Here is a 132,303-nt window from a genome sequence, read left to right on the forward strand (position 1 = left end):
ACAATATAAAGATTTACAAAAACATAAATGTGATTATAAATAAAACCTTTATAATAAATGAAGAATTTACTCATCAACTATAAATGAAATATTTTATATTCGGCAATCAATTTTATACAATTTTAATTTATGATACAAGTGGAGTAAAATAAATGACAAATAAGAGATGTAAATAACATGAATCAAAGAGTATGAGTTAGTTAGAATAAGATACATAAATAAAGAACATGTTATTTGAGTAGAGATTAAAGAGAAAAATTAGAAAACAACAACAAACCAACCAATAGTTCATAAGTTTTGAAAAACTTCTTTGTAAACAACATTAACAGTAGCATCGCTTCTATTATCATCTTCATCTCCACAAACTAAAATCTTGAGACCTCCACGACTCGTAACTCTAGATATAGCAACATACAACTGTCCATGACTGAAGACTGGTAAGATTTGTCTATTAACTCTTCATATCATCTATCAATAGATAAAAGACAAGTTTTGAAAAAAATTATATAGGGAAGATACTCGGCGGGCTGCTGCCGTCGTTGGAGAAGTCCGGCGGTGGGTTCAAGCGTGAGGGAGAAGGGAGTATACGTAAATGCGATGAGAAATAAGGATTGATAATTTTCTGGGGCTTCTTCTTTAATTAGGATTTCTCTTTTCTCTTTTTTATTACGCCCAACAACAACAATATTAACAACAACAACAACAACAACAATAACAACAACAACAACAATAACAATAATAATAATTATAATAATAATAATAATAATAATAATTTTTCACAAATTTCCATTTAATGATAAATTGGTACATTAATAATTTATATCTATCTATGTATTTATTTATACATATATAAAAGGAGAGTTTTCATAAAAAATACATGAATGGCATTATATTAATTTAAATTTATATAAAAAAATTGCTTCAATTTAAAGTCATTTTCGGTAGTTTCACATACAGATATAGTTCATTTGATATGAATTGAATTATAAATATAATTCAAAACCTTGTGATTTTCAATTTTCTTATAAGCTCCATTAGGTTTATAGATTGTTCAATTTTATGATTATTCACGTTCTTAATTTGTCCTACAAAAGGTATATAGATTTAGATGAATAGCACCTCACAACTTAAAACATTTATGATTTATCTCTCATGTGTATAACCTGTGTCATTCACAATGCGTCATATTTTTAGTGGACGGAGGGAGTAATTACTTATTTCATTAAGATTAAAATATTCAAAACATAGAGATGAAGAGAATAAAATCGATGATAGCCGATGATAGAATAAAGTTATTTCTCTACAATATTAGACAAATTTAAATATTATTGATTTATGTAAAAATTAAAATATTTACTTAAATTTCATTTCAAAATCCAATGAAATGAATCTATTTTATTTTATATATGATTTTCAAACTATCTCATATTCAAAATTCATCACAATCAGTAATATAAAATACATATAATTCTTTTAAATGTTTTAACAATTAAAAGAAACACGATTTGGGTCTCATATTCATACATAAAATTTTAGAGTAGTACTACGAAAATTTAAGAAAACACTCTTTAATTAATTTTATAATTGAATTCTTGCATTGGTTTCGGCCCAAGAGAAATATAAATCACCGGCCCAAAATATAAATACTCAACCTAGTTATCTTAATCTTTTTTCATCACAATTCCCAACCTTTTGGAGAGAGATGATCTTCCCTCTCTCTAAACCTGTCGCAGTCTCTGCCTTTGCCCGCCACGCCTCCTCCTCCGGCGATTCTTCTCTCTCAATATCTTCTTTCTCTCAACCTCTTTAGTTATCTCTCTCTTTCGGATATATCTCTCTCTCGGCTTCTACCTCCATCCCCATTCCCCAGCTAACACTGTTGCCTGCACTCGCCGGTCGCCGTCAGCCACAGCACTGCCTGCCTCTTCGTCGTCCCCTCAAACTCGACCCTCACCTCAACACCGTCAGTCATTCTGCCGTTGTTGCGGGCGGTGGTGGCCGCCACTGCATACGGTGGTTGACTACCGCCACTGCCCCACCTAAACACGCCGCCGTCGACGTCTTCTTCGCTGCTCCACCTTCCTCTAGCGCCCCGCGCTCACCCACCCGCCTGCCTCGCCGCAATACTCCACCTATGTGCACATTAAAAGACCATAGCCGTTTCTCGCAGTTGGATCTCCCTCTCTACAACTTAAGCTTTTGTAGCAATGGTGCATTTTTTTTAGATAATGCTCCAAAGCTTCTCTTCTAAGCAAAATTTTTTGGACGACCACTTTTTTTGGGAAGATCACTTTAGCTCTGCACAAATGCAGTCAATTCATTTCTCTATGTATTTTCTTCTCACATTTTTCTACCACTTTCTATTTTCCCTCCAAAAAGGGTATCAATGTCTTTTCACCACACTGACACTTTAGATTAGTATAGATATATCAACTTTATTTTTTTGTTAATGTGACCCTAATTGCTTAGATTGAATGTCATATGTGAACTAGCAATTAAGGTGGCACTTGAAAAAAAGATACACCATATAGAATTTGTGGTGAGTAATATGGGAATTGAATTTGTTTTGTTATCAGTTATAGGCAGAGGATAAATCGGATTGGTCAATTTGGTCTATCAAAAAAATTAATTGCAATAATAGGCATAGGTGGAGGATAATTCATGAGCGGCAATTTACGGTTTATGAAGAAATTGTGGAGACTATATTACAAGTGAATGTGGTGGGCCTCATTTCTCATGTGAAAAAACTTATCTCATAATAAAACTATGCCTCTTTCCTACGCAAGAGTTGCTTTCAACAACTATACATTCTTACATCATAGGGTTTTTTGTTTCACCAAAATGAATGCCTATTTATTTCATTTTCAAATTTGACCTCGTCAATTGAACCCTTCCTAATCAATTCATAAAATATAAATTCTTAGTTTAATAATAATAATCTTTTGCCATTATTAAATCATGAAATTACTATATATGTTATCTCTGTAATGGTGGAGGAGACAGTAGCTTTTCTTTTCTTCTATGAGATGTTTTCAAATTTAACTTATAAATAAGAAATGTGATTCGGGATTCATCTGAAAAGTTTTAATTAACCATAAAATCCAAAAATTAAATTGTTCCAGTTTATGTATGTTGGTGTTTGACTGAGATGCCGTTGTACTATTCTGTTTTCGGTTTTTGCGGATTAGAATTTGGCCGCTTGTCTTGAACCTTTACTTGCTGCTTGCCGGCTCGAGCCTTTTTTGATTTATCAACTGGGTCATATATATTTGTAACAATTTTACACAATTTATATGTATGTGTTGCTGATTATAATGCAAATTTCATGGAGTACAAATATTGTTGCAATGACCTCTAATACTATAGTCAATCATAATTCACATATTAATTCATAGAGGAAAATTATTGAAACATCAATGAGACGGACCACTAAGACAATTACCTCCAATCTATCATTTCTAAAGGCAAAAGATGATTATTTAATATCGAGAGTTCAAAGTACGCTATTACTAGTTAGTAGGATGTCAACTTATGCAACTATATATTATGCAAAATTACTAAAATTTAATGAATAATCAAATACAAAATTAATCCATTATTTAATAAGATTGTAAAAAGTTATAACTAACCACGAATTATTAGCTTTTGTAGATTTAAAAAAAAACTCAATTTTTATATACCAAAATATTGAACCTCATAATATTAAAAGAGTGCTTTAATTGTAATGTTTCATGGGTTAATTAAAGAGATCAAATTCCAACTATGCACAAATGAAAATCTATTTTGAGAAATGTTTAAAAAATCTAAAAATCAGCAAACTGATTTTCTGGTTGGAAGCGTTTCATCAACCGACTTTTCTGGTTAGTCCACCAGTTTTCAAAACACTGCTTTTATTGAACACAATTCTGCCTCATTATCCCAAATCTTTGAATCAGTGGACAGTAAAAATAAGCTTAAAACCTGATTTGGATCCTTAAATACATAAAGAATAAATAAATAAAATTCTTGTAATTTATAGTTCATATATTTGCAAACTAAAAATTGCCGAAGTTCATGTATTTGAGAAAATTATCTCCCCAGAAAGCGGAAGGAAAGTAAATACACTACACAACGCTACAATACAAAATTTATCTCCCAAAAAAAGAAAAGTAACGTTCAATAATTTTGGTGATCGAATATTGATGGATCCGCGAATTTCTGATGTTAGTAATTGCTGGTAGAGAATGAAAACTACGACACAAAGAATTTACGTGGTTCGATTTACTGAAGTAAATCTACGTCCACGGGAAGAAGGGAGGGCAAGATTGTATTGCTTGATCTGTTTTCTACAGCTTACAAATACAAACTTGCTATTTGCTATTTTATCTCTAGAGAGCTTAAGCTTCTTCTATCTGATCTAAGTTCTATTTATATCTTGAACTAAGATCGTGGCTTGCATCACCACCCTAAGTCGTGGATGTCGTGTAGGTCATGGCCTAAGATCGTGGATGTAGCGTAGGTCATGGCCTACGATCGTGGCCTGAGTTGACACCACGTGGTAGTGGGTGTGTTGGACATCCTGTATGGGTCCACTAACTCCTTGTTCGGTCGAATACTGAGACCGAACTGCTTTGGTTGCCGATCTGAGAGTAGAGCTTGATGCCGACCTGAGAGCAGAGCTTGATTGGATGGCTTTTACCGAGCTGTAGGCTGAGGCCGAACTCTTTGGTAATGCCGAACTCATACTCCTGCTTTGGTTGCCGATCTGAGAGTAGAGCTTGATGCCGACCTGAGAGCAGAGCTTGATTGGTTGGCTTTTACCGAGCTGTAGGCTGAGGCCGAACTCTTTGGTAAGGCCGAACTCATACTCTTCCTTGGGCTTTGGGCTGATGGGCCGTCATTGCTGTTGGGCTTGTTTAGTACGCACCCCATCAAATATGCTCTCGAATGTTGAAAAGTAACGTTCCATAATTTTGGCTAGTCGAATCTAATTTAATGAGTGAGGGGACCGAGCTTCATCGGTCCAAATTATGTGTACAACTCAAATTTACCAAATAAGCATATACCTAAAGTAAAAAAAATTTAATAAAATCCATATAAAGTAGTCCTATAAATCTAGGCCATGGCAACTAGTATGAGCCCCCGTTTGAAAATCTAATGTAGGGAATCATCGTTTACTAAACAAATAATCCACTCTTGATTTTATAATAGTGTCAAACTTTTGTTATAGTCATATATATACTATCAATTATTTTGTTAAAATTCATGTTATCCACGCTGTGATAATTGTGTTGTGGTATAGAAGATGATGCCTTATGCGCGTATTATCATTAACGTGAAATTTAATGTAAAACCTAGAATAGAATCAATCAACAAACATAGAATAGAATTAATCAACAATCATGAAATGTAAGTTATATATGAAACAAATCAACAACACAGATAGTCTAGCGCGTTCAATAAAGAAATGTATAGGAAAAAGAAATCTGTTTATAAATAGAGACTTTTATGGAACAGAGAACTACACAAATATTTTATCACATCTAAGAAATAAAAGAAAGAAAACATTTATTACAAATAAAAGTGTGCAACTCTATCAAAAAAATTCAAAATTATATTGAATTAATTATGTATTATGTATGTGTGGACCAAATTAAATTATTTCTTTTTAATGGTTAATAAACACTTTGAAATTAACTTAATGAATGTAAGAAATGGTTTGTGTTTTTATTGGATTATTGAAAATCTTTCCAAGGAATAGAAATATATTTGGATATTCTGATAATAGTTTAATGCATTTGTTTTTAACCAATATACATACATATAAATCAGAAACACATCTAAACTCAAAACAGATTTTCTTTAACTAATTTTAAAGGCATAACTAGAGAATAAATCTCAGCCACACAATATGTTAATCCCAAGGCTAAAAATAAAAACAACAAATCTTCTCTATTTAATTAACAAAAATAGAATAAGGGCATTATTGGAAACCAAATTTTATGGTAGAACCACACAATATCACGCAGAATTGCTCACCCAAAATCAAACTCGGCGATGCCCTCTTCCGAGATCCACCACCACTCGCAGCACCGGCAGGTCTCCATGCCCGCGCCCTCGCCTTCTCTTGCTCCTCTTCCACCTCCTGCAACTTCATATCCCTCGCATCCATCACCGCCAGCCACTAAGAGGTCTTCGACACCGCCGACGTTGCGCTGCATTGCAACAAAAATAGAACCCCCTCTTCCTCGACAAATTCCAATGCTTCAACAAGACATAGCTCATGTTGATTTGCAGCAATCTTCATCGTTTACGCTCATACTCAGTAATCTCCATCACCAATTGCAAAATCTTCACTGCAAGAGCTGATATTTCCATCTCACTTATTGATTTCACGATCTACTATATATGTATATCATTGCAAAAAATGATTTCTCCATCGTCAATTGTCGACTCCATGATTTGCTAATTCAATATCTCATCACAAGAGTTGATTTCACCATCTCTTGAATTGAATTATGAGATGATCGAAGATGGTGCACTTTAAGATAAAATTAGTTCACTTTATTCACTAAAATATCAAACATCATATTTACTTCACTATAAACAATATTTACTTCACTATAAACATCATATGCATCACTATATGCACAATATATATCACTACATGATCAATATACTTCACTGAAATGAAAAAATAGTACACTATAAGGCATGCAGAATATACTTCACTATATGCACAATATACATCACTATATACTTAATATACTTCACTGAAATGATAAAACAGTGCACTATAAACAATTTTCTTCACTGAAATATCAAACATCAGATTTACTTCACTATATGCACTATATGCACTATATACATCACTATACGTTCATTATACTTCACTGAAATGGAAACAACATTTACTTCACTATAAACGTCATATGCATCACTATATGCTCAATGTACTTCACTAAAATGAAAAAACAGTACGCTGTAAGGAATGTTGAATATACTTCACTATACGCACAATATACATCACTATATGTGCATTATACTTAAATGAAATGAAAATTAGTACACTATAAATAATACTCCATCCGTCCCATGCTACTTGCACTTTTGCTTTTCGGCTCGTCACAAACTCCTTACACTATTTATAGTTTAAGTTAGAATTAATGCATTTAATTAATATGTTAGATTAAGTTAAGAGCTCCTTTATTAAGTGATGTCTCATTACACTTAAAATTCTAATTTAATCACACTAAAAAATCAATCTCAAATTTACGGCCTAAAATGAAAAGTGCGAGTAGCATGGGACGGAGGGAGTACTCTTCACTGAAATATCAAACATCATATTTACTTCACTATAAACAACATTTACTTCACTGTAAGTGAGTTTTGTTTCGTTGAAAACTTCTTGGTTCAACATTCTTATTTCTGTAACACCCGAAAAAAAAAAGAAAAAAAAAGAGGAAAAAAAAATAAATTAATCTAATTAAATCTTTTTTCTTCTGTTGACTTGGTCACCAAGTTAATAATTCAAATTTAATTAAAGATTCTGGAGAGATTTTCCTCCTCCGTGATCTGCAAATAAAATACCAAACAAATCCAAAATTTTCAGAATCACGTTAAAAAAAAAAATCGCCTCCCACTCTTTTCTCCACATTGAAAACTGCCTCCCCTCACTCCATAAATCTCTCCCCCATTTAAACCAAATCTCCACATATATACCTCCCCCATGATTCCACGTTTTCTTTAGTCCAATCAATTCCATGAAAAGTAATCAGGAAATTTATTAGTTATCAAAAATTCAAGCATTCAACTAGCAGAGACCTAAATATGCCCTCCAGTCACCAGGATACTCCTCTTTCCGGCATAGAATCGAGCATGGGCGGAGAAATCGGAAGCATCGTCGGCACTCTCCATGCGTTGACGACAGCGAATGCGATCACGGCAGCGGCGGCGAAGCTGCTGAACGACGTCCTGGAGGAAGGCGGCGCCGGCTCGATGCTGGCAGCAGCGACCACGTCTGCACGGCAGTACGATCTGCACCGAGCAGCAGCGGCGATGCGACGTCGACTGCACCGTGACAGCAGCGGCGAGCGGACTGCGCAACCCACGACGGCGATGGAGAAAGCATGACGACGCTGTGCAATTGAAACGGAAAGGATGGAGAGTTCACGGTTGCGACGATGGCTGCACGGCGGACAGCGGACGTCTCGATCTGGAGCAGCGGCGACAATTGCTCCGAGACTCCACTGATTTGAGAATGAGGAGGGAGGCGGAATTGAGAGAGAAATAGACGACGGCAGCGGCGGCGAATTGTCACAGAGAGAGAAAGAACAGCGACGAACGCCCCGTGTGGAAGAGCTGCTCGACGGAAAGCTGTAGAAGAGTGAGCAGAGAGAGATGAGAGATGACAGTGTGTGCTTGATTGGAGAAGAGGACTTCAATTCCATTCCAAAATTTCACGTAAGGTGAGAAAGAGAGACGTTTGGGCCTTGTTAATTTTGATATTTGGGCCTAATGAATTAATTTTAATATTTGGGCTTACTGTTTTGATAAGGAGTTGGAATTGATTTGGGTTGAGACAAATTAATAGAATGGAAGATTGGGCCGGAGTACTTTAAATCAATGGATGATTTTATGCACGCTTTCTAAGAACGGGATGGAACACAAGTTAAAGCTTTAAACGAACGAGGTGGGCTTTCTTTTTAAATAAGGGCAATGCCCTAAGTATACTTTTTATGTGAAAATGATATGAATATTTGTCATGCCGTGTTTTGTTTTATTCTATGGAACCTATCTGATGTGGCTTTTGCCATCAATGGATAATCGAATTCGGGTCTGTCTAGGGAGTGAGTCCCTATTCAGGCTAGTGTACACCTATGGAGATCGTGAGCCGTCTTTTGGGTCGGCCGGTCTAGTGACTTGGGATGTGGCCACATTCCTTGTCATCAATGGATCAGATATGGTAGACATCTATGGGAAAATGACTGCAGTCACGAGTTTTACGATGGAAATGATTTTAATGTCTTGGGCGATTTCTAAAGTTAAAACCCCAAGGTCACTCAATGGTGGCATGATAAATACTTTTTATAAAATGTTTTCGGCATGAGTCCACTTAGTGCATCAAGTACTCAGCCCTGCATTTCTTTTTAAAAATGTGCAGGTTGAGCAGTGACGAGCGCGGTGGGTGTTGAGCATAAAAGTGAAGAATGTCTGTCTAGAATATGTTGTGTCTTCATACATAGCATTATTCTACTCTCGAAATGCTTCCGCTAAATATTGTTTCTTTTGAGTTCGTGTATTGTTGAGATATTTTAATTTGGAGTTGTTGATTGTTGAAATGATACTCTGATTTTATTCGGGCTATTCCCATTTGTTTCGAGCTATTGTCGATTTGTGTTGATTCCCCCCTTTCTTCCCCGCTTCTTTAACCCTCCCCTAGTCGCGATCAACCGTGTTTTCTATCCTTAGAAAATGCGGGTGTGACAATTTCGTTGCGTACCTATTTTTTAGTTCAGTATAAGTGTGAATTAGTTCACTGCTTACACGTTTTTAGTTCACTGTGTGCTTATTTTAGTTCACTGTGATTGCGAATTGATTCACTTCTTCAGTTGTTTACTTCATATCAACAATTAATTAGTTTATTTGTGAACTGTATTTTGTTAAATATCATTTGTGAACAAAAAAGCGGGTAAAAATCAACTGAATCTATATATCTATGAACTACATAAATAAAAATTTTGAATAAAATATTAATGTAAGTTATGAAACTATTGAATGTAAATGAACCGAATAGGTATTACAGTGAACTGAATCATGTTATGAACTATATCAGTTTCTACAATTGTTTCATTCTCCATACATGCATCAGCTTCCCGTACTCTTTATTTTTCTCTTCGTCTTTCGTCTTTCTTTACGTATAGCAGCAGCTTCCGAAAGATTCACTGGTTATCCTATCATATAAAGAAAGTAAAAAAGGATTAATAACAACATTCAAACACAATATACTCGAACATAAGCATAATTCTATATTTCACTATAAACACAATATAGTCACAATATAGACATAATACAAAAAAAATTGGTCAAATTCATAAATACACACTTAACATAATTCAAAATTATGCATAAATGGCATGGATCACAAATACTTCTCTCTAACCATGGAATACTTCACTCTAAGAACGTTTTTACTTCACTGAGATGAAAAAACAATGCACTATAAGCATGGATCACAAACATTTCACTCTAACCATGGAATACTTCACTTTAAGCACATTTTACTTCACTGAGATGAAAAAACAGATCACTAATAATATGGATCACAAACACTTCACTCTAACCATGGAATATTTCACTCTAAGCAAGTTTTTACTTCACTGAGATGAAAAAACAGTGTACTATAAGCATGGATCACAAACACTTCACTCTAACCATGGAATACTTCACTTTAAGCACATTTTACTTCACTGAGATGAAAAAACAGATCACTAATAACATGGATCACAAACACTTACTCTAACCATGGAATACTTCCCTCTAAGCATGTTTTTACTTCAGTGAGATGAAAAAACAATGCACTATAAGCATGGATCGCAAACACTTCACTCTAACCATGGAATACTTCACTTTAAGCACATTTTACTTCACTGAGATGAAAAAGCAGATCATTAATAACATGGATCACAAACACTTCACTCTAACCATGGAATACTTCGTTCTAAGCACTTTTTGACTTCATTGAGATGAAAAAACAGATCACTAATAACATGCATCACAAACACTTCACTCTTTGGAATACTTCACTCTAAGCAAATTTTACTTCACTAAAGTGATAAAACAGATAACTAATAACATGCATCACAAAAACTTCACTCTAACCATGAAATACTTCACTCTAAGCACATTTTACTTCACTGAAATGAAAAAAAAGTGCACTATAAACATGGATCACAAACACTTCATTCTAACCATAGAATATTTCACTTTAAGAATGTTTTACTACACTGAGATGAAAAAACAGATCACTAATAACATGAATCACAAACACTTCACTCTAACCATGGAATACTTCACTCTAAGCACGTTTTTACTTCATTGAGATGAAAAATCAATATAGTTCACTCGTACACAACACCAATTCATTCACGTAAAATTAACCAAATCGAGAAATAGTTGAAGTGAAAATTACAACATACCTTCAGTTTTGTCCTTTTTTCATTAGTTTCTACAGAGTGAACCAATAATTCACACCTTTTTTTCATTAGTTTCCGCAGAAACAGATTCAACAAATATAAAACATATGAATTTTTAAACCAGATTCAACAAATCAAGAACATGATCTAGCAAATCGATAACAAATAACAAAATATACAGAAATTTGAAAACAAATCGAAAAACAAATTCAACTAATTAAAAAATTACAAATCACCTTTAGTTTTCCCCTCTTCTTCATGACTCTCTTCCTTACGGTGGGAAAATATGAAAAATTGACTAAACCCTAGCTATGGAATGAGGAAGAAATCACAGAATTGAAGAGGAAATCCCATCACTCTGGAGAGAATTAGAGCGAGAACGAAATCTGGAAATGGGGAAGCAAATTGAACCCTATTTCATTTAAACTATTGAAAAGTCTATTTTGCCCCGTATTCTTATAGTGAACCGAATCATTCACATGGTGAACTAATTCTGCTTCAATTTTGAAAATCACATGGCTAAATACCCGCCCTTAATTTTTTAATCTTGTAGCTGAGATTTATTCTCTAATTATATACTTAATAGGCACTTGCCCCGTATCACTACTCTACATACATATAAATCAGAAACACATCTAAACTCATAACAGATTTTCTACAAATCTATCAATTTTTTTATACAACTAAATTAATATAGAATTGGACACAGCTCTATTCATCCAATCCTATTTACAAAATCTCGTAAAATCTCAAAATCCATAATCAAATTGATCCTATTACACAACTAGTTCCGTTTGATCACATTTCAAGAAACATTTACTTACCAACTCCCTCCAAAACACAAACCCCATTCATAATCGAATGCATTTTCGATATTAGTTTAATTCAGATTTCTTCTTCTCCAAAAACATCCAAATTGCATCTGCAACGAAGATGTATATTTTACCTACCGTGTGTCTTCCTCTTCTTCTTCGACTTTCTATTTCCACCGTTTTGCTTCCCTTCACCATGTTTCCGTTTCTTGCTGCTGCTCCGTTCCTGCTGGTCATCTTCAGCCTCATCATCATCGTCATCTTCATCGGGACTGTCACTCAACGGAGCATCTTCATCAGAGCTGAGAACCAAGTCCTCAACGATATCTTCATCCAAAGCCATATCTCTCTCGAACAACAGGAAAATCTTTTGTAGGAAGGAAATGGGAGACCACATAAGTTCAAACTCAAGGAAAGATTCTGCCGCAGTGTCATTTGGCAAGAGTGACAGGCAAGAGTGCAACTGTCACGACCGCCCTTTAGGGTTAATAAAAGCGGGCAATCGTGATTAAAAGGATTTAATGAACAGACATAGAAGACTAGGGTTTCAATAAAAGTTTGACCAAGAACTTAAGTTTAATAAATAAAACAACCAAGGGTATTCATGTTTAATAAATAAAAAGACTAAAGGTTTGACATTATTCAAAAGATAATAAGTTTTCAAACATCCCAGCAAACAGTTTCATAGTTAAATAAAAATATAAGGAAAATATCACAGCGGAAGCATCCAAGAGAAGAGTGAAGTCATGTGTGAAGACACAACGACACTCGGAGTTTCAAAACAACAATAGTATTTTATTAATTCTGCTCAACACCACCAACCGCTCGTCGCCGCTCAACCTGCACATAGAGAAATACATGCAGGGCTGAGTACTTATGAAAATACTCAGTGGCTCATGCCGAAAACATTTTCAAATAAGAGTATATGTTATCATGTCATACGTAAGTAACCATCGGGTTTTACTTTAGAAAGGCCCGAGGCACCCAAAATATTTTCCATTGATCAAAATAGCGACTGCGCAGTCATTTTCCCATAGACGTCAACCATATCTCAAGGAATGCGGCCGCAAACCAGGTCACTAGACCGGCCAGCCCGTACGCTAGCACACGATCTACCATAGGTGTACACTAATCCTCGTAGGGTTTGCGTTTAGGCGCGTTAAAACAAATCAGGTAACAGTGGCAAAAGCCACATCAGATAGGCGCGTTAAAACAAATCACAGCATGATAATCATAGAAATTTTCATCAATAAAGTATTTAGGACATCGTCCTTATTTAAAAGAGAGCCCACCTCGACCGTTTAGAATCTCAAGTACTGCTTTTCCTTTGTTATCACACTTCGCGCACGCGTTATCACCTTTAGATGATGTGTATTACCAATTAGTTACAAACATTGACTTAATATTATGCATGTCCCCGACGGTTCCCTTTTCCCCATCAACAAATGGAAATCACATCATAGCATACCTCTTCGCATATCACATCACTTCATCACATATATATATCATGTATATCACTTATAACATAACAATATAGTTGTTTTTGTAAAGATAGAAATCTGGTAGCACTGCGCAACCATTTTATAAAAATTATTAAAAATTCACCCGACTCCCGTTGGGGCTAAAACTTTATCAAAATGCAGTAGACTCATCAAATAACTTTTAATTTAAATTTTATATCAAAATACCCCTTTTTGGTAGGTCAAATAGAAAACGTAACCTACTGGTCGAGAAAACATTTTCTGGTAGAAATGCGCAGTCAACTTCAAAAATTCACCACAAATTCATCTTTTATTCAAAAGGGTTGAAATTAACACACAACACAGAAGACATCATGAAGTTTACTCAGAAAAAAGAATCGATCGAAACGGACTTCATTTGGTCTGTAAAATACGTGGCGGAACCTACTGTCCGAACTCACAGTTTTTTTTCATGCTTTTAAATCCGAATTAGGGTTTTATCCCTATTCCTTCAAACACAATCTTCTCATGCTTTGAACACACAAACATGCTTAAAAGAGTCATCACCCTCATGCTTTCATAACATCACACGTCATTCACCAAAGATTCATTTAAATTCATCATACAATTACGTTCAAGACGCATACAAACACAAATTCCCACCGATTAAACCCTTAGATTTGAATTTTCTACACTCTCTACATGCATGAGGGAGTCAAGGAATGTTTATATAGAGAGGAATGAAGAATGGAGGTTTGATTTTACCTTCTTGGGACGAAACAAACGCTAGGAACGAATATAACTCTTGATTCTTCAACAAACTTTTGGCCAAAAGGAGGGATCTTGAGTAGAGTAGATGAACAAGTGTGAGAGGAGTGGAGAAGGGGGAATGGGCGTGTACTTCAAGGGAGGGGGCGATTTTTTTGGTGGGGGCTAGGGTTAGGTTTTGTTTTATTTATAGAGTTAAAATGAAATCTCCAATTAATTGCATGAAGATATGGAGAATTAATTAAGAGATATTTGAAGGAGATTTGGGGAAGGAATTGGCGTGAACCATGGGGAGAAATAAGGGGAGGATTTTCGAAATTATGGCTAATTAATTAGCCTTTGATTCTATATGATATTTCACGGAGTAGAATAAAATAACACGGAACAGAAAAATTAATAAAATCCTCCCAAATCAATAGGAAGTAGGCATGTGATTTGGATCCTTCCACAAGGAAAAATCTCCAAATCTTTAATAAAATAAGGTAAAGTAAGATTTGCTAGGATATTCCAATTAAATCATGGAAAGAAATAAATAAGGGATCAAAATAAATAATGAATAATTCCCTCCTCCCAAAAATTGGGAGAATTCGAAATCTCCCTTAGAACAATAATAGGGGTCGATTTTTATCATGAAGAAATAAGATAATTATGCTTTGGATTTAATTTGGATCATTATCCCAAAACAAATAATAAATCCAAGAAAAATAGAATTCCCCTCCAACCATTAATAGTGGTCGAAAAATTCCAAATAAATGGGTAAGGTAATTATTGATGATCCCATTTAGACCTCACTCCCCAAAATAAAATATTATTCAAGGCTATATATATATATATATATATATATATATATATATATAGGGATGTATTCATTTCCTTTTCCTATATTTCCTCCTTTTTCCTTCTTAATATCAGCCATTAGATTAGAGAAATGGACGGTCAAGATCAACATTGGGTAATTAATCCCGTGTTGCATTATTTGTCCTATTTTATGCATTATGAGGGTACAATAGTAATCTAATAATTGCTGGAAACCGCTACAAATAATGCACCACATGGTCACGAGTAATGCATATAATTGCCTATATAATGCACAATATGTGAACTGCAATGCATACGAACAAGATGTGCTGTGTTATGATGTTTGACACACGTTTCTTGTTTCCCCTAAGGGTTTAATAAGCTTAGGGGCTAGGGTATAGTACGTAGACATGTATGTAATCTTCACATGGTAACGGGTAATGGATATAATTGACTATATAATGCACAATTTGTGAACTGCAATGCATACGAACAAGATGTGCTGTGTTATGATGTTTGACACACGTTTCTTGTTTCCCCTAAGGCTTTAATAAGCTTAGGGGCTAGGGTATAGTACGTACGCATTAATAACAAATTATAAAACGATACGAATAATTCACCAAATTGTCACGAGTAATGGATGTTATTAACTATATAATGCACAATATGTGAACTATAATGCATACGAATAAGATGTACCATGTTATGATGTTTGACACACGTTTCTTGTTTCCCCTAAGGGTTTAATAAGCTTAGGGGCTGTGGTATAGTACGTAGACATTACTAAATGCACGTATGTAATCTTCAATCCGTTGATTAACCCATATACACAATACCTCTAATAATGCATAATATACTGAGATAATGACAATTAACAGCTACATAATGCACTACCTAAACCAAATAATGCACATACGTATATTCCAATAACAACAATTTGTTAGTAATGTCTACGTACTATACCCTAGCCACTAAGCTTATTAAACCGGGAAATAAGAAACGTGTGTCAAACATCATAACATTGTACATATTATTCGTATGCATTGCAGTTCACATATTGTGCATTATATAGTTAATAACATCCATTACTCGTGATAATTTGGTGAATTATTCTATTCGTTTTATAATTTGTTATTAATGCGTACGTACTATACCCTAGCCCCTAAGCTTATTAAACCCTTAGGAGAAACAAGAAACGTGTGTCAAACATCATAACACAGCACATCTTGTTCGTATGCATTGCAGTTCACAAATTGTGCATTATATAGTCAATTATATCCATTACTCGTTACCATGTGAAGATTACATACGTGTCTACGTACTATACCCTAGCCCCTAAGCTTATTAAACCCTTAGGGGAAACAAGAAACGTGTGTCCAAACATCATAACATGGTACATCTTATTCGTATGCATTGCAGTTCACATATTGTGCATTATATAGTCAATTATATGCATTACTCGTGACCATGTGGTGCATTATTCGCAGATACCAAAATGTGACAGTTACTTTTCCGTCAAATGTCAATAATAACCCTGTAATGCATACAACCACCTTCTATAATGCAACACGGAACCAGTTTTATAGAATCAATCTGATCCGTTGATGCCTTAGATCTAACGCGTAATATTAAGAAGGAAAAAGGATCTAAGATGTGAAAAGGAGAATAACGCTCCCCTATATATATATATATATATATATATATATATATATATTTCATTCCGCGACAAATAATTAAAGCCACGTCATAAAATCAACGGATTTGACTCGGTCAAATCAAAATTAGGTCACCAAAGTAAACACATAACAATTCGTCGTTTAATTGCGGCAATCAAAGTAATAAATACAATCGTCTTAAGGTTAAAAAATTAGGGTTCGAAAAGTGGGGCGTTATATGGGACGTATGTTTTACAGGAGAGATCATAAAGTTCAAAACTTATTTGATATTTGAAAATGCAAAATGGAAGAAGTGGTCTCAAGGGACGTATGACAAACCTGGCGAGTGAGGCGCCTAATTTCTTTACGAAACCTATCAACCTTCGTGGACTTAATGAAGTTTCGCAATCGGACACCAGGAATGAAAGACAAACCACAATAAATATTACAAATTACAAATAAAATAAAAGACATAATTAAAATCCTAAAAATTAAAAATTACATAATTAAACTCCTAAAATTTAAAAATTACATAATTAAAAGCTAAAAATACCCCGTGGACGACTACTCATCCGGCGGCACTATCCCCAATTGTCTTTGGAGGCCCAATATCATGGCCTCGTGCGATCGAAGTTGCGAGGGGGTCATAGTGGACCTATCGGCCATATTGAGTTGGGCCAAAAGCTGCCACAACGAGTTGGTGGGGGTGGAGGTGGCGCATATGGAACGGGAACGGGAGTTGGAACTGGAGCATCGGCGGTTGCAGCCGCGGCTCGACGGCGGTTGGCCGCCGCCTTCTTCCTTCCTTGCGGTCGGCGTTGGAAACCGCTTGGGCCGGCGTCGGGGCTACCCAAGTTAGCTCCGGCGAGTTGGCTAGCCACTTCTTCAGAGCCGGCGTCAGATAGGGATACCGACCTTGACCGTTTGGAGGAGCAGCTAGAGGAGGATGTTACGCCTCCCATATACTTCGAGTGCGTCCACGTCTCCTGCCAAACGTTGAGGTACTTGAACGGCTTGTAGTTCATGGATTGGTAGGTTCTCATCGCGGCAGTGATGATGTCGACCTCGCTCCAGCCGCTCCCGGCATTCCGCTCTTCCTGGAGGAAATAGCCATTGAGCTTGCCAATTTCATCGTTGGCTCGGAAGATGGAGTTGTGCACCATACTCTCGTTGCGCTCGACCGTTCCCGGCCGCTGATTCGATACGCCACCAAAAGTGATTGCCGGATTGGTTCGTGCCAACCACCGGATCTTCGGAGATTTCCAAGTACGCCGTGAACAAATTATCCATCTCCGCCGGAGTGTACGGTGTTTGGGAGAGGGGCGGTCGGCCTAGGCTCCGGTGTCCACCCCGTATCGCCCTTCGGGGGCACCTTGGTCGTCGATTGGGTATGGTCGGTAGCCACCCGGAACGCCCGAACTTTGGGTTTGAGGAGGGGCCAAATATTCCATTTCCGGACTAGGAAACGGTTGTGAAGCGAACCATTCGGGGTTCCAACCGTGTGAGGGCGGGGGGTCATCGCCTTGGCCGGACATTGTTATGCTGTAGGAGTGGAAGAAAGATTGAGAATGGATATGAGAGAATGAAGATGAGAATGGATATGGGAGAATGAATATTGCAGAATGAAGATGAGATTTGTATAGTTTGGTGTGAATTTTTGGGTGTGAAAGTGGGGTATTTATAGATGAAAATGTGTATTTTTGGGGGAAAAAAATTTAAAAAGTGGGAAAAAACGGTAAAAAATTGATATATATTTTTTTGGGAAGTGAAAAAAAAAATTATTTTTTATCGGTTTTTTAATTAAAAACCGATTTTTAATAATAAAAACAAAATCAAAGGCAATGGCTATGTCGTTGCCCAATCGCTGCTCGCCACGTCGCCTGCTCGCTGGCACGGACGTGCTCGATGCAGCGGCGGCGGACCTCGTTCTTGCCAGCGGCTCGTCCGTCCACCGTTGTGCATGCTCTTAGCTTCTTCCTTCTCCATTTTCACGCCGTTTATCACCTCACTTTTCAATGTCATCTTCTTAGCTGCAAAATACTCCCTCAGTCCCCCAAATTTTGTCACAGTTTGACCGGGCACGGATTTTAAGAAACGTAACGAAAAGTGAGTTGAAAAAGTAAGTAGGTCGTGGTCCTACTTTTAATGTATTAGTTTTATAATAAAATGTGAGTGGGAATAAGTTAATGGAATGTGAGTTTCACTACCAAAAATGGTAAAATGTGACAAATTTTGTGGGGCAGATGTAAATGGTAAAATGTGCAAAATTTCAGGGACAAAGGGAGTACAAAATTCAACTCTTTCTGAGCAAATCGAAAACTTCCACATCTATATCTATTGCAGCAAAAGGCGATTCTGTCGCCTCGGCGGCCCCCACACTCCGGCCCGACATCATGTGAGGGGGGTTCAATCAGGGTATGCAGTAGCCCGTTAAGGGGGAGGTCTTAACCCACTGGCTATCAGAAGCTCATCTCCCAAGGCCTCACACTTGTGCCTGAGAGATGGAAGCAACTACACGACAGCAGTAGGATTCGAACCCAGGCTCATTGCAGCAAAATCTGTCCTCCGTTGCCAACTGCGCTACGCCCCTGCGGGCAGCCACATCTATATCTATATTAATATAATGAGAGAGTTGTGGACACTCTTCTCAAAGAGCATTTTAGGCGGCAAAGTCACTCTTTGGACCAAAAAAAAGAGACGGATACTCACCCCGTCCCAATTAAGTTGATACAAAAATCGGTCTAATGAAATGGTGGCTTCTCAAAGAAGATCAAACACTTATATATAGATACACCGTTAATTGAATCTGCAATTTTGAGGACTATTTTGCCGGACTGATTTTTTTATTATAGCATAGAGACAATGCAAGGGAAGTTCCGCCGGCTGAGAGAGAAATAGGAAGAAGGCGAGAGAGAAAGAGGGAGATGGCGAGAGATTGGAAGAAGACGAGAGAGAAAGAGGGAAAAGGCGGGAGATTTGAAGAGGCCTGGGGTTTCTAGGGAGTTTTAATTTATGTAGAATATTAGTATTTGGATTCTTCTTTAATTAGGTAATTAAATTTATGTATTGTTTTGCCTTCTTCTTCACTCAAAATTGGAAGAAATGGTGGCTTCTATTTGGACCAAAATTGAAATTTTATAGTGAATGCTCTGATGAATGATAAACTGTGATTGAAAATGACAATGAAATGAACGAAACTCATTTAATAAGAAGGTTTCTCTTCTAACTAAATTGTAAATTTGAATTATCTATGTATCTCCAACTTCAGTAGGGGTGGACCGTGGATGCACCATATATGTGAGTCAGTGAGTGTACATATAAGTTTTTGCTAATAAATACAAAATGCATTTTGAATATGGTATTACTAAGGTTGAGGTTTTAATTGCTGTCAAATAAAAAAAACATTAAATGGATCCTAAAACTTTGAAAAAAAACAGTTCATTTTGAAGGAAAAATATGAATCTTAAAGCCCATAAACAGCATAAAGACATGGCTCAATCTGTTTGGTCATGGGCTGCGTTAGGCCCTCTAAATTTTCCATAATAGTCATTGGACTGCTAGACTTCCTTTATCTAGTTCTTGATTCTTCAAATAACCTGGTTTTTTTTTCTTTACTTGGGCTTTTTCTCAAAACTCAATTTTGTGGATTGATAGTAAGCTCACAAGTTATAATCTGAAACTGATAATATACTCCACTTTTAAAGAGGGGAGAGAGGTTGCAAAGAGGAGAGGCCACATCAAAATAATCATAACCAATTCTTTGAATTATGATTTATGCCACAAGCAACTGCCTTTACAGATAAATGCTGCTGCTTTTCCGTTGATTACACCTCATTTTATCAGAAAAATGCTCAAAAATCAAATCTTGTAGCAACATTCAAATGGTATTTTCATGTTTATAGTAACAAATAAATTGAACCTTTTTGCAATAAGAAACAATCTACACATTTCCAAACTCAGTAACTCTTAACCGAATTCCAAACCTCAACACACTGCTCATCTTTCCTGGTCAGAAACATCTTGTTCCCTCCAAAACACAAGTTCCCAATCCTCTTCCCTCCCAAATCCTTCCCTCTCCCCATCAAATTCTTCCTGAAAACCCTCTCATCGCCCTCTCTTTTCCTCGAATCAATCAGCACTTGAGACCACAGTTGCACATCACCTCCCTTGCTGCAGAACACTTGGCTCCCATGGCTCTCCACCTTGCATCCCAACCCTTCCTTCTTCCCATTCACCGCCTTTTTCCCATCGCCGAGGCACAGCCACGGACCCTCCTCACCCCCCAAATTCCTCAAATCCGCCATGAACACTTCCCCTGTGCTCACACCGACTTTGAACATCGACGAAAGCACATCCGAAGCTGTAACATCCGCGAAGCAATCGAGCTTTTCCTTGACTTCCCAAGCTACATTGCCTGACCTGATGTCCCAGAACCTGATGTTACCGGAGACTCCAGAAGGTCCACTGTGAGAGCCAGATGCCATCAGCAGATTATGGCTTGATAACCACTGCAATTTAGTGGCAGGAATGGCGGAATCGAGATCAGCACCGAAGATTTCGTAATGGCCGACGGTGGCAACTGGTCGGAGATCATCTCCGCGGCTGTACACCATAATGCAATTGGAATTTCTCCTGCTTGATTCGAAGCTAGTGAATAAATGCTCATCTGATGCGCCAATTGCTTGCACGGTTGAGCCTGACCTAGTCACATTCTCCCAATTTAGGGTTTCTATGACCGTACCTTTATCGAGATCGAGAATCTGCAGGCCGGAGAAATCGGTGGCGCCGGCGGCGGCCAGGGCGGGGGAGAGCGCTAGCAGCGAGTCTACGGCCATGAATTGGGTGAGAATTGTGGATTTCCGCCGCAGCGACCAATCGAAGGAGGTGATTTTGCTGCCGTGGGCGACGTGGAGTGAGCCGTAGGGCGTGGTGGCGATCGCTGAGGGCGAATCGCGGCCGTTGAGCGGGAGAATTAGGGATTTCTCGAGGTTGAAGGCGTCGAACTGGTTAGGGTTTGATTGGGAGGTGATAAGGAGATCCTCGATGCCGTAGAAGCGGGACTCGAAGATCAAGTCCTGCATATCGAAGGATTTGGCCTTGGAGGGGAGGTTTCCGGTGCGGAGGAGAGAGAGGAAGAGGGAGAAGAGCTCGGGGTCCCTGTCGATGAAGGGGACGGCGGCGCTGGAGTCGGAAATGATGTTAGAGAAGAAGGATTTGGAGCCGACTGAAGATAGAGTTTGTTTGGTTGTCTGGAAAAGCTGGCCGCCAACATCAATAGTCACAACGTTCGAACTGAAATTGGAATCGTGGTGAACTCCGTTTTTCGATCGCGGCATGATTCTCTGGGTTTTTTTCCAGAAAATTTGCAGAAAGTGGAAAAGCTACGGCAAGAATATTTGATAACTTGAAGAGTAAAAAGGGATGATTGATTGTGAACTGAGAAAACGGAAAAAGGAAAAGTTTGATAATGGAATAAAGTTTAAAACATGAATAAAATTGTGAAGTGGAGTTGAGGAAGAAAAGTATGGGGCAGCCTGGTTTTGTAGAGAGAGAGAGAGTAGAGTCGTTGAAAATAAATCGCAAATGAGAATATGTAGAAGGTCAGCAATGGGTTCCGTCAACGAAGGTAAGATAACGAATGGTCGTAGGCGTAGCAACTTATAGGAGACAATTGATTCTCTATATAAAATTTCATTTAATCAAATGTAACATGAGTTTAATAATATTATTAAATTATAAAAGAGCAGTCACAATTGGACCCTTATTTTTTACAGATCGAGTTTGCAAGGATGTCAAGTTTCATATTTGACTGATATTTGGGTGTGTTGATTTCCATTTCATCGAATCTTTTGTCCGAAAGGGTAATGATTGCTACCTTAATCCACATGAATCTCACTTACAAATGGAGTACATAAAATTCAGGGTCGAAGACTCGAACAGGAAAGACCAGTCATCACGCAAGATGACAATTTATAGGCATTAACAGTTGAAATCTGAAGTGTATTTGAATTTTATTAGTAAATCTAATCTCTGATTTTAAATTATTCTTGTTTGGTTCAAATGAGAATGAAGATCTGTGTTCAGCATTAGTTCTTATTATTAATATTGGAATACTTTATTTCAAAGTTAAGAAACTGTATTGTTTTTTTTATTTTATGTAAATCATCCAACTTTGAAATAGTACTACTCCATAAGGTAAGTTGTTCATGTTAAATGTCACGTCCGCATTTTCTAAGGATAGAAAACACGGTTGATCGCAACTAGGGGAAGATTAAAGAAGCGGGGAAGAAAGGGAAAAACAACACAACTCGACCAAAGCTCAAAACAAATGGGAATAGCTCGAATAAAATCAGAGTATCTCAACAATCAACAACTCAAAAATGAATACTATCTCAACGATACAAGAACTCAAAAGAAGGACAACTACTTAGCGTAAGCATTTGACAGAAGGAATATGTCACGTGTGAAGACATGACACATTCTACACATTTAAATTTCTTCAACGGTCTTGCTCAACACCCACCACACCCGTCACGCTCAACCTACACATTTTTAAATAGAAATGCAGGGCTGAGTACTTGATGCACTCAGTGGAAAACATTTTATAAAAAGTATTTATCATGCCACCATCGAGTGACCTTGGGGTTTTAACTTTAGAAATCGCCCAAGACACTAAAATAATTTCCATCGTAAAATTCGGTTGATCAACCATTTTCCCATAGATGTCTACCATATCTAATCCATTGATGACAAGGAATGTGGCCACATTCCAAGTCACTAGACCGGCCGACCCAAAAGACGGCTCACGATCCCCATAGGTGTACACTAGCCTGAATAGGGACCCACTCCTTAGACAGGCCCGAATTCGATTATCCATTGATGGCAAAAGCCACATCAGATAGGTTCCATAGAATAAAACAAAACACGGCATAACAAATATTCATATCATTTTCACATAAAAATATACTTAGTGCATTGCCCTTATTTAAAGAGAAAGCCCACTCAAAACTAATCTTTTATTTATTCCATAGTTTAATTAAATTTCAGAATCTATAAACAATTGGCAAAAGATTTGATTCGAAGGGGCTAAAGTACTTCATCGGGAATTAAAGATTGGAGCTTGAACACATAAAAGGTCTCTAAAAAGTTTCAAAGTGTTGTATGAAATTCATGTGAGTGAACTACCGTGAATCATGAATTATGCCAAAAAATTGAGGGGAAAAGGCTATACCTATTCGTTCAAGGAATGAACTTAAATGTGCAGGGAGAAAACTTGATGAAACTCACGGCTGTCCTACTCCAGACGTGATGAAAAATTTGTGGGACGGTTTGGGTGTATATATTCACATATAAATTGTAGATTTGAAACGAATATGGAGTAGTTGAGATATATATGAGCTACACGTTTGGATATGGAATTGAGAATTTATCCCTCTTTTTCAGGGTGGTGGAGAGATTTGAGATAACTACCGTGGATTTGAAATTGAAGAGTGATAGATATCATTAGATTAAAATTAAGAGGGCTAATTTTGAGCTCAAAGAAGGAAAAATTAAAAAGGTTTTGGGCTCATAACAAGCGGGTTCCTAATTGATAGTAAAAGAATAATTGTTTGGCCCAAAAAGTGAAATACTTCTCTCGACAAATAAATAAAGGTGAAAAAAATTTTCAGATGCACAAACGATGTCACTACGAGAACAAATAAAAAGGGAAGAAAAAGTCGGGGTTTTACATTAAATATGGAGTACTATTTTACTACCTATATTTAATTATCTCAGTCGATAAAGACGTTTTTTGTTTAATCAATAAATTTGAGACTAGAATCGTTTTTTGTTTAATCAATAAATTTGAGACTAGAATCATTTAGTGTGCGTGTAAGAGCATTAGCAGTGGCGCGGAGCTCCCGGCGGAATTTCCCGTGGAATTCCAAAAACACCTCCTGACACGTCATACGGACTTCCCACTGCACTGCCACGTCATACGGACTTTCCACTGCACAGTGGCGGAATTCCCCGAGGAATTCCCGACGGACTTCCCACAATAATGCAATAAACGGGAATTCCGCGCGGGAATTCCGTGGGAATCAACGCAATGACGGACGTCCGTACGGAATTCCCGACGGAATTTCGCGGAACGCTGCGGAACTGCGAATTCCTCGACGGAATTCCGTATCCGTGTATGTCACACACAATGGCGGACGTCTGCCACGAAATTCCCGCACCCCGGTGGGAATTCCGCGTTGACGTCCGCCACTACTGATGCTCTTATGCAACTCAACAAAATTGTTACTCAAAAGTTAATGGATTGGAGCTTATATTTTATAGTAGTATGAAACTGTTTTGAATACTGAATATTTATAATCTCATCTTTATTTCATTACTGAAGTCATTCTTTTTTTTCATTTAAGTTTCCCATATCAGCCACCACTATATATACCTTTCGGCCTTTTAGAGCATCCACAATAGCGCCTAGCCGAGCGCCGGCGCTAGGCGAACTATTGCAACCGCCTAGCCGATTTCGCGGAAAAAAACCGCCTAGCGCTCGGCGGTTCCGCGGCGCTAGGCGGTGCGCTAGGCGATCCGCTAGGCGCTATTGCAACGTCCGGATCGCCTAGCGCACCGCCTAGCGCGAATTTTTAATTTTTGTTTTTATTACGAAACACTATATATACGCGACTTGCCTGTCATTTTCATTCGCACCACTTGTATTAACGAGTACTCTCTCTATCTAAATTTCTGTACAAGATTAACAACGGTAAATGGATCTCAACAACGAGCCTACTTCAGGGAGTAGCGGATCTCAAACTCCCCCGATCCCCGTGGGTAGTGGATGGAGTCAGATGCACCCGAGTCAGATGCACCCATACTACAACATGTACCCGTGGCAGCAGATGATGCCCGGGATACCAGCGGGGGGGAGTCCGCCGGGGGCGTTTCCGGCGATGTCGGGGTGGGCACCCAGTGTCCAGATGCCGGGGTGGGCACCCGGAATGCAGATGATGCCCGGGGGGGGTACCGGCGACACAGGGGACGCCGGGGGACGTCTATCGCCCCAGTGTTGATTTTTCGACTGGTTCGTCGCACACATCGACGCCAACGGAGGCTGCGCCTCCGGCCCAGTTTGACACTTTCTCCTTCGATGACTTGGGGATAGATCTTTCCGGTATTCCGGATGCTCCCGTTCAAACGGGGGGCACAGGGCGGGGTCGGGGCGCCCCAAAGAAGAAAGGCAAGGGGAAAAGGGTCGGCGAGTCCTCGCAGCCGGGTGAGGACGACAACGCGGTACGGAGGAGGTGGACGGACGCGGAGAACGTCGCGCTGTCCAAGGCGTGGGTGAGTGTTTGCGACGATCCTCTCGTTTCGAACAACCAGAGGATCGTCAACTTGTGGGGTAAGATAGCAGCAGCCTACCAGAGGTTTTGCCCGGAGGGGAGGCCACGCAATGGGGAGGATTGCCGGAAGGCGTGGGACCGAATCAGGGTTGCGGTCTCCCGATTTGCGGGCTTGTACACCAACGCCCTCCGCATGATGAGCAGTGGGCAAACTGAGGACGACTGCAGGAGGATAGCGGAGAAAGCCTTCCCCCTGAAGGGGGTGTACAAGGACTTCACCTACTGGAACTGCTATCTTGTGCTGAACGACTCCGAGAAGTTCCGAGTAGGTGTCGACTCTGGCTGGCCGAAGAAGCAACGGCTGAACTATTCCGGTGATTTCAGCGGCAGTAGCGGTGGTTCCCACGACCTCCCTGAGACGGCTTAGGAGGTCCTGACCCCTCGTTCGTTTGCTCGCCGTACTCGCCCGGTTGGGCACAGGCGGGCTCAACAGGAGGTGATGGGGGTCGCCGGGGGTTCACAGGAGGTCCAGTCGGCATCCCCCCTTGGCCAATCCACAGCGGATCTCAAATTCTTCGTGCGTCAACAAACGAGCGCTCAGATGGTCAAGACGATGGCCGAATGGCGGGCGGCGGTGGACCCCGTGGAGAAGAGTTTGCTTCAAACATTGCTCCTGAGCATGCAGGAGGATTTGGAGGCGGCACGGAGGGAAGCTGCCGGGAGTAGAGGCGACGGCGACGGAGGCGGAGGCGATGGTGGCGACAGCGACGGAGGAGGCGACGAGGAGTGAATTATTGTACTTTTTTTTTAATTTTGTACTTTTTTTTAATTATTGTAATATTTTTAAATTATTGTACTTTTAAAATTTTTAATAGTATTATTAATGTTTCTCGTATATGTCTCGTAAATTAAATTCTGTATATTGTGTGATTGTTAATTATGTCATTTTATATAATTGTTATTAGTGATGTGGCTATTGATGTGGCTGGGCTATTTATGATGTGGCTAGGCTATGGCTGAGCTATTTATGATGTGGCCGGAGGATTTTTAGTGCTGATGATGTGGTAGTGGCTAGGCTATGGCTAGGCTATTGCTGGACTATTCCTATTGTGGATGGCCTTAAGACTAAAAGGGATCATAACTTATTATATTCAAAAGTTCCTCCCAACGTACATTTAGTAAGTTTACCATAACAAGGTGACGGCAGAAAGTAATAAAAAGAAGAGTAATTCTCAAACAAGAATATTAAAGTTTTTATCAACTCCTTCCCGTTGCAACAAATAGTCTCAATTGTGACTGCACAAATTTTAATGAGAAATGCTTTTTTGTTCAGTTTTTAATAAACCGAGTTTATATGCTCTGTTGGCAATATAGGGGCTGCTTGGTTGAACTGGAGAAAGGGGAAACAGCAGAAAAAGAAATTAGTAGTAGAAAAATATTAGTCAAAAGAGCAGCTGCACCTACTCACTTACCCTTACTACGACTAGTTACACCAAACCTAATTAAAACAAAGACATAGAGCTATTCATATTTATGTCGAATAGCAGCAGCTACATAATTGTTCAAAGAAAAAATGCAACAGCTATATATTATCTATTATTTATATTACATATACAAGAAAATGTAAGGGGAGCTAAACGAGACATGGGCAGTTCTGTCTCTATGAATAAACCCCTCTCTACGATCTCTTATCTGCTATTGCTATATTTTGGTGGTCAGAAAAACCAGTCTAGTATATATTGATTGAGTCAGTCCTAACGTACCATTGATTTCAATGTCGTTGCTGCTACCTAGCTCACCCCCGTTTGCATCATCGGGAAGAACGACCACTTCTCGTTATGACCTCCTCCCTCCTCCCCCACGAACCACTCCGAGGACCCCATGCTCGCTTCATCCACGTTCTCGAAGTTGAACTCCTTGCTCGATCCCAGAGTGATTGTCCGCTTCTTCTGATGCCCTCCTTCCATCTCCCCCTCCTCTGCTGCCCGTCTCCTGCTCAAGCTTTCTCCCGCATTTGCCTTCTCTAACCACCCAGTCACATGTTGTGAGCTCATGTTCGACTGCAGTGCCACAGGCTTCTTTTCCACGCATCTTATCACTTCCTCATCTGTTATCTCGAATGAAACTCTATGACTCACTGCACTCTCCTCGTTTTGCAATCTGTCCCCGGTATCTGAAACTCGCGAGACATCTGAATCTTGACGGTTGAGTAGGCAATTGTCATGCGATCTTGGCCCCGCGGCATCTGGAGTTACCGCACCAGATGCTTGACGTGACTCCCATTCCCGAATCACAATCTTGTTGAGTTCCAGAAGTTTAGGAGGGTTACCAGTTCTGAACTCGAGGAAAAAGGGGTGCCCTGCAGCTGCAAATTCACGGTCGGGGAAAGGTGACGATGTGCCTGAACCGGAGATGCCCGAGCTAGGTGAGATCAGATGGCTGACTGGACTACCAGGCTGAAGCTGATAGGACTGAAATTCATACTGTGAAAAAGGGTATCTCTGACCGTTCTGGAGGTTGGGTTCAAGAAGTCGTGCAAATGGCACCTCAGGAGAGGATGGTGTGGTCATGTGGACCGACTCAGGGGGAGGCGTGTACGGGGCAGTAGATGGCTCAGTGGTGAATGTAGAGAAGACTGGAGGAGAAACTAACTGGGTCTCGTGAGCATAAGGACCGATAGCAAACATAGAGGCAGGACCTCCGGGTGAATACATGTTTGCAGATACAGATGTCATTGATAATATGCCACCTGGTGACTGAGTGGCAGAAGGAGTTTCGGAAGGAAGGAAGGACGCAGGGGAGGAAGGAGGCGCGACAAAAGGAAATACTACTGAAGGTGGTTGGGATGAATGTTCAGCTCTGGTGGAATCAGCCCCTGAGGCACTACCTTCAGGAACAAGAATGGCATGCCCGATACGCTTATTTTTGGATGGCCCAAAACACCAGTAAAGGCTCCAGAAGCTTCCCCACCTTCTTTTCTGCACAACCATTAGCAATATTTCACTATCATAAGTCTGGGAAACATGTAGAGGAACAAAAAGTTTGGAATTAAGAAAATACATTTGAAGTTTAGTCACTACTCACTAGAAAGATCTACTGAATCCTTTCTTTTTTATTGGGGAGTCAAATCAATGGTTAAAGGAGAGCTTCAGGTTCAAACATCAAATCACTATTTGACAACCTGATGGTTAAAAATGAAACTTATTTTGCAAATATAGCTGATAAAAACCTTAAACAAACTGCTCCCAAGTTCCTCACGGAAAGAAAATACCTGAGCAAGATGTACACTAAACTAAGGTCTGGGAGTTACAAGCAGAAAAAATGCCACATGTACACTAGTTTCCTAGACATGTACTTGAAATTCTTGGTCAAATTGCTCGTAAGTTCTTGACCAAATTACTCTTGTCAAAATCAAAATAGGAGAACAAGATGCAAGTTTATAAGACATCAGGATGTATTTTCCAGAGATCAGGATTGTCTCCTCATATTATGTTGTACACCTGAGATTTTTTAAGCTATCATACTAAAATCATTAGTACCACAATTTCATGTTATTGTCAGATTTCAAGTTGGATCTGTTAGTTTCACAAGTACGTAAAACTCTATTTCCAGCTCCACATAATTATAGATCTTCTTCGGAGCCCTTGAACAAAAGGGGGTAAACAGATATCAATGCAACTATTGAGTCTATAAACAGAGATTTGTATCTTTGGTCCTCTTCCGAACAGAGCATTTTATTACGTGAAGTGTTCAAAACACAATATCCGAAAGGATTTACCTAAAGCATTCTATAGCAATATAGTTTCCAGCCATCGTATTAAGCAATACTATTATCTACAGAATCATACTCCGTATGATGCTGCTCTACAATGTGAATATGCATCTCAGCAGACAGCATATAAAGAGCAGAACTTCAGGCAAAACACACATACATTATACTAAGACACTATGTAAGATAACATTTGCAATTGTTGGCAGGTCTAAATGATAATTTTTTGGAAGGTAATTTATTAGAACCAATGCTTATAACTCAGCCATCACTCCTTGGAGTGTTCATGACATTAAAGTACAGAAGATTGATTAATAATCTAAGCTGTTTAAATACTCACCATCTTCTATTTTTAAAGAACAATGAAAACCAAAAAAGTGAGCCACCTGTCAAAATTCCTAACATAGCTGAAGCCCGACCTAGTGAATTGAATGCATTGCTAGCATATCATTATGTTTTGATTTCCACTACACATACATTACGACTGAAAGAAAACAATTGCAGTCACTGTGTCAGAATTTTAGACGTGGTGTGTGTTGAAGGCCAGAAAACAAGGGAACAGGACAAGCCGATACTTGAAGACTGTCAACTTACTAGGTGTGTTTATCGTTGAGTTACGTGTAAAAGATGACATATTTCGTCATAGATGAAAAATTTTGGGGTGAACTTATATTCTAGCACCATCTTGTGCAAGACCATCATGCTTCCAACCTCCCAACTATAGTTAATCATTGCTCCCACAAAATCTTCCAAAAGTCGTTGCCATATATCGTTAAAGACTACGAAAAGGAACATGATGGATTAACAAAGCTGCATCATAATATGTAACCGAAAAATTACATCATAACAGGCAGTTTAAAAGTCATGATTAACTAAAACTTTTTTCTTTTTATGTGATTGTTTGTACATTCAACAACTCTCTCTATCCTTGACGGATCCACTTTTATGACCTCCAAAAATCGCTTTTAAGCATTAAAATAATGCTAAATTTTCCGAAATTCTAAAAAGCTCCAAAAGTTCATGAAATCAAATCGAAGTAAATCCAGGGGGGGGGAAAGATCAACTTGAAGAGGTATATTTCTATAACGCTTGCACAAACAAAAATCATAGGGCATCCAAAGCCTTACCGATCAAAACTGAAGATAATACATAAAAATTACAGAATCAAATGGTGCCACCACCAGATCTCCTATCTGTGAGAAATCTCTAAACGGGGAAGAGGGGAGAAAAGGAAAACAATTGTCGTGACAAAAAAATTGAGCTGCACCGAGTCAACAAAAACGGGTCACGAACTAATAAATTCCAGCACAAGTGACACGGAAATCACCACAATCACACAGTGGAAGGCACAAAACCTCAAACTGAAAACAAAATTTTCATTTCCAATACCTGACTAGAAGCATGATCGCCGCGCGTCTCCCCGGATGCGATCGCCGAGGCGGCGGCGTTAATCGTCTCCATCACATCGGGTCCATTCGCTCCTCTTCTCATAGTTCACGCAATCAAATCGAATCAAATCAAATCAAATCAAATCAAGCCAAATCGAACTGAAAAACATGCCCAAAGGCAAAATCGCTGAACAAAACGTGGAATCAAATGCTACTAGGCCAAATTCGTTTGCGAGAAACGCAGTAGCGAATTTTGTTTGTGCGCGTAAACGCGGTGAAAAAAATGCACAAAATATATGAACATACGTGCGTGTATATATATAGTTATTCAGGGGTCAAACACGGCAGTGACTGAAAAGCGATTAGTTTAATTTAATGATGATGATTATTATGGGAGTGAGGGTTTCATATATATTTTGAATAAATAATTAGTTAAATCAACTGAAATTACCGAAAAGGGCTTGTGCTGCATTTACGTATTCAACATTCTCACGCGGAATTCGTTATGAAGCTTTTTGGAATTTAATTTTGTCATACTCCATCAACTAAAAATCAACTGTAAGGTCATGTTTGGTTGTCAGGATTTTGTCTAGGAAAGTAATCAGATTCCTTAAATTTTAAATTCATGTGTTTGTTTTGGTTTTTAATCAAACTGGGAAAGTAATCAGAATCCGAGAACAGGGAAAGTTAGTACAATTTCCCAGGATTCAGAATCCTAACTTTTCTTAGGTATTCTTTTTCTCAGTTTTAGGATTCTTACATATTTAATGCAATATAGTATAGTTTTTATTTATTATTATTATTATTATTATTATTATTAATTACAATGTTTTCAAATAATTTAAAATTATAATTCATATCATTTCAGTATAATAAATAACTATAATTAAAATTATCATAATTATAACTATATAATTATAATTTATATATAATTGCTATTATTATTATAATTAATAATTTATTAAACAATTAAAATATGATTATATAATATAAATCATATAATAATAACAATAAATAATTATTATTATTTTATAAATTAATAACTAATCAATAAAGTTGTAGGGAAATTTTGAATTATAAAATTTATTCAATTATAATATTTTTAAATATAATAATAATAATAGTAATATTTATTATAATTATTATATATTATGATGAACAATCCATATTTAAACTATACATTGTAATAATATATAATAATATAATTATTATTATTTGTAATTAATAAATTATTAAAAATTTATATTATTATTCTTTTTTATAAATAAAAGAATAATTAGTATATTTTTAGTTTGACATTTAAATCAAATATAAAATTTAAAATTTTGATATTTCCAAACATAGGAAAGTAAAGTTATTAGGAATCATATTCCTGGGATTTATTTTCCTATGAATTATTTTCCTTGCCAACTTTACTTTTCCGTCAACCAAACATAGCCTAAAGGTTTTCCCGGACTATGTAATGCAAAGGAAGAAGATATCTCTCTACCAACCAATCTCTTCTGTTATATTAGCATTTCTCTCTTTCTATGCTCATGACTACGATTCTCAGAATTAGTCATTCCTGTAATCATATCTCTCTATTTAATCTGTACTACTATTATTTATTACTCCTTCCTTCTTTTAAAAATAGCAACCATTTCCATTTTGGACAGTTTCTTAAAAATAAAAACTCTACTATCTTTCTATTTTATGACATAGACCTCACAATCTAACTCAATTTTAACTACTTTTTCTCTTCATCTTTCTTACTTTACTAATTTTTCTCTTCCTTTCTCTTAATTACCAATTTTTCTCACTTACTTTACCAATTGTGCATTAAAACTCGTATCGTTTCAAATGTTTCTATTTTTTTAATATAGGGTGAGTAGTATATTTAACTTCAAATAATTTTAAAATGAAAATTTACAATAATATAAATAAAAACACAAATTCTACAAATTTTAAAAATAAAAAATTACAACTCCTACAATCAATTTTTTTTCCATTCAAAATTTATGCTACTATACTAATTATTGTTATTATTCAAATCGTCCCCCTAAACTAGAGGTGCCCACGGTTCAGGAACCGGCGGTTACTGTTCGGAACAGTCGGTTCTGGTTTTGAAAATTGCTGAACTGGAACCGAACCGCAGGGGTGTTTCACGGTTACGGTTCCAAAATCACCGGTTTCAGTTCCGAACCGGCGGTTTTTTATGGTTATGAACCGTCGGTTTTTTGCGGTTCCGGTTTGGAACAGTCCGGAACCGGCGGTTCCGGCACGGTTTCGGTTCGGGTAAATTCTCACGGTTTTGGTTTGGAACCGAAACCGCGATAAATTTTTACATGAAATAATACCGTTACTCAGAAATCATCTTTTACATTATTTTGGGAAAGTATTATTGAAAATATTTCCAATGGTTATTTGTTTTAACAAAAAAAGAAAATTAAATTGGTGTCCAAATAGAATTGAACATGTGATCTAAGCAATGAGAAAGGAGTGCAACACCATTGGACCATTGTGATGATAGCTTTGACATTGGTTACTCTCAAATAATAATAATTAAAAAAAATTGGGGTACCACCTTCCCCTTGTCCTTAATTGGGTCTGCCTGTGGGTCTACCCTAAACCCTTCTTCTTCCTCAAACAGAGACAATGCCCCATCCCCACCTAAAAAATTTCCTCCCCTTTGGCAGCGAGCATCGACCGCACCGCGGGCAGCGGAGGGGGTTGCCCCCCCCCCACCTCAAACCATATCACCGCATAGATGCATCTACTACTTTGCATCCATAAATATTGCACGTGCGGTTTGGAAGATATTTTTGGTGGTTGATTAATGACATGTCATATTTTACTTTGGCATATATGGCAAGGGAAAATTTAATAGGAATCAACGAATTGTTTATTTAATTGGGGGTCATGGTTTTGCTACTGATGAAGTAATGACAATGAATCAAAATGCGAGTTGCTGAACCTGTGAACCACATAAAGATATCTCACGAAAATGAGTTGCAATAATAATTGTATCAAAGTATTACATATATTAACTCACAACCAGTCTCTATGGAGTATATGTCAATCAATGAATTGGTACACCATTTGCTAGCTAGCAAAAATATCCTCAGTAAAGAAGAAGGTCGTCGTCAGTGCTGAAATGCAAAGGCAATGCAACAATTGTCACTAACAATTGATCATAGATGAAGAACAAAAGTGAATCTAAACCCCAAATAATTGGGACAGAATTAGTGACGCATCGAGCGTGGTGTCGACTTGGTATTTGCCGACATATCTATAACTTTATTATTGTTTAAATTCAATTTTTATACCTCTTATATTTTTTATTTGTAAAATAGTGCGACATAATATAAGATTAATTCTAAAAGCAAACATTCACATAATTTTTTAGCCAAATTTGAAACTCTATATCAAAATTTTTAATTTATATTGAATATAAATTTGATTTTTTGTAAGACTATCTAAATTGTCAAAAATTAATCAAAATATACAATCTAAGTGTACACATTGCTAAAATGGTAAAAAAAAATTATAAATTCATTTGGCGATTGAAAATAATAACGATTAACCACAAAGAAAATACAGAATACAATGAAAAAAGCAAAGGAGAGTTGGGTGCGCCAAACTACAACACTCACAATGAGTCATTCCTCTAGTCAAACATTTCACATTAATTTGTACTATTCATTATTTTAATTTTAAGTAACTAAAGAATTGAAATAACAAAAGAACCGTATATATAGCAAAATTATTTTTTTAAATAGTTAAAATTACACATCTTAAAAATCTAAAAATTACTAATCTTAAAAATTTTAAATCCCAAAAAATTGTTAACAATTTTAAATTCTAAAACAACAAAAACTTTTGGTTTGTTTGGATGGGGATGTAGTCTTATGTAGATGTAGTACTGCACCAAAGCAATGTTTTCTTCCCCCTTTGGGCTTTGGCCCATCCCCACATGTTGGCTTCTTTCCATTGCCCCAGCCTCAACTTGGCCTTGTCTCCATCTCATAAACCTCGTAGTCGTCGGTATTCACCAATGTTTTAAAAACCGGACCGGCAAGCGAACCGGCGACGTTACTGGTTCACGGTTTAACCGGTCCAACCGGTCGAACCACCGGTCTAACCGTTTTACTGTTGCAAATATATATAAAAATATATTAAATTAAGTAAATGACTTACAATTAATAATATATCACAAAACATTAAACCTTATAGATAATTAGTAATGTATAAATATAAATAATATTAAAATTTAGTATATATATTCAGATATATATATTTAATATTAGTTAGTCTAGATAAAAAATTTAATATTTCATGTATTAAAATAGATAATGTTTATATTAATTTAAGAAAATTTATTTCATAAAATAATATATAATTAAATACAAATTAAGTACTTATTAATTAGTTTAGATAAGATTATTTATTAATGTCAATAGCTAGGGTATATAAATTAAGTATGTAATATAAAAAATTTATTTATAGTAAATAATGAATCTTATATGGTACTAATAATAATATAGGTGGTAAGTAGAGTATCATTAAAATATAAAGGATGATAATTATATATATTATAATTAATAATTATATTAAAGAATAATAAAATTAAAATGAATTATTAGTTTTTGTAGATAAAATTAATGGTTAATGTATAAAAATATTTAATGTTCAAATTGTTCAATGAGTTCATATGGTGGAGTGGTAGAGGTCTTCTTAATTAGAAGAGAGGTCATGAGTTCAACCTCTACCAACAACAAATTTTTAAAAATTTTGAAAAAAAAAAATTGAAAACCGGTTTCCGGTTCACGGTCCAACCGGTCCGACCGGCCGGTTCCACCGGTTCACGGCGGTTCAATGCAGTGGTGGTTTAAAGGGGTGAACCGGACCGGACTACCTACCGGTTCGCGGTCCGACCGGTCGAACCGGCTGGTCCGGTCCGATTTTTAAAACATTGGTATTCACTGCTGACAACGTATAAGGAGATACAACATCTACGTGCACTTCCCATTCTGTTGGCCTATCAACTTTTCATCCCCTAGATTGAGCAAAATTGTACTCCCTCCGTTCCTTGTTAATAGAGGCACTCGACACAGAGTTTAAAAATAGTGTGTTAAATGAATGGTGAAAAAAGTAAGATAGAATAAAGTAGGAGAGATGAAGAGAGAATAAAATAAGGAGTGAACTACATAAATGATACTTGATCTTTCACTTTCGCACACAAATGGTATTTGATCTTTATTTTATCTCGTTTTTGGTACCTCATCACTAAAATATCCTTAATAAATTTATGAATGACCTCCAAGTCCATGAGGGTAATTTTGGAAATCCAATTAAAGTGATATGCATCACATCACCATCTCTCACCTCCTGACACTTTCTCTTTTTCATTACATCACTCATCTCTTTCTTCACTACAGTTTTCTTCCTCATTTCTTCTTCTTCTTCCTCATTTCTGCCACACGAGTTTGGGTGAACGAAGGGATCGGGAGGACTCTCAGGCCATCCACTACGCGGCGCGCCACTGTCCAGCGTTCCGTCGCAGAGAGACGGAACGCTCGAGCGACGCGTTGCGGCACACCGGCCCGTCCCACGCCCGTCACGATCACGTCCCGCGACCCGTCCCTGCGAGACAAGAGACGGGCTGTCTCGCCACGCGCCATGGCGACGTGGCGCGCCCCTGCGCCATGCGTGACGCTCACTCGCCGGCCCGCGAGTGGGCGTCGTCACGCGCTGACGCAATAAATCTTTTTAAAAAAAATTCAAATTTTAAAAAAAAAATTAAAAAAAAAATCAAAACGGTAATATTACCGTTTATATCCGTTTTTTCTTTTTTTTTTAAATTTTTTAATTAATTTTTTTACTCTATAAATTCTCCTAATTCATCCTTATTTCACACACAACTACACATCTATTCTTCCAAAATCATCTCAATTTTCTCTCTAATTTTCATCTAACATCTCATCACAAAATGTCCGGCGACGGCAACTCCGGCGGTGGAGGCTCCGGCGGGTGGGATCTCAACGCGTTCGGTGATTGGGAGACCATGTACAACACACTGGGTGGTTCCGGTTCGTCGACGCCGGGCACCCAGGGTTCGGCGACGCCGGGGGGGGTACCAACCACCCAATTTTGACGTGGATGCATATGCCCGTACCTCCGCCCCGCGGTATTCGCAAGGATTATCCCATATTCGGGAGGATTTTCCCGTTGAACCCACGCCGGGAGTAGGCCGAGGCGGGGAGGAGGCCGATACGGTGGAAGCTCCAGGGCGGAAGCCCAGGCGGGCGAGGAGGAGGAGGAAGAGGAAGAGGATGAGGATCTAGGCCGGCATCCGTACAGCAACAACGAAACGATGGCGGTGTACAACGCCTGGATTTCCGTCTCGTACGATCCCATCATCGGGAATCAACAACCCCGGAAGTGCTTCTGGGAAAAGGTCGTCGAGACCTACCACCAGATCAAGCCGAAAGGGTCCCGCAAGCTCACATATAAAATGCTCCGCTCTCACTTTGACCGAGTCGACAGACAGGTCAAAATATTCTGCGACATCTACTCGACCGAAGCGGCGCACTACCAAAGCGGCGTCAGGGGAGCCGACATTCTGAGGGCGGCTTTGCGCGTCTACAACCAGGACACCGGCAAACAATTCAAATATGTTGATGTTTGGCAGGTCGTCAAGGACGAGGAACGGTCTGCCGGCGGTGTCCGCTCCAGCTCGGGCTCAACCTCGAAGCGCTCGAAGCACACGTAAGGTTGCAGGTTCCGTCCTTTAGTTAAGGGATGGAGTAAAAAAGTACAGTGGGGCCCTCAAATAGTAGTTTAAAGGACGGTTAATGGACGTTATAGAGAGAGCGTAGTGGATGACCTCAAGGGGAGAGCCGAAGAGATCTCAGTAGGGTCAGAAATGCGATTTGACAGAAAACTGGTTTGGAAGATTGATTCATTTCGATTTTATTTTTCGATTTTATTTTCTATTTGTCCTTTTACTGTTTATATTCCGAAAAATGCCTCATTTTGAGTTGATGGAGGCGGGGCCATGGGAGGACTGTAGTTCTAAGGGTGTCCACTATAAGGCGGACACGCCCAATAGCCCCGGCCCAGTTTTTGTCCATAGCCCCAATTTTATTGTTCATAGCCCCAAAATTTTGTGTCTGCCACTATAGTGGACACCTCCAATAGCCCCCAAATTTTATAATCAACTTTCATTTTATAATATTTCAAGTAATTATGAACAAATTTATCGGGCTCTTAGTGGATTAGAAAAAGCCGACTATACGAACTAAAAATTAAAATTAAAATTAAAATTAAAATAAAATCACACACTACATTGAATCTAGTACAAATCACTACCAAGTTTACACAACGCCACTACCTCCCCTACGTGCCCACACTTCTTCAATCAAATCGGCCTGCAGTGTGTTATGTGATGTGGTCCTGCGCATATCAGCGAAGCGTTAGATCAAATATTCATTGCTCCGTGGTACGCCCATCTGGATCGGTGCGGACGCGACACCGTGACTTGTACTTGCACCCTCTTCCGGCGCCCATCGCTCTGCCACAAATCCTTCATCTTCTATTATCATATTATGCAATATGATACAGGCTAACATAATATTCGCGACATCATCTTCGTGCCAAACTCGTGCCGGACACCGTATAATAGCCCACCGCGATTGGAGGACACCAAAAGCCCGCTCAACGTCCTTCCTAGCACTCTCTTGTTTGCGCGCAAAATATTGTTTCTTCGGTCCTACCGGTCGGACAGTCTTCACGAATACGGGCCACCGCGGATATATTCCATCTGTCAAATAGTATCCCCTACTGTACTGCGTACCGTTGGCTACGAAGCTGATTTCTGGCCCCTCCCCCCGGCACTCCTCGTTGAAGAGAGGCGACGACTAAAGAACATTGATGTCGTTGTTCGAACCTGCCACGCCGAAATACGCATGCCAGATCTTCAGACGGTAGTCCGCAACGGCTTCCAGTATCATCGTTGGATGTTTGCTTTTGAATCCAGTAGTGAACTAGCCTTTCCATGCCACGGGGCAGTTCCTCCACTCCCAATGCAAGCAATCGATGCTTCCTAACATTCCTGGGAAGCCGTGCACCGACCCGTGCATATCAAGTAGGCGCTGACACTCATCCGGGTTGGGCTTCCGTAGAAACTCCCCACCGAAAATTTCCCGGATCCCCTTACAGAACTGCCTAAGCACCGTGAGGCTAGTCGTCTCACCCATCTGTAGGTATTCATCGAACATGTCCGCTGGTCCAGCATAGGCAAGCTGTCAGATTGCAGCGGTGCACTTCTGTTGTGTGGACAGCCCGATCCGGCCAGCCGCATCACGCCGGAGGGTGAAGCACCGGTAACGCTCCGCCAAATTCGTCGCTATATAGTTGAACAGCCGCTGCGACATCCTGAATCTCCGGCGGAATATCTCGGGTGGATAACGGGGGTTATCCTCGAAGTAATCATCCATTAAACGTTGGTGAGCACTGACGTGATCTCGTGGGATTGTCCGCCGATGAGTAATGGTGCGAGGGATCGGATCCTCCGCATCCTCCGCCTCCTCCGCCAAACGGGCCGCTACCTCCTGGGCGGCCTGGTGTTGCACCTGTTGAATCAGAGCATTCCAGTTGTCTCTCCACAAATTGTTCATTTCCGACCCCAAATTGTAGTGAGAGAAATTTGTATAGATGTTGTGTTTGAATGGTGTGAAAATAATGAATGGAGTGGGGTGTATTTATAGGTGAATTGAAGTGTAAAAAAAAAATTAAATTCGCATGCAACCGCCGCGGCTTTATCTTCGTGCCACTATAGGCGCCGCGCCTATAGGCGCGGCTATAGCCCCCCCGCCGCGTCCTCGCCCCGCACACGGCGATTCCGCGTCCGCCGCCCCTTCCCCCACCCGCCGCGTCCACCCCCGCGGCGGACACCCTTCCCACTATAAGCCACCCCGCTTCCGCCCCGCTCGCGGCTATAGCCGCGTCCACATTATAGTGGACGCTCTAACACTTTGAGATTGAGGGAAAGGAAAAAAATTGATTTTTGGATTTAAATAAAATATTTAAAAATTTTATTAGTAGAAGATATTTGATGTTGTATTTTGAGTTTAGATTGAAGGTTTTGGTCAAAATATTGGGACAGGTGCAAGATGAAAAATGAGTACGATTACGAATTTTGAAAAAATATCTTAACTAATATGGAAACTTTATTGTAATGGGGAAATATTTTAACTCTACTTTCACCTATAACTTGCATTAACTATTTTCAAGCCATGCCAAAATAATTCAAACTTTTAATTAATCGCTAATTATCTTAAATTTTTATCATAATTTAATTCATGGTACTATAAAAAAGTGATCTTGTTGTGACATAAATTATCTCAAATTCAGTCATCTCTCTACAAATTAATATCACAATTGATGTACACGGTTATATATATATATATAGGTTAGTGATCAAGATATAACTAATCTTAAGTGTATAACTAGAGAATAAATCTCAACCACACATTTTAATGGAATAAATATTATTTATTTTAATAATACAAAATAGGCCAAGAGTATTTTTGGAAATTACATTATGAAATTTAAATATGCACTCAAATATGCTTCGAATCTCCTTCCAAATCTGTGACCAAGTGCGGCTTTCCTTCCATTCTCTGCGATCAAATCTGCTTCGAATCTCCATCCAAATCTGCGACCAAGTGCGGCGAGGGAGGTGAGGAACACGACGGCGGCGGCGCGGAGGTGGAGTCGTCGGGAAACCCCCATTTTTGCGGCGGAGGGATCGGAATTGTTTCCGCAGAAAATCCTGTGACTGTGGGGATCATTCTCCTGAAAATGAGAAGAGAATTTGAGGAAGCGTGGCTGGTGGAGATAAGAGTGGAGAGACGAGGAGCGGAATCGGGGAATGCTGGAGGTTGAAGCCATGGCGGAATGATGAGGTTGTCGTCGAACAAAATGGTCAACCGCGTACTTGAACACACACCATGGATCACTTAATTTTAAATTCAAATAAATGTGTTAAAATATTATTGCTACATTGATTTCACCTATAGTACTTACTAAAATGGAATAAAATAGGGTTTGCTTGTATTTTTCTTTTTCTAATATGAGTTTGGACTCGACAACTTTGATGAAATGTAGTTTGCTGAAGCTATGAATCGATGAAATGTAGTTTGCTGAAGCTATGAATCGGAATTATGTGTTGTGTTGTTGTTAACACAACACATCACTATTAGTATGATTTTACTTCACTCTTGTTAACAAAACACATAACTATTAGCATGATTTTACTTCACTCTTGTTAACAAAACACAACACTCTTAGCATGATTTTACTTCACTGTTGTTTACAAAACACATCACTCTTATTCTGATTTTACTTCACTCTTGTTAACAAAACACATCACTCTTATTCTGATTTTACTTCACTCTTATTAACAAAACACATCACTCTTGTTTACAAAACACATCACTCTTATTCTGATTTTACTTCACTCTTGTTAACAAAACACATCACTCTTATTCTAATTTTACTTCACTCTTGTTTACAAAACACATCACTCTTATTCTGATTTTACTTCACTCTTATTAACAAAACACATCACTCTTGTTTACAAAACACATCACTCTTATTCTGATTTTACTTCACTCTTGTTTACAAAACACATCACTCTTAGTATGATTTTACTTCACTCTTGTTTACAAAACACATCACTCTTAGCATGATTTTACTTCACTCTTGTTTACAAAGCACATCACTCTTAGCATAATTTTACTTCAATGTTGTTTACAAAACACATCACTCTTAGCATGATTTTACTTCACTCTTGTTTACAAAACACATCACTCTTAATATGATTTTACTTCACTATTATTTAAAAAAACATCACTATTACAATGATTCAGTTTTTTTAAGTAATACTAAATGCTCAAGCTAAAAAATTAGTATAAATGCAGTTTATAGTATAAACAACAACAATAAAATAAGTAATGAAATCAATATAATAATAACATCAAAATTGGTAAGAACTTACTGGCAATATGATTTGGAGAAAATGGCAATTTTATACTACTTATCCTAATTAACATCAAATGCACAGTATGAATATCTAATAGTGTGATACACACTATTAGAAGTCACACATAAAAATGTCGAATGAATATTACAAACCGAAAAAGAATTTCAAAAACCCCAAACACAGCAATTCAACTGATCCAAACCCCCAAACACCGCAAATCAATATATATTACATACACACTCCGCCATAGCCTAGAAAGGAAAATAAAAACTCAGGTCCTGAGCGCCGCGCCGATGACGAACGAAGCTACGGCTACGGCTACGGCGACGGCGAGCGACGGAAGCCAGCGCCGGTACGGGACCTTCCTGCGCGGCTGAGCTACCGATGAGAGCGAAGACGGTTTCGGCAACCGCCATTGTCGCCACCAAAACTCTCTTCTGCGACACCGCCAACTGCGACGAGAAGAGGAGAAGAGAGAAGAAGAAGTGACACGGTTTGAATTCAATTTTCGAAATTGGATTTAATTCGCTGTGCAATGACCAAAATACCCCTGACTTGTTATTATGGAGTAAATTTGTGATTGAGGTAGCTAATATCTCATTAAATTTGAAAATTAATATTAGCCCTTGATTTTTTTGATCCTGTGGCTATGATTTGTTCTCTAGTTATATGGTTAAGAGGTGTTTGCCATATATATATATATATATATATATATATATATATATATATATATAGTAGTGATCTAGGGCAAATGCCCCTTAACCAAATAACTATAGAACAAATCATAGCCACAAGATCAAAAAAATCAAGGGCTAGTATTAATTTTTAAATTTAATGAGATATTAGTTCCCTCAATCACAAATTTACTCCATAATAACAATGCAGGGGTATTATGGTCATTGCATAGCCAATTGAACTAACTCCAAAATCAGGTTAGGTGCGAAAAATTGAATTCATTTGAAAACCGTGTCTTCTTCTCTTTTCTCATCTTCTCTGTTCGCCATCGTCATCGCCGATTAAACCGCATTCAAGCCATCGCCACCGCCGTCGCGGTAGCCGTCTCCTTTCTTCCTTACTGCCGCTGCTCCTTTTGCTCATGAATCTCCTTCCGCTGCATACAGTCATAGTACTACATTTACAACAATCTAAGTCGTACACAATTTAAGGAAACAGGGGAGATTAATTACTGGTGCGTTGTGCGAAGCAGGTCTACGATTAATCTGATCTTCTTCCTCCTGCTCCCTGCCAACCACCTGCGCATTTTAGTCCGGATCAGATCAATAAAATCTCTCAACAGATTGATAGATGAGTAGAAACCTCAGCCCAAGTGGATCTGGATCGTTCATCGCGACTATCATCATCATCATCACGACGTGATTAGGATTCAGAACTGCATCAGCGAGTCTGAGTATTAAACCGTTCATTTCCGACGTGAGATTTTGTTGTGTGTTTTGGTGAGGAAATTATTGAAGAAGATGAAAAAAATATAAATAGAGTGAGTTGGCGGTTATAGCCACAAGATTTTTATATTGATTCATCCAATCATATGAGCTAATTTAATTTTAGTTGTTGCCGACGCTACCTACATAATTTATATTGATTCATCCAATCATTAGCAGCAGTCAGGAAGAAAGGAAAAAAGGAAGAATAAGAGTGATGTGTTTTGTAAACAAGAGTGAAGTAAAATCAGAATAAGAGTGATGTGTTTTGTAAACAAGAGTGAAGTAAAATCAGAATAAGAGTGATGTGTTTTGTAAACAAGAGTGAAGTGAAATCATAATAAGAGTAATGCGTTTTGTAAACAAGAGTGAAGTAAAATCAGAATAAGAGTGATGTGTTTTGTAAACAAGAGTGAAGTAAAATCATAATAAGAGTGATGTGTTTTGTAATTAAGAGTGAAGTAAAATCACAATAAGAGTGATGTGTTTTGTAATTAAGAGTGAAGTAAAATCACAATAAGAGTGATGTGTGTTGTAAACAAGAGTGAAGTAAAATCAGAATAAGAGTGATGTGTAATGTAAACAAGAGTGAAGTAAAATCAGAATAAGAGTGAAGTGTTTTGTAAACAAGAGTGAAGTAAAATCAGAATAAGAGTGATGTGTTTTGTAAACAAGAGTGGAGTAAAATCATAATAGGAGTGATGTGTTTTGTAAACAAGAGTGAAGTAAAATCAGAATAAGAGTGATGTGTTTTGTAAACAAGAGTGAAGTAAAATCAGAATAAGAGTGATGTGTTTTGTAATTAGGAGTGAAGTAAAATCAGAATAAGAGTGATGTGTTTTGTAATTAGGAGTGAAGTAAAATCAGAATAAGAGTGGTGTGTTTTGTAAACAAGAGTGAAGTAAAATCACAATAAGAGTGATGTGTTTTGTAAACAATAGTGAAGTAAAATCACAATAAGAGTGATGTGTTTTGTAAACAAGAGTGAAGTAAAATCAGAATAAGAGTGATGTGTTTTGTGAACAAGAGTGAAGTAAAATCAGAATAAGAGTGATGTGTTTTGTAAACAAGAGTGAAGTAAAATCAGAATAAGAGTGATTGTTAATTTTTTGCTATTTATATATTGAAAGCATCACATGTTTAGTGAATCTCAAGTCTCCACTGACCAAAACCTACAGTCTTTCCCTCTATCACTCTCTCTTCTTCACTCACCTATCCTCTCTCTCACTCACGTTTTCCGGCGGATAATCCGGCGATACAAAGCTCAATTTCTACAAAATATGATTCATATTCATAGAATCACATTCATCTCAAATTCTGCAACAACTCTCTCCGTTTTTGTTACGACAATAAAAAAACCCAACATTTAACCCTCTCCCTGCTTGAGCCCACCGTGAATCCAACCAATTTAAAGGCTAGAAGAATATCTTCCGGATTTCCAGGCGGCTTTACCAGTGGCATGAAAAGCACCAATCAGCAGCAGCAATTTCCGTTCCGATCGCCGCTATCCGAAATCCTTCACGACCCTGCTTCCCAGATCCGGCAACAGAAGAGATCACTAGCAGAATTTTCAGTAACAGAACCAGCAAGGCTTCTCTCCGGCGCCGTCCATGGCCGGAATCACTGTGTGAGGAGGGGAGCAGCGTGATCAATTATGCTATATTTATGTCACCAGATAATAGTATTACTCTACTATTACAGAGGAAAATAAGTGATGAACGTGAAAAAAACGGCAACACATTATGAAATTTCATAATGTAATTTCCAAAAATACCCTTGGCCTATTTTAGATTATTAAAATAAATAATATTTGTTCCATTAAGATGTGTGGCTGGGATTTGTTCTATAGTTATACACTTAAGATTAGTTATATCTTGATCACTAACCTATATATATATATATATATATATATATATATAGGGGAGCGTTATTCTCCTTTTCACATCTTAGATCCTTTTTCCTTCTTAATATTAAGCGTTAGATCGAAGGCATCAACGGATCAGATTGATTCTATAAAACTGGTTCCGTGTTGCATTATAGAAGGTGGTTGTATGCATTACAGGGTTATTATTGACATTTGACAGAAAAGTGATAAGGCTAATTTCATGCATCGGTCTAGGGGTTTTATTTCGTGAAATTACTGGGTCTAACGCATGTTTTAAGCCAGGTGTGTGATGGTTTTCGCTAGATCCAGGAAAAGAAGAGGACGCTTGCATAGTCCTAGGAAACTGGCGAAAGAGCGGACATTAAGAAACAGGGGAAACAGATGATTCTGCTCAGCAGAGGGTGGCCAAAACTGCTCTACAAACTCCAGAACTATCAATGTTGATGTACCAGCAAGAGAGGACTAACCCCCATGACCAGCAAGAGGACCAAGAAGGCAAGCACCCCAGCACCCCAGGAAGGCTGACTCTCAAAAGAGCCAGGGTCTGAATTGATCCACCACCCCCAGTAACCAAGTAATTTTTTTTCTGTTTTATTTTGTTTTAGTTTTTAGTTTTCTTTAGTGAGCATGCTAGGTTGTTGTTTCTGTGCCTTCTCCCAGTTAGGCCTTGGCTTGGCCTAAGTGTGAGAAGTTTGTATGCCTAGTATGTTGCGTTTCTTGTGTTTTTCTTGCGTATCTTCTTACACTTAGCCCATTGCTTGGCCTAAGTGTGAGAAGATTATTTTGCTTTTGTTCGTTGTGTTTTTGCCTTCTTACACTTAGCTCAATTCTTGGTCTAAGTGTGAGAAGTGTGTGTCTTGTTGTTTTTCTGTTTTTTTTGTTTTGTTTTGTCGCCACTAATTGGCCTGCTTTCCGCTTCATAAGGATTGCTTGGGGACAAGCATAAATGAAGTGGGAGGGGGGAAGCAGTTAGTGCAGTTAGTGTCTTGTACATATTCTGTTAGGTCTAGGAGTTTGCAGATGTTTTTTTTTAGGTTCTGTGTTTGCTTAACTGGTATAATAGATAGCAAAAGCCCCTTAGGGAGAGTAATTGAAGAGAAAATACATGCTAAATTGTGAATCCTTTTCTCTTAATAAATCAAAGCCAGTTGGATGAAGTAAGAACGATAGAAAATGCCTAAATTTTAAACTTACTGTGAAGCCCCTCTATAAGAGTGAGTTATAAGCCTAAACACTTTGAGCTAACAAAAAAAAGGGGGACCGCCACTGAATGCTTAGGGAGTAGAGTATAAAGGAGAAAAAATGGGTTATGGAAGTATAAGCTGGACGAAGTCCAGGAAAAGGAGGTATAAGCTGAACGAAGTCTAGGGGAAAAAAGGGATATATATAGAAAAAGAAAAAGAAGAAGAAAGAAGAAAAAAATGATGAAAAAAAATAAGGGTAGGAAGCAATCGCAACCTGACCCAGAAAATCAAAAAGGAAAAGGGGACTGTAGAAAGGAGAAACTCTCATAACCCGATGCATCAGTGGTGTGTCATTGACTTAAGAGTGAATCGATCCTAACATCTCTGGTGAGGAATGAGTGATCAAGTGAATCCAACAGAAGGTAAAATTTAAGGCTATCTTGACGAACTGACAGCTTGACTAGATAGAAGAAGGGAGGGGGAAGAATTTGAGGCTGTAAATGCTTGGATTGACCTTAAACTTGTGGGGATGGCTGCTAGGAAAAATACCAGCTTATGCGTTTATGTGTTTTTGTGTTTTTCTTTGTCATGTTGTTTTCCGTATGAGTGTTCGTGTCTGTTTTCTGTGTCCAAGTTTTCTTAGGTCTAGGAGTCTTAGTTTGGTTTTCTTTTCTTAGGGTCGGTTAAAAGGGGAACATGCATTGAAACTTGCCTTATTTCTTTTTCTTGTCCTTCATACTTGAGGACAAGCATGGTTTAAGTGTTAGCAGTTTGATAAGGCTAATTTCATGCATCGGTCTAGGGGTTTTTATTTCGTGAAATTACTGGGTCTAACGCATGTGAAGGTTTTCGCTAGATCCAGGAAAAGAAGAGGACGCTTGCATAGTCCTAGGAAACTGGCGAAAGAGCGGACATTATGAAAGCCCCTTAGGGAGAGTAATTGAAGAGAAAATACATGCTAAATTGTGAATCATTTTCTCTTAATAAATCAAAGTCAGTTGGATGAAGTAAGAACGATAGAAAATGCCTAAATTTTAAACTTACTGTGAAGCCCCTCTATAAGAGTGAGTTATAAGCCTAAACACTTTGAGCTAACAAAAAAAGGGGGACCGCCACTGAATGCTTAGGGAGTAGAGTATAAAGGAGAAAAAATGGGTTATGGAGGTATAAGCTGGACGAAGTCCAGGAACTGGTGGTATAAGCTGGACGAAGTCCAGGAAAAGGAGGTATAAGCTGGACGAAGTCCAGGGGAAAAGGGGATATAATACAGAAAAAAATAAAAAAATAAATAAATATAATATTAGTATCCTCAAGGGCAGGAAGCAATTTCAACCTGACCCAGGAAAATCAATGGAAAAAAAAAGAGAAGTAAGAAGGGTAAAACTCTCATAACCCAACGCATCAGTGGCATAACTTTAACTGGGGAGCGTTTTGATCCTAACAAACCTGGTGAGGAATGAGTGATCGAGCGAACCTAACAGCTGGGGTGTCAATAGGCTATCTTGACGAACTGACGGACCGTTTAGGTAGAAGAGGGAAGGGGGAAGATTTGAAGACTGTAGACAATCGGATTGAACTTAAGCTTGTGGGGACGGTTGCCTAAAAGTCGAACCTAGTTCATGCTTGTTTGTGTTTTGATTCTTTGTGTTGTTTTCTTTTATAAGTCTGTTTTTTTTATTTTGCCAGTTGTCTAGGTCCAGGAGTCTGTTTTTGTTTTTGTTTGTAGAGTCGTTCTTGGGGACGTGCATTGAAATTCGCCTTATTTCTTTCTCTTGTCTTTCATACTTGAGGACAAGCATGGTTTAAGTGTGAGCAGTTTGATAAGGCTAATTTCATGCATCGGTCTAGGGGTTTTTATTTCGTGAAATTACTAGGTCTAACGCATGTTTTAAGCCAGGTGTGTGAAGGTTTTCGCTAGATCCAGGAAAAGAAGAGGACGCTTGCATAGTCCTAGGAAACTGGTGAAAGAGCGGACATTATGAAAGAAATTGCTTGACGGAGGAAGCCTCGGAGTTGAAGGGTAGAATAGGGATTTCTATGAAGACTCTAGAAGGCTATGTCCGCATCTATAAAAGGAAGAAGCATGCAAGCTGGAGGGACCTTCTCGTTGGAGGTCTCACGAACAGCCTGTTGCTCAGTTCACTTTTCACATACTTGGTTCTAATTCGCGGAGGATCTCGGGTTCGCGCTGGGGTTCACATTTAGCTTTCCGATAGTGTTTGTGGGTTGTAACACCATCCTTCTTTGGGGCGAAGAAACAATTTATTTCTGTTTTTGTTGTTTCTGCTGAATTCGCCAAGCTTCACTGTTCGAAGCTCGATCCTCTTTTGTTTCTGGATATTTCTCTACTTTTATGCAAGTTTCGTTTTCGCTTACGTCGATCGTGATGATTTTTGTTGATTGATTGTGTTTACTTGAATTCTGGAGTTGGATTGTTGGAGTTGGTTGTTTTCGTGGTTATTTTCTGGATTATTGCAGGTTAATGGTGAGATCTGGAAGAATGGAGTTTGTTTGTGGATGAATCGGGGTTTTGTTTTGCTGATGTTGTGGAGTTGTTTGTGATTGTTGGAATTTGGAGTTGATCGGAGCAGATCTGTGAGAATCGGAGTTATGGAGTTGATTTTGTTGGTTGTTGAGTTCGGATGGCTTGGATCCGGAGTGGATTAAGCGTCTGAAGTGATTCTGAGCAGGAGTGTTTTAATTTTATGCCTAGCTTACGTGTTTTCATTTCATTTCGCCTAGTTTATGTAGATCTGATGTATTTCCGATTCATAGCAAGTTTCCGGCGTCCAAATCTTTATATTCTGTTTGAATCTAGGAGTGTGCTCTGTTTTCTTCATCTGCGAGTTTAGTTTAGTTGCGAAGGTACATGTCGTAGTTAGTTGGAGCATGGGTTGGTTATCTGCAGCTTTTTACCGTACTTGCTATTTCTGGAAATATGGTCCCCACTGTTATTTGCTTACTGTTTAGCTAGATTAGGTAGTCGTTTGCTTAGTCTAGGGAGTAATTGTGTCTTTCGGTATTGATGTCTGAATCCAGTAAGTTTTCTGTGTCCTAGGTCTAGCGTTTACATTTCTTTCCTAGATCTAGTGGTAGTTTAAATCTCAACCCCTTTGTGTGGCAGCAGCCGTTTGTTTCCATAGTATTGTTGGATGGGAAGAAATAATCTAAGAATTCTAACTTGAAGTCCCTCCACGTGCGGATAGAATCCGGAGGCAACCTCAATAGCCACGTATTAGCTTCCCCCTTCAAGGTAAACGGAATCGCTCGTAGGCGATAATCCTCCTCTGTTGCATCATTCGGCCTCTTCTGAATACCACATAACTTACTGAATTCATTTAAGAACTCATACGGACACTCATTTCTACGCCCAGAGAACGTCGGCAAGATGCCGAGTACGTTTGTCTTGATCTCGATAGTCCTCTGGCGTGGATTCATCACTATAGCTTGAGTTGGTTTTCCATCTAAATGGGCAGTGAGAGAGCCGATTTCTGGATCCGGGTCTACCACCTGCGCCATGACTACTTCCTCTGTTTCCCCTGTTTCTGACTCTGTTTCTGATTCGGGTGGTGATTCTGGATCTTCGCGTCCTGATGACGTCCAAGATTCGTCGCTAGTAAATTCACTCGGAAACGGACCTCCCGTGGTGAACCCTGATCTGGTGGTCACAGTAGAGACCGTACCCTTAACCCGCCAATCAAACTGGCCGTGTTTCCACCCAGATGAGTTGCTCCAGTAGGTAGATCTTGAGCCTCTGCTCATAAACTGCAAAAAAAGAGAAAGAAAACAAATCAAAACTATTTACACCACAGACTCTGAACACTAACACTAAGCACGCCATCCATCCCCGGAGTTCTCAATCGACCTGGCAAGGGAATTCTTCTCCACCTTCCGATTTAAGTCCACCACTGATCTGAATGCTGACTCCATCAAATTCCGGCTCTTCAATGAAGAGCATGTGATGAGCATCCGTGAATGGACTCTACGGATGGGACTGCTTACGCGCACAGAGGATGATGAGGGTTTGTGGAGCGAGAGAATGATTGGTCCGCCGAAGCTGACGCCGGGATTCAAGACGCAGAACGCATGGGAGTTTGTGGCTCACCCTAGGGTAGGTCAGTTCAAAACCAGCTGGTCGAAGGCCCACCATATTGAGAACAGGGTCCTGCGATTCGCCCAGACCTTCATTAGCTACAACCTGATGGGCACAGCCAACAACGCTCTGACGACCCCCGATTTGTACTTTACTTGGTGCATGGCCAAGGGAGTCCGTGTTCACTTGGGCTATTGGTTAGCCCAAGCCTGCCATCAAGTGACAGCCAACCCTTCCCGACATCTTTACACATGCCACCTTCTAGGGGCTTACCTGCAACGCAACGTTATTATGAAAATCCACAAGTCCTGCAGAGAAGTGAAGATGTGTCTACCCCCGGAGGTGTTCAACGTGGACTACTTTTTCAATAAGGGGCTGTTCATTACACAGGGAAGGGACGTGTGCTTTTATGAGGTCGGTCAGTCGAAGGCGCAGACGAAGCAGGAGCCTGAGATGGTGGAGGCGAAGGATACTGCTGACATGGAAGCCGGAGCCAGGATAGAAGTAGAAGAAGTAAGGAAAGAGGTTGGATGGATGAGGTCAGAGATGAAAATGGTTTTGGAGGGGATTGTGGCCCTACGGGGTAAAGGAAGGGACAGTGCTGAGGATGCAGAAGTCAGAAAGTTAGTTGAGGAAGTGAGAAACGAAGTAGAGAATGTGAGGAAGGAGGTAATCGGTGTACGAAAAGAAGTGACGGAGATACGGAGGGAAATGGGGAGAAGTAGAGAGGAGGTCATAGCCCTGAAGGGGCGTATCACCGACCTAGTGGCAGAATCGTCAAGGCGTTCTGACAAGATGGCGGAGGCCGTCGCACTGATGATGAAGATGACGAAGTGGCTTCAAGCGAAGTTCCCCGAGACACCGAAGGGACTTCCTGAACCTAGCGGCGGTTCCAAGACGCCGGGTCAAGGGAGTCTAGCTGTGCAGAAGCCGCCACAAGCCCAAAGGCCTCAGACCACCCCGTCTTCCTCCAGGCCCGTGCTTTTGAAAAAAACCGTACCCCGACCCACAGAAGATCAGAAGGAGACGCCGGAGTCACCGGCAAGAAAGAAAGTTAAAGTGACCCAACAGACAGTGCCACCCAAGTCTGGCTCCCGCGGGGGCCAGAACCCGAATTGAATTTCCCCCAGAACCAAGTAACTTTTACTTTTCTGTCTTTTACTTTTCGTTTTTCTTTCGCTTGTGTTTTTATGTGCCAGCATGCATCGTTCTGTATATATGTGTTATACCTTCCTACACTTAGCCCAATTTTTGGTCTAAGTGTGAGAAGGGGTTGTTTTGTTTTGGTTTTGTATGTTGCGCTTTCTCCCACTTAGCCCGATGTTCGGTCTAAGTGTGAGAAGTTTGTTTTGTTTTTGTGCTTTGTTTGCGTTTGTGTCTGTTGTCTGCTGTTCTTACTTCCTTTTCCCCCCTTCACTAGGATAGCTTGGGGACAAGCTTGAGTGAAGTGGGAGGGGGGGAGTAAGTATGGTGTTTGTGTTCTTTCTGTTTTAAGAGTCTTTAGGATGTGTGTTTCGCATGAGCTAGTGAGATAATAAGGCAGGTTTCCCTTAGTGAGAGCGATTGAAGAGAGAATGCATGTCAACTTTGACACCTTCTTCCTTAATAAACCAAAGGCGGTCTGAATGAAGTTGGGACGATGGAAAAAGCCTTAGATAACCCAGCTGTGCAGCCCTACTATAAGAGCGAGTTATAAGCCTAAACACTTTTTTGTGCTAACATGTAAATTGGGCTGCCACTTGATGCTTAGGGAGTAGAGTATGAAGGAGAAAAAAATAGGTTTCGGAGGTATAAGCTGGACGAAGTCCAGGAAAAGGTGGAATAAGCTGGACGAAGTCCAGGGGAGGAGTAAAGAAAAAAAAAATTTGGAGGTATAAGCTGGACGAAGTCCAGGGGAAAAGGGGATATAATAAAGGAAAAAATAAAAAAAATAAATAAATATAATATCAGTATCCTCAAGGGCAGGAAGCAATTTCAACCTGACCCAGGAAAATCAATGGGGAAAAAAAAGAAGTAAAAAGGGTAAAACTCTCATAACCCAACGCATCAGTGGCATAACTTTAACTGGGGAGCGTTTTGATCCTAACATACCTGGTGAGGAATGAGTGATCGAGCGAACCTAACAGCTGGGGTGTCAATAGGCTATCTTGACGAACTGACGGACCGTTTAGATAGAAGAGGGAAGGGGGAAGATTTGAAGACTGTAGACGATCGGATTGAACTTAAGCTTATGGGGACGGTTGCCTAAAAGTCGAACCTAGTTCATGCTTGTTTGTGTTTTGATTCTTTGTGTTGTTTTCTTTTATAAGTCTGTTTTTTTATTTTGCCAGTTGTCTAGGTCCAGGAGTCTGTTTTTGTTTTTGTTTGTAGAGTCGTTCTTGGGGACCGTGCATTGAAATTCGCCTTATTTCTTTCTCTTGTCTTTCATACTTGAGGACAAGCATGGTTTAAGTGTGAGCAGTTTGATAAGGCTAATTTCATGCATCGGTCTAGGGGTTTTATTTCGTGAAATTACTGGGTCTAACGCATGTTTTAAGCCAGGTGTGTGAAGGTTTTCGCTAGATCCAGGAAAAGAAGAGGACGCTTGCATAGTCCTAGGAAACTGGCGAAAGAGCGGACATTATGAAAGAAATTGCTTGACGGAGGAAGCCTCGGAGTTGAAGGGTAGAATAGGGATTTCTACGAAGACTCTAGAAGGCTATGTCCGCATCTATAAAAGGAAGAAGCATGCAAGCTGGAGGGACCTTCTCGGTGGAGGCCTCACGAACAGCCTGTTGCTCAGTTCACTTTTCACATACTTGGTTCTAATTCGCGGAGGATCTCGGGTTCGCGCTGGGGTTCACATTTAGCTTTCCGATAGTGTTTGTGGGTTGTAACACCGTCCTTCTTTGGGGCGAAGAAACAATTTATTTCTGTTTTTGTTGTTTCTGCTGAATTCGCCGAGCTTCGCTGTTCGAAGCTCGGTCCTCTTTTGTTTCTGGATATTTCTCTACTTTTATGCAAGTTTCGTTTTCACTTACGTCGATCGTGATGATTTTTGTTGATTGATTGTGTTTACTTGAATTCTGGAGTTGGATTGTTGGAGTTGGTTGTTTTCGTGGTTATTTTCTGGATTATTGCAGGTTAATGGTGAGATCTGGAAGAATGGAGTTTGTTTGTGGATGAATCGGGGTTTTGTTTTGCTGATGTTGTGGAGTTGTTTGTGATTGTTGGAATTTGGAGTTGATCGGAGCAGATATGTGAGAATCGGAGTTATGGAGTTGATTTTGTTGGTTGTTGAGTTCGGATGGCTTGGATCCGGAGTGGATTAAGCGTCTGAAGTGATTCTGAGCAGGAGTGTTTTAATTTTATGCCTAGCTTACGTGTTTTCATTTCATTTCGCCTAGTTTATGTAGATCTGATGTATTTCCGATTCATAGCAAGTTTCCGGCGTCCAAATCTTTATATTCTGTTTGAATCTAGGAGTGTGCTCTGTTTTCTTCATCTGCGAGTTTAGTTTAGTTGCGAAGGTACATGTCGTAGTTAGTTGGAGCATGGGTTGGTTATCTGCAGCTTTTTACCGTACTTGCTATTTTTGGAAATATGGTCCCCACTGTTATTTGCTTACTGTTTAGCTAGATTAGGTAGTCTTTTGCTTAGTCTAGGGAGTAATTGTGTCTTTCGGTATTGATGTCTGAATCCAGTAAGTTTTCTGTGTCCTAGGTCTAGCGTTTACATTTCTTGCCTAGATCTAGTGGTAGTTTAAATCTCAACCCCTTTGTTTGGCAGCAGCCGTTTGTTTCCATAGTCTCTTAGCACTACTTTGCGAATCCATCTCTGTGGGATCGACCCCACTTCCCTATATTAATTCATAGTATTCGGGTTGAGGGATTTATTTTTGAAGGGGAGTCGAGTGTGTCCAACGACAAAAACACTGTAGTTCTCTAGAGTTCCTGGACCCAGTGATCCAGTGGATTTAAGGAGCGTTGTGTCTGGACCGAGCTTTGCATTAATTCTCATATGTGCACACTCGCTTACTCCTGAGTCTAGTCATTCAACATTAGAGTCGAGCGTGACCTCACTTCAAAAAGTAACTGCCACATTTTGGTATCTGCGAATAATGCACCACATGGTCACGAGTAATGCATAAAATTGACTATATAATGCACAATATGTGAACTGCAATGCATACGAATAAGATGTACCATGTTATGATGTTTGGACACACGTTTCTTGTTTCCCCTAAGGGTTTAATAAGCTTAAGGGCTAGGGTATAGTACGTAGACACGTATGTAATCTTCACATGGTAACGAGTAATGGATATAATTGACTATATAATGCACAATTTGTGAACTGCAATGCATACGAACAAGATGTGCTGTGTTATGATGTTTGACACACGTTTCTTGTTTCCCCTAAGGGTTTAATAAGCTTAGGGTCTAGGATATAGTACGTACGCATTAATAACAAATTATAAAACGATACGAATAATTCACCAAATTGTCACGAGTAATGGATGTTATTAACTATATAATGCACAATATGTGAACTGCAATGCATACGAATAAGATGTACCATGTTATGATGTTTGACACACGTTTCTTGTTTCCCCTAAGGGTTTAATAAGCTTAGGGGCTAGGGTATAGTACGTAGACATTACTAACAAATTGTTGTTATTGGAATATACGTATGTGCATTATTTGGTTTAGGTAGTGCATTATGTAGCTGTTAATTGCCATTATCTCAGTATATTATGCATTATTAGAGGTATTGTGTATATGGGTTAATCAACGGATTGAAGATTACATACGTGCATTTAGTAATGTCTACGTACTATACCCTAGCCCCTAAGCTTATTAAACCCTTAGGGTAAACAAGAAACGTGTGTCAAACATCATAACATGGTACATCTTATTCGTATGCATTGCAGTTCACATATTGTGCATTATATAGTTAATAACATCCATTACTCGTGACAATTTGGTGAATTATTCGTATCGTTTTATAATTTGTTATTAATGCGTACGTACTATACCCTAGCCCCTAAGCTTATTAAACCCTTAGGGGAAACAAGAAACGTGTGTCAAACATCATAACACAGCACATCTTGTTCGTATGCATTGCAGTTCACAAATTGTGCATTATATATAGTCAATTATATCCATTACTCGTTACCATGTGAAGATTACATACGTGTCTACGTACTATACCCTAGCCCCTAAGCTTATTAAACCCTTAGGGGAAACAAGAAACGTGTGTCCAAACATCATAACATGGTACATCTTATTCGTATGCATTGCAGTTCACATATTGTGCATTATATAGTCAATTATATGCATTACTCGTGACCATGTGGTGCATTATTCGTAGCGGTTTCCAGCCATTATTAGATTACTATTGTACCCTCATAATGCACAAAATAGGACAAATAATGCAACACGGGATTAATTACCCAATGTTGATCTTGACCGTCCATTTCTCTAATCTAATGGCTGATATTAAGAAGGAAAAAGGAGGAAATATAGGAAAAGGAAATGAATACATCCATATATATATATATATATATATATATATATATATATATATATATAAGTAATCTAGGGCAAGAGCCCCTTAAATCTATAACTAGAGAACAAATCACAGCCACAAAATCAAGAAAATCAATGGCTATTATTAATACATGTAATTTTTGAATTTAAGGAAAAATTAGTTCCCTCAATCACAAATTTATTCCATAATAACCAGGCAGGGGTATAATGGTCATTGCATAGCCAAAAATAGGTTACGTCGGCAAATTGAATTCATCTCCTCTTCTCCATCTTCAGCGCCGCCTTGTACCCGTTGTTGTCGCAGCGGCGGCGGGAGATCAGATCGATGCGATCGATCAGAGCGGGGTGGCCGAAAGCGTAGAGCTTCTGCGTCGAGGACTGCACCAGAATCGTGACTTCCGAACCGCAGAGGATGGAGAGTTCGGTGGCTTTGCGGAAGAGCCCGCCGCGGCGCTTGGTGAAGGCGACTTGCAGGCTTGATTTATTCACGATTTTCCTCATTGGGATTTTCCTTCTCCCCAGAGTTTTTGTGCCATTGGAATTCTCCATTGCTGTGATCAAAATAATTGTAATGTTGTTGCGTTGTGATTAAAACTAAACAGACCATCTATATTTATAGAGAGTCGATTTTTGACGGATTATTCATTTGAATGCACATTTTTGACGGATTTCATTTTTTGTTATTCAATTGGAATGAGCAGGCAATTGATGTGTCATAATTTTGAACTTGAAATTGATGTGTTTTGTTAACAACATAGTGATGTGTTTTGTAAACAGAGTGAAGTAAAATCATGCTAAGAGTGATGTGTTTTGTTGTAACACCCCTTACCCGATTAATTTAATAATCGAATAAGTGATGTCACCTTTTGGTACAAATCCCGACTTAACAGAAAATCCTTGATTCTCTTTTTTTTATAGATTAATTAATTTTTCATTTATTTGGCAAACGGAAAAACTGTTATATAAAGTTTGAAATTGGACCATAAACCTGTTTCCCAAAAGTCTATATATATTTATACAACCTGGATAACGAAGTAAGTGAAACGTCCAAACTACATTACACTTTCTATACATGCCACAACTAACATATCTAAGAATTACATATATCTAATATCAGAAACTCCCAACATCATAATCATAAATTTAGGTCATCATTCCTTGATCTCATGGATTTTACCAGATTCATAATCATATATAAATTCATAAACTAATAAGATAGAACACAAAGTAAAGTTCACATCACCAATTATCGAGTTAACCACAGAATATGTCACACTATTATTTATACACCAACGCGTATACAGATCGTCAATATTCTCATAATCATATACATATCAAAGTAACCAACAATAAAAGTCTGACCTTTCCTCCTTTGATTTCTTGGGACTTACTGAAGGCATAATCATATAATCTCATAATATACCAATAAACATGATCAATTATCAATTGCTAGTGTCGAGTAACATCATAACTTCATACAACGTCAAATCATATCAAACAATGTCAGATTCACCCTTTTTGCATCAGATGATCATTAGTATCAGAATATATCATTTAGCATCACATAATATCGTTTTTCACATATGAATATAGCTTTCACATATCCAAACACATATAACTAAATATGCTCTCATGTACCAGATATTTCAGAGTTATAACAGAGGTTTCACGCAATCACATATCATAACACATATAACAATCACCATTGTTCTCATACATCAGAACACATATAGCCCCATTAAGTGCTTAGTGACAAACTAGGGTATGCGGACCAGATCAGAAACAGAATCAGATACAGAAGCGGTCATGGTCCTCGAGAGGACGCCACACAAACCACACATTAGGGTTCAGACAGATAATCACGGGAACAGACCACCCATAGGGTGCATATCAGACAGATCAGATAGTGCCCATCAGATAACAGACGATCCTCGCTTCGGTTATCCAGAAGACGAGAGATCACAGATAACGCACGCTGTTGTCCTATGGAATGCCAATTGTACCAACCGAATACACTCAAGCACGGGGCGTAAACACAATCAAATATACTTTATATCTGACAATTTCTGACATAACACATCAACGCATACAGATCAGACATCATCATCAGACATCGTCACATGTAAATCATATAAGTATACATTTCATAGGCATATACTCCCTCCGTCCCGGACTACTTGCACTTATTTCCTTTCTGGGCGTCCCAAGTTATTTGCACTCTTTCCATTTTTAGTAAAAATTATCACCTACAGTCGCAATTGTTGACTTTGTGATACACTCATTCCTTAATCTCCGTGCCGAAAAGGAAATGTGCGAGTAGTCCGGGACGGAGGGAGTATCATTTATCTTATTTACCTTAATGCTCATTCCCACATTTATCTATTAACTTTCCAGCCATATTTATATTCATTTTCTTATCAAATTAGTTATTTCCAATAATCTTTAACATATCAGATCAACAACTTCTTTTCACACCATATCATATCAAATAAACAGATAAATTCCAATTTTATCAATATCATCACATATCCAATATTCACATATTTCACGTCATAAGTAAAATATATAGATCACATAATGTATCACCGATTAACACACAATATTCTATATGCAATCACGTAAACTTAATTCAGGAATTAAAACCTAATGTAGAATATACTACCTCAAAACCGAGAATGCCTTACTGGAATCAGTTTATCCTTTGCCTTCTCGATGCTCATGCTATCTCTCGGGGAAGAATTTCCTTTCAATATATGGAACTTTTATCAACAACACTACCAATAATGATTCATAACAAGTTCTGTTTACAATTACTTTGATCTACTAACATAGTTTAGCTTATTTCAGAGAACTGTATATTTCTTCCAAATTCCAAACCAACAACTTAAAACCAAATCAAAGTTAAAATATTATGAACTCGTGCACTAAACTAATTACCATGATCTAGCATAAAGACTCAATTTAATCCACCAACCTTAGTCTGAACATTTAGAATATAACCCCAAAAGCTTATCGTGAGCATCTTTAATAAAAATAAATGTAAAACTACTCCAAATTCTATGTTGTGTATGGGCTGTCCCAAACCTTCCCTTGCTAAGAATACACATTTCCTGTTTATTAATGTGAAATTTATGTGTAGAAGATCAATTCCAAGGTCAATCCAAAGCAGCTTAACAAATTTCTCAATTAAAAAAAACGAAGAATCCTAAGCTTTGCAACATTTACACCTCAAGATAAACATTTTATTCTATATCGTCTCTCCAACTATCTCTAGGCAAGGAGTCAGAAATTAAAAGGTCATATTTGCAGATTTGCACCTAATTTGCTTGAATTCCAAATTAGGGAAAAAATCTGATTATTAACCGTAGCTTTAATTTGAAGAAGTAATTGAATAAATAAGAGATGTAAGAGACTTGCTTACGGAAAAAGGGAGACAATTCCAGCTTATAGCTACCGGAAAAAGGCGACGGTGGTGGCGGAATCGGTCGGACCACCGCTGCAGAGAGAGTTGTAAGTGTGTGGGAGTGTAGAGAGGGAGAGGTGTGACGAGACAGAGAGGAAGACAAGTAGGGGCTGCCACGCTGGACGGAAGGCGATGGTCGCCGGAGGCCCGTTTTGACAACAGAAGCATGTGTGTGTAAAAGTGTGAATTCCAGATGTAGAAAAAGAATGAGAGAGAGAACTCCCGTAAGTTCTAGAAGGGAGGCATTTTATCCCATTTTCCATCTCTAATTTATTTTCCTTTTCTTATTTCTTATTTTTTAATTATTTTAATTTCTAAAATCCTACACCTCACAACCTAAATATTGTATTAAAAAATCTAACAAATTTTAACTAATTTCTGAGTTACAGAATTTCGGGTCATTATATTTATAAACAAGAGTGAAGTAAAATCATGCTAAGAGTAATGTGTTTTGTAAACAATAGTGAAGTAAAATCATGCTAAGAGTGATGTGTTTTGTAAACAAGAGTGATGTGTTTTGTAAACAAGAGTGAAGTAAAATCATGCTAAGAGTGATGTGTTTTGTAAACAAGAGTGAAATAAAATCATGCTAAGAGTGATGTATTTTGTAAACAAGAGTAAAGTAAAATAATGCTAAGAGTGATGTGTTTTGTAAGCAAGAGTGAAGTAAAATCATGCTAAGAGTGATGTGTTTTGTAAAGAAGAATGATGTGTTTTGTAAACAAGAGTGAAGTAAAATCATAATAAGAGTGATGTGTTTTGTAAACAAGAGTGAAGTAAAATCATGCTAAGAGTGATGTGTTTTGTAAACAAGAGTGAAGTAAAATCATGCTAAGAGTGATGTGTTTTGTAAACAAGAGTGAAGTAAAATCATGCTAAGAGTGATGTGTTTTGTAAACAACAGTGAAGTAAGATCATGCTAAGAGTGATGTGTTTTGTAAACAACGGTGAAGTAAGATCATGCTAAGAGTGATGTGTTTTGTAAACAACAGTGAAGTAAGATCATGCTAAGAGTGATGTGTTTTGTAAACAACGGTGAAGTAAGATCATGTTAAGAGTGATGTGTTTTGTAAACAACAGTGAACTAATATAATACTAAGAGTGATGTGTTTTATACTCAATGAAATATGATCTTTCAAATTGTATGTTTACGAGATGATGCTAGAAATTTGATTATCTTAGGGTATATATGTTCTTTCAATTTCTGTACTTTAATTATCGTGGTTGCACAAGTTTATGCTATAACGTTCGATTATATTTTGAAAGTTCAATAATATTCAAATAACAAATGCAAACTCCAACGATCGTTGTGAGTACAACATTCAAATACATAGTAAATTTTTTGCTTGAATTATTCGAAAGCAATTGAGGCAACGTTAGAGTAGCTCCAATCCGAGCTCTCTCCCATCCATCTTCTCCGTAATCGAATCTCTCCCATCCATCCACCCATGAAAGGAACAATACTGGTAGGAATTATGACAGTAGTTCCAAGCATTACCAAGTAATGTTGAAATCCTAGAATCACAGCTTCACCTGCATTAGTTTTTTGAAATTAATTAGGGATGATTATCAATATGCGAGTTCAATTGAAAGCTCTGTTTCTGCAATTGGAGTACTTCGCGCCATTGAGAGAGAGGGATACCCCATGAAGGATTGTTGTTGACGTAAAAATTGACGACGGGGAGCTGCTCTTTGACAGGGTGAGGCCCCAATTCAACCGCTACCTTCGCCGCCACAGTCATCCTCTCTCTGTAAATATCGATAAGAAGGTGGAAATTTGGAAGGAAATCGAAGGAGATTTGATCGCATATTTGGAAGGAGAAAGAAAGGATCGCAGATTTGGAATGAGAGAATGAAAACCGCATAATTTGATCACAGATTTAAATTTCTTAATGTAATTTCCAAAAATACCCTTGGCCTATTTTATATTATTAAAATAAATAATATTTGTTCTATTAAGATGTGTGGCTGAGATTTATTCTCTAGTTATACACTTAATATTAGTTATATCTTGATCACTAACCTATATACATATACTTGTAATCAAATCAACCTGCTAGTCTGAAAAGTGTAATCTTGTGCATTTCCATAAACACCCTCGACTGCCAACTTTGACTCAAGTGGTATTTTTGGGCGAAAATTAGTACTAGGTACCAAAAATGTGATTTATATGTAAAAAATGATATAAAATAAAGATCAGGTACCATTTACGCAGTTCACTCTAAAGTAAAAGGGAAAATTATTTTTTGCCAAAAATATAAATGACCTAATTAACTTGGAACTTTCCAAAATAAAAAAAATGACTCAATTAACATGGAACGGAGGGAGTACGTCTTATCGCGCTCATTTAAGTTGAACGAGAAAATGTCATAAGCATCTTATTTTTATGAAAATGAAAGTGAATTTGAATAAAATGAAAATGAATTTGGGATGAAATTGTATTCATAGGATTTTGAATTTTGAATAAAAAAAATATATTTCCCACCCCACCCCACCCTCAGGTGGCGCAGTGCACACTCGCAACAGGTAGTGAGCACTGTCCCCATCCTACGGGTCGAAAATTTTCAAGAATTTGCTTATAACATGTAGCTTGATTATATATCCATAAAGTTAAGACGAAGGAAACAAATTCAAAATTCGTTCATTTCCATAATCAAACAGTTGACTCAAAATAAAATTGAACAGTAATATAAATAGTACATCATCCGCCCCAACTAGCAAATTCAAAATTCGTTCATTTCCATAATCAAACAGTTGACTCAAAATAAAATTGAACAGTAATATAAATAGTACATCATCCGCCCCAACTAGCAAATTCAAAATTCGTTCATTTCCATAATCAAACAGTTGACTCAAAATAAAATTGAAAAGTAACATAAATAGTACTTCATCCGCCCCAACTAGGTGGGGCGTTTTTTTTACACAAAGATTAATAAATTGTGTTAAATTAAATAAATGAAGATAAAAAGTAGGAGAGGTAAGATAGAACAAATTAGAAGAGAGAATAGAATAAGATAAATTATGGAGTATATAATTTTTTTTAATCATAAAATGGCTCAATTAAAGTGTGATACAAAACTCAATTAGCTGAGGCAAAGCCGCAAAGGGAGTATACATTAATATTCTTATAATTTTTCAAAGTACGACACTAGAAAAAGAAATATATAGACTAATAAAGATCAAATCGTATGATTTGAGCTAAGAGCATCCGCAGTGGCGGGCATCCCGGCGGACGTCAGACCGGCGTGCCGGACGTCCGCGCGGGACGTCCACCATTGTGTGCATGTGACATGGATACGGACATCCGTTGCGGACACCGCAGTTCCGCGGCCTTCCACTGACGTCCGTCGCGACTTCCGTGCGGACGTCCCGATTATTGCATTAATTTATTTTTAAAAAAATTCTATAAATACGTCTTGTTGCACTTCATTTCATTCGCACCACTTGTATTAACGAGTATCTCTCTCTAAAATACTTTTCTTTCGAAGAACAATGAAGCATCATGATAGCGATTCCCCCGCAACGAGTGAGTCACAATCGCCTTATTTTCCTGGCGACGGGAGTATGCCGGTGCCCGCCGCGATGCTCCAAATGTCGGGGATGATGCCCCAACCTCAAATGGCGGCGGGGATGATGCCTGGGTTGTAACATCCCGAGTTTTCGTACACGGATTCGGAGTATAAAAAAAATTGGACGAAGAGACGATTGGATTAAGATGTAAGGAATTTCAAATTTAAGAACTACAATTGTTGAAAAATAGAAATTTTCATGTGATCAAATGGAGTGCTTTTGTTCATGATACAAAGGAGATATGTTACAGCTTGTCAAATCTAAGGAGTACATAATCTAGGATTTGACTCTAGCTAGAAATGGTAATGAGATCTAGGAATGCCTTGGAGCATGATCTCTTCCCCTCTTCTCCTCTCGGTTGGGCAGCAACAGCAGCTGTAGGAATCATCTCCAAACCTGCAAGGAAAATTCACACACCACAAATAGGAATGAGAACAAAAAGGACCAAAGATCTTCTTCCCTATCTCTTTCTCCTTTCTTCTTCCTCGTTTCCACAGCCGCAAGACTCCAAACCGCCAACCGAGATGCCTTGGACAGCCACCCTGCAAGGGAATTTACACAAGATTAGAATGAGATTAAAGTACAAAGAAAAGTCATGAGAAAGAGATGTGATGAAAGAAGGCAAGGTCTTGAAGTAAACAACACATAAGCTGCCAAAGGGACGATTTGGGGGCTGCCAAGGATCTCACCAAATGGGAATAGAACCTTTTTGCACAAAGTCTCATGACCTCAGCAACAAGCACAAATAGAGGAACTGGTTGTCCCTCCACAAGAGCCGAGGAAGTAAGGGATTTTGCCAAGGGAGCAGCCCCAGAACTTACACCAATTTGGAGTAAACCACAATATCACAAAGCTTGGAAGCAAGCAAAGATCTTAGCCCAAAATAGGAAGCACAATTTACAAGGAGTAAGTCCTCCAAGGATTTCACCAATTTAGCATGATCACCTTTGGTGATGTCGAGATCGACGGATTAGAATTGGATCAAGTTATAAGGAAGATAACCGAACCGGTCGGATCAGTTAGCAAATTGTCGTTGCCACTTAATCAAACCGATCCTCAAACCGACTCACGCAAGAAAAATATTTATAACTCCCAATTTTGCACAACTTTAACAGTAAAGCGGCAAGTTCGGGGTCGATCCCACAGAGAAGTTGGTGTGTCGAGTGTGTGAGTAGTGAACAAGGGGGTTTGGCTGCTGCCACGCTTTAACTTGGGAGTTTTTAACTACTGTTTTTAATCTAGGCAGAATTAAACTAGCTAGCTTGATCAATGGAACTTTAACTACTGGGTCAAGTGAATTGCAGGTAACAGCGGAAAAGTAAATGCGAGGATGTAAACGAAAAATAACTTCGATTAAACTAAAAACTGAGTACAGCGTGAAATTAAACTAAGCTAACACTTCGGAAACTAAGAAAGTGGTAAAAACTGAGAAGAATCTCAGCGGGAAACTTAAGATAACACTAACAGAAATGAGTATTTTGCAGCGCTCCCTTCGGTCGCCCTTTTAACTAAGCTATCTAAACTAAACTAGAGAACTGGTCTAAACTAAGCTAAGCTAAACTAGACGGAAAGTAAAGTCTCGGATGATTTTCTTGTGGTGGCACACCCTCTATTTATAAGCTCGATTCGGTCGCCAGCTGGATAACGATCTTGACAGGGAATATTCGCTCATTCTGAGAGTGAGCGACTCATTGATTGCTACGTGCTGTTCTTCTAGAATGACGACGTTTTTTTGGTAACAGATTCGTATAACAGCTTCGTCCTTGCGTTCTCATATTCCGGCACGTGTCCCCTTCTAGAACGTCGTCCTTGATAACAGAATGGTGAACCATATCCAGCTCATTTCCTCATGTGTTCTTCTTATAGAAGCCAGCGGTCCCCACCTAACTGCTTGATCGCTCCCCCTTGATCAACTCCCCCGATTCTTGGCCCTTTTTCCGCCTTTTGTACTTGCTTGATCAGTTCGGCCTTGCTGCCTTGGTCAAGTAGCATTTCTGCACATTTTAACACTTATTTTGCGCGATAAACTGATCAAGTAGTATACATTTTACCCTTAAACTGATGCATGAAATGAGCCTTATCAAACTGCCCACACTTAAAACATACTTGTCCTCAAGTATAAAGAAAAAGAAAAGAAAAGGATAAGGCAAATTTCAGGCATGGTTTACTTATTTCACAAGTAAAGAAAAATGAAAAGAAAAACAAGACCTCAAGATAAAAACACGTATTCACATGTATGGATTAGACCGAATAATTTTCCAACAATCATACCCGAGGTCGAGGTCAATTCAATCTTCAGTAGCTTATGTTTCTTCTCTTTTGCCTTTGCTTGATCAAGGTGTCAGCTTGTCAAGATTGCTCAATTCAAAACCGCTGTTGGATTCACTCAGTCACTCATTTCTCACCCGAGATGTTAGGACTGTTCACTCGGTGTTGCCATAAATTTAATACCTTGAATCGGACTGCACAAGATAGTTCCTTAAGGTCTTTGTTTTGGGTTGTAATGGGGCTCAAGGGTAGTAACGTATTAGGGTAGGTCCTAGGGGTTCTAAGTTCAAATATAAAATTTTAAAGAAAAATCACATGAGTCGAAAAGCCAAAGATTTGACTAAACTCGCTGGATCAGAATTGAGATATTTATTTCTTCCTCTTCTTGATGCTCATTCTCGATCAAATTTCGACCCTTAGCCTTATAACTTTCGGCTTATTTGTTTACTTTTGATTTTCTGGGTCGGGTTACAACCATTTCCTGCCTTTTCTTTTTCTCAAACCTTTTCATCATTTTTTATATGACCAACCCGATTGTCTAACTTGATCAACCCGGCTACCCTTTATTTCGATCATTCTATTGTTATCCCCTTTTGTTTCCCTTGACAAACTTCATCTCTTCGACCTTCTTTTCTCATGTGATATGAAACTTGTATTTGGTCTTAAGGCTTCAAAGAATGGGTAAGGGTGTTTGGGCTCAAAGTGGTTAACTAAGGGGTGCCTTGATTAATGAGGCGGGGTTGCAGAATCGAAGGAAGAAAACGGCTCAAAAGGCTAAGTCCTAATATTAAAAGTCAGCCTCTCGTAAAAAATTTTCTTTTGTAAAAATAGTAGAAAGTGTTATACTTTTGGCTTATAACTCACATATAGAGAGGCTTCACAGTTGGTTTAGAAATTGAGCGTTTCCATCATACTTGCGTCGTTCAAATTGATCAAGTTTTTGCAATCAAGTTTTTCATGTGAGCATACCGAATCCTTTTTCTAACTCTCCCAAAAAGGTCCATTTATCCAATTTCATGCATATTGCCTATTTTATTACTAATTGGAATTTGTTATTTTTGAAAAAATTTAGCATCTATGATTCTACTGTAACTAACCCGTCCCCCCCTCCCCACTGCATATGAACTCGTCCTCGAAGGATTGAATGCAGTACAAAAAAGGGTTAGACACAGGCGACGGCACAACAACAAGAAAAATTTCTCACACTTAGACCAGATACTGGGCTAAGTGTGAGACAGTGCCAGCAATCAACACATGGTAATATAGAAAAAACATAACACATAGACAAAACAAAACACAACTCCCATAAACTTCTCACACTTAGTCCAGACACAGGACTAAGTGTGAGAACGGAGTCAAAAACACAATTTACACAAAGAAACAGGGTTAAGGGTGATACTACTGCCTTCTAGATTGTTGAATCAGGGGAATGTTGCGCGCCTTCCTTATCGCCTCCATTACATAGGCCTTCCTTATTGCCTCTAAGGCGTTTGCATTTATCGGAGCTCCTCCTCCTTGGTATTTTTTATTCTTTTTCTCCTTCGGGGGGGAAAGAAGCATGCTGGCAGCGTTAGTAAGCCCCATACCTTGGATGGTATGGTGGCCCATATTAGGGGGAAGAAGGATACTTTCTTCCCCCTTCCTCTTGCTTTCTTCCTTTGATCTCACCTGGTTGCTCTCCACAGTCTTGCTTGCTTCAATGACTGCTATGATCCCTTGGTTTTCTCCTCATCCGCTTGCTGCCTTGAACCCTCAGCTTCAGAAAGCAGCTGGTTCATTGTCTGGTGGCGCGTTCTTCTCGGGATGGAGTCTTCCACTATAGTCGAAGAAAGGTTAAATTCTGCCTCCTTTCGTCGTAGAAGGAGATCTCTGGGAAGAGGCAGCCGTTCTGTTGGTGGTGGCGGAGCAGGGTCCTCAGACCGAGAAATTCTTAGGCAAGCTTTTAGGGCGGTGTAAATCTCCACGGGATCAGCGCTGGCGGGAAAACTTCTGAGTAAGGAGTCAACACGCCTTATGTCAGCCGGGTCCACATATTGGAGTGGGCCGATGAATCTAGGAGGCAATAATGGGGCTCTGGTGGTTGGTGGTCTGGGTGGTAACAAGGACCTCTGATTATCACTGTTGATGCCGGCTCCTGAAGAAAACGAGGAAGTATTGGAAGTCTCGAGTTGATTACCCTGCATTTCATTCTGATTATGTTTGCTGGTGATTTGAATTTAGATGAGGATAGCACAAAGGTTCTGAAGGTAGTTGATGGAAAGTGAGATCCGGAAGACCCCCTTTTATACTCAAGCTCCGACTGTTGAGATTTCCGCCTGTTGAGATCTCTGTGACTTTTCGCGTACCGGCGCGCCTTTTCAGAATGCCAGATGGCAAAGCTTCTCCGATACGCTTCCTTCATCTCTCCAGGACGTCCTTTCATTTCAATCAGTCGCCGCCGCCTGACAACCTCTAATTACTGCGCACGTCTTATTATCACCTGCTCTTATCAACTCACTCACTGCACCACCAATTAAATTCAAATTGCACTGATCACGTGGACCATTAAATCCCCATGACAACTCACATAATTCCACTTGATCAGTTTCTTTCCTCCACTTCCGTCTTTTTAATTATCTAAAAAGAAAACTAAAATATTTACACTACGCTATCTAGGGAGTGACTGGTGTCCTTAGGATGTCACTTGATCAGACCGAAGATTAGATTTATGTTACTTGATCAAGCAGACTACCCAAGAATACGCAGTAGCTCCCTATACCTGTTTACTAGATAAGATTGGGCAGGGTCAGTGGAACTTCTTCCACTACACCTGTTTCGGCCTTGTCTCTATAGGGATTGACCCTATTACCTTTTATCACAAAAGAGAACGAATTGGAAGGGTCTCTCTTGCGCATGTTTGCCTCCAGTGTGTGTGTCGCCGTGGCGATATGGGGGGTCTGCCCATTCAGAATCCCGCTCCCTGGATATCAGTTTGATTTGACTCTGGAATGGTGGCTCTTTCTGTTCACCGATGGGTTCTTCCTTTCTCGAGGAGAAGTTGGTCACTCTTTTTTTTGTGGCTGGGTGCCTGCACAGATTTGGATTTATTTCCATCGGGTTTGCCGTTTTCCACTTGACGCCTTCTTCACCCAGCCTCAGTTTTTTCCTGATTGTCTTCTCTGTCCATGCAGACTTGGTTCAACTGGATTGTGATATGCCTGGTGAGGCATGTCCTTGAGGGTACTTGACGATTCAGGTAGTTGCCTTGTTGGCGTGGGATTCTTCTCCCGCACCCTTCTCAGTAGGGCAGCTTGGTCAGGTGGTTTTTCATTCCGATCCGGCTGAGTGATCTCTCTTGACTTGGCTGGTTGTGATGGCTGGCAGAATTCCATAATTGTCTTTTCAGTGGCTTCATCATCCATTTCCCCAGTCATTGTTGTATCAAACCATTCTGTTGCCTCTCTCTTGAGCTGTTCACCTTCAGCGGAACCAGAGGGTGGCTCTTCGAAGGATTCCTTTTTCGGATACTTCTATTTCCGAGGGCTGATAGCGTCTACTGTTTGTATGCTCTCTCTGTCCTGTGGCCTTCTTGCAGCTTTATTAATGCTGACTGTAAATCGCTCTCCTTTAAACTCTGGATTAATTGTCCCATGGCGGACGTCAATGACTGTGTTGGCGGTGGATAGGAAAGGTCTCCCCAAAAGGATTCCAATAGACTCCTCCGCTCCTGGTTCCGTCATTTTTATAACAAAGAAGTCGGCGGGATACATAAATTTGTTCACCTTGACGATTTTATCTTCCAGAACTCCCCCGGGATAAATGCAAGACCCGTCTGCTAGCTGTATTTCCATATTGGTTTTGACGAGCTTAGCATTCCCCAGCTTCTTGTATATAGAATATGATATAATATTGATGGAAACCCCTAGGTCGCATATTGCATGTTCCATTTGAACGTCTCTGATGGAAATTGGGAGCGTAAATACCCCTGGGTCAGTTCTCTTGGGGGGAAAGATCACCAGGTTGGATCATACCGGTCGCTTTTTCTACTTCGACCCTCCTTCTCTTTTCAGCAACCTGTTCACGGATGTTAGACTCTTCTTTCGCTGTAACTTGATCAAGGGCGCTGGATTTAAAGTTTTTATTATGACTGGTCCTGGGTGCTGGAAAACTTGCAGTTGAGCTTTGATAAACTCCTTCTGATTTCAGAGAGACTGTGTTGACATTCTCTCGCCCTGCATGTGGTTGCACTGTAGCTGGAATCTTTCCTTCATTACCTCTCAGCTCGCCCAGTGACAGGCGACCTGAGATAACTGCTTCGTAAGCATTTCTAATGCAGCTCTCTGTTCCCTCTGGGCTTCCTGTATTTCTCACACAGCATCATGGGGCTGATGCGGGATCATCATATCCCCTGGACCTTCACTTTGCTGCATGTTATTTCTCTGATTAAATCGGCCTCCTCCATGGCCTTGCTGGTAGTAGCCGGAATGCCCATACTGCTCTAGCTGGTTCTGGAAATGACTTTGCTGGTTCCCTTGGAAATACTATGAGTTCCCTCTTTGGTATTGCGGAACATAATTCAGTAGTTGATTGTTTGCCCCCCTTCCTTGATTGCTAAACTGAGGGATTTGATGCTGGTACCCCCAGTCTCCTTCCTGTTGTCGGTTTGACCAGTTAGGTTGTCCTCCACTTGACCAGTTTCCTTGAGATCCATTTGACCATCCTGCCTGACCTCCCTGCACTCTGTTCCTTCCAGTGTTTGGTCTTTCCTGGATTCGAGCACGCCAGTTGGGCTGCCCTTCAGAAGGTTGCGATGGTTGGCTCTGATTCTGATCAGTCCACCTGAGGTTGGGGTGGTCCCTCCATGGAGCAACCATTTTCTTTCCCTGGATCCAGTTGCTATTTGCGTTCCAGTGGCCCACAGTATTTACTTGCTCCACCTCAGGGGGAAACTCGCAATAGTAGTAGTGATGCTCTTCTGGTAGGGGTGGTTGCGGCACATACTGCGTTTCCTTTGGTGCAGGTGGTGGAGGTGGTCTGGCCTTTTCTACTGCCTCCAGCAGCTTCTTCTCCATCTGCTCAAATCGAGCCTCCAATTTTTCATCGTTACGTGCCTCCGCCACGTGCACTGCCCCTCTTCTATACTGGCCTCGAGATGTCTTATACGACCGCTTAGCCTCGATCAGCCTCTCCAGTATATTTTTGGCTTGGCTAAACGGGGTTCTCGAGAAATCCCCTTGAGCTGCGAGGTTAAGGTCGTTTTTGCTGTCCACCGTAAGTCCAATATAGAATATCGAGTAGATCTCCCGCTCCCCCAGCTTGTGGTTGGGGCATGCTTGAAGTATCCCTTGGAATCTGTCCCAGTATTGACCGAGGGGCTCATCGTACTCCTGTCTGGCTTCTGTAATTTCCCTTTTCAGGGCATTTGTTTTCGATGCTGGAAAAAAGCGATCAAGGAATATCATGCGGAATTGGCCCAAGTCCTGATGGATCCTTCTGGCAGCCTAGACAGCCAGACACCCGCATCGCCCTTCAAAACGAAGGGAATAACCTTCAGCCTGTAATCTTCGGATGTGGATCCAGCTGGCACGGGCTGAATAACACAGTATCTGTAGAATTCCTCCAGAAAAGCATACGGACACTCCTTCGAAAGGCCGTAGAAGTGGGACAAAACGGCTAGCACTCCTGATTTGATTGCGATGGTCCGCATCCCAGGAGTAGCGGCGATGGCATGTGTGGGCTCTCTCTCATCATGAGCGTGTAGAGAGCCGATTCCCGAGTCGTCAGGGACAAGGGCCATTTTTACTTCTGCTTGTTCAGGTGGTGGTGGGTTTGTGTTCTGCTCGGTGGCTGTTGCTGCTGCTTGTGCGGCTCTGTAACGAGTGGTAACTACGCCGGCTTCCTGGATTCTCCACTGAGTGTTAGTTCTTCTGTATATCAAGGGATGATTTCAGTATTCGCCTTGGTGGTACCTTCTCATCAACAGCAGGAAAAACAAATGAGAAAAGAATGAAATAAAACTATTTACTCCTACGCACTACACACAAACATAAAATAACACCATGCTTCCCCGGCAACGGCGCCATTTTGGTGATGTCGAGATCGGCGGATTGGAATTGGATCAAGTTATATGGAAGACAACCGAACCGGTCAGATCAGTTAGCAAATTGTCATTGCCACTTAATCAAATCAATCCTCAAACCGACTCACGCAAGAAAAATATTTATAACTCCCAATTTTGCACAACTTTAACAGTAAAGCGGCAAGTTCGGGGTCGATCCCACAGAGAAGTTGGTGTGTCGAGTGTGTGAGTAGTGAACAGGGGGGTTTGGCTGCTGCCACGCTTTAACTTGGGAGTTTTTAACTACTATTTTTAATCTAGGCAGAATTAAACTAGCTAGCTTGATCAATGGAACTTTAACTACTGGGTCAAGTGAATTGCAGGTAACAGCGGAAAAGTAAATGCGAGGATGTAAATGAAAAATAACTTCGATTAAACTAAAAACTGAGTACAGCGTGAAATTAAACTAAGCTAACACTTCGGAAACTAAGAAAGAGGTAAAAACTGAGAAGAATCTCAGCGGGAAACTTAAGATAACGCTAACAGAAATAAGTATGCTGTAGCGCTCCCTTCGGTCGCCTTTTTAACTAAGCTATCTAAACTAAACTAGAGAACTGGTCTAAACTAAGCTAGGGAGCTGAACTACACTAAGCTAAGCTAAACTAGACGGAAAGTAATGTCTCGGGTGATTTTCTTGTGGTGGCACACCCTCTATTTATAAGCTCGATTCGGCCGCCAGCTGGATAACGATCTTGACATGAAATATTCGCTCATTCTGAGAGTGAGCGACTCATTGATTGCTACGTGCTGTTCTTCTAGAATGACGACGTTTTTTTGGTAACAGATTCGTATAACAGCTTCGTCCTTGCGTTCTAATATTCCGGCACGTGTCCCCTTCTAGAACGTCGTCCTTGATAACAGAATGGTGCGCCATATCCAGCTCATTTCCTCACGTGTTCTTCTTCTAGAAGCCAGCGGTCCCCACCTAACTGCTTGATCGCTCCCCCTTGATCAACTCCCCCGATTCTTGGCCCTTTTCCGCCTTTTGTACTTGCTTGATCAGTTCGGACTTGCTGCCTTGGTCAAGTAGCATTTCTGCACATTTTAACACTTGTTTTGCGCGATAAACCGATCAAGTAGTATACATTTTACCCTTAAACCGATGCATGAAATGAGCCTTATCAACCTTTTTCATCAAACACAAAAAAGGGGATAACCTTTAGCTCAAAATAGAGCTCCAATGTCTGCCAAGAAATGCCACAATGAGCCAAGGGCTTGGCTATAAATACCAGCCCACCACCACCTCCTTCCTCACACCTCTCTAAATTCACAAATCACAAGAAGTGCAGCAAGAGAGGAAGGAGTGGCGGCGAGCTTAAGGGCAGTCCGGCATTCGAAGGAATCATCGAGAAAGAGGTAAAACAATAGCACACCCTCTGCTTATGTTTCGGACATCATACTAAGCCCAAGAACTTAGAATCATAGGCGGCATGCTCACGTAGGGAAAATCATAGCGATAGAATCAACGAATAATCAGTTATCATAGCTACTGCCTTCAAGTAGAACAACAAAAATCGGAATAATTAAAGGGAAAGGGGGAAAGGTGCCTTAGCTTAGGGGTGGAAGCTACTCGACGGAGAGAGCTGACGTGAGTCGCCGGCGACGGTGTGACTCCCAGTGAAAACGCCAAGCTCCTGGAGGGAGGGAGAGAGATCGGCGTCGAGAACCCTCCGGAGATGAGAGGTGACGCTTCCTCCATCATCCGCGAATTCGCCGGAGGAAGGCGTGAACGGCAGAGGAGGCGGAGCCAGTGATGCAGAGCAACGCAGGGGAGCGGCGAGTTTGTCGGTCGCCAGAGAAAGATAGTGAGAGAGCTTGTTGGAGATGCTGCTGCCTCAATAAGGGTTACTCAAATTTTCAGATTTCAAAAAAGTACCGAAAAGGGAGAAGAGACAGATGGGGAGTATATGATTGGGTTGACTTCAATTTTAATTAAAAGGAATTGGGCCTAGAATTGAATTAAGGGAACAAATGGGCTACCTAATTTAATTGATGAAATGGACCATGGGGTCATTTACTTAATTAAGATTTGGGCCGAGAGATTTTGTTGGATTGGGCTACTTAATTAAACTAGTAGACTTGGAAATTAAATTTTGTTGGAGTGGAATTAATTTAAGGAATTGAGCTTGGAGCTTAATTAAATTAATTCCCGAATAAATTATTGAGTTTCCGAAGATGGAGAATATTAAAGTTGAGACGTGGAGGGCCGACCGGCGTCGCGGGGCGGCCTTAAGAAAAATCTGAAGAAGATGGAATTTAAGGAGGATTTTAAGAATCCACATTTTATTAAGGGATAACAGAATTTCTCCAAGATAGGTCAAGCGAACAATTAAGTACTGTCGCACAATAAAACCGAGATAGGATTAAGAAAAATCCTATAAGCCGAGACTAATATATAGGTGCTACCCAATAGGATGCATGCATTCTTTTCTCCAAAGAAATAGTTCAAGTACTAATTAGCATGTTACGCTGTTTTTGTTAAAAAGGCTGTTTTTGGCTGGGAGGCCGACGGGAGAATTTTAATTGAGGAGTAAACGTATCAGGTGGGCTTTCTTTTAATATCCAGCACTATAGTGTGGATATAAAGCAAATGTTTTGAAGTTATGGAATACCTTTTTCTCAAAAATGAATATGTGATCATTCCTTTTAAAGTTGTTGTCATGCCATAAAGTGTTTGTTTTCGAGACCTGCCTGTTGGAGATATTTGTCTATTGGAGATATTTGTTTGTTGGGGATATTTGTTTGTTGGTTTTGGCTACGCCAAAACGCTTCAATTCGGATCGTGGTGCACAAGAGTCGTGAGCCATCTAGAGGTTGGTCGGCGAGGGTACTGTTGAAGGTGGTCACCTTCACGGTACACTAGATTATCAGACATGGCGGGATTTCACCAAGAACTTAGACTGCAGTCGGACTTTTAAGATCACAAAACAATTTAGTATGCTCGGGCCTTTTTAAGAAAAACCTCCGTGTGATACTGTTGATGGATGACAACTTATATATTTGTATGTTTTGTTTTCGGCAAGTGCTCACTGAGTACTCCTGTACTCAGCCCTACATTTATTTATAAATGTGCAAATTAAGCAATAGGGTGGAGGTGTGTTGATCAGAGTCGATGCTATTTAAGTACATAAGGTGGATCTCTCGACGCTTCGTGTCTTCATACGCGAGGTTGTTCTTTGGACTTTTCCGCTGTAGTTTGTTAAGAGAGTATAGTGAACTCTCATCATCGAAACTCTGATTCATTTTGATGAAACGCCATTATTATTCAAATCCTTGTAATCAAATACTTGGATCTTATCTATCATATTGTTTGACTTTTCAATGTGCAAGTTCTATCTACATTTCTTCCATATTTCTTTAAATCCTTTTATTAGTCGCGATTTGTCCGCTTTTGCTATCCTTAGCAAAGTGCGGTCGTGACACGGGTACTACAACATGTACCCGCAGTGGTATAGTATGATGTCCCAAATGTCCCAAATGCCTGGGGCGAGTGCCGGAATGCCCCAAATGCCAGGGATGATGCCCCAGATGCCTGGTATGATGATGCCGGGGATGATGCAGGGGTCGCCAGCGACTACGGGGGGAGTAGGCAGGGGGTCCCCCCAATCACCGGTGGACAACGTCTACCAGCCCTATATGGATTTACTATCGACGGACAACCCCCCGAGTACTCCTCTCGAGACTCAGTTCACTGGCATCGACACGTTCTCGATGGAGGAGTTGGGGCTATCTCCGATCTGGGATTCTCCCACAAACGCACCACCGGCGATAGGGAGGAGGGGGAGGACAGGGGACGGGGCAATACCTCGCCCGTCCCGATGTACGGTGGTGAGGCGGGGGAGGGGTCCAGCGGGAACAAGAGGACCGTCTGGAGCATGGAGGAGTGCATTGCGCTGTCGAAGGCGTGGATCAGTGTAGTGGAGGATCCCTACGTCGGGGCGAACCAGCACATCAACAGGATGTGGTGGCGCATTAGCCAAAGCTACCTCCAGTTCAAACCGCCAAGGGGGAAGTCTCACAACGGAGAGCAATGCCGGAAACAGTGGGAGCGGCTGAGGAGACAGCTCAGCCGATTTGCCGGCATTTACACAAACAACCTCCGCTCGGCAACCAGCGGCATGTCTTCCAAGGATGTGAAGCTTCTGGCGCACCAGCAGTTCCCCGAAAGTGAAAAGGGGTTCGGGGAATTCAAATATTGGCAGGTCTATCTTGTGGTGCAGTCTTCGCTCAAGTTCACTGCAGGCGTTGAATCTGGCTGGCCGAAGCGGACGAAGATCAGCGCAGTCCTGGTTCCCACGAACTCCCCCCCCCCGAGGCAGAATTCCCAACACCCATATCGTCGAACCGCCGCCGTTTCCCGGTTGGGCAAAAGGCGGCGGCGCGGACTGCGAGGGGAAGCACCAGCGGATCCGCCGAGGCCCAATCGGCAGCGCCCACCCAAAACAATCCCGAGAACCCCTCCTTCGCTTGCATCGCAGCACATGAAACCTTGTTATGTGCGATGGTTGAATGGCTCCAATCGACCGACCCCCATTACAAGCGGTCACTTAAACCCCTCATCAACAGTATGCGACACAATTTGGGGTTCGGAGACATGTCGGGGAGTGACGACGAGGGGGGTGGCGGCAGCGGCGAAGACGAGGGTACTGGCGGCGGGGAATCCGAGGAGTGAGCTGACGGTTTTTTATCTATGTATTTTTTTTAATTACTATGTATTGTGGTGAAGCAAACCATATCCCACATCGGAGAATGAACAAGAGTTGCAAGCATATAAATGGGCTATCCCAACTCCATTAGTATGAGGCCTTTTGGGGAGTACCCCAAGAGCAAAACCGTGAGGGCTTTTGCCCAAAGCGGACAATATCATACTAATGTAGAGTTCGGGTGTGCACCACCGATACCCAACAGTGGTATCAGAGCCCTGGTTCAGGGGCTGGGCCTGTGTGGCTCGGGGTTCGATGGGTTGCGCTTGCAAGTTCTCCGATGTGGTGTGTGAGCTCGACCAAGACCTGTGGTGACCTGGTGACCTGTAACATGGGGCACAAACATGTGGTCTTGGTCTGGTGGTCTTGGTTTGAGGGGAGGATTGTGGTGAAGCAAACCATATCCCACATCGGAGAATGAACAAGAGTTGCAAGCATATAAATGGGCTATCCCAACTCCATTAGTATGAGGCCTTTTGGGGAGTACCCCAAGAGCAAAACCGTGAGGGCTTTTGCCCAAAGCGGGCAATATCATACTAATGTAGAGTTCGGGTGTGCACCACCGATATTCAACACTATGTATGTTTTTTTTATAATTATGTATCTTTTTTATAATAAAGTGGTTGTAAGATCTCCGTATTTGCGTCGAATTTTTAATTCCGTAAATTGTTTAAATCCGTGAATTGTTTAATTTGTGAATTTTTATTAATGTGGGAAGTCCGTCAAGATGTCCTTGGGGATGTCCGCCACTATATAGTGGGATATCCGTATGACGTGGCATCATCAGCAGTGGGAAGTCCGTATGACGTGGCATAAGGTGTTTTTGGGATGTCCGGCGGGACATCCGCACCACCGCGGATGCCCTAAGTTAATTATTCATGGATTTTAGATAATTAAACGTCTGTAATTATTAGAGGCCCCATATTAAAAAGGGCTAATTTTCTACATTCAGCAAAGCCCAACCCACATCATCCAACCCTCAGTCTTTCCTCTTCTCGCTCAAATTCCTCCCGCTTCTTCTTCTTCTTCATTCATTTCAGGCGAATCTCAATTCCTCCCGACCGATCCTCCTCGGCGAACGCCACCTCTCGCCTCTCGCATCTCGCCATCCTCATTTCGCGGCAGCCTCTCGCCGCCCGCACGTCCTGCCCGCCTTCGTTGAGGTTTTCCCTGCTCTTTCTATAAACCCTAAACACTAATTTGTTATTTATAGACAACTAAGCTAAATTTTGGATCCAAAGGCTAATGTCTTAACTTCAAATTGATCTTAGAATTGCAAATGCTCGTTTTTGCTGTTCGCAATTCGGCGTAATAGAGTTCTCAGTAATTTTTTAAAAATGTCAGTAAATTACCGAGGAGTTGACATAGGAACTTTGGGGTGGAAAATGTGATAGTATTGCTCTTGGCCGGAAAGTCGCGTAGTTGCATTTTCTTCCAACTATTTAGTTTTTGTGTTATGTAATAGATACAGATGTATAGATTTTGTGTGAGATAGCCTAGGTTTCTAAATACTTTAAAGATAGATATTATTGGGGGTTGAGTTGTTCATTTTCTGCTTGCGTATGAAAAGTAGTTATGAATTGCTTTCCAATTTCATCTACTGAGCTGCAATCCTGCTACAATTGGCTGATTATTAGGATTGCTTTTGCAGTCTTATAGAGCTATGGATGATAATCTCTACGATGAGTTTGGCAACTATATTGGACCTGAAATCGATTCCGATCAGGAGAGTGATAGGGAGGAGGAAGAAGAGGAACTGCCTGACCGGACTGAGGATGAGGAGGCTATGTCTGATGATGAACATGGCCCTGGAAAACCAAATGGGTGGCTAACAACGACTGAGGATGTTGATATGGATGGCCAAATTGTCCTAGCCGAGGACAAAAAATACTACCCAACTGCTGAGGAGGTCTATGGCGAAGAAGTCGAAACTTTAGTTATGGATGAAGATGAGCAGCCACTTGAACAGCCTATTATTAAGCCTGTGCGAAATCTCAAGTTTGAGTTGGGGGTTAAGGATTCAACTACCTATGTATCAACACAGTTCCTTTTGGGTCTCATGTCAAACCCTATGCTGGTGAGGAATGTTGCTTTAGTAGGCCACCTGCACTGTGGGAAGACGACTTTCATGGACATGTTGGTCGAGCAGACGCATCACATATCAACCTTTGATCAGAACAGCGAGAAACATATGCGATATACTGATACGAGAATTGATGAGCAGGAGAGGAGGATATCCATCAAGGCGGTGCCAATGTCACTTGTTCTAGAGGATAGCAATTCGAAATCATATCTTTGCAATGTTATGGATACTCCTGGTCATGTTAACTTTTCTGATGAGATGACAGCTGCTCTGAGGCTTGCTGATGGTGCGGTGTTAATTGTTGATGCTGGAGAAGGAGTTCTGGTAAGCTTATCTTATTTACTGTAGGTGTGTGTTTTCAAACTTTGGATTCCACCTCTATCTATGTATATTTAGTTTCCCATTTGTTACTAGGTAAACACAGAAAGGGCAATACGCCATGCAATCCAAGACCGCATCCCCATTGTAGTTGTCATAAACAAGGTGATATCTCAAACCCAGTGGTGAAGTTTTGTGAAGTTGGTACTATCTCTGATTATTTCACTTAATGCTGCCTGGAAGGTTTTTTCTTTGACATGTCTGACTTGTATATTCTCAGGTTGACAGATTAATAACTGAGCTCAAGTTGCCTCCAAAGGACGCGTACCACAAACTAAGGCACACAATTGAAGTCATCAACAACCACATTATGGCTGCATCTTCAACTGCTGGAAATGTTCAAGTTATTGATCCTGCCCTTGGAAATGTTTGTTTCGCAAGTTCCAGTGCAGGATGGTCGTTTACCTTGCAATCATTTGCTAAGCTATATGTTAAACTCCACGGTGTTCCATTTGATGCTAACAAATTTGCTTCTCGCCTTTGGGGTGATTATTACTACGAACCTGATACCAGAAGTTTTAAGAAGAAACCACCTGTAAGTGGAGCAGAACGGTCCTTTGTTCAGTTTGTGCTTGAACCTCTTTATAAATTATATAGTCAAGTGATTGGAGAACATAAAAAGAGTGTGGAGGCTACACTCTCTGAACTCGGAGTGACTTTGAGTAATGCAGCTTATCGCTTGAATGTTAGGCCACTGTTAAGATTGGCATGTAGCTCTGTTTTTGGTAGTGCCACGGGGTTTACAGACATGCTGGTTCAACACATCCCATCTGCAAAAGATGCTGCACCGCGGAAGGTTGAGCACATCTATACTGGTCCTAAGGACTCCCCAATTTATGAGGCCATGGAGAACTGTGATGCATCAGGTCCTCTAATGGTTAATATTACCAAACTGTATCCTAAATCAGATTGCAGCGTCTTTGATGCCTTCGGCAGGGTCTACAGTGGAGAAATTATGGCTGGCCAGACGGTACGTGTACTCGGAGAAGGATATTCTCCCAATGATGAAGAAGACATGACAGTGAAAGAAGTGACCAAATTATGGGTCTACCAAGCTCGTTATAGGATTCCTATTAGCAAAGCCCCTCCTGGTTCTTGGGTTCTAATTGAAGGTGTGGATGCTTCCATTATGAAGACTGCCACACTTTGCAACTTGGAATATAATGAAGACGTGTATATATTTAGACCCCTTCAGTTCAACACTCTTCCTGTGGTGAAAACTGCTACAGAGCCATTGAATCCCAGTGAGCTGCCAAAAATGGTGGAGGGTCTTCGGAAGATCAGCAAAAGCTACCCATTAGCTATCACAAAAGTTGAAGAATCTGGGGAGCATACAATTTTGGGCACTGGAGAGCTGTACTTGGATTCCATAATGAAGGACCTCAGGGAGCTTTATTCAGAAGTGGAAGTAAAGGTTTGTATCTCTTTCATCGTCCTACTTTTGCAGATTATGTTAGTGTTTGAGGGTTTCAAGCTTTCTAACTTGCTTTGGTTCTATTTTTTCCCTCACTGTGTCAAAAGGTGGCAGATCCCGTTGTCTCATTTTGTGAAACAGTTGTGGAATCCTCTTCAATGAAATGCTTTGCTGAAACTCCAAACAAAAAAAATAAAATTACAATGGTAAGCATTTATTTTAATATAGAAACTCACTATCTAGAAATTTTACTTAGTTATATCTCTCGTCATTATTTGAATTTCTAGATTGCGGAGCCACTGGAGAGAGGACTTGCTGAGGACATTGAAAATGGCATTGTAAGCATTGACTGGCCAAGGAAAAAGCTTGGCGACTTCTTCCAGACAAAGTATGACTGGGATTTGCTAGCTGCGCGGTCTATTTGGGCATTTGGTCCTGAGAAGCAGGTAAGTAATGCGTCCATCAAATGTTTTTAGCCAACCATATCTGCTCCACAATAGCACCATTTCAGACTTAATTGTGTTCTTTTAATTCATTGATCTAGGTGTTCCTTTGAAATTTTTGTTCTTACTTAAAATCATGACATATTTACGTTAACAGGGGCCTAATATTTTGTTGGATGATACACTGTCTAGTGAAGTTGACAAGAGTTTGCTCAGTGCAGTTAAAGATTCTATTGTGCAAGGGTAAGTTTTTCTGGTCTGGCTTTTCTTTTGTAATTTATATGTGTTCTTGTTGCACTAATGTATGTCGGACAGGTTTCAGTGGGGAGCTCGAGAAGGCCCTCTATGCGACGAGCCAATCAGAAATGTTAAATTTAAAATAGTGGATGCCAAGATTGCTCCTGAGCCACTGAACCGTCAATCCGGCCAGATCATTCCAACTGCTCGACGCGTGGCTTATTCGGCTTTCCTCATGGCTACACCTAGGCTCATGGAACCAGTGTATTATGTGGAGGTAATATTTTTCTCTTACCATTTGCTGTGGTACGGAAACCTAAGTGAAATCAAGATTAGCATTGTTTGGTTGGTTATGTTTAATTGTATATCAATATGCCATTACACCTACTGCTTCCGGACTCTACTAATTTCTTGCCTGTTGCAACTCTTTTTTTTTTCTCTCTCTCTCTATCACTGTATCCTAATGGGTATTGTTTTCAGATACAAACTCCAATAGACTGTGTTTCTGCAATATACACAGTTTTATCGCGTAGGCGTGGTCACGTCACTGCTGACGTTCCACAGCCAGGGACCCCAGCCTACATTGTTAAGGTTTGAGGCTCTTATTTCATGTAGCCAGGTGTCTTAGTGATATTCATTATTCTTTTTACCATAACTTCCATATTAAAATTTGTAGGCATTTTTACCGGTGATAGAGTCATTTGGATTTGAGACAGACTTGAGGTATCATACTCAAGGGCAGGCATTTTGCGTATCCGTATTTGATCACTGGGCTATCGTCCCAGGAGATCCGTTGGATAAAAGTATAGTTCTACGTCCGTTGGAGCCAGCCCCAATTCAACACTTAGCTCGTGAATTTATGGTGAAGACGAGGCGCCGCAAGGTACAGTATCTCTACTCATTTTCCCCTTAATTACGGCTTGAAATTCACAGGGTTAAACGTGTTGATTAATATATTGGTGAAGTAATTTTATTCCTTAAATATTGGTATGGATTTCCACAGGGAATGTCGGAAGATGTGAGCATTAACAAATTCTTCGATGAGGCTATGGTTGTTGAACTGGCTCAGCAGGCTGCCGATCTTCATCAACAAATGATCTGAACTTTCCATTTGTTTGACTCGATATCGCGGTTTGGTAGATGCCACACTTTGTTACTACGTATATTTTGTTGTAATACTTGAAATTCTGCGATTTTAATGAATTTGTGTGCTTTGTCAAGCAAACACCAACCCAAATTAATCACTTCAAAAGGATTTAAACCTCTTATGTTTTTGACATTTACCTCAATTTAAACTCTCATGGTTTTGTACCACAAGTATCCCACTGGCCATATACTACCACCTTTTATAATATAAATTTTTTTTTATTTTAGGTACAGCCATTGGTTGTCTTTTCTAGCATCGTATTTTCCTTTTTGTAAAGCACTTTAAATCCAAATCCTGTGTTGGTCGTATAATTTCTTCATATCTAACCGTTCAGAGGTGTGATCCGTTGTTGATTTTTCTTAAGTTACTAACTCATCAATGTAGTGTATTAAAAATGTCAACACGATAATAATGAAATATTAACATAAACTTAGGTTGGTATTTTAATACATTGTGTTGACATTAATATTTAAATGTTAACACAATTTATTAAAAAAGGAAAATATCACTTAAATGGGATGGAGAAAGTACATATAATCAATAAAATGATATTTCCATTTTGTACAAAATGATATATTTTCTAGCACGTACAAAATGATACTTATAAACAATAAAATGATAGTATAAAATCATACTTGTAAATTGTAATCAATAAAATGATACTATTATGTTTGTATAAAATGATATTATGCTGTATAATTGCTCCGTCCTATAAAAATATGTGCATTTTCCATTTTCGTTCGTCCTACAAAAATATGTACATTCTATTTTTTGAAAGCAATTATCAATTTAATAATATAAGTCCCACTATCCACTACCTCCACTTTACCATACCATTCTCCACATCTCTCTTGCTTTACCAATTTTGTCTTAATTCCCGTGCAATCTCATACGCTCATATTTATATTGGACGGAGGGAGTATAATTTATTAAGTGTAAACATAATATTTAGCGAAAATGATATACGGAGTATTTCTTTCATAAAATAATAGGAGATTGGTTATCATTCTAAAGCACGACTATGAATCATAATATTAATAGCATAAATAAGAAAACAATAGGAATAACACTGTATCGCCACTGTGAATCCAAGCAGAAGAATGTTGCAGAAAACAGAAGTTTTAAAATCGGCGTTAAGCAGCTAAACTTTTGGATGCAATCTCAAACACGTTCTCCGACAGCCCATTAGCAGATAGTATCATTTCCAGTTGAGCCTACCAGAATCCACAAGCACTAAAATTTTAGTATAAAGCCAAAGGAGAGCCACAAATTCGAACATCTCAAATCGCTTTAGGCACACTACCTTAGCATGATTTTGCCTAGTTTCATCGTAGCGTCTCCATCTGGAGAAGGCTGATACCATTCTTGAAGCCACCTATTCAACGTGAAACAAATTTCAAGATAATCGTTGGAAGAGATCGAGATGGCACATAAAAGTTAATACATGATCAGTTTGTCTTGAGCAGACCTGAGGATTTATCTTGTCGAGCTGTACCACCAATTCACCCAAAAATTTGTAGCCAGACCCATCTTTGGCGTGGAAGTTGACCGATGATCCACAGAATCCTCCAATCAATGAGTACACCTATTTACAATCATACCTTTTTTTAGAATGAAACTGTCGCGTGCTAAAGAAAAATAAACTTGGATTTCACTGACCTTATTGGGATTACGCAAGTCAAAAGCGGGATGGTTCAGCAGTTTACGAACATTTTCAACATTCCCAGGTGCATTTGACATGGCTTGGAGGGCAAACCACTTATTTATGACCTGGAAACAGAAAACATAACCACTTAACAATCGTAGATATCCTAAAAACTTAATGTTCGTACCTGTCAGCGATTTCTAATTAGGACACAGGGTATATTAATTTTTTTATATCCATTTTGTCCCGTGTTTAATCTCTTCCGCATATAACAAACAAAATATAGACAAGCGAATCAAAGATTGTATCGGATGGCAAACATACCAAGTACTCATGTTCCCACTTGTGATAGAAATCAGCCAAAACATCATCCCGCACTTCACCAGGAATCTGATCAAGGGCTACCAGTGCTGCAAACTGTTCGGTCAAATTTGTAGCAGTATTATATTCGTGCAAAGCAAGCTCCGTTATTTCAGCATCTTCAAGTGAGCCAAGATATGCTGCAGTAAAATAGTAGACATGTTAGTAATCAACAAAGACAAAAGAGAAAAAGAAATAATTGCAGCTGGCGTTAAGACAAGGCGAAAAAAGGCTCACCAAGGGCAGTATTTTTTAGAGCACGCCTCGACAGGTTTTGATGGTCAAACTCATAATTCTCCGAGCTCCTATTGTTAGACACCTGTAAAAGAATATGTAGTTATTCCATAAAAATATCAAGAAAGTAAAAGAAAATGATCCAGGATTGTATATTATTATTAGATGCGTCCAAAATAACTGCATACTGTGCTAAGTAGCTCATTTTTCAACTCAGAAGCAAGCTGCTTTCTGATGAAAGATCGAACAGCGTGGACGGCATCGGGGTCTGCAACTTCCATCATGTCCATGATTTCCCCTTCACCAGGCAGAGTTATTGCCTTTGCGATGAATTCCTGAATAGACATTAAAAGATTAAAGAAAATTAATTTAATTTACCTTTTATTCCCCCTTCAACTGCGAGATATATTTCAAACATACCTTATCCAAGCTCAAGTCACAGAGTACACTTTTTATTCCGTTTACGAACTGATGGTTAAGAACCAGCGGTTTGTTTTGTTGATAATCTGATACCAAGGTGAGCATCAATTTCCTCGCCAGTACCTGTCTCGCCTCCCAACTAAGGAAGCATGAGAGATGTCATATATTCTGCCAATACTTAAAAGGTAATATATGTTCAATATTTCTTGATACCATACCGATTGAACTCATCGGAATCGTTAGCAAGAAGAAAGTAGAGATCAGCATCAGTTAGATCAGAATCCATGCGAATGGGAGCACTGTAACCCCTTAGAATAGATGGTACAGGGCGTTCTAGGATGTCATTGAACACAAATACTTCCTCTTTCTGCACGAAAAAGACAACTACTAGATCAGTAAGAATATTGAAGAAGGATACACAGTAACTTCATCAGCCAATCCGATCTTAAACATTAGATATTAAAAGACACAATATTAATGCGGATATGTTGCAATGTGAAGACACTAGTCATTTAATCCACTGACCTTAATGCTGTTTGACAAAACAATCCCAAACATCACAAGAATCATTGGTAGTAATTTTGATACAACCCTAATAAATACATAGTCAATAAGTGTTTTCTAATTTGTATGATTCATACTAACCTTTGTAACTCTGAGGACCGTAGTGTAAGCAGGTTGACTGTTGTTTGAAATACTCTCCAACATCCCATCATGGTAAACTGAGGATAGAGGCATGTCCTTGCCATCGGATCCAAGCAGGCCCAAAGCCACGGGAATAAACATGGGTTCTTTAACAGGTTGACCCGGGGTCGGGGGGACCTCTTGACTGCAGGGTGGTTAATCATGTTAGGTCACACATCCAGTAGTAAGAAATAAAATTCCAGCGCAAATCATGAGAATAGATCATACCTAAATTTGAGAGAATAAGTTTTGGCCTCAGTATTATAGTTGGAAACAACGCTTAGACGAGGAGTCCCAGCTTGTGAGTACCTGAAATATTCAGCTTGAAGAACTTACCACCAGAAATTAGTAATTATTGAAAATTGCATCAGCTCCTTTGTGACATACCATAGCAAGAAATTGGAAAAATCAGCACCATTTGCATCTCTCATAGCAGCAAAGAAATCTTCACACGTCACTGCTTGTCCATCATGCCTCTTGAAATATAGATCCATACCCTAAAGATAAAGAGAGACACCAGTTCTGTTAGCTGTATAAAAGATAGGAAGTGAAAGAAAATTAAATTATTGTTATAAGCCAAGCATCAGTGTTTAACCGACCTTTCTAAATCCTTCCGCTCCCAACAAGGTTTTGTACATCCTAACCACTTCCGCTCCCTAAAACAGAAATATGAGATAAGTTATGAATAAGATAGCAACAGTCTAGTACTCTGAAAGCCAATGTTCATAAAAGCACATGGAATTCGAGTATTAACAACACTCCTTAGCCAAGAACAAACTCGTCAACAAGGGAAAAAACCAACCTTCTCGTATACCTGTCAGTTAAGAAATCAATAGAAAACAAAGTCAGTACTTTATACAATTTCAGAGAAAATTTAAAGGACACAAGGGATATGTCATAAAAAGTGCTCTAGGCATACCGTGACTGCAATCGAGTAAGGCCACCAATCATATCCATAGCATCATTAAAGCAACAGCCAAAATGATTTAAAAAATCAGACATCATAAAAAGTGAATAATATAAAATGAAACAACATGCCAAGGAAACATTTTTTGATATTTTTATCAAATAATGGAAACAAAGCAGTCACCTGTGTAGAAGTTATCCATCTGCCCAAATAATAAAAAAGGAAAAATGTATATTAGCTTAAATTCCAAATAAATGGGTCTTGCAGTCTAACACAAGCTTCACAGATACAAATTATTAAATGGGAAAGTTTCAGTGACAGATGAGGACAAAGTGAAAGATTTTAACCTTAATATACGAGTGGGGACGCACGGGATGAGCCATGGGCCCAGCATCCTGGAAAATAAGATAATGGTTTGTGAATACAAGATAAGAATAGTCGAACTGAAAACTGTCGTGATGCATGCCACTGCATTAATACTAAATGACAAAAAATTGGACAAGATTGCTCCCCGCACCTGCGGGAACTGATACGAACGAAGCCTTGAAACATCAGCTATCCGTTTTACTGGACGGCTTCCCAGATCAGATGAAAATTCCTGCAAGCGAGAGTCAGTGAAAACAAATATTTATGTAAATGATACCAACATAATGGTAATTTCCTTTCCAGCTAGTATGTAGCCCACCTGATCCCGGAACACAGTGAGACCTTCCTTTAAACTAAGCTGGAACCAATCCCGGCACGTAACTCTGAAATTTACGTTAATATCAATTTGAGTATTTACTTACATGCCAATTTAGCACAAGATAAGGCCACAATAAAAAAACTACACTGAGAATAAGAAAATAAATAGTAATACAAACACAATAGGAAACATATGCTTACCGGTTTCCTGTCCAGTTGTGAAAATACTGCAAATGCAGGCACATGATAAATACAATTAAAACTTCAAACAGGAGGAAAGAGAAAAGAGAACTTAATCCAAAAAAAAAAGTTCAAGTAACTACTCATGCAAAGATGACACACCTCATGCCCAATCACACCCAATATGGCGGCATAATCGCCATCTGTGGCAGTTTCAGGAGATGCCAAGACAAGTTTGGAGTTAAAGATCTGCCCAAAGAATATTACAATTTAGAACTATAAACAATCTTAAATAATCAAATAATGTCATAACTTTATACATACATTCAAACTCTTATTTTCCATAGCACCCCTGTCAATCAGCACAACGAAACAGATTTAGTAATTTGGAAAATATACTAGTAAATCTGAAGGATGAAAGATCCAGCAACAAAAATATGAACTAACATATTAAAATCTGGAACAGCTACAATATTAAAGAGGTCCAGGTCATATTCAAGCCCAAAAACCTATATAGAAGAAAAAGAACAATATTAAATTCTAAAGTTATTCGAGCCAATTAAAAACACCAAAAACACTACACTAAGATGAGATGTTTACATCTTCATCCCATTTCATAGCTGCTTTCAATGAATACATGGCATGAGCTGTCTTTGGTAGATCTTGTGCAGGGGTCCAGATTCTGAGTGACACCTTTCGGCCAGAACGAGTTATGAATGTATCATGTCTGCTTTCCAACTGGCCTGCAACTACTGCAAAAAGATAGCATGGTTTCACAAAAGGGTCCTCCCATACAGCAAAATGCCTCCCTCCCTGCATTAATGCATCTTTGAGCTTCAGATGATATAGTTTGTACGAATTTCCAATCACAAGGAAGAAAAGAATTACCTCCAGATCTCCTTGCTCTATCAGATTCCCATTAGACAATAAGACAGGGTACAATGACTTGTCACCCTCAATACGACAAGTGTACTTCGCCATGATATCAGGGCGATCCTAAAATTTTAGCCACAAATCAGATGGATGCCCAGGAAAAGATGAACAATCACCAAAGCTGCATAAGTATTAGATACAATACCTGATAGAACGTAATTTTACGGAACCCTTCCGCTTCACACTGGGTGCAGAAGTTCCCTGATGATTTATAGAGCCCCTGCATCAAGTATAATTCATCAGAATGGAATAGTCAAAGCAACTATACATCCCTGCAAGACATCAGTATAGTTGTTTCGTGGAACAAAATGATTAATATAAAATCCAGGTACTAACCTCCAGAGATGTGTTCTTCTGTGGGCAAATTTCAGTGACAATCTCAAGAGTAAATTTACCACTTGGAGGAGAGGAAAGCGTCAGATGCCGTGAATCAACATGGAAATCATCTTCCTGAAACAAATAGAACTCATTGACAGGTGACAGATAAGCAAGACAAGGAACCGAGAATAAGTTACAGCAAATAATACGTAAGGTTGATGGAAATAAGCACTGAAAACTAAAATAGAATTAGGATGACCAGACACTATAGGCATGATCTAGGGAAATAAATGCCACTTTGCACAAAGGTTAGGAAATAAATATATCCACCACATACCTTCACAACCTCTCCATTCACCTTCAAAACAATCAGTTTCAGATCCGCCCCATCCAAGACTAAAGGTGCTGAACAACCTGCAGGATCAAATGAAGATGCAACTTATATTTAAATGATTGTCAAGCTACTCGGTAGGGACAGATTCTAGCACCAGAACTGAATATAAAAATTTAAGTAATTAACTGATACGCATATCTGAGGTGTTCAGATAGGAGAAATACTTTGAAAGACACTAATTGGAATACATATTGGTTGCAATGAGCAAATGACAAAAAAATTTACCTTCGCATTTTCAGTTTTAGCCTTATCACAGGTTCACAGTGCCTCAGATACGTTTAAAATTGATATCAGAGAAACATTAATCTAATCGGGATTTATACAGTAACTAATAAGCCCAATTTCATTTTATAATAGCAATTAACTCTCATGTTTTAGTTCTTATGGAGTGTCATTCAATTACATCAAGAGAAATTGCAGCATATTCTGGTCATGGTCACAGATCAACCTAATCCATGAAAAATTCCACCCTTGATGGATCTAATGGAAATCGGTCCATCTTGGAAGTGATCAGAAAAGGTCAGCCTGAACACCTAGGCGGCTTAAAGTATATGGTATCGAGTCACATGTAAATTGGCGAGTAAGATCTTAAACTATCTGAACCGTGATTATTTGATATCATTTGTAGAAAATTTGAAGGCACTGATCACATAAGATGAATAATTTCACCTTGAACACTAACAAACTCCATATTAGAAATTTCCTTCTACCATTCTGGCATCAATTCCCACCCAACAAACAGTCACAGACAAAAATACATTCATAACAAAAAGAAACAGGAAGTACCTTCAACCCTGGGAAGCACAAAAATTTTGGAAAACACTAAAGTTGTTTCCTCGCCCAACTGAAAATTCAAGTCCACCTATGACGAAACATATCATTGATTAGAAGCTTGCTAAAATCATATTTTGTAAAATTAAGAATCTTTTGTCCAGAAATCAAGACATGAATGTAACCACCTTTTCAAAGAAATAATCTGGTACTTTGTAATCCTTCAGAAATATCTCTTTTGGTGCATCCATATTTGTTTCTTCGACTTGTTTCGGTAGTGGTTCTGTGGCCACAGAGCAGATAAACCTCCTTCCAATATTTCTAGGCCTCTACCAAAAGGAATCAAAAGCTCATTTCAAAATATGCTTGTAGTTTTTAATGAAACAATGTCATAGTCTCGGGATGACTATAATCTTTACAAGAAGTGGCCTTACAGGCAGTGAGTAATATGGTGTCTGGCAATTTCTCCGATTGATATTCTATTGGAAACAGAAGATAGAAAGTTTAAAAAACCCATGCCATAAACTTTAAAAGAGAAACTAAAGTACAGAAGAGTGATGTAACATCTGAAAATATGCAAACCTCAGAGCACAGAAATGGTCTGTATCTATAAACTTTCTTTACCGAATTGCCAGTCACACGTACGCTCTGTCGCAGCTGAAACCAAAGATGCTTGTTAAAACAAGCTACACATATTATGGAGGCATTATACATATAAAGCTGTAAACAAAGAAACATCCGTGATGGATTTTAAAACAAAACTTATTCAAATCTAAAGAAAAAAATAGGGTTTATAACATCTAATTATTGCATACGAATTATAGGTCGATTTTAATAATGGCTGTTAATTTCTTAAATATCTATATCATTCAAAATATAAAGATTTTATAAAAGTTTCCACCTAGGAGTGCTCAAATTTGAAACTTTATACCAAAAAAGACATCAAATTATCAACAATTCAATGACAGTTCATACAACATCAAACCATAACTTTTACTAGTATCACACACGCACAACAGTGAGAGAGAATGAGAGGATTAAGGGAGAAAGTAGTCACAGGTGCAGAGGAGACCAAACCAAAGAGGCATGTCTTCGACAAGCTCGAAGCTTTGCAGGGTAGAATCAATCGTGACATCTTACAATCACAAAACTTTGAATCCTAAATAATCTAATTTTAATTTTAATAAAGATAACAAAAATATCAATTTGATGGTCAAATCTGTATAAACCCTTAAAAAAGTTGGATTGTTTTTTACAAGTTCTGTGATTTACGAGAAAAGATTCAAGCTTCCACCTAAATAAAATCAACAGCTCAAAACTAGAAAACTTAAGTAAAAAGGCAAATCAGCTAAAGAAACTCAAACAATCCGTTGAGATGAAATGAGGGTTGAGTGATAAAAGAGAGTGTAATATATCTCACATATATTAAGGTTACAAAGGGTTCAAATTATCTGACGAATAATAATTTTTGAAATACAGAACTAAATGAATTTTGAATCGAAATTGACGTTCTTCTACTCTCTCTTACCTTGAATTTTGTGGACGAGATCAAAGATCTGAGATGACTGATAAGCAGAAGTTCTCAAAGCAAAAACACCTAATTATGTGTGTTTACCTAGATGGAAAATACTCAAAATAAATGATAATGCTATCTTTTAGATTTTATTTAAAAACATTAATTTATTGTAAAAAATCCCATATTATATTTGTTTTTAAATAAAAAAATATGAGTACTCCTTATTAACAACAGCCCAGATATTTTATTGAAAATTTGCGGAATTATATTTCAATTTTCTATTTTCTATTTTCTATTTTTAGTTTCCAGATAATGTTTTCAATAAATTATTTTTTCCACTCCAATTATTTTGAAGCCGATTGACATTATGTTAGGCGGAAAAAGGCCAATTTACATTAGTGCTAGTATGACAGAATTTTTTTTAAAATACTACTCCCTCAGTCTCACATAATTCCGGCCAGTTTGACCTGGCACGGATTTTAAGAAATGTTGTTTGACTTTGATTTAAATGAAGTTAGGTAGTGAAAAAGGGGTCCCACCTTGGTTCTTTTTCTTATATTTTTATGAAAATCTTGCATTAGTGATGATTTGAGGATAATTAAATTTGGAAAGTTCAATTTTTAATTGTAATTAGTGTTTTAATATGCACAAAATTAAATCCCAGGTGCTCAATTCGGCAGCTCCAGATTATACACATGCACAGATTTTTTAAACCAAATTGCCTCTTCAATACAACTCCACACACTACAAATTCTCAATGAGAGTATAATGAAGATTACGGTTAATGATTTCTGAGAGGGAAATCCCAAATCCCACTAAACTTAAACCAATTTTTTGGAGGGAACTTAGTAGGGAATGGCCAACTACCACTAGCTACAAAAGGACTACCTACACAACAAAAGGAGATTTATAGAAAGTATTGCCCTCAGAAAATTTTCATCATAGGGCTATGGAGTATGCTGCTGGAGACAGTGCCGGAGATATCGCCGGCGACAAAGACTCGCACATCGTAGGAGTGGACACCAAAAATCTGATAGCTCAAAGGCTGCTACAATTGAGCCATGAAGGTAAAGTAGCATATGGAGGTTTTGTGAAGACAGCCAAGGACTTTGGAGTGAGCAGAAAGACAGTGCATAGAATCTGGGCAGAGGCCAGCACCCAAATCCAGCATGGAGTACTTGGAGCATACAAGATCGGGTTAGAGGATTCAAGCGCAAAGATAGAGTTCAGCTTGATTCAAACAGAGTAAGAGCTCTTTCATTCCTTGAAAGATCTACCATCCGCAAGCTGGCTGTCAAACTGGATTTAAGTAAGAGTGCAGTGGACAGGAAGGTGAAAGCAGGGGAACTGAGGCCACACACAAATGTTGTGAAGCCCCTACTTACTGCCGCAAACAAGTTAACAAGAATGAAATGGGGTCTCATTCATGTGTCAGCCTCTGGTGCACAATGGTATGCTCAAATACCACACAATGCACAATGTAGTGCACATAGATGAAAAATGGTTTTTCATGACTAAGGCTACGGATAGATACTACCTGCTGCCAGATGAGGAAGAACCATATAGGTCATGTAAGTCAAAGCGGTTTATCACAAAGGTGATGTTTATGTGTGTTGTGTGCAGACCATACTTTGGAGAAGATGGAGATGTCATATTTGATGGAAAAATAGGCATCTTTCCATTCACAACAAAAGAGCCAGCACAGAGAAAATCCAAGAACAGAGCAAAAGGCACCTTGGAGACAAAGCCAATTCCATCAGTGAACAAGGAAGTCATGAGAGAGTGTCTTATTCAAAAGGTACACTGTTTTTGTTCCTTTTTTTATCCAACTGTAACAAATCATAATCCATACCTCACATAAGCAACACTTATACAGATCATACCAACAATCAAGGCTAAATGGACATATAACATAAGCAAGGAGATATTCATACAACAAGACAATGCAATACCCCACATCATGCATAATGATGCAGAATTTCAGTCAGTTGCAAACACAGATGGGTTCAAATTCCATATCATTTGCCAACCAGCTAATTCCCCAGATTGTAATGTGTTAGATTTAGGTTTTTTCAGAGCAATCCAGTCTATACAAGATGACAAACTGGCTAGGGGAGTGGATGACTTGTTGAGTAATGTGCAAAGCGCTTTTGAAGAACTTAGTGCACAAACACTCAACAAAGTGTTTCTAACTCTTCAAACTTGCTTAACAGAGATTTTGAAAGTCGAAGGGAGAAATGGCTACAAAACTCCACACATAAACAAAGACAGGTTGTCAAGGCTGGGGATACTTCCACACACATTGGAGGTTGAAGAACATGTTGTCAAGGCTGCAGTGGCATACCTCCAACAGACAGAAAATGATGCTGCCACAGCATATGACATCTCACATATCTGTAGAGCTGTAAGCTTCTAATTTCAGTAAGTAGGAAGCATTTTTTGGCAGTTTGGTGTGGAAGCCTCAAGATTAGGTGTGGTTTATGCTATCAACTGTTTTTGACATCTTTTGTAAAGCCTCCAAACCTACATGTGTAGGGACCCGGCTTATAAAATCCTAATCCCTCAGAAAAGTGTCATCATAGGGCAGCCTCCAAACCATACATGTGTAAGGGATGGCTTCTAATGCTGCCTAACTAACAAAACAGCCTCCTAACCATGTAAAGGGGTGGCTTTTGTAATGTCAGTGTATGGTGTTTATGAAACATTTTCCCTCAGATCTTGGTGTTTATATCAACTCACAAATAAGCCTCCTAACCTAACAAGAGGGGTGGCTTAATAATCAACAACTATCAGTAATAGCAACAAACAGCAAATTATCACAGGGCTATGGGGTATACATGGCACAGATCAGTTATTAGTGACACAATTAGCATCATCTCAATATCAGCATACAACACATCACAATGAACAACAGACAATCAGCAATTACTCCAACAACCAGAGACCCCCCCTCCCAAACAAACAACCACAGCCTCCAACCCACACAAACACACCAACAACCACAGACTCCCCCCCACACACCAAATACCAGCCTCCAACCCAAACAAACACACCAACAACCACAGCCTCCAACCGAACTAAAAACCACAGCCTCCAACCCAATAACAAAACCACAGCCTACTACCCAAGCAAGAAAACAACCAAATTGATGGACAACATACTTAGATTAAATCTAAAATCCCAGGCAGCAAAATAACAAGAATCTGCCTCTCGAAGTCAGAATACACTATGGGGGCGGCTAGAGCTGGAACGGTGGGGGAGGCTGGTTGCCCATTGTAGGGGGTGGCTGGTGATGGTGGCCCGTTGTAGGGGGTGGCTGGTGGTGGTCGCCCGTAGTAGGGGCAACCACAGTCATCGTACTCGATGGCGGAGTGAGAAGGCCAAACATCTACGGGTATGACGAAATCAACTGGGGTTTCGGGGACAACGGTGTCAATTAGGGCTCCAGCGTCGAAGGCAGAGTCAGAATCCCATAGATGCTCTGGGGTGTCTGGGACGACGAGATCGTCCAGATCAACCGATAAAAAACCAGCAGGAGAGTCGGGATAAGCATCCATCGATTTGTGTGGAGGCGGTGGAAATTGTGGAGGAAACGATGTAGATCTAGGGTTTTCAAAGAGAGTACTGGGAGTGGAAGGGGAGTCGAGTTGTGTGGAGGTGGTGGGAATTGTGGGGGAATGAGTGTAGATCTAGGGTTTTTAGAGGGAGGGAAGGCGAATTGGAATGAGAGCCGAATTGAATGAGGGAGACGGTTGAGAGGCGAATTGAAAGGGGAAGACGGTGGGAGGCGAATTGAATGGGGGAGGCGAATTGAATGGGGCAGACGGTGGGAGGAGTGAATTGAATGGGGGGCGAATTGAATGGGGGAGGCGAATTGAATGGGGGAGACGTGGGAGGAGTAAATTGGTAGATTAATTGCATTAATTGTGTGATTTGGGCTGCCTGATTGTAATTAGGAAGGGTATAAGTTTTTGCCATAAATGGAATATTTGAAGTGGGACAAATTATGTGTGACGGACCAAAATGAAAAACTGAGACGAATTATGTGGGACGGAGGGAGTATTTTTTTCCACGAATTTTGAAATTAGCATATAATAGATGTATATTGAATAAGAAAACGATCATTTGCACTTTTAATTTTATTTAATGAGGATTGATTGATAAAAAGTACAAGTATGAGAATCTATTACAATGAATAAAGACTTTTAACGAAATAAAATATTGAAATGTAGGGATCGGAAGATGTATTATGCCTTTGCTATTTCAAAGTAGAGAATTGTGTAACTTGGAATTAAATGCAATACATTTTTGTTCTAAGTGCGTCTTCGATTTGAATACTTCATCTCCACTAAAATTTTCCTTTCTTGAAATGCCCCTTATATATAGTTGGGTTTTATTTAAAAATTAATTAGATAAAAAGAAAAGGGATATTATTCCCTAAAATCATGAACTTTGCTCAAATTTTGGTATTTCCCATAAACTTTAAAATTGGTCTTAAAAATCACAAACTTTACATTTTGTTTGTTATTTTTCATGGCAACCTAAATAAGAAATCTTCTGCAAAAATCTTATTATACGTGGTAATCGTGAAATGTTTATAATATTTTAGATTACTTTTTAGGTTCGTGACAAGTAGAATAAAAAGATATATAGAAAATCACGTTGATTTAGTAGTGCCAAGAAAGATAAAAAAATTCACGGAAGTTGGTTGGATATGTTGATTTACCCGCCATGGGAAATAACAAACAAAATGTAAAGTTTGTGATTTTTAGACCAAATTTAAAGTTTATGAGAAATACCAAAATTTGAGCAAAATTCATGATTTTAGAGACTAATATCCCAAAATATATTTAATAGTATAGTTTTTGTAAAAGTATTCAGTATTGTATGGAATAATTAATAAAGATAAAATAAAATAATTTATCATACGTACTTACCATCTTTTCTAGGGCTGGGAAAATATATCAAAATACCACACTTACCGTACCGAAAAAATACCAAAAATACCGAATTTTTGGTATACCGTACTTTTTGGTACGGTATCATACCGTACCGACAGTTTTAGGTACGGTAAAGGTATGCATTTTGTATATACCGCGGTACACCGCGTTATACCGCAATTCCGGTATATACCGCAAATTTACGGTATATACTGGTATAACACGGTATACCGCAAATACGGTATATACCGCAGATATACCATATTTAACATATTTATTATTTATAAAATATATTATTATATAATTTTATTAAACATAATTGAATGGATTTTGAATGTCATGAACTATGTTTGCTTTGTGATGGATTTTTATCACTTTGGATATTTCCTAGATGTTTAAAATGATATTTTTGCTATTTAATGAATGAATGTTAGGTTTTGACATGCGGTATTCGGTATACCGTACCGTGATTTCGGCATACCGCATATTTCGGTATACCGAAATCACGGTACGGTATACCGAAATGTCGGTAAGGTAACGATATCTAAATTTTGGTATATCGACTTTCGGTATACCGGTATGCGGTATACCGAAAAAATCGGTACGGTAAAGGTAAGGTTTTTGGTCATACCACACTTTTCGGTACGGTATGCGGTATGACAATTTCGGCACGGTATACCGTACTGTTCCAACCTTAATCTTTTCCAAAGAAAAATAATTTTTTTAAATATTATAAATATTAATATGGATTAATTTTGCGGGACATGATCTCTTAATTTCAATATTTTTATTGTCGCAAGTGTATATCTATTATGTTCAATTTGACTGACACCATCCCCAACTTCGATTGCTTTTCCACGGCATTGCCATCTTCTCAATTCTTGCAGTGAAAAATCTCCCCTAACCGTTTGCCAAATCACAAAATGCATCTTTGTGTTTATACTTTATACTATTCACAAACACACAAAAATATGAAATGTCATTCAAAGTTGCGTGAAGAAGAAGTGAACAAAACGAGAAAAAGTTAGCGGCGCAAGCACTGAAGTCTGAAGGGTGAATTGCGTAAGAGCATCTTCAATAGCACTGGACGTCAAATAGCCATCAAATAGCCTTCACACTGCCACATCATCAGTACTACAATTCTCCTGTCACATCAGCTTGCCACATCAACTGGACATCAAATAGCCCTCACATAGCCTTCACACTACCTTTCCACATCACTAATAACAATTATATAATTTAATTTACACTTGTATCAACATACGGAATTTAATTTACGAGACAAATACGGAAAATTTGAATAATAATATTAAAATTTAAAAAGTACATTAATTATAAAAAAAGTACAATAATATAAAAAAAGTACAAAAATTAAAAAGTACATTAATTTAAAAAAGTAAAACAAAATCACTCATCGCCGCCGTCCTCGTCTCCGTCGTCGCCCAGCGCTTCTTCACCGTCGTCGCCGCCGCCGCCGTCACCACCTACGCCGCGGCTATTCCCGCCGGTGTCCCTCCTCATCGCCTCCAATTCTTCACGCTGGCTCTGGAGCAATACACGAAGAAAATCCTTCACCTCGGGGTCCACCGCCGCTTGGAAGTCGGCTAAGGTCTTCACCATTTGAGCACGCGTTTGTTGGCGCGCGAAGAATTTGAGCTCCTCGGTAGACCTGCCGAGGGGGGATGCCGAATGGACGTCCTGGGAACTCGGGGTGCCCCCCTCGCAACCTGCTGCGCCCGCCTTTGCCCAACCGGACGAGGTCGGCGACCGAACGACCGAGGAGTCGGGACCTCCTGGGCCGTCTCAGGGAGGTCTGACGAACCACCGCTGTTGCCGCTATAATCTCCGGTATAGTTCAGTCTCTGCCTCTTCGGCCAGCCAGCGTCGACGCCTGCCCGGAATTTCTCCGACTCGTTGAGCACAACGTAGCAGTTCCAGTAGGTGAACTCATAGTACTTCTTATCCGGATTGGGGTAGGCTCTCTCCGCAATCCTCCTGCAGTCTTCCTCTGTTTGGCCACTGGTCTGCATGCGGAGGGCGTTGGCGTACAAACCCGAAAATCGAGAGACGCCAGCCCTAATTCGGTCCCAGCACTTCCAGACCTCCTCCCCGGTGCACGGTCGCCCTTCAGGGCAAAATGCCCTGTAGGCTGCGGCTATCTTGGCCCACAAGTTGACGATCCTCTGGTTGTTCGAAACCAGAGGATCGTCGCAGACACTCACCTACGCCTTGGCAACCGCAACGTTCTCCGCGTCTGTCCACTTCTTCCGGCCCCGGATTTCGGCTTGGGGCTGCGACGACTCGCCGACCTTCTTCGCCTTGCCTTTCTTCTTACCCCGCCCTACTCCATGGCTTTGAATGAGAGTTTCCGAAACCTCGTTAATATCAAAACCCAAGTCCGCTAAGGAGAAGGTCTCCGTATACTGTGCATCCGTTGGGGTCGATGTGTGTGAAGAACCGGTGGAAAAATCAAAAGTCGGCCGATAGGCGTTGTCCTCCCCGTGCGTCCCCTGCGCCGGGGGAATAATCTGTTGCGCCGGTGGCATCATCTGCTGCGCCGGTGGCTGCATGCCGGGTGCCCACCCCGGCATCATCTGCATAGGGTGCTGCATGCCTGGTGCCCACCCCGGAATCATATGCTGCCACGGGTACATGTTGTAGTACCCGCTCATCGGAGGCCAACCACCTCCCCCAGGAGCCGGGGAAGTATGGGACCCTGCCCCCGGAGTCGGGGGCGTCTGAGACCCTACACCGGGAGGCGGGGGAGTCTGAGACCATCCCCCGGGATTAACTGGAGTACCTTCGTAGTTGTTCTCCATTGCTCGTTATTGATCTTGTACAGAAAGTAAGGTAGAGAGAGAGTACTCGTTAAAACAAGTGGTGCGAATGAAAATGAGGTTCAACGCGCGTATATATAGTGTGTTCGAAAAACAAAAAAAAAATTTAAATCCGACGCCGGTTTGGCGCCGATCCGGGACGCACAATGGCGCCCGTGAGGATCGGCGTCGGAACCGGCGTCAGCGCAGGAATCGGCATGGCGACGCCGATTTTGACGCCGATTTCGCCCACGCCGGTTCCAATGGTTCGGCGTCAAACCGGCGTGGGCGAAAAATCGGCGTGGCGGTGGTGACGCCGGTTATTGTGGATGCTCTAAATAAATTAATACCAGTATTAGGCTAATTATTCGGGCCATATATTTTATATTTTGAATTCAAATCGATATATTCATTAATTATCCTAAGGCCACCCGCAACGCGTCACGCGGGTGGCCCGTATTCCGTCACGAAGGGACGGGACGGCGGTGTGACGCGTTGCAGCGCCCCGTCTCGTCCCCAGCCCGTTCCGCGTTCCGTCACGCCGTGACGGTTGGCGAGACGTCTCGCCATGCACCGAGGCGACGTGGCGCGCTCCGACGCCATGCGTGACGCCCACTCGCCGGCCCGCGAGTGGGCGTCGTCACGCTGACGCAATAATTTATTTTTAAAAAATTGAATTAAATACAAAAAAAACTCAAAATGAAAAACGGTAATATTATCGTTATATTACCGTTTTTTCAATTTTTTTATTTTTTTTACTCTACAAATACTCCTAATTCATCCTCATTTCACACACAAATACACATCTATTCTTCCCAAATCATCTCCATTTTCTCTCCAATTTTCATCTAACCTCTCATCACAAAATGTCCGGCGACGGAAACTCTGGCGGTGGCGGCTCCGGCGAGTTCGACATTAACGCGTTCGGCGAATGGGGGGCATGTACAATGTCCTCGGTGGTGGTTCTGGTTCGTCGACGCCGGGGGGTACCAACCACCCCGTTTTGATGTGGATGCATACGCTCGTCCCTCCACCCCGAGGTATTCGCAGGGATTATCCCAGATTTGGGAGGATTATTCAGTTGATCCCACTCCGGAAGAAGGCCGAAGCGGTGAAGGAGGCCGAGGCGGTGGAAGCTCCAGGGCAGAGGCGGACGAGGAGGAGGAGGATCTAGGCCGGCATCCGTACGGCCCCAAAGAAACGCTGGCGGTGTAAAATGCCTGGATCAGCGTCTCGTACGATCCCATCGTCGAGAATCAACAACCCCGGAAGTGCTTCTGGGAAAAGGTCATCGAGGCCTACCACGAGATTAAGCCGAAGGGGTCCCGCCGCCGCACATATAAGATGCTCCGCCCTCACTTTGACCTAGTCGACAGAGAGGTCAAACGATTCTGCGCCATCCACAAGAATGAAGCGGCTCATTACCAAAGCGGAGCCACGGGAGCCGACATTCTGAGGTCGGCTTTGCGGGTCTACTTCGACGACACCAGTAAACAATTCAAATATGTCGATGTTTGAGAGGTCGTCAAGGACGAGGAAAGGTTGGCCGACGATGTCCGGTCCAGCTCGAGCTCGACCTCGAAGCGCATGAAGCATACGGCGGGTGGCCAATACTCGTCTGGTGAGGGCGGTTCGGGCAGCGGGCCACAAGAGTTTGCCTCGCAGAAGGTTGAGGCCCCGGCAGACGATGCCGGTGGGTCCTCCTGTGGGCGCCGGCGGCCGCAAGGGAGAAATGCGGCGAAGGCGGCTAGAGGGAGGAGGAGCCGAGCCGAATTAAGCCAGGCGGGCTCAGGCTCGGGGGACCCTCGAACCCCCTTATGTCCATGTACATGACCGACACAATGGCGGGCACTTCAAGCATGACACCTCCCTAATACCAAGCCTATCTTAATGGAATTGCGTTTATGGCGGCACAACTTAGCATTCCGCCTCCTCACGGCTTCAGTGCACCTCCACCGCCTCCGGGGGATGATTCGCCGGCGGAGTAGTTTTTTTTATTTTCTATAAAATTGTATTTTAAATTATGTCATTTTTATTTTTTTAGGATTTTAATTATGTGTTTTTTTTATTTTTTTGAATTTTAGGTTTATTTTTATTTTATGTTGTAATTTTATTTTATTTTTAATGAAGTGTTTTTTTAATTGAATTTGGTTGGAAATAAAAATAAAAAATGAAATTGAATGAATAGTAATTTAAGGGACGGAGGGTTGCAGGTTCCCCTGCTGCGCTCACGCCGCTGGCACGGCGCTGCTCGATGCATCGAGCATGTCCGTGACAGCGAGCAGGTGACGTGTCGTGCGCTGATTGGGCAACGGTTATGTCGTTGCATTTGAATATTTTTATTTTTATTTTTCAAAAATTCGGTTTTTAATTATAAAAATCGATTAAAAATAAAAAAATATTTTCCCAATCCCAAAAAAATGTCCGTTTTTTTGCCCGTTTTTCTGTATTTTTTTTATTTTTTCCCCCTAAATCATGTATAAATACACACATTCATCATCCATTTTCCACATCAAATCATATCTCATTCATCTCTCATTAATATTTTTCATACAACTTATCTACACCTTCATCTCTCACTCAAAACCTCAAATGGATTTCACCCATCTTATTGCGGAAGCGGAGCGCGAAGAACAAGAATACTACGTACAACATCGTGCCGCTTATGATGTATATGTCGCAGCGAATACCCCCGCCCCTCCTCCTCAACCAACTAGATCAACTCGCCGCTACATCCATCGTGACCGGGAGGGAGCCCACGAAAGGCTCGTTGCTGACCCGCCGCGGTTTCCGCCGGATTACTTCAGGCGCCGTTTTCGCATGTCAAAGCTCATGTTTATGCGTATTGTCAACACATTGTCCGCCCGTGTTGAATTGTTCCAGACAGGTCCAGATGCAGCCGGCAGACAAAGTATCACACCGTTGCAGAAGTGTACGTGTGGCATCTGACAACTCGCTACTGGGCAAACGGCCGACCTCTTCGACGAGTATTTGCATGTTGGTGAGTCCACTGGAATCTTTTGTCTTAAATTTTTTTGCGAGGGCGTTCGTACAACTTTCGGTGATGAATTCCTTCGGGAACCCACCACCGATGATTGCCAACGGTTGCTTCGTCTTCACGAATCAGTCCATGGCTTTCCCGGAATGCTTTGCAGCATTGACTGCATGCATTGGAGGTGGAAGCATTGCCCGACTGCTTGGAGGGGGCAACACTTAAGCGGCCACAAAGGCGGTGGATCCAACAGCGACTTGAACGTGGTCTATTTTTCACCCCTCTTCAATGATGTGTTGAATGGTGTAGCACCGACGATCGACTTCACCGTCAACGGAAATACATACCACATGGGTTACTATCTCGCCGATGGTATCTACCCAAAGTGGTCGACTTTAGTGAAGACGCTCAGCAACCCGCAAGACACGACACTGGTTCTTTTTGCGCAGCGTCAAGAGTCCGCGCGGAAAGACGTCGAAAGAGCCTTTGGGGTCCTTCAAGCCCGATTCAACATTGTGAAGGCCCCGACTCGGCTGTGGTACTTGAACAATATCGCCGACATCATGTACACGTGTATTATCTTACACAACATGATTATAGCCGGCGAAGGACCGAGGGCGGCTAGCTTCTACGACGAGGATGAAGCCGTAAGCTCAAGCGCGAGCTCTCCCCTATTCCGAGGTGTGCATACGACGGTGGGTGAGAGGATCGAAACAAGGCACACAATGCGCGATACCCGAACCCACGTTGAGCTACAAGAAAACCTAATCAAACACATGTGGGCGAAATTCGGCAACGCGTAATGGGTTTTTTTAATTTTACGAATTTAATTATGTAATTTTTAATTTTTAGGATTTTAATTATGTCTTTTTTATTTTATTTGTAATTTGTAATATTATTTCGGTTTTTTTAATGAATTTTAATATTATGGAAATGTTTTTATTTAAATTGAATTGTGCTCGTCCTTGCGGAATAGCACAACTGTGGGTGTTGTGCTCTTGCCTAAGAGCAGGCAGAAAAAGTGGAGTCGGGCCCACAATTGTGCTCGCTGGCAAAAGCACGGTCGTGGGTGCTCCAATGTTTTGTTGATAATTTCAACTAAACAATGTTTTTTACGAGTGGACAACGTCCTTTAACTCATTAATGAATATGTAGGGACTATTATTCAGTTGTTAATATCCGATGCAATTAGAAATACGAGATATTATTTTGAATTTTTTTGGGTCATGGCCACATTCAAGTGGACTAAACTTCTATTGGTGAATAACACTAGTCTTAAAGATAGATTTGGGCGAGAAGATCGTTGCAATAGATATATCAAATGAGAATGTTGGAGAATGGAGTGTGGGAGGAGAGTTGATCTCGCGTATTGTCCTCAATCATCTCGTCAATAAGAACTGATATTTTCTCGTCCTTGATACATCCGTCGCATTGTCCTCGATTATCTATTCAAAAAGTACCTACGTAGACTCATCCTAATTGAGACGTTTATGAGGTTCATTGTTGTCTTACCATCGACGACAAACTCTTCCAATTGATTACATAAGTCTGTGTGTACCAAATTGAATGACGGTAATTCCTTTTGAGAATGTTGATAGCGTTCAACATATCATCATGAAGGTTAATGAGGGAATGATCAAATTTCATTTTAACGACAATAAGAAAATCATCACACAAACTATCAAGACCAATAATATAATAATCTCATAATTATTCAATTAATTATATCGTACTATAATATTCCCTCCGTCCCACAAGAACATGCACTCTTTCCTATTTAGTCCGTCCCACAAGAATATGCATTTTCTAATTTTGGAAAACCTTTTCTCTCTAATGAGGTGGGACCAATTCTCCACTAACAATACTTTAATTATTTTTTCTCTCTACTTCTCTCTTCTTTATCTAATATCCATTAAACTTGTGTCGTCCTCAAAGTGTATATTCTTTATAGACGGAGGGAGTATAATATTTTAATGAAATGTACTAGTACTCCTACTAGGCAATAGCTAATTAATTAGAAACAGAAAAGATGAGTGATAGGCGGTTAATATTATACTCCCTACATCCCATAATAATCGTAACTTTTTTTTTCATTTAATATAAAATAGGTCTTACATTCCATTAATTTTTTAAACTAATTTTGACTCTGCGTCCACAATAAGGGCTCGCTTGATTGGCCCGATAGGGTGAGATAAGCACTCTTATCTTGGGCTTGTCTAGAGTTTGATTGCCCTGACAGTGTTGCACAACGACCCGGGATACAACCACCAACCCGGGCAGCATTAAGATACGAACACAGTTTTTAGGGGTATGCGTATCAGGCTTATCAGCTCCGATACGCCTTATGCCGTCATTCCCGATTGTCGGATTGTCTAAAAGACCCCGCATATTGCCGATTGTATGTGGTGTTGTGGGATTATAGGCTATAAAATAGGGGTTGTTCGAATTGAAGTTCAGCGTGCTCTCGATTTGTGGTGAGGCTCGAATTCAGACGGCTAATTGGTAAGAATTTCGATTCAGTTGTTCATTAATTGCATAATTGACCCTTTATTGTAAACATTGAATTGGTGTGTTTGTTATTTTCATCGGAATCGCGCAGCAAACTTTTTTCGATAGTGTAACCAGCGGTCAATGGATAATGGAGGGGATTTCGGTGAGGTATGTGAATTCCATAGCGCACCATTGTTTACGCATTTGAATAGATCTGAATGTGTATGTTTCCATCTTTTCTGTGATATGGATTGAACGTAATACGAATTGGTAATTTTTTTGGTATATGCACCTTCTAGTTGATGCTTGTAGTATAGGTTGTTGTGATAGAAATAAGTGGTAGGCATAAGGTTTCAAACGATTGCCTTCGCTGTGTAAGTTTATACTAGGAATCTGAAAACTCGAATTGAAGTTTGCATTGTCTATTATGGACGGCTTGATCAGGTTTCATATACACAAAATGACATGACGACCGTGTTGATTTTGCCTGAAGAGGTTATACGCAACTATCAAATTAACCTGCTGCTGATCTCTTTGATGATATCATTGATTTGCCCTAAAAACCGCAAGCGTAAACGTTGGGATCGTCTAAATCAGTCATTGGTTTTAGATTCTATTCCGGCTCATGTACGTCAGCTGGATAGACTAGTGCGTGTAACAGATAGGGCATGCGTAGATAATTTACGGATGGATAGGAACACCTTTGGGCGTCTATGTCGCATTCTCCGGGACCGGGTAGGATTAATTGATCAAAGACTAGTCAGTGTGGAAGAACAAGTAGCCATGTTCCTTTGTGTGCTAGCACATCACAAGAAATCTCGCATCGTTGGGCATAATTTCATGCGGTCGTCTCAGACTGTGTCAAAGTACATACACATTGTACTCCGTGGTATTCTCACACTACATAGTATTTTTTTGGTGAAGCCAACCCCCATAGATGAAGATTGCCCTGAGCGTAGGTGGAAATAGTTCAAGGTACATATACAGATTGTAATGCTTCCTTAAATCTTCGTTATAATGCTTGATTGTTTTTGTTATCTATATACAGGGTTGTCTTGGTGCTTTGGATGGTACTTATATCAATGTGCGTGTTCCCATTGCTGATGTTCCTCGGTACCGTAATCGTAAAGGCCACATCACTACCAACACATTGGCCGTGTGTGACCCCAAGCTCAGATTCATTTATCTATTACCCGGATGGGAGGGCTCTGCGGGTGACTCGCGGATTTTAAGAGATGCTGTCAGCAGACCATTAGGCCTCAAAGTTCCCAAAGTTAAGTTTTATATAGTTGGTTCAGTTAATATCACTTGAATTCGTAGCAAGTTTTCTGATAACACATGGTATCCAATTACAGGTTGCTACTACCTATGTGACAATGGATACCCCAACGCTGAAGGTTTCTTGACTCCTTATAAAGCAGTTCGATACCATCTTAAGGAATGGGGCGTCGGTCGGCAAGCTCCCCAGAATGCGGCAGAGCTTTTTAACCTCAGACATTCTAAGGCGAGGAACGTCATCGAACGATCGTTTGCCGTGCTGAAAATGAGATGGGGTATCCTCCGATCAGCAAGCTTTTACCCGATAGACGTTCAAACCGGCCTAATAATCGCATGTTTTCTACTTCACAATTACATACGAAGTCAGATGGTGGTTGATCCTGTGGAGGCTGAGTTGGTAAACGAGGATTGTGATGACGAAAGTGATAATGAGCCTCCGTAGGTTTGTGATAATATCAGCAGTGTGGAACCCTCAGCAATATGGAATACAAAAAGGGATGATCTGGCAAGGGCAATGTGGGCCGAAAGAAATAATGGATAGGTAGTCCGATTGTTCTGAAATTGATTCTTGAGTTATGCTTTCCTTAAATCGGTTTGTAGTTTGGATAGATTGTTCTATGTATTACTCGTTTGCTTGTATGAATTCTAAACAATTTTCTACTCTGTTGTAACGTGACATTTTTCCACATAAGGGGGAGATCAAATTTTTAAGACTTGGTGCTTAATTGTTTTAAGGGAGACATTATTTTGTATTAGTATTTGTTACTTCAAGTTTCGTACTTGCGATATTGCAATATTAGAATTTGATGCATACAATTTGATAGATGGGAGACATCAGCTAGTTTGATATTCGAGTTAATCACATCGCATACACAGGCGGCAACATATTAACTTAACATCGACTGTAATAACAACACTAACTGAAAATTTGGTGAAATTTAATCACCTCGACACAGCCGAAACACATATTGCACCCACTATTACATACTCCATACGTAAAACAGTTTCACATCATTCCTAATACTTATTAAGGCCGATCAAACCACACATAAAACTGGACGTCAATCCGATCAATGAGCTTGAAATGGCAGCGCGTACCAACAACAATGTTGTTGGCAATTTTGAAACGTCGCCATCCACGTTTCACCCAAATCTTGGTGGCACTGTGGTCAAGAACAATGAACCATGAGTCTCCGTTGACGTTGAAGTAAACCGGATCTTGCAGTGATATCATCCGAATGTGGCGACGCCAAAACGCCATCGGAATCTCTAGAGAACGGGAAATGTTTGAGCTGTCCAAAGTTACAGTGAAAGTCGGGCAACCATCATCAGCTAAAACCCCGGGGTCCGGCACATACTCTTCCTCATCGGATGAGTCTCCCCCATCCGTGTCCGATGGCACATAGTCGTCTGACGTTTCCACGTCTGGAGCACAACTGTGTTCCGAGTCTCCGTATACACCTTCCTCTGCGACGTTAATGCATAGCAAAGAATTAAATACAGAGGCAACCATATATCTAACAAGATTAAAGTTGGTCTACGGGAATTGACCTTGTAAATCACTGAGTCGAGGACATCCCGTCCTCGGGTTATAGCGCTTCACATGGAATATGCCCGCATCAACCATAGTGAATGTAAGGACGTCATCGTGAATAATGTTGTTCGCGAGACGAAATTTGGCCCAACCAGTGTGGAAATGGCAACCACTCGCAATGTTCAGGAGTCTCACGGGCCAACTCCTTCCACACGGCATGACTAGACGACAGTCAAACATTAGCCGTGATCCATGTAGAGATGCAAATTATGGTGGTATGCGCTGCAAATAAACGACCCACCTACTTCAATACAACCAACATACGATATAAAACAACCAAGTACATACGAAAAAGGATGAAGAACTAACCAACTCAGTCAGGCAGTGCTCTATCGAGATTTTCTTCATGAACGAAGGGAACCGAGGGTAATCCATAGACGCAGGGAATGTTTGGTGAAATGTGGATGGGTGCTTTCGATATTGTACTAGCTTATTTAACCACCCTCAACCACAATTGTCACTGTTGCAAGACATGGATTTGATAAGCCACATCACTGCCTCAATGCATAAACGCATGCTGTCAGGTGTCTATACAACAAATGGTGCATAGTATTTGGAATTATATGCACAGAGCTTGCTTATAGAATTGGAGAAGTGATTCATCACGGGTGGAAGCTTTACAATTTGTCATGTTGTGGTCAAAGTGTATGTTTGTGGAATTAATATATCTACTACCTGCCAACATCATTTCCAATCAAAGCTAGGTAAGATAGACAATATTTATTGCTCAACCACAATTCATAAATTCCTTCGGTAGAAAAGGGTGCCCCCTTTGTGACAAATATCATCTACAACAATTTGCCCAGCCATCGTCACGAGCCAGATTTCTATTTACACAATGAGCTTGAAAATACCTCCACAAGCAATGTTCTTCTATAGGGGTAAGTGGACCCAAGAGATGGATGCCATGCTCCTTTTTGCTTGTTCTTGAGTAAATCAACCGATTAATCGGTTCAACCCTTGAATTAGATGGATTGGGAGGATGGTATGTGTGTGAAATCAGTGTAAGTGGAAGATTTGAAGGTGGAGGGGCGAGAGAGAGTAGAGAGGAACGAGAGAGAAATGGGGGTAGGGTTTTGAAAGTGTAAAAACTGACCTGGTTTGCGTCTTTAAATCGCGCGAAGAAATCGCCCGGTCGGGCGATTTGCATTTTGAAAATCGCCCGGTCGGGCGAACTTTCTGGACAATCCCGATTTCATCAAACGCCCGGTCGGGCGATTCGTATTTTGTACATCGCCCAGTCGGGCGATCTTGATTTCTGTAAACGCCCGGTCGGGCGATTTGCACTTTGCAAAACGCCCGGTCGGGCAAACCTTCTGGATTCCGAGTCCATTTCGCCATTTCTCCAGTTTTTTGTCCGCTTTTCACCCATCAAAGCCTATCTCCTGTTCCACTTAAAACACACAAAACACACCAAAAACAAGAACAAAATAAAAACACACCAAAAACACAAAAGCTATAAATTTTACCTACTAGGGGTTGCCTCCCCCATAGCGCAATTGTTTAACGTCATTTGCCCGACGCTTTGCAAGCTCCACTACTCAATCAAGGCAACCACAAAGACCTCGTCTTGTTGCTCCTTGGTAATGAACCTCTTGAGATTTTGACCATTTGCCTTGAACGTGCTTCCATCGGGTCCTTTGAGCTCCATTGTGCCATTGCTCATGACCTCCTTGATAGTGAAGGGTCCCGACCACCTAGATTTTAGCTTGCCCGGAAAGAGTCTCAACTTGTGGTTGAAAAGCAACACGGCATCCCCCTTGTGGAATTCACGCCTCTCAATCATCTTGTCGTGATACGTCTTCATCCTCTCCTTGTAGATTGAGGAATTAGCATAAGCTTCATTCCTAAATTCATCAAGTAAATTGAGGTGAAGCTTCCTTTCCTTGCCGGCCTTGGTGAAGTCCATGTTCATTTGCCTCACCGCCCAATATGATGAGTGCTTCAATTCAACCGGGAGATGGCATGATTTCCCAAAGACCAATTGATAAGGTGACATCCCGATTGGCGTCTTGTAAGCCGTCCTATACGCCCATAGAGCATCGTCAAGCTTGAGAGCCCAATCTCTACGGTTAGCATTGACACTCTTTTGCAATATTTGTTTGATCTCTCTATTGGCCAACTCGGTTTGACCATTAGCTTGTGGATGATAAGGAGTTGTCACCCGATGCTTCACTCCATGCCTTGCTAAGACCGCCTCTAGCCACCTATTGCGAAAATGAGACCCTCCATCACTTATGATAGCCCGAGGTGCGCCGAATTGCGTGAATATGTTCTTTTGAACGAATTTAATCACCACCTTTGAATCATTAGTTTGGGTAGGAATGGCTTCCACCCACCTTGATACATAGTCAACGGCTAGTAGAATGTATTGGAACCCACTAGATGGAGGAAAGGGCCCCATGAAGTCAATGCCCCACACATCAAACAACTCGACTTCAACAATTGTCGTCAATGGCATCTCCTTCTTCTTAGAAATACCCCCCATTCTCTGGCACTCGTTGCATCTTCTCACGTAGTCCTGGCAGTCTTTGGTGATGGTTGGCCAAAATAGACCACTTTGGAGCACTTTCATAGCAGTCCGGTTAGCTCCAAAATGCCCCCCACTAGGTGCGGTGTGGCAATGCATAATAACGGACTCCCACTCCTCTTGAGGGACACATCTTCTAATCACCATGTCGGCACATCTTCTAAAAAGACAAGGCTCGTCCCAAAAATAGAACTTCACGTCGTGGAAGAACTTCTTCTTTTGATAGTCCTCAAGTCCTTCGGGAATCACCTTAGCAACAAGATAGTTCACAATATTGGCATACCATGCCACTTGACCCTTGGCCACATAAAACAAATGCTCATCCGGGAATTCTTCATTGATGACCAACTTCAATTTTTCCTCTTCACTAGCATGCTCCAATCTTGAAAGATGATCCGCCACCACATTCTCACACCCTTTTCTATCTCGGATTTCCAAATCAAATTCTTGAAGGAGCAAGATCCACCTTATAAGCCTTGGTTTTGCATCTTGCTTAACAAATAGATGGCGGATGGCGGCATGGTCAGTAAAGACAATAGTTTTGGCCCCAATAAGGTAAGGGCGGAACTTGTCAAAAGAGTAGACCACCGCAAGCATTTCCTTCTCGGTAGTGGTGTAGTTAGCTTGAGCCGAATCCAATGTCCTACTAGCATAATATATCACCCGGAATATCTTGTCTCTCTTTTGTCCCAAAGCCGAGCCTACCGCCACATCACTTGCATCACACATGATCTCGAAAGGTTGAGACCAATCGGGGGAGATCAAGATTGGGGCACTCACCAACGCCGCCTTGAGCTTCTCAAATGCCTGCGCACATTCAAGAGTGAAATCAAATTTTACTTCTTTAGCTAGCAAATGGCAAAGGGGTCTAGCAATATGTGAAAAATCTTTGATGAAACGCCTATAGAACCCCGCATGGCCTAGGAAGCTCCTCACGGCCTTCTCACTACAAGGATGTGGCAATTGCTCAATGGCAACTATCTTGGCTCTATCCACTTCAAGTCCTCCGGCTGAAATTTTGTGTCCCAACACGATCCCATCACGGACCATAAAATGACATTTCTCCCAATTGAGTACTAGATTGGTCTCCTCACATCTCTGCAAAACTTTGGTTAGATTATCCAAGCAACTATCAAATGTCATACCAAAAACAGAGAAGTCATCCATGAAAACCTCCATAATATTCTCAACCATATCATGAAAAATGGACATCATACATCTTTGAAAAGTAGCCGGGGCATTACAAAGCCCAAAAGACATTCTCCTAAATGCATAGACACCATAAGGACACACAAAAGCCGTCTTATGTTGATCCTCGGGAGCTATCAAAATTTGGTTATATCCCGAATAACCGTCGAGAAAACAATAATACTCATGTCCGGCTAACCTATCCAACATTTGATCAATAAATGGAAGGGGAAAGTGATCTTTCCTAGTGGCCAAATTTAAAGCGCGATAATCAATGCAAACTCTCCACCCGGACACCACTCTAGTAGCTATCAACTCATCATTTTTCCCTTTCACCACAGTGGTGCCCCCCTTTTTAGACACCACTTGAGTAGGACTCACCCACTCACTGTCGGATATAGCATATATCATACCGGCATCTAACCATTTCAACACTTCTTTTCTAACCACATCTTGCATAATAGGGTTTAGTCGCCTTTGGTTTTGTACCTTAGGCTTATACCCCTCGTCTAAATGAATTCTATGCATGCAAACGGTTGGGCTTATTCCCTTAATGTCCGATATGGACCACCCAATGGCTCTCTTATGCTTCCTAAGAACTCTCAACAATTTATCCAACTCAAAACTAGAGAGAGAAGATGATACAATTACCGGAAAAGTGTCATTCCCTCCAAGAAAGGCATATCGCAAGTGTAGTGGAAGTGGCTTCAACTCAAGCTTCTTGTTTTCCCCATCTTTATTGCTATATTCACTTCCACTCCTAAGAGGTAGAAATTGTGGACGAAGTGATCTAGGGATTTCTTTAGCCGAGTCCAAAGCACCTACAAATTCCAACAACTCGGGGTTAGCATCCAAAATATCAAAAGAATGAGAAGAATACATGGAATGAGAAATGCATCTCTCTAATTGATCATCCAAGTAAGAGGCCGGTGCCACTCCTCCAACACACTCATCCATCACGGTCACAACATTGCAATGTTGTAGGCTTCCTCCCGGTTCCACATCATGCCTCTTTAAGGCCTCATATATCGAAAATGTCACGCTCTTATCATTGAGGCGAAGTGTAAGTTCCCCTTTTGAAACATCGATCATGGCCTTCCCGGTGGCAAGGAACGGTCTTCCCAAAATAAGAGGTACAATTCTATCCTCTTCCATGTCCAACACCACGAAGTCAACGGGGAATATGAACTCATTCACCCTCACCAATATATCTTCTGCTATGCCCGAGGGATATGCCACCGATCTATCCGCCATTTGCAAAGTAATGCTAGTCGATCTCAATTTACCAATATTCAACTTGTTGAAGAAGGACAATGGCATAAGATTAATGCTAGCCCCTAGATCGCACAAGGCATTCCCCACAAAGCAATTTCCAATAGTGCACTCAATAGTGAAGCTTCCCGGATCTTGCATTTTGGCCGGCAACTTCCTTTGAATAATTGCACTGCAACTCTCCGTCAAGTTGACCGTCTCATAGTGCCCCCATTTCCTTTTTTGTGATACCACATCCTTGAGGAACTTTGCATAACTTGGCATTTGTTGAAGTGCTTCAACAAGAGGGATGTTAATTTGAACTTTCCTAAAGATATCCAAAAATCTTGAAAATTGTTTATCCTTCTTTTTCTTTTGCATCATTTGAGGGAAAGGAAGTTTAACTTCCGTGGGCTTAGGAGGAACTATTGTCTCGGCTTGATCTTTTGGTGGGCTCTTCGTTGATGCCTCCACTTCTATTGTCTCTTCTTCTTCGGGTTGCACAATAGCTTCCTTTTCGGGCATAGGGGGGCTCTTATAGCTTGTTCCACTCCTCAAATTGATAGCCTTGCAATCCTTTGGGTTAGGAATGGTGTTGCTTGGGAATTGCCCCGGTTGATGAAGTTGGCCCACGGCTTGGGCAATTTGACTCATTTGATGCTCCAAAGCCCCCATTCTCGTGGTGACCTCCACTACCGCCGTCTCAACCTTATCAATTCTCTTAGTAGATTGTGTCATGATTCCATCGGTCTTCTCCATTAGAGCTTTTAGAAGCTCATGGGTGACATCATCACTTGAAGGTTTAGAATTGGTGGGCACATTAGCGGCCCCACTTGTCGACCCACTAGGTGTAGGGAAACGAGGTGGTGGAGGTGGTTGGACAGCATTGTTTGGATTGCCATAAGAAAGGTTTGGATGTGCATTGAAGGGTGAGCGATAGCCTTGGTAATTACCACCCCCATTGTTAGGGCGATAGTTGTAGAGGTTCCTTTGATTCCCTCCTTGATGCACATAATTGACATCTTCCACGGTATGTAAAGGCTCTCCCATAGGTGCCACTCCCAAACTAAGGCCATCCACCTTTTGATTCAACAACATCATTTGTTGGTTGAGAAGATTGAATGCATCCGAATCCACAACCGAAGCCACCGGCATTGAACTATCTCGGCCCGAGCTCCAACCCTTGCTAGTATAGGCAAGCCTTTGAAGCATCTTCTTGCACTCCTCGACCCCCTTGTCCAAGAATGAACCCCCCGAACCAAAGTCTAATTGACTCTTGATAAACTCCGAGCATCCATTGTAGAAGAGGCTCACTTGATGGCCCGGAGATAACCCATGGTTGGGGCATTTCTTTAGCAAGGCGTTGAATCTCTCCCAAGCCTCGAACATAGACTCTTGGCCCTTCATTTTAAAGTGGGAGATCTCTGCTTGGAGGTTGAGAGTGGAGCTTAGAGGGAAGAATCGATCCAAAAACTTTTGGGCTAAGTCGTCCCAACTTGTAACCGAGCCCGGCTCAAGGTTATCAAACCAATCTCTAGCATATCCCGACAATGAGAATGGAAATAGCCTAAGTTTGATTGTATCGTCGGGAACCCCATTAAGCTTAGTTGTATTGGCAATCTCTAAGAATTTAGATAAGTGCCTATTAGGATCCTCCGTGGGCCTTCCCGAGAAAACACGTTGCTCCACAAATTGAATCAATCCTGTCTTCAACTCAAAATTGTTGGCATTCACCCTTGTATCATAGGGTGGATGTGGGATATTGACGTTCCCAAATGCGTCTCTAACCGGAGCCTCTCGCCTCCTTTCCTCCTCTCTTTCCCTTCTCATCTCCGCCATTTCTTGTTGTAGTTGGAGAATGATTTGGTCTTGATTTAATGGAGGTGGAGGTGGAGGGGGAATTCCCTCATTGTTCCCATGTGGATTTTCCATTGGCTCAACTTGATGTTGAGCTCTTGCTCTTCTCCTTCGTCCTCCTCTTCTTCTATTGGCGGCTTCTATCTCTAAATTAATCGGCTCAAGGGGTAAACGACTTGAGCGCGTGAGCATAAAAACCTACACAACACAAGAGAGGAAACAAAGTCAAAATAGAGCTAAACTAGAAAACTAAACTAAATAATTAAAGCAAGTAAAATGTCTAAACTAGTATTCTCTATCTTTTCACAATATCAAACACAAAAGCAAATTTAGTCCCCGGCAACGGCGCCAAAAACTTGACTCATGCTAATTTAGTATTCAAAAGCGTCACCCGCAAGTGTACGAGTTAAGTAGCACGTGGTAAGCTAAATTATCGATCCACGGAGACTAAAAGCCGGTTCGAATACTATGATGTAACTTTGAACACTATCTAGACTAATAAAAGGGGTTTTTGGTTTTCTTAACTAAGATCAAAGAACAAATAAGCTAGTAAGACAATTAACTAAGAAAAACAAACAAACAAAGATAGGTTTTCACACAAATTGGGAAAGTATAGGGAAATGGATCCGTTAGAATGGATCAAGGATTTCATCTATGGGTCATGCTCATCTATTGGGCCTCAAATGCGGTTAGGAAAGTCGGGATAATCGGTTAGACCCCCTCTCGGGTGCATCTAACACGTGGGTCAATCTCTAGTGTAGGAGTCTCGTCCATACAATTCGAGATTGACTCCAAAGCACAACGGACCCAAGCCCTCTCTCTAGCTTATGCATCTCTCGATTACATATAATGCACGGAGTTGTTGATTACACATCTATCCTAATCTTGTATTTCTCAATAACATCAATTAGGTACAAGATTTATCTAATTGGTAGCTAAGCAATTAGATATTAAAAGACCAAGGTTCAACAAAACCAACAAAAGAGATAGATACGCATTCAACCATAGATTCAATCCATACAATCCATTCAAACTTCACCAAATCCCTACTAAAAGCTTAGCTACTCATAGTCAAAGCTAACATAAAAGCAAAAACAAGGAAAACAAAGCTACACATAATAGAAATGATACTAGAACTCCCTATGGTGGAATTGATGGTGGGGGGTCTCCTTCCTCCAATCTCTTGGAAATGGGAAGCTCCTTGACTTCAAATCCTCTCAAAACCTTACTTTCTTGCTAAGATTCGTGGTGTGGGAGTTAGGGTTTGGAAATGAGTGAGAACCCTTTTATATCCGGAGTGAGAAAGAGGCAAAGTTGGCAACAGCGACAAATCGCCCGGTCGGGCGATCTGTAAGTCGGAATATGCCCGGTCGGGCGATCTGGGTAAATCGCGATGAGGCTTCAAACGCCCGGTCGGGCGTTTTGTTGGATGAAAAACGCCCGGTCGGGCGAACTTTCTGTTTTCTTCGGCTTGCGCCCGACCGGGCGTTTTTTTATATGAAAATCGCCCGGTCGGGCGAACTTTCTGTGGTCAGCCCGTTCGCTCCGTTTTGCCCGTTTTAGACCTGTTCTTGCATCAAAACTCCGACAAACTCGTTAACTCTAAAAAATAGCTGAAAAGTGGGTGAAACATATACTTTATACCTCAAAAGATTCAACAACATGTGTTAATCACCCATCTAAACATCCTAAACTATGAGTTTGTCAGGCGCCAATGCAAAACCGGCTAATTGATTCACCCGCAATCTCTGACGAAGCGACATCACCGATGCCGGTCTCCTCAACGTTTGTTCGGCGTAAGCTCTTTGAAGCAGACAAACCAAGCTTCCATGCGCGTCCCAGTACCTCATTGCCTACTGTGTATAACACTGAAAAAATGGTCAACTTGTCGCCACCCGATGGAGAGTCGTGCGCTTCTTGGAGTCCTTCCCCGAAATAAGGTTATGGTGCCCTGAGGCGCCAACCATGTGTCGCAACCTTTTGTTTTGTAGGTGAAACGAGGTTTTCTATTTTATATCGCGTGTGCACAGAAATAGATCACTGCAAGCGCTTGGTCAAGACACCACGCTCCTTAAATCCACTAGAGCACAAGGTCTAGGAACTTAAGAGAACATAAAGTGCTTGGTCGTTGGACACACATCGACTCCCCTTCAAAAATATAAATCCCTCAACCCGAATACTATGAATTAGTATAGGGAAGTGGGGTCGATCCCACAGAGATGGACTCGCAAAGTAGTGCTCAGAGACTTTGGACAGACAAATGGCTGCTGCCACGCAACAAAAGGGTTGAGAATTTTAAACTAACTCTAGACCTAGGCAGAAAATGTAAATGCTAGACCTAGGACATGTTAAACTTGTAAATTCAGACTTCGACAACAAGAAACATAACCACTTCCTAGACAGTGTAAACAACTACCTAATCTAGCTAAACAGAATATGACTGAAAGTGGGGACCATAATTCCAAAAATGGCAAGTACGGAAAGAACTGCAGATTAACAAACTCTGACGCTAGCTCGCAGCAAAATGCATCTTCTCCACCCAATTGAACTTGCAGATGAACAAACAGAGCAAAAAGCGAGATTCGAACAGAATATAGAGATTTGGTCGTCGTTATCTTGCTGCAACTCGGAAACACATCAGATCTGCGTACACTAGACGGAATGAAAGAAAAACACGTAAACTAAGCATGAAAATCAGATCGAAACTACTCAGATTCACGTCAGAATGCTTGATCCACTCCGGATCCAAGACATCCGAACCCAACAACCAACAAATCCAGCAAATCCAACCAAAATTCTTCCACAATCCAACTCCAATCTCCCAGATCTGACCATTAACCTGCAATAACTCAGTAAACAGCTGCGAAACGCATCCAACTCCGACAAATTAAAACTCCAAAATCTCAATAAGCGAAACGATCAAACCAGAAATCAACACAATCGCCATAACGGAAAATCAAACTTGCATTTAAACCAGAAACTATTCGGTGAAAACAGCGAACCGAGCTTCGAACAACGAAGCTCGGCAGAGTAAGCAAAATGCGGAAAGCGGAAAATAAATTGTTTCTTCGCTCCTAACAAGAGCGGTGTTACACCATTTCGGAAGCTAAGATGAAACCCGAACGTGCGAACTGAGATCTCCTCAAAACTAGTATCAAGTGTGTGTGTGGGAAAGTGAACTAAGCAACAGGCTGTGGTGAGGTCTCCCCCGGGAAGATCCCTCCAGCTTGCATGCTTCTGCCTTTTATAGATGCGGACATAGCCCTTGAGTCTTCGTAGAAATCTCTATTCTACCCTTCAACTCTGGAGCTTCCTCCGTCGAGCAATTCTCTTCATAATCGTTCACTAAATCGCCAGTTCCTCGACCTTGTGATTTTTTGGTCTTCTTTCCTGGACCTGGCGAATTCCTTCACACACCTGGCTTAAAACGTGCGTTAGTCCTAGTAAAATCACGAATTAAATCCCTAGACCCATGCATGAAATTAGCCTTATCAAACTGCTCACACTTAAACCATGCTTGTCCTCAAGTATGAAAGACAAGAAAAAGAAATAAGGCGAATTTCAATGCACGGCCCCCCCAAGTACTATTCTACAAACAAAACAGACTCCTAGACCTAGACAACTACAACACGAAACACATAAAAATCACAAAAGAGAAGAAAACACATAAGCGCATAAACTGGTATTTTCCTAGCAGCCATCCCCACAAGTTTAAGGTCAATCCAAGCGTTTACAGCCTCAGATTCCTCCCCTTCCCTTCTTCTATCTAGTCGAGTTGTCAGTTCGTCAAGATAGCCTTCTGACTTCCCAATTGTTAGATTCACTCGATCACTCATTCCTCACCAGGGATGTTAGGATCGGATCGCTCTTAAGTTAAAGTTACTCCACTGATGCATCGGGTTATGAGAGTTTCTCCTTCCTACCGTCTCCTTTTTATTCCTGGGTCTGGTTACTACTGCTTCCTACCCTTAAATTTTTTTTTTTTTTTTTCTTTCCTGGACTTCGTCCAGCTTATACCTCCGGTTTTATTATTTTAACTCCTCCCCTGGACTTCGTCCAGCTTATACCTCCTTTTCCTGGACTTCGTCCAGCTTATACCTCCTTTTCCTGGACTTCGTCCAGCTTATACCTCCAGAAACCCCTTTTTTTCCGTCAGACTCTTCTCCCTAAGCATCAAGTGGTAGCCCATTCTTTTTACAAGTTAGCTCAAAGTGTATAGGCTTATAACTCGCTCTTATAGTAGGGCTGCACAACTGGGTTATCTAAGGCATCCTCTATCGTTCTCACTTCATCCAACTGACTTTGATTTATTAAGAGAAAAGGATTCACAATTTAGCATGTATTTTCTCTTCAATTACTCTCCCTAAGGGGCTTTTTGCTATTTATTTTACCAGTTATGCAAACACGAAACCTAAAAAAAACTTCTACAAACTCCTAGACCTAACAGAATATGTACAAGACACTAACTGCACTAACTGCGTCCCCCCTCCCACTTCATTTATGCTTGTCCCCAAGCAATCCGTATGAAGTGGAAAGCAGGCCAGTTAGTGGCGACATGAAACGAACTCAACAAAACACAAACTTCTCACACTTAGACCAAGCATTGGGCTAAGTGGGAGAAGGAACAATATACAACACAAAACATGCTATGACATATAACCCCTTCTCACACTTAGACCAATGCCTGGTCTAAGTGGAAGGGTTCAACACATATATACAGAACCTAGCATGCTGACAGGTAAAACAGAAATAAAACGAAAGAACTGTTAAATAAAAGAAAGAAAAAGTTACTTGGGTTTGAGGGGAAATTCAATTCGGTGTCTGGCCCCCGTGGGAGCCAAACTTTGGTGGCACCGTCGGCTGGGTCACCTTTGCTTTCTTCCTAGCCGGCATCTCCGGCTTCACTGGTCTGTCATCAGCAGGTCGGGGTATGGCTGTCCTCAGGACCACGGGTCTAGCGGAAGAGGGGGTGATGTGAGGCCTCGGGCCTTGTGATGGCTTCTGCGCGGATACACTTCCTGGACTTAGCGTTGTAATGTTGCCGCTAGACCCAGGAATAGTTTCTGATGCATCCGGGAACTTTTTGTGCAGCCATTTCAGCATGGTCGTCATCAAAGCAACACCCTCCGCCATCCTGTTGGTTTGCTCTGTTGACGAAGCCACCCAATCGGTGATTCGTCCCCTTAGGACTGCGGCCTCTTCCCTGCTTTTTCCGAATTCCCTTCGGATCTCAGTCATTTCCTTGCGTACCCCGTCGATTCCTTTCCTTACCTCCTCAACCTCTTTCTGAACTCCCTGAACCATCAGCCTGACTTCGTCCTCAGTGGCTTGATCCTTTACCTCCACACCATCGGGTTCCTGCTTGACTTGTGCCTCTGACTTACCGACCTCATAAAAACACACCTCCTTCCCTCGGGCGATCAGCAACCCCTTGTTGAAAAAAAAGTCGAAATTGAAGACTTCCGGGGCTGAGCACATCTTTACTACACGGCAGGCCTTGCTGATTTTAATTACAATGTTGCGCTGCAAATAGGCCCCGAGAAGATGGCACGTGTACAGATGCCGGGACGGGTTGGAGGTGACTTGATGGCAGGCTTGGGCTAACCAATAACCCAAATGAACTCGTACTCCTGTGGCCATGCACCACGTAAAGTATAGGTCGGCGGTCGTCAGGGCGTTGTTGGCAGTGCCCATCAAGTTGTAGCTAACAAAGTTTGGGCGAATCGCAGGACCCGATTTTCTATATGGTGTGCCTTCGACCAACTTGTTTTAAATTGACCCACTCTTGAGTGAGTCAAGAACTCCCACGCACCTTGTGCCTGAAATCCTGGCGTCAACTTCGGCGGACCAACCATTCTGTCGTTCCACAGGCCCTCATCATCTTCTGTTCTCGTTAGCAAGCCCATCCGCAGCGTCCACTCCCGGATACTCATCCTATGTTCTTCATTAAAAAGCCTGAAAGCTATGGAATCCGCATCCAAATCGGCGGTGGATTTGAACCGGAAGGTGGAAAAGAATTCACGGGCCGCGTCGACTGGAACTTCGAAAGTGCTGTGCTTTAGTAACCAATCAAAACCGATTGCATCTATATACCCCCTGAACTCATCGTTAGAGCTAATATGTTTGAGTTCCGCCGGGTGGTACATTTTTCCGGACTTCGCCACCTTTCCCTCAGCACTCTTTTCCTTGTATATGGCCACACGTTTTGGATCGTCAAATCTTCTCATATTGTCTAGCAGCTCGTTTGTAATCCAAATCTCCGTCGGCTCAAAGTTCAGTACATCCTCGTCTTGCTCCTCCTCTGAATCACTGGACCTGGCAGGATTCTCGGGGTCCGCGGCGTATGGTACCTTGGCGGGTGGAGGAAGTGGAGATTCAGTAGATTTCCCCTTCTCCTTCTCGGTCGAGGAGGAAGCAATTTGTTTCCCTTTCCTCTTCTTAGCCCTCGCGCGGCGCCCCTCTTCGTCACTCTCCCTTCCACTCGGCCTGGGGGAGTCTTCCTGCGCAGACACGGCGGTCGCTAGGTCCAGCGTATCCTTTTCCTTTTGTTGGGCAGAAACGGCAATGTCATCAAGAATACTCCGACGTGTCCGTCTCCTTGTTTCCCTTAGATTAAGTTGCGGATCGGCCTCCTCAGAGACCTCAGTTAAATCCACTATCATGTTGAGTCCTGCATCGACAGTTTCTTGAGCACCCTCAGAATCGAGTGCTCCACTTTCCTCTGCTAACAATGGGGTTGCCCCCGTGATATAAACAGGGGTTTCTAACCCCGTAAGATTTCCTTCAGGTTGGGCTTCAGTGCCCACAGATTTTTCGGGAGTCCTTCCCGCATCAACATCTTCCTCAGTAAATTGGGCTTCATCGCCCCCAACTACGTCTAGGGTTTCCTTTTCAGAATTTAGGGCTTCGCCGCCCACTTGAACATCATCATCATCAACGGCATCCCTCTCAACAGACGCCTCCAGAACAGGGGTTTCCCCCTCAGCCCTACTGACAGTAATAGCGGTGTCTTCAACTACCGCAACAAGAGCATCTACCCCCCCAACAACACTCTCCACCAAATTCACAGCAGGAATATCAAGGTTTACTCCCTCTGAAACACCATCACCTCCAAACTTTAAAACAGGGGATTCCTTCTGAGAATCAGAACCTAACCTGGGTTCACTTACGGCCAATAACGTCAGTCCCGCGGCCAGATCTGTCTCTACTTCGCGAATCTCCGCAATGGGTGATCCTGGAACATCGGGCACTGCATCGTCCTCCGGCCTGGTGGCGGTTTCTGGGACTGTGTCCTGGGCAGAGGTGGTTTCTTCTGGAATAATGGTAGCAGCCTCCGGTGCGGTTTCTTGTACAGCAGTGGGTGGTGTCTCGACAACCTCCGGTTGTGTCACGGTGGTTGTTGGAACGGCTGGCATGGGTTGTCCCATTGCAAACATCGCGAACGCTTGCATCGCTTTATCGGCCCCTCCGAACTTCTGAAATAGTTCATTCATGAACTCCGCCGCACTCTTCTCGGCGGATCCAGAAGCGCTGCTGGTTCCTTGTTGGTTATCCATGATATTCTGCAGAAAATTTTGAAAAGAACTTGGGCGAAATTTTCAGATTAGGGTTAGAGAGAGATTGAAATTTGGGGTTTTTGATTTGGGAGAGAGAATATTTGGAGAGAGAATGAGTAATGAAAAAAATAAAAAAGGCCAAAACCGATCATAGTGTAGGCATTGGAGAGGACAGTTTCCTTTTGCAGGCGGGTGCAGGTGGTGACGCTAGCGACCGTACGCCTCCCCATAAAGTGCTCTTTGAAATCCGGACCGGTGCCAATTCCCTCCAAAACTCTTTTACCCCACAATTCCTTGCTCAAGTAAATTCCTTCTGCCAAAACGCACTAAAAGAAAACATCAAACTAAAAAAAAACAAATATGAAACGCCAAACTCCCCGGGTCTAGGATATGACAGCATCAAAAACATTCCCGATGGGTCTGGTGTTTCGAAAATATTTTTGGAAGAATAAAAATTTTTTATTTGTTTGGATTTTTCTTGATTTAAAGAAAGCAATTAAATATTTACAAAATTGTTGTCAAGTGTTCTCAAAATTTCCTGGATCAGGGTATGGTTAAACTTTATATTACTAGACCCAGGAGATATTTTAAAAACACTTCCTTCCTAGACTGGTTAGGTGATATCAAAGAGTGCGCGTAGTGGCGCTTCGTCCACTACACACAACTCTGAGCTATCCCTAAAGACCTTTATCCTATGTCCATTGACAAGAAAAGGTATGGAGTTTGGTGCACTTCCCTGGATTTCAACTGCTCCGTTTGCTCGAAGTCCCATGATGATGTAAGGCCCAATCCATTTAGACTTTAACTTTCCAGGCATCAACTTGAGCTTGGATTGAAACAAAAGGACTTTCTGTCCTACCCTGAGTTCCTTGACCCGGAGATTTTTATCATGCCAAAGCTTAGTTTTTTCCTTATACCACATGGCAGATTCATAAGACTCAAGCCGTAACTCTTCCAGTTCCTGGAGCTGCATCTTCCTCTCTTCTTCACAAGCCTGCGGATTCATGTTGATCTCTTTGACCGCCCAGTATGCTCTGTGTTCGATTCCCACGGGTAAGTGGCACATTTTTCCGAATACCAACCTATATGGTGACATACCAATAGGCGTCTTATAAGCTGTCCTATAAGCCCATAATGCATCATCTAGTCTCTTACTCCAATCCTTCCTAGACGGGTTCACCGTTTTTTCGAGAATGGCCTTTATCTCCCTATTTGATATTTCTGCCTGGCCGTTGGACTGAGGATGATAAGGTGTAGACAACCTATGGTGGACTCCGTATTTCTTCATGAGAGCCTCTATTGTACGGTTCTTAAAATGGGTTCCTTGGTCTGAGATGACAGCCCTAGGGATCCCGTACCTGTTGAAAATGTTAGACCGCAGAAATTTGGCTACTTCCACAGCTTCGCAGGAGGTCGTAGCTTTTGCCTCTATCCATTTCGAAACGTAGTCCACCGCCACAAGTATGTATGTATTCCCATATGAAGATGGAAATGGACCCATAAAGTCCATACCCCAAACATCGAAAATCTCACAAACAATCACCGGAACTTGTGGCATTTCGTCCCTTCTAGAAATTCCTCCAATCTGCTGACACCTTTCGCAATTCTGGCAGAATTCGAATGCATCCTTATGTAATGTAGGCCAGTAGAAACCACTGTCTAGAACCTTCCTTGCAGTCTTCCTAGGTCCAAAGTGACCCCCACAAGCTAAAGCATGGCAATGATTCAGCACATCCCTTTGCTCCCACTCCGGAATGCATCTCCTAATTACCTGGTCAGCTCCCATTTTCCACAAATACGGATCGTCCCAAAAGTAGTATTTGGCTTCACTTTTTAATTTCATCTTCTGGGCCCGGGAAATTTCGTCGGAACTGGGCACTTCTCTAGTGACCAAGTAATTTGCTAGATCAGCGAACCATGGCTCTGCATTCGCCTGGCATTTCCTTTTTTCAGCATCTCCTGGACCTGTTGCTGCCATTACTTCTTCCCAATTGATAGGTCTAGGAGAATCGTTAAAATAATAAAGATGTTCTTCCGAGAACGCATCAGGTATTGCTTCATCCGTCTCACCTTGGTAAATGCGACTCAGGTGATCAGCCACCTTGTTCTTCGTCCCCTTCTTGTCTCTGACTTCCCAGTTAAACTCTTGTAACAGTAACACCCATCGGATCAACCTTGGCTTAGACTCCTTCTTTGCCAGTAAGTACTTTATCGCAGCGTGGTCTGTGAAGACTATCACCCTCGACCCGAGCAGATATGGTCGAAATTTTTCAAAAGAGTACACGACTGCCAACATTTCCTTCTCCGTGGTGTCGTAATTTTTCTGGGCTTGATTTAGCATTTTTGACGCATAGAAAATTACGTAACTTTTTCCATCAACTCTTTGACCTAGCACCGCCCCTACTGCATAGTCACTCGCATCACACATGATTTCAAACGGCAAACCCCAATCAGTTGCTCTGATGATGGGGGCAGATACTAATCTGTCCTTCAGCAGCTGAAAAGCCTTAATGCATTCCTCATTAAAAACAAACTCAACATCGTTATGCAACAGATGAGTGAGTGGCTGAGCAATTTTTGCAAAATCCTTTATAAATCTCCTGTAGAATCCTGCGTGACCTAGGAATCCCCTCACTTCCTTTTGATTTGTCGGGTGGGGCAGTTTTGATATCACGTCCACTTTTGCTTGGTCCACCTGTATGCCCCTTTCCGATACTACATGCCCCAGGACAATTCCTTCAGGGACCATGAAGTGGCATTTCTCGAAATTCAAAACCAAGTGCTTCTCTTGACATCTTCTCAGCACTACATCCAAGCTCGCCAGACATGAATCAAATGAATCCCCGTATACAGTGAAGTCGTCCATAAAGATCTCGATGCAATCTTCCAGCAGGTCTGAGAAAATACTCATCATACATCATTGAAAAGTGCCTGGTGCATTGCAAAGGCCAAACGGCATTCTCCGATATGCATACGTTCCAAACGGACACGTGAAAGTTGTCTTCTCCTGGTCCTCGGGGTCCACGTAAATTTGGAAATACCCACTATATCCGTCCAAGAAACAGAAATATTGCTTGCCTGCTAATCTCTCCAGCATCTGGTCAATGAACGGAAGGGGAAAATGGTCTTTCTTGGTTGCCTCATTCAATCTTCTGTAGTCAATGCACATCCTCCAACCGGTGACTAGCCTGGTCGGTACCAACTCATTCTTGTCGTTCTTGACAACCTGGATTCCCGACTTTTTGGGTACCATGTGTACTGGGCTAACCCATTCACTGTCGGGTATGGAATAAATGATTCCTAGGGATAACAACTTCAATACCTCCTTCAATACCTCTTCCCTCATATTGGGATTCAATTTGCGTTGAGTGTCTCTGCAGGGTTTCGCTCCTTCATTTAATCGAATGTGATGCATGCACAGATCAGGGCTAATCCCTACCAAGTCAGAAAGTGTCCAACCAATAGCGTTCTTGTTCCTTCGGATGACTTTCAGCAGCTCCTCTTCCTGTTCCTTGATCAAGTTGCTGTTGATAATCACCGGAAAAGTCTCATTCGCCTCAAGGTAAGCATACTTTAGGCCTGGCGGAAGTGTTTTCAACTCCTTCTTGGGAACATCTTTTTCCTGGGGCAGGGGGTTCTTTTCTGCTGCTCCAGTCGTCATCCCCTTAGTCGATCCAGGAAGATCTTCCTTGCTTGCCCCATAAAGTGTCTCCCTCGATCTGGCTAGCTCGGGCTTGGTGTAAAATTCCAGAATTGCTTCTGCTAGCTCTTCATCTGACAACTTGCTCGTATTCATTGCTTGGCACCAACTGGCCACCTTCCTATCAATAGCATGACTCATCTCTGAGTTCTCAATCTGTCCCTGCATTAATTCAGTCTCGAGGTATTCCTGGACCAAGGGGTTAATGATATCTACAGAATGCATATTTTCAACATCAAGTGGCTTCTTCATTGCCTCATCTATGCTGAATGTATATTTATCCCCATTGTAATCGAGACAGATAGTACCATCAAAGACATCAATGATAGTCTTAGCAGTTCGCAGGAAAGGTCTCCCCAATAATACTCCGCCAGACTCTACAGACTCATTATCGCTCATCTTAATCACATGGAAGTCAGCCGGGTACAGGAAGTCGTGTACCTTGACTATTACGTTCTCGAGCACTCCTTCAGGGCAGATGCATGACCTGTCCGCCAATTGGATCACAACCTTCGTATCCACCATACCTACTCCCACTAACCTCTTGTATATGGACAGGGGTAACACATTTATGGATGCTCCCAAGTCACACATAGCATGCTCAATTTTTACATCACCGATGGAAATAGGCAAGGTGAACATACTTGGGTCATTGCATTTCGAAGGCATCCTCCGCTTCTGAATTACCGCGGACACATTCTCGCCTATCAAGATTTTTCCACTAGGTCTAGCCTTCCCAGCTATAAACTCTTTGATGAACTTGCTGAAAACTGGCATTTTCAAAGCCTGTAAGAAGGGTAGATTTATCTCCAGTTTCCCGAAAATATCCATAAGATCCACTGGCTCATCCTTCTTTTTCTTTGCCTCTCCTCGGTTTGGGAAAGGTTTTGGTCGTTTCCCGGTTCCGGAACATTCACCTGCTGAAGATTCATCGACTCCTTTTTTCTCTACCAATTCCGGTTCTGGATCTAGGAAAAATGGTTCGATTGTCCTGGGCAGCCGTTTCTCTAAATCTCCTGCCTGAAGTTCATCTCTAACTGCAGGGTTGCTTTCAACCGAGTTTCTTGATTCAGTGGTTTTTTCCTCTGTTTCCTTATCCTTAATGGGGGTCGTGACCTCCCTGTACCTCATGACCGGCCCTTCGTACTCCTTCCCAGATCTCAGCGTGATCTGGCTAATATTGGCTTTGTCAGGTGGTCTTACCGATGCAGGAATCTTGCCCTCGTTTCCCCGCATATCACTCAAGGAAGTAGCTATTTGAGACAACTGTTTGGCCAACATATCCATTGCCGCCTTCTGTTCTTGCTGCGCATCCTGAAGCTTGTGGACCACATCATTGTTCGACTGTAAATTGTTCTGAATGTGCTGCTGGGAACTAACGAGGTCGTGAACCATCTCATCAAGGTTCCTTGGTCTAGAGCTTGGCTGACTAGGGCCTGACCCTATATTTTGGTTTGTTCCACTTCCTTGGCCTGGGCGAATGTGCCTTTGACCTCCTGGATTGTTGTTGAAATTGCTTCCTTGACCTGGGTAAGGTGCTTGGAAATTCCTTTGATGTGGTGGTACATAAGAATTCCCTTGATAATTTTGATTCTTGTTTCCCCAGGTCGAGTGATCTCCTTGATTACGGTTGTTCCAATTTCCTTGCCCCTCATGATTTCTCCAGTTACCCTGCCTCTCGGGCTGCGGTGCGGACTGTATACTCAGTTGGGGTGCTGGCTGGCTTTGCTCGTTTTCAGACCATCTAAAGTTCGGGTGATTCCTCCAGGGTGCATCTCTTTGTCTTCCTTGGTTCCAACTTCCATCAGGATTCCAACTTCCCATCGCGTTCGCCTGGGCCTGGTAATCACCTTCCTGAGGTCCGTAATATTGCTGGAGTTGATTATCTACTGGACCTAACAACTTAGCAGTTTCCCTTGGTGCGGCTGTATTAGTTTTTTCGATAGCATTCAGCAAGGCTTTCTCCAGCCTATCAATCCTTGCTTCAACTTTGTCATCCTCCTGCTCCCTCAATGCATTCACAGAGCCTTTTCTCACAGCATTCCTCGTACTGTCATACGCCTTCTTGGCGTCGATTAATCTTCCCAAAATCTCTCTTGCCTCACTTCCTCTCTTTCTTGTAAAATTCCCCCCGCTCGAGGAGTTCATCAAATCCTTAGACTCGGGAGTTGCCCCTTCATAAAACAGAGAGTAGGTCTCTGCCTCTATCATCCGATGATTCGGGCATGCGTCCAGCAATCCCTTGAACCTTGACCAGTATTGGCTCAATGACTCATCGTAATCCTGCTTGCATTCCACTATCTCCTTCTTCAGAGCGTTCGTCTTGTTGGATGGAAAGAAGTAATCTAGGAACTCCAATTTAAAGTCCCTCCAGGTGCGGATAGAATCCGGGGGTAATCTCAACAACCATGTATTTGCCTCCCCCTTTAGAGTGAAAGGAATCGCGCGCAAGCGATAGTCCTCCTCTGTCGCATCATTAGGCCTCCTTTGAATGCCACATAACTTGCTAAACTCGTTCAAAAACTCGTACGGGCATTCACTCCTTCGCCCAGAAAATGTTGGCAAGACACCTAACACATTCGTTTTGATCTCAATAGATCTCTGACGTGGGTTCATCACTATTGCGTGTGCTGGTTCTCCATCGAGATGAGCCGTTAGTGACCCTATTTCTGGATCTGGGTCCGCTACGTGTGCCATCTCAACTTCCTCTTCCTCCCCTGTTTCTGACTCTGTTTCCGATTCTGGTGGGGACTCCGGATCTGTTCGTCCTGAAGATTCCCAAGATTCGTCACTCAAAAACTCAGTCGGGAACGGATCTCCCGTCGTGAACCCTGATCTGGTAGTCACAGTGGAGGCTGTATCCTTGATCTTCCAAACGAACTGACCGTATTTCCAACCAGACGAGTTACTCCGGTGGAAGCTCCTGCTCATGTACTACAAAGAAAACAGAAAGAAAAAGTAAATTAAAATTATTCACACCAAAAACTCTAGGCACTAACACAAAGTACGCCATCCATCCCCGGCAACGGCGCCATTTGAAACGAGGTTTTCTATTTTATATCGCGTGTGCACAGAAATAGATCACTGCAAGCGCTTGGTCAAGACACCACGCTCCTTAAATCCACTAGAGCACAAGGTCTAGGAACTTAAGAGAACATAAAGTGCTTGGTCGTTGGACACACATCGACTCCCCTTCAAAAAATATAAATCCCTCAACCCGAATACTATGAATTAGTATAGGGAAGTGGGGTCGATCCCACAGAGATGGACTCGCAAAGTAGTGCTCAGAGACTTTGGACAGACAAATGGCTGCTGCCACGCAACAAAAGGGTTGAGAATTTTAAACTAACTCTAGACCTAGGCAGAAAATGTAAATGCTAGACCTAGGACATGTTAAACTTGTAAATTCAGACTTCGACAACAAGAAACATAACCACTTCCTAGACAGTGTAAACAACTACCTAATCTAGCTAAACAGAATATGACTGAAAGTGGGGACCATAATTCCAAAAATGGCAAGTACGGAAAGAACTGCAGATTAACAAACTCTGACGCTAGCTCGCAGCAAAATGCATCTTCTCCACCCAATTGAACTTGCAGATGAACAAACAGAGCAAAAAGCGAGATTCGAACAGAATATAGAGATTTGGTCGTCGTTATCTTGCTGCAACTCGGAAACACATCAGATCTGCGTACACTAGACGGAATGAAAGAAAAACACGTAAACTAAGCATGAAAATCAGATCGAAACTACTCAGATTCACGTCAGAATGCTTGATCCACTCCGGATCCAAGACATCCGAACCCAACAACCAACAAATCCAGCAAATCCAACCAAAATTCTTCCACAATCCAACTCCAATCTCCCAGATCTGACCATTAACCTGCAATAACTCAGTAAACAGCTGCGAAACGCATCCAACTCCGACAAATTAAAACTCCAAAATCTCAATAAGCGAAACGATCAAACCAGAAATCAACACAATCGCCATAACGGAAAATCAAACTTGCATTTAAACCAGAAACTATTCGGTGAAAACAGCGAACCGAGCTTCGAACAACGAAGCTCGGCAGAGTAAGCAAAATGCGGAAAGCGGAAAATAAATTGTTTCTTCGCTCCTAACAAGAGCGGTGTTACACCATTTCGGAAGCTAAGATGAAACCCGAACGTGCGAACTGAGATCTCCTCAAAACTAGTATCAAGTGTGTGTGTGGGAAAGTGAACTAAGCAACAGGCTGTGGTGAGGTCTCCCCCGGGAAGATCCCTCCAGCTTGCATGCTTCTGCCTTTTATAGATGCGGACATAGCCCTTGAGTCTTCGTAGAAATCTCTATTCTACCCTTCAACTCTGGAGCTTCCTCCGTCGAGCAATTCTCTTCATAATCGTTCACTAAATCGCCAGTTCCTCGACCTTGTGATTTTTTGGTCTTCTTTCCTGGACCTGGCGAATTCCTTCACACACCTGGCTTAAAACGTGCGTTAGTCCTAGTAAAATCACGAATTAAATCCCTAGACCCATGCATGAAATTAGCCTTATCAAACTGCTCACACTTAAACCATGCTTGTCCTCAAGTATGAAAGACAAGAAAAAGAAATAAGGCGAATTTCAATGCACGACCCCCCCCAAGTACTATTTTACAAACAAAACAGACTCCTAGACCTAGACAACTACAACACGAAACACATAAAAATCACAAAAGAGAAGAAAACACATAAGCGCATAAACTGGTATTTTCCTAGCAGCCATCCCCACAAGTTTAAGGTCAATCCAAGCGTTTACAGCCTCAGATTCCTCCCCTTCCCTTCTTCTATCTAGTCGAGTTGTCAGTTCGTCAAGATAGCCTTCTGACTTCCCAATTGTTAGATTCACTCGATCACTCATTCCTCACCAGGGATGTTAGGATCGGATCGCTCTTAAGTTAAAGTTACTCCACTGATGCATCGGGTTATGAGAGTTTCTCCTTCCTACCGTCTCCTTTTTATTCCTGGGTCTGGTTACTACTGCTTCCTACCCTTAAATTTTTTTTTTTTTTTTTTTTTTCTTTCCTGGACTTCGTCCAGCTTATACCTCCGGTTTTATTATTTTAACTCCTCCCCTGGACTTCGTCCAGCTTATACCTCCTTTTCCTGGACTTCGTCCAGCTTATACCTCCAGAAACCCCTTTTTTCCGTCAGACTCTTCTCCCTAAGCATCAAGTGGTAGCCCATTCTTTTTACAAGTTAGCTCAAAGTGTATAGGCTTATAACTCGCTCTTATAGTAGGGCTGCACAACTGGGTTATCTAAGGCATCCTCTATCGTTCTCACTTCATCCAACTGACTTTGATTTATTAAGAGAAAAGGATTCACAATTTAGCATGTATTTTCTCTTCAATTACTCTCCCTAAGGGGCTTTTTGCTATTTATTTTACCAGTTATGCAAACACGAAACCTAAAAAAAACTTCTACAAACTCCTAGACCTAACAGAATATGTATAAGACACTAACTGCACTAACTGCGTCCCCCCTCCCACTTCATTTATGCTTGTCCCCAAGCAATCCGTATGAAGTGGAAAGCAGGCCAGTTAGTGGCGACATGAAACGAACTCAACAAAACACAAACTTCTCACACTTAGACCAAGCATTGGGCTAAGTGGGAGAAGGAACAATATACAACACAAAACATGCTATGACATATAACCCCTTCTCACACTTAGACCAATGCCTGGTCTAAGTGGAAGGGTTCAACACATATATACAGAACCTAGCATGCTGACAGGTAAAACAGAAATAAAACGAAAGAACTGTTAAATAAAAGAAAGAAAAAGTTACTTGGGTTTGAGGGGAAATTCAATTCGGTGTCTGGCCCCCGTGGGAGCCAAACTTTGGTGGCACCGTCGGCTGGGTCACCTTTGCTTTCTTCCTGGCCGGCATCTCCGGCTTCACTGGTCTGTCATCAGCAGGTCGGGGTATGGCTGTCCTCAGGACCACGGGTCTAGCGGAAGAGGGGGTGATGTGAGGCCTCGGGCCTTGTGATGGCTTCTGCGCGGATACACTTCCTGGACTTAGCGTTGTAATGTTGCCGCTAGACCCAGGAATAGTTTCTGATGCATCCGGGAACTTTTTGTGCAGCCATTTCAGCATGGTCGTCATCAAAGCAACACCCTCCGCCATCCTGTTGGTTTGCTCTGTTGACGAAGCCACCCAATCGGTGATTCGTCCCCTTAGGACTGCGGCCTCTTCCCTGCTTTTTCCGAATTCCCTTCGGATCTCAGTCATTTCCTTGCGTACCCCGTCGATTCCTTTCCTTACCTCCTCAACCTCTTTCTGAACTCCCTGAACCATCAGCCTGACTTCGTCCTCAGTGGCTTGATCCTTTACCTCCACACCATCGGGTTCCTGCTTGACTTGTGCCTCTGACTTACCGACCTCATAAAAACACACCTCCTTCCCTCGGGCGATCAGCAACCCCTTGTTGAAAAAAAAGTCGAAATTGAAGACTTCCGGGGCTGAGCACATCTTTACTACACGGCAGGCCTTGCTGATTTTAATTACAATGTTGCGCTGCAAATAGGCCCCGAGAAGATGGCACGTGTACAGATGCCTGGACGGGTTGGAGGTGACTTGATGGCAGGCTTGGGCTAACCAATAACCCAAATGAACTCGTACTCCTGTGGCCATGCACCACGTAAAGTATAGGTCGGCGGTCGTCAGGGCGTTGTTGGCAGTGCCCATCAAGTTGTAGCTAACAAAGTTTGGGCGAATCGCAGGACCCGATTTTCTATATGGTGTGCCTTCGACCAACTTGTTTTAAATTGACCCACTCTTGAGTGAGTCAAGAACTCCCACGCACCTTGTGCCTGAAATCCTGGCGTCAACTTCGGCGGACCAACCATTCTGTCGTTCCACAGGCCCTCATCATCTTCTGTTCTCGTTAGCAAGCCCATCCGCAGCGTCCACTCCCGGATACTCATCC

At 40.9% G+C, this 132,303-nt stretch overlaps 7 protein-coding genes, 1 long non-coding RNA gene and 1 other non-coding gene across 13 annotated transcripts; 2 read left to right on the forward strand and 7 right to left on the reverse strand.

Annotated features, from left to right (window-relative positions):
- Positions 1-6,014: 6,014 nt before the first annotated feature.
- LOC121770240 lies at positions 6,015-12,329 on the reverse strand. Its single transcript, XM_042167007.1, has 2 exons — positions 12,121-12,329; positions 6,015-6,243 (listed from the first exon to the last, which is right to left on the reverse strand). Exons 1-2 carry the CDS (start codon positions 12,327-12,329, stop codon positions 6,015-6,017), a joined length of 438 nt encoding a protein of 145 aa, XP_042022941.1.
- Positions 12,330-20,410: 8,081 nt separating this feature from the next.
- LOC121772705 (BTB/POZ domain-containing protein At5g41330-like) lies at positions 20,411-22,277 on the reverse strand. The gene has a single exon (XM_042169901.1). The coding sequence runs from the start codon at positions 22,001-22,003 to the stop codon at positions 20,624-20,626; it is 1,380 nt and encodes a 459-aa protein (XP_042025835.1). The 5' UTR covers positions 22,004-22,277; the 3' UTR covers positions 20,411-20,623.
- A 5,140-nt stretch (positions 22,278-27,417) lies between these two features.
- Positions 27,418-31,509, reverse strand: LOC121772019 (uncharacterized protein At1g76660-like). 4 transcript variants are annotated; one of them, XM_042168929.1, is made up of 2 exons: positions 31,155-31,498; positions 27,418-28,974 (listed from the first exon to the last, which is right to left on the reverse strand). In XM_042168929.1, the coding sequence occupies exons 1-2, from the start codon at positions 31,254-31,256 to the stop codon at positions 27,787-27,789; spliced, it is 1,290 nt and encodes a 429-aa protein (XP_042024863.1). In that variant the 5' UTR covers positions 31,257-31,498; the 3' UTR covers positions 27,418-27,786. The 4 variants fall into 4 exon arrangements, 3 of the variants coding, with proteins under 3 accessions (XP_042024863.1, XP_042024864.1, XP_042024865.1); XM_042168930.1 differs by having other exon boundaries at positions 27,418-31,026; positions 31,155-31,497; XM_042168931.1 differs by having other exon boundaries at positions 27,418-30,544; positions 30,893-31,497.
- A 25,256-nt stretch (positions 31,510-56,765) lies between these two features.
- On the reverse strand, positions 56,766-59,906 carry LOC121771494. Its single transcript, XR_006044053.1, has 3 exons — positions 59,730-59,906; positions 58,971-59,051; positions 56,766-56,859 (listed from the first exon to the last, which is right to left on the reverse strand). It is a non-coding gene; the product is annotated as an uncharacterized LOC121771494 (long non-coding RNA).
- Positions 59,907-77,377: 17,471 nt separating this feature from the next.
- On the forward strand, positions 77,378-82,189 carry LOC121771813 (110 kDa U5 small nuclear ribonucleoprotein component CLO). Its single transcript, XM_042168702.1, has 11 exons — positions 77,378-77,572; positions 78,061-78,816; positions 78,907-78,975; positions 79,091-80,284; positions 80,392-80,490; positions 80,572-80,730; positions 80,885-80,970; positions 81,043-81,241; positions 81,445-81,555; positions 81,641-81,847; positions 81,968-82,189. Exons 2-11 carry the CDS (start codon positions 78,073-78,075, stop codon positions 82,064-82,066), a joined length of 2,967 nt encoding a protein of 988 aa, XP_042024636.1. The 5' UTR covers positions 77,378-77,572; positions 78,061-78,072; the 3' UTR covers positions 82,067-82,189.
- An 869-nt stretch (positions 82,190-83,058) lies between these two features.
- On the reverse strand, positions 83,059-91,254 carry LOC121771592 (puromycin-sensitive aminopeptidase-like). 2 transcript variants are annotated; one of them, XM_042168418.1, is made up of 33 exons: positions 91,170-91,254; positions 90,224-90,298; positions 90,076-90,120; positions 89,830-89,970; positions 89,657-89,732; positions 88,814-88,890; positions 88,495-88,608; positions 88,304-88,378; positions 88,114-88,221; positions 87,826-88,038; positions 87,673-87,734; positions 87,550-87,577; positions 87,388-87,474; positions 87,247-87,272; positions 87,047-87,110; positions 86,879-86,959; positions 86,709-86,756; positions 86,545-86,563; positions 86,374-86,378; positions 86,257-86,268; positions 86,054-86,110; positions 85,842-85,951; positions 85,683-85,763; positions 85,416-85,599; positions 84,989-85,137; positions 84,771-84,909; positions 84,539-84,685; positions 84,354-84,435; positions 84,081-84,256; positions 83,771-83,881; positions 83,580-83,696; positions 83,415-83,486; positions 83,059-83,325 (listed from the first exon to the last, which is right to left on the reverse strand). In XM_042168418.1, the coding sequence occupies exons 4-33, from the start codon at positions 89,890-89,892 to the stop codon at positions 83,245-83,247; spliced, it is 2,664 nt and encodes an 887-aa protein (XP_042024352.1). In that variant the 5' UTR covers positions 89,893-89,970; positions 90,076-90,120; positions 90,224-90,298; positions 91,170-91,254; the 3' UTR covers positions 83,059-83,244. The 2 variants fall into 2 exon arrangements, with proteins under 2 accessions (XP_042024352.1, XP_042024351.1); XM_042168417.1 differs by lacking the exon at positions 91,170-91,254 and adding an exon at positions 90,699-91,050.
- Positions 91,255-106,700: 15,446 nt separating this feature from the next.
- Positions 106,701-107,186, reverse strand: LOC121770241 (B3 domain-containing protein Os03g0212300-like). The gene has a single exon (XM_042167009.1). It carries the CDS (start codon positions 107,184-107,186, stop codon positions 106,701-106,703), a length of 486 nt encoding a protein of 161 aa, XP_042022943.1.
- Positions 107,187-108,622: 1,436 nt separating this feature from the next.
- On the reverse strand, positions 108,623-115,400 carry LOC121772122. Its single transcript, XM_042169108.1, has 3 exons — positions 115,225-115,400; positions 111,637-114,291; positions 108,623-110,604 (listed from the first exon to the last, which is right to left on the reverse strand). The coding sequence occupies exons 2-3, from the start codon at positions 114,283-114,285 to the stop codon at positions 108,805-108,807; spliced, it is 4,449 nt and encodes a 1,482-aa protein (XP_042025042.1). The 5' UTR covers positions 114,286-114,291; positions 115,225-115,400; the 3' UTR covers positions 108,623-108,804.
- LOC121773097 lies at positions 113,567-113,673 on the forward strand. Its single transcript, XR_006044670.1, has one exon. It is a non-coding gene; the product is annotated as a small nucleolar RNA R71 (small nucleolar RNA).
- Positions 115,401-132,303: the final 16,903 nt, after the last annotated feature.

The sequence above is a fragment of the Salvia splendens genome, chromosome 16 (genome assembly GCF_004379255.2).
Source record: "Salvia splendens isolate huo1 chromosome 16, SspV2, whole genome shotgun sequence".
Classification (NCBI taxonomy): domain Eukaryota; kingdom Viridiplantae; phylum Streptophyta; class Magnoliopsida; order Lamiales; family Lamiaceae; genus Salvia; species Salvia splendens.

Bases quoted from the DNA above. Each gene is read 5' to 3' on its own strand.
- LOC121770240 (XM_042167007.1), bottom strand. From the start codon at position 12,329: ATGGCTTTGGATGAAGATATCGTTGAGGACTTGGTTCTCAGCTCTGAT. The intron at 6,244-12,120 runs GTAAAATATACA...GTCTTGTTGAAG, and splicing joins AAGAGGAAGACACACGGTAG to CATTGGAATTTGTCGAGGAA.
- LOC121772705 (XM_042169901.1), bottom strand. From the start codon at position 22,003: ATGCCGCGATCGAAAAACGGAGTTCACCACGATTCCAATTTCAGTTCG.
- LOC121772019 (XM_042168929.1), bottom strand. From the start codon at position 31,256: ATGAGAAGAGGAGCGAATGGACCCGATGTGATGGAGACGATTAACGCC. The intron at 28,975-31,154 runs GTATTGGAAATG...ATGGTTGTGCAG, and splicing joins GCGATCATGCTTCTAGTCAG to AAAAGAAGGTGGGGAAGCTT.
- LOC121771813 (XM_042168702.1), top strand. From the start codon at position 78,073: ATGGATGATAATCTCTACGATGAGTTTGGCAACTATATTGGACCTGAA. The intron at 80,971-81,042 runs GTAAGTTTTTCT...TATGTCGGACAG, and splicing joins AAAGATTCTATTGTGCAAGG to GTTTCAGTGGGGAGCTCGAG. The intron at 81,556-81,640 runs GTTTGAGGCTCT...TAAAATTTGTAG, and splicing joins CCCCAGCCTACATTGTTAAG to GCATTTTTACCGGTGATAGA.
- LOC121771592 (XM_042168417.1), bottom strand. From the start codon at position 90,776: ATGTCACGATTGATTCTACCCTGCAAAGCTTCGAGCTTGTCGAAGACA. The intron at 90,299-90,698 runs GTGACTACTTTC...CTTTGGTTTCAG, and splicing joins GTTTGGTCTCCTCTGCACCT to CTGCGACAGAGCGTACGTGT. The intron at 87,273-87,387 runs GTGTGTCATCTT...CTGCATTTGCAG, and splicing joins TGGGTGTGATTGGGCATGAG to TATTTTCACAACTGGACAGG.
- LOC121770241 (XM_042167009.1), bottom strand. From the start codon at position 107,186: ATGGTTGCCTCTGTATTTAATTCTTTGCTATGCATTAACGTCGCAGAG.
- LOC121772122 (XM_042169108.1), bottom strand. From the start codon at position 114,285: ATGCTCACGCGCTCAAGTCGTTTACCCCTTGAGCCGATTAATTTAGAG. The intron at 110,605-111,636 runs GTAATTGTATCA...GAATGTGCGCAG, and splicing joins GAGGGAATGACACTTTTCCG to GCATTTGAGAAGCTCAAGGC.